Genomic DNA, 144179 nt, shown 5'->3' on the forward strand with positions numbered 1-144179 from the left:
ACTTTTGAGTCACTTATTGCACAGGTCCATGAGCTTCAGTACATCCAGGCCAAAACAATAATGAATTTCAATAAAAGTCTTCTGAACTCATATAATAACTTCCAAGTTTTCAAGCTGTTTTCACTGAAAACCTTCCCCTCTAATTCAATTCTTAATCCCCAAATTGAGAGTTCACAAATTCAATTGATTGGATACTCGAGAGCATTAAAACAATCCAAAACATCTAACTTTTTCAATTTGAACATCAAATCAAATGAGATCTGAGAGCCGCTGAGGAAGGTCAAATTTTCTCTGAGAAATAAAAAAAGTGTTATTTTCAGACACTAATTTTTGGGTGAATTATTACTCTGACACACTCAATGAACAGTGAATATATTAATTACACAACACTCATGTTTGAAATCATATCTGTGTCCTATCCATGAATTTATTATAAAAGAGCTTTTATAGGAACTGAGATGTAAATTGAAATTCACACAAACTGAAATCAAACATTTTGACATATTATTAACTGATAATCATCAAAAATAACTAAAAACAAGCATTATTCATTGACATAGCGTGTTATTTGGAGCTGATTTAAGGGGAGCCAACACATGACAGTTATTGGTCGATGCCGATAATCTCCAAACGGTCAAATATCGGCTGATATATCGGCTGAGGTGAGGAAAAAAAAAATATTGGACAAACCTGCAGCATCCAAACTCATTCACAACATCACACCACAATCACTGAATGACTCAGAAATAATGTAATAACTTATTATATTAGTATACCAATTTAAATAAGTATAAATTTAGTTCACATTAAGCCTTTTAATGTTAGGATGAGGTTGAATGATCATATTCAATGGTCTATGTCATCTATATAGCTACTTTCAATGAATACAGGCCTCTGTTAGGCGTTAACATATCTCTTCATGATATGAAGAATAAAAATGCATGAACCATAATGAATATACAGGGAATAAAAACACTTTGACACTGGACCGAGGCCTGCATGCATCTGCAGAACAGCAACACACTACATTAATAGTAAAGAAAACGCTAATTAAGTTCGGGATTAAATGCATGAACAATATGGTGTATTTACTATGTTATATGTCACTAAGCATGCTTACTTCAGCTCGTGCTTAAATGCATGCGGATGCATCACGCGCATGGGGTGACATTCAGCTCACGCGAGCACGCACGGATCTCATGCATGCGGGGAAATATCAAAAGCTGATGTAAACGATATATAACACTACGCGACGAGCAACGCGCACTTACCGACGGATCTGTAGCCCAGGACGGCGATCTTGCGCGATTTCGGCTGCGGCATCTTTATTTATTCCCTACCACATCAATATCCACATGTAAGAGGGCTTGTGCTGTCTGGAAGAAAAACAATCACATGGATTTGATCCGGTATTGCGTTACAACGTCGTGAAGCTTGAATGGGATAAAGTAATTACTCCGTTCCGGCGAATGAAGCGATATTTTTGATAAATTACGAGGAAAGTCTCAGACTCTGCGTCACTGCCCACCGCAAGCCTGCGTTAATTATGCAAGAATGAGCGCGCTGGATTGGTTGAGCCCGCCCTGGGAGGCGGGACGTGTCGCTGTTAATAGCACAACCATTGGGTCACCGGGTCTCAACTGTGAATGTGAATGATTGGATGACTACAGTTGTCAATGACGAGACGCCAGATTAAATGGACATGCGTTTTACCATTTTCTGACTTGCAGAAGTGCAGAATTACTTTCAAATTATATTATAAGAACTTTACGTGCCACTTGTGATTGGTCGTTTTAACTATACATTAAATGTCCATTATTATATAGCTCAATCTATAGGGAAAATGATCAAACTTTACAAAAATATGCAAATCAGCACAACATCACAATTAACCGATTATATGGCCTAATTATTTCTCACTTTGAGTTGATGTTAATTCTATCTGCACTTCTATCAGAAAAAGAAGCCTATGATCAAAATCTAAAACAAAACATGTTTTCTTTGGAGTATCATTTTAACTGGTAATTAATTTACTTTGCATCCTTCAATCCCTTTATACAAATGCAGTTTTGTAATGACATCATCCTGAAGTGGTATATTTTTTTAGCAGGAAAACAACAGCACAAACATCAGTAAGGATCAGTATTATTAATGGTTTAATTTAGTTAAAAATTAAACTAAAGTTTAGTTTTAGTTTAGTTTTAGTAAGAACTTAGAAGTTCTTCAGGTTGACGTCCTCATATAAGATAACTACTTCACTGAGACTCACTCACTATAACTCTTGGTAACACTTTAGAATACAGTTCCTTCGTTAATGAATAACTACACAAGAACCAATGAGTAACACAATATTAACAATGTAGGAACTACTATTAACTAACAAGAAATTCTGATTAACGAACTAGTAGGTAACAGCGCACATGAAAGTGGTACTTCACTGTTAACTTATCAATAACTACTATTTTTTTTAATGCTTCCCAGAGAACTACTGAAAAAGTTTCATAATTCATGCAAAACTAATCAATAACCAATGCAGGACAAATTACTAGCACTACATTAACATTTTAACTGCTACTGTAAATGATTATCATGGTAATTAACTAGTAATGACTCAAGTGTTACTACATACTTCTGGGAATTACTATCTAAAACTTCACCAAAAAACCTCAAAAGCTTCAAATGATTCATCATGACTAAAAAAATTGCTGATTTTAACAAGACGCATGGAACAAGTATGTAGTAACACTTGAGTCAAGTTACCATGATCTTCACTTTAGAATACGGATCCAAATAATTACGGTAATTCCCATGGAAGTATGTAACACTTGAGTCATTACTAGTTAGTTACCATGATTCTTAGTTACTAATGAAAAGCCAATAAAGTATCTTCTAATCACTCACAAGATATATGCACACACACACACACACACACACACACACACACACACACACACACACACACACACACACACACACACACACACACACACACACACACACACACACACACACACACACATATATATGAGCTAGGAGACATATACATAAAACATATTGTTTTGTGAGGTAGGTTAAATAGTAAAATCACTGTATATTGTATTTGGGTGGCTGATAACTCAATATGTTCCAGTCGTCACCGTGACTCTAGTGATTCAATGCCAGTCCAGAGGAATGCCGGAGAATTGGCCACAGGAGAAGTAAGGTCCAGACTACTGCATTTAAAAATCCATTTCTTTAAAATTATTCAGTTGATAAATAGACAGCACCAATTATTAACAGCTTTCCCAAATCATAAGTCTGCTATGCTATTACATATTTGATAATGTAAACAACCTTGTGTATTCGTTTACAGTAGCAGTTAAAATGTTAATGTAGTGCTAGTCATTTGTCCTGCATTAGTTATTGATTAGTTTTGCATGAATTATGAAACTTTTTCAGTAGTTCTCTAGCATTAAAACATAGTAGTTATTGATTAGTTAATAGTGAAGTACCACTTTCATCTGTGCGCTATTACTTACTAGTTCGTTAATCAGAGTTTCTTTTTAGTTAATAGTTACAGATTGTTAATATTGTGTTACTCATTGGTTCTTGTGTAGTTATTCATTAACGAAGGAACTGTATTCTAAAGTGTTACCTAACTCTTCATGAACATCCAGTTTATTTTCTTGTCATTAAATACGTGCATTACATGTGCATTATAATAATGAATGAAGCTGAAATGTCTGACCTCGACCAGAGCAGATTTGTTCTGATACTATAGGCCTAATACAAAGAAAGACTTTTTAAAATCACACAAACTCATAGTTTCTCCAAGTTACAGAGTTGAGCAGATTCAGGAATGAGCCAGTTCAATTCTCAAAAGTTTTTCATCAAATTAATTTACATGTTATTTGAAAGATTTTGAACCAATGAATATAATTTACAATGCCGTTTGACTTTATGTGAACTGTCAGTCTCTGCTGCCCTCTTCTGGTCTGTAAAATATCCACACAAACTTTAATTTCTTTATATTCCAAAACTGAGGAACCTAAGGACTAATAATCAACCACAATTTATTTTCTGTTTGTCTACCTTTCCCCCTAACATTTCCATCATTTGCTTCCATGATGCTTGCTTCCAGTAATAGGCTACAATAAAAAAATAATATGTTTCAACTTCATAATCACAACAACAACAACAACAAAATACTTGTCGATAGGTGTAAATGAAGTGCTCAAGTGAACCATTTGGGAAAATTATTCAATGGCATTCTTTCACATAGTGTCTGTCCAGTTTTTGCTCTGTTTTGTTATCGACAGTGAAAGTGAATATGTGTATAAGAGAATATATTGTTTAGTTTAATTTTATATTGAGAAATATTATGTGAAATAAGTTCACAGTAATACTTATATTACTAATACAGTATAAATAGTTTTTGCACTTATAAATGGTTTGAGGCAATTTACCGTGAAATTACTATTTTTTATCATCTATGTTTTTAATTCAACAGTATTTTACTGTTTTTAACAGGCATTCACTGGAAACTCAATGGCAGAAAAGTAATGTTTTTTGTTCGCTTGTTTATTATTTTACAGTGTACAGCCCAATATATTCCCTAACAAATATCTAAATTTGAGTGCATTGAGTTGAAGCACGCACAGTTGCTGCCTAAAAAAATATAGCATAACAAATAAGGTGAGAGAAGTACATTTTAAAATACTTCAACTGTAGCCAATTGATGCAGGATTACCCCCTTTTTAACTGTATATATAATGAATAAAACGTTGTGTTCATCTGTGAAAATGATCATGATTTACAAAATGTGTAAGTAGCCTATCATAAAATTTTGTTTATCACAGAGCTTGTTTTTCCCCCCGATTTTTTTATTGGTTTTATTTACCCATAGGTTTTTGTTGAGTAAACCAGTGTGACACGAACTGCCCAGGAAAGTCATGCAGACTATATTATACAAAATATACCATATATTGTTTCAGCTGCATAGTAGAGATTTATGTTCAGTTTGTTTGGGTCCCTGCCCATGTAGGTGTTGATGAAATGAAGAGGTGAATATTCTAGCTAAACAGGCCTTGAAATTGGATGTGGTTAACATCAATGTCCCGCTGTGCAAAGCAGAAGGGAAATCTATTACTGCAAGAGCAATGGGATAGTAATGACACTGGTAGACATCTTTACTGTGGGAGGGGGTAGGTCTAGGAATGGAAGCCGGAGAGAAGAGGCAGTGCTGACACGTTTGAGGATTGGCCATTTAGGTCTCAATAGATCTTTGTTCCGGATAGAGAAACATAAGACAGGAGCATGTGATTATTGCGGTCAGCCAGAAACAGCTGAGCATGTCCTAATAGAATGCAATAATTACATGAAAGAGCGTAGTTGTTTAACATCAGTCCTATATAAAGAAGGGAAAGCGCTTACTTTAGTGAATCTCTTAGGACAGTGGTTCTCAACTCCAGTCCTCGGGACCCACTGCTCTGCACATTTTGTATGTCTCCTTATTTAACACACCTGATTCAGATCATCAGCTCGTTAGGAGAGACTCGTTGGATCTGAACTGAGTGTGTCAGATAAGAGAGACATACAAAATGTGCAGAGCAGCGGGTCCCGAGGACTGGAGTTGAGAACCACTGTCTGGAGATGTATAAAAGTGTTAAAAATCAAGTTATGAGGTTTCTTAAAAATACGTGGTTTTTTTTATACATTTATATATTTATTTACAAATATATTTATACCATAGGTGTATAGGTGCGCATAGGTGAATAATTCCCTCTGGCTATTCTCGACGACCACACTCCTGTCCGGTAGGTGGCGGTAAATGCGGTTTGCCAACCGCCAATTAAACTCTAAAAGAAGAAGAAGAAGAAGAAGAAGAAGAAGAAGAAGAAGAAGAGAACTGCCGATTGGCCTACAAACTGACGTCCTTATCAGAAACTGCACCCAGGAAGACATTTACCAGGAATAGACCTTTTTGTTGTCGTGACTATCTATTTTATCTATTAAGAGAAGAAAATGGAATCAGCGATCAACGAAGAGCAAAGATACTTTTAAAAATAGTTTGTTTCACAACAGACAGCAGATCTTTGTGATTCTCGTGGTTGTTCGTTTTTGAAACAATCGTTCAGGAAGGGAAAGTAAAGTCTAGAGTTCAGACGGGGAAAATGGCTTCTTCACTACATGTATTTCCAGAAAAACTTTATTGTCCTGTGTGCCTTGAAATCTTCAAGTCTCCTGTTCTTCTGTCGTGTGATCACAGTTTCTGTAAAGAGTGTCTTCATCAGTCTTGGAGAAGCGAAAAAACTCGGGAGTGTCCAGTCTGCAGGAGAAGATCCTCAAGAGAGTTAATTCCTCCTAATATGGCGTTAAATAACTTGTGTGAATCGTTCCTGAAGGAGAGAGATAAGAGTCGATCATCAGGATCTGAGGAGATCTGCAGTTTACACAGTGAGAAACTCAAACTCTTCTGTCTGGAGGACAATCAGCCGGTGTGTGTAGTGTGCAGAGATTCACAGAAACACGCCAATCACACTTTCAGACCCATCAGTGAAATTGGTCCATCATATAAGGTAAGAAAGATTTATTTCTGAGGATTAAAGCTTGTACTACATACGTGAGCATTTTACAGAAATCTCTGGTGTCTTATAGTTTTTCACTTTAAATTTTAGGAGGAACTGAAGTCCTTAAAAGAGAAACCTAAAAACAAAGAAAACATTAAAGGAGAGAAAACAGTTCAACCCACCAAGGTGAGGATTGATTCTTTTGAAATATTCACAAATGTAATTAGAACAGCTTAATCAGACAAATGTCTGAGATTACATGTTCCATTATTGGAGAACACGCAGTCGACTCAGACTCCTTGATTCCATTTACTTTACATCAAAACATGGTCAGGAATAATACAAGATTGCAGTCTTTATTACACACTTAATTATTTTCCCCCAATGCAAAGATTTAAAATCCACTGCGCTTTCAGCATGACTTTCCTAATTAGCCCAGTTTACCAATAACATCACCATGACTTATTCTACTAGGCTGTTGAATGCTTGAATCTGATGACAAAGATTCTAAGGTGTGCAATTATTTTCAGGGAAACACGGCTAAAGTAGTTCCAGGCAGGTTTAGACCGCATTACTGTTCCATATCCCTTCACTAAATTATTCCAGTTATTTCAAAGGTCCTTACAGACTGCAACAGAAAAAGAACCAAAACCCACAACGACACTGACCAAACAAATAAATATAGTAAACAATAGGATAAAAATGTAAAAATGTGACATTTAAAAAAAAATTGCCACAAAAATGGCATTTTATGTATGAAAAGCACATACTCTCTCTCTCTCCTGCTCAAACACACACACATGTACGAAAAAATGTGTTGTCAGCTGCTCTGACGATTTTATCAGTGAAATAGTTTAACAACTTAAAAGCTACATGAAATTTCTCACTAGCGAGGTAATAACGGCGCTTAAGATAAAGCGCCGTTATTACGATAAACGTAAACGTACTTTTTATTGACACTGCTGCCGAACACAGTTGAGACTCGGGTAATTCACACACGAGTAATCTCTCTCTCTCTCTTAATAACTGCATTGGTTTGCTATCAATGGCTCAAGCATCTGTTACTACTCTAAAATGGCATTTTGAAAGTAGAATCGGAGGCTTGGGATTTGATGCAGTATAAATTAGTTCTTCACACAAGAGTGTTTTAAGGACAAAAACTAACAACCATCTTGAAATACATCACTTGAACAATGTTTTGAGGTGCGGTAACCACAGTATTGTATAAGCTGGATAATTGACTCTGGGGCGCTGAATTATTTGAAAATAATGCATAACTGAGGTGTAACTCTGCTTTGCATCATGTCCGCATTACCACCACAGTGTGGATTATTTTCTATTAATTTAACGGCCTGTTGTCAATTATTCTTTACTTGATGAATAGCTGTCAAAGTTGTTACCTAGCTGTTGCCGATAAGGCCTACCTAATTTTAAAGAGGCAAAAGTAATTAGAAATAGCCATGGTCTTTAATGAATTCATCTTATTATAATGGCCGGGTGATGGCACTAAACGCACATGATCATTGTCTTAAAAGGTGCATGGACAGGACAGTTAAAGGTATTAAAAATAAATACAATACATACAATAATGTACACTTATTGAGGTGTTTATTCTTGATGTGAGTTTTTAATGATTTATGGTTAGTTTAATCATTATCATTATGAACACAAATAAAGCACGGAAAACCAAATTTATATTTATTGCAATAATAAAGTAACAGTTAATGCTGAAAATGTAGATGATCAAGCTGATTGATCGGGCCCAACTTTGAAAGCAGGACTTGAGCAGAATGTGTAACAGTGGTCAGTAGTCTAACCGGTGTTGTGCTCTCCAGGTTCAGGAAGCCGATGTTACGGTTTAACTGGTTACCGTATTAAGTGTTCTTACGCCAGATGTGAACGATCAGCTGCAGATTCGTCAATTCCGAAAGCCTGTGCAATACATCCATTACAATTAAATATTTGCACTACATGATGCTGGTATTATTGTAATGATTAAAAAAACAAGGCAAGCAAGACTCCAAGCAAACGTTTGGTCATACTGCTCAGAAACAGCTTTATGAATACATCTTAACCTCTAAAAGCAAAAGGGGTTTTGCTTTCTCATCCAAACACACAGCGACAGTATTTTCACTTTCGTCTTTTCACTTTTCGTCTTCTTTCATTGTGAATGCCTTTGGGCGGCATTATGATAATATTTGGCTGGAAAAAGCGTTCTCTGTTAGACAGAATAAATCGCATTGTAACTTTACAGATCGTATGAATGGACAAACAGATAATTTACACATTAAAGGAAAAGAAATGACCCCTTCATATGACCCCTTTAAATTTATAGTTTTTTTTTTTGCGTAAACAGAATAAAAAAATGAAATCTAAAATGCTTACATTTTCTTGGTCGAGTTATGTGAAAGAACCTTTATTGTTTGTTGGTGCACATTTCATAATTTAAAAATATAACATTGTACATCATTTACACATGACCATAATTATTGTTTTTATGTTTCACATTACAGGACATAAATTATCTCAAGAAGAAAAGCCTCTTAATTGAAGATGGAAATCCTGCTCGATATCATCTGCAAAAAAAGACAGACAATATTGATGAATCTGAACTATATAGAAAAATGACCTTTGGAGAGAGAGACTTAAAGAAACCCCATAAAACCATTCTGCTGGTGGGAGAAACAGGAACAGGAAAAACAAAACTGATCAATGTGATGATCAACTACATGTTAGATGTTCAGAGAGAAGACAAGGTTTGGTTTGAGATCACAGATGATCAGAGTGACCGAACATCAGCTCACAGTCAGACCTCCAGCATCACTGTTTATGGGTTTTATCTACAAGAGAGTAAAACTGATCTAACAATCATCGACACACCAGGATATGGAAACACTCGTGGAGCTGAGAAAGATAAAGAGATTGCTGAGAGTTTGCTTCGTTTATTTACAGCTGAAGAAAGTGTTCATGAAATGGATGCAGTGTGTCTGGTGATTATGGCACAACAAAATCGTCTCTCTGACAGACAGATATACATATTTGATTCTGTTCAGTCTTTATTTGGGAGAGATATTGCTGAAAATATCGTCTTGCTCTTCACACACTCAGATGGAGCTCGACCTAAAAATGTCCTGACGGCTGTTAAAGAGGCTAAAATCAAGTGTGCAGTGAATGACAAGAATCAGCCGGTGTTTTTCCTGTTTAATAACTGTCAGTCAGACGCTGCTGATGAAGAAGATGATGATGATGAAGATCATGAACAGAGGCGGGATCAATCATGGAATCGTAGTTTTAGAGGAACAGAAGGATTGTTCAAGTTTCTTGAGAGTGTAAAACCAAAATCCCTGAAGATGACTCGAGATGTGTTGCAACAACAGAAACACCTGGTGGCAAATATCTCTAATCTAAAAGCACGAGTTCAAATGACAGAACTAAAACAAAATGAGCTGAAACAAACTCAAGAAGCTCTGGAGAAGAACAAGAAAAATGTAGAGGAAAATAATGACTTCGAGTATGAAGTTGACGTGCCCTATAAAGAGAAGGTTGATATTGATCTCTCTAAAGCCAAAGAGGCGATGTGCTGCAGCGTCTGTGAGGAGAACTGTCATTATCCAGGATGCTGGTGGGCCAGTGATCTCTCATGGTGCGAAGTGATGAAAGATAATCACTGTACAGTGTGCACAAATAAATGCCACTACACCAAACATGTCAAAGAAGAGAAAATATATGTAACAAAGACAAGAAAGGAGAAAAAGACATATGAAAAATTAAAGAAGAATTATGATGGGAAGATTGGGGACGGTGAGTCTCTGGCCAAGAAGCTGAAAAAAGAACTGCAGGAATTAAAGAAAGAGAAAATAAAGCTGGTGATTGAAGCTTTTCACTGTGTGAATACTCTGGAGATGATCGCACTCAATGCTGATTCTGTGTTAACACTTCAGCCCATTGATTCTCTGATTGAGAAACTGAAGGAAATAAATGAGCCTGAAAAGGCAGAAATACTGGAAAAGATCAAGAAGAGAGCAGGAGAAGAAAAACAAGAAGCTCTGGGATACAGTGCTAGATTTTAATATATTTTAATAATCACAAATAATACCTCATCTCAAATGATGCTGACACTGAAAATCTGAAATCCTAAAAATGTTTCTGCTGTATTCAAAAGCATGTCCTTCATGTGATGTTAAGATATATTATCATTGATCATAATTGGAATGTTTCATGAATCTAACATTTTTCTATCATCACACTAGCCTGTATTTTCCATTTGTACATTGTTGCATAAACTGCAATAAACTGCATCTGCAAAGTTAACTAATGAAGTGATTACTGTGAATTCTGTATATTCATTTATACAGTAAGATACTATTGAAAATACAGAAATATACTGTAAAAGCAACAAATAGCCAGAACATTGTAATTCATCATACAATGATATGCATGTAATAATCATTGTCACTAAGAGGCTGTTAGACTGTTTTAACTGTATTATAAAGCACTGTCATCTAGAGGCCATATGAGAAACTTGAATATCATAACAGGTGAAAAACATGATATACATTTCTAAACTCTGCTTTACTTTAAATCTGGACTGTACTGTTTATTCACATAATGACATTTTTTGGCCCCTGTTTTTTTTTTTTTTTTGCTTCATGCTTCATGTGTTTATTGAGAATATACAGAAATATAATTTTCTTTACGTGAACTGTCCTTTTAAGAGTAAAGTATGTTAGTCAAGTAGTACACTCAGAAAATCCAAAATATGATCCTTAAACAGTGTCCATATCCATCACAATTGCTTGTATTTGGAAAAATGCATCTGCTAAATTAACAAATGCAAAATACTATTTGATTACTGCAATTATTTTCTTGCTTTATTTTGTTTTCAAGGAATAAATTCAAATTGAGAGTAACATATACATGAGACTGATAATACTATAATAAATAACAAATAGCCAGAACATGAATATTTATTGGAAAAAAATGTACAGTCACTAAGGGGCTGTTTAGGGACATTATTTTTAGTGCTTATTATTGTACTATTAGAGGCCACACTTAGAGGCCGCATGAGAAAATAACTCTGATAGCATCACTGTTTCAAAATGACAAATGTATGAATAAAAAAGAAAACACTCATGTGAACAGAAACAGACCTGTGTGTTATAATGATGACAGAAGAGAGATGAATGACCTTCATTCTGCTTAATTCTCAATAAAACACAAACAGAATATTTTGGAAGACATTGAAAATGTTTATCTTAACTGCTTCTATGACACGTTGAGCTCATTTGTCGAGTTGCACAGGACTCCTACCTGAGAATCTCTGCACCACAAGTGCAACGCTGTACCAACTGAGCGAAGCAATTTTGCTGCATCAGAAAACCATATAGAGTCGTTTATGTACACGATGGAAATATTAAAATGCATTTGCTTGCAGGCTTTACACTGAAAGTGCTTTGAAGTCACAAAATAATATTGTGTGCAAGGAACAGGGTGAAAGTTTTTTAAGTTTTGCAAAAATGTAGATATAATAAAAATGTTCCAGTGAGCCTTGGTTATAATAGACGAGTGAAAATCACAGATCCGGTATTCGGAAACATTCAAGATGTTCTGCCTAATGGAGGTAGAAACCTGAATCATTTGAAACCTAGAAGTAGTTTTGCCACCACAGTCACTGCAACTGGTGCAAAGGAGTGTGATGGGAAGGCTGTGAATAAGACCTGTCTCTTCTGTGAAGGAGCACATGCATTGGACTTCTGTTAAAGGCTTGTTGAAAGATCTCATGCAGAAAAGATGCATTTTCTGAAGAAAAAGGGGATTTGTTTCGGTTGCTTGTGTACAGGAAATTTCAGCCGTGATTGTAAAGAGAGAAGGATACCTGTATGTAAGATAGATATGTCTACTCAAACACCCAAGTCTTCTTCATATTTTTCCATCAGAGAAAAAGGGCATTCAGTGTATAAGGATGAGTTCAAGTTAACAGTGGGAAGTGCTTTGGTCTCACTGCAGTACAGTGCCCTTACTGGGGCTGGTAAAGAAAGTTGTGCATTGTCTATCGTTCCTGTATGTGTGAAATCAAAGAAAGGAAGTAAAGCTGTGACCACCGATGCTTTTCTGGATTCTGGGAGCTCTACATCTTTCTGGACAGAGAGTTTGATGTCCAAGTCTCAATCTCTCCGCAAAGAAAATGAACATCCTAATCAGTCCCTCCAGGATTTCACAATTTTTTTGTGTGATTTTTCCGATCAAAATGACTGATTTTGTGGTGGTAATCTCCCGAAATTTGTGAAAAAATTTGCGATTTTTATATTTTATTATTAGGACATCACATTTACCATAATAGTATTATGTCAGATGCACAATAGTCATACATGACACAAATCATTAACAAAATGCATAAAGCTTGTTTATTTGGTCTAATCAAATTCTCATCAAATTAACTTTTAAAACAACCCATGGGCAATTTTTCTGCCTGATTTATGTAAATATTAACAGCAGGTGTAGTAATTTATACTGTAGAACTGTGTAAATCAAATTCATACATTTGCAAAAAATAGGTCGGTCAGTCAGTCACACACACACACACACACACACACACACACACACACACACACTGCAGTCAGAGACAGACTGTCACTCGAAATTAGTTCTCTTTCATGGTATACTGCGCTTTTAATAATTCTTTTTAGTACCATCGAGCATATCATACATTTTGTGATGTCATTCAATCATGACGCGTGAGCAATGAGCATAAATTTAGAGAGAAAACATATTAGGCAGGCAGGACACAAGTACGACGAGTGACGTCATGAATATGCTAATTGACGTATGATGTAATCTAGCGACTTTTAGGGAAGGCTTAGATGATAGTCGATAGTAGACTTTCTTTTGTGGTCTAAAATTTTATTACATGGGCTGCAAAACAATTTACCCCCATTCTTGTGCAATATATCAGGATATTGCGTAGCCTGGTCCTTGGTGCTTATGTGAGAGGGCAGGTGAGACACATTTTCTTTCGCCATGTTTCTTACAGACCGCTCACAGACATCACGCGTGCGCAACATCTGTATCCACGTAAAAATGCATTGAAACTTTAATTCAACTAGAGATATTTAAATTGGGTGATTATAGTTTAATGTTTTGTGAGGTCTTTTTCATTTTTGTGATTATTTTGCGGTTAAATTAGGAATTATGCAGGATCGCAAAAAAATGCGACATTTTGTTGATTTTACGTTGTATTCAGCGATCGCGGATTCGCAATAAACTGGATGGACTGCCTAATGAGAACCATGAGTCAGAACAAATTTGTTTGCTGTTATATTCTGAAGGATCTGGAAGTGTCAGGATTGAATCAAGAGCATTACTGTGCTTTACCAAAGGTTTACACGCAGAAGACCATGCCTTTAAGTAAACCCATCATCGCCACACAAAATGATCTTGCTTGTTGGCCTCATTTAAGTCATCTATGCTTGCCTTCAATTGATGCTGATGTGGAGTTGTTGATTGGTGCTAATGTGCTAGAGACTTTGGAGCCATAGCAGATTATTCGCTGTCAAGACAGTGGCACGTACACCATTAAGACCATGTTTGGATGGGCAGTTAATGGACCAATCAAGCGACAGGAAGTATGTTGAGGAACATCCTCACATGACTTGTCAATAGGATTACAGTTATGAAACTGAATGAGTTGTGGGAGCAACAGTTCAAGGGTGACTTTCCTGAATGTGTTCAAGAGGAACAGCAAGGATTGTTAAAGTAAGATCATCAATTCATGGATTTTGTTTCACAGTCAGCAAGACTGACCGCTGGACATTATTACGTTGGTCTTCCACTTAAAAATGAAAAGGTAGTCATGCCAAGGAATAGAGCAATCGTGGAACAACGTGCTCTGAATCTTAAAAGAAGGCTTAAAAGAAACGCTTCTTTTCATGCTGACTATCTTTATGGAGAGAGTCATCACTAAAGGCCATGCTGAAAAGTTTCCTACAGCTGAACTGGAACGACTTGATGGACGCTTATTGTACATACCTCACCATGGTGTGTATCATCCTAAAAAACAAAAGATCAGAGGGGTGTTTGATTGCGGAGCATCATATCAAGGAACATCATTGAATGAACATCTTTTGCAAGGTTTAACAAGTCCTCTGGTGAGTGTTCTTGTGCGATTCAGAATGGAGTATGTTGCCATGATGGCTGACAGAGAATTGATGTTTCATCAGGTTAAGGTACATCCTTATGATTGTGATCTCTTGAGGTTTCTTTAGTGGCCTGGAGGAAACATTGATGCCAATCTGGAAGAATACAGAATGGTTGTGCATTTGTTTGGACTGGAGCGACGTCATCTCCAAGTTGCTCTAGCTATGCATTGAGAAAGTGTGCAGAGGAACATAAGGATCTGTATGATGCCAAGACTGTCGACATTGTCTTTAATAACTTCTATGTACGACTGTCTTGTATCTGTGCTTACAGATTTAAAAACTGTTCTATTGTACCAGAAGCTCACAGAAATGTGCGCTAAAGGTGGATTCCGATTTACCAAATGGATAAGTAACCGCACTGTGTTAAATTCCATCCCTGAGGAAGAAAGAGACAAAGTTAAGAACTTGGATTTGGAACATGACACGCTACCTTTGGAAAGAGCATTAGGTGTGCAGTGGTGTGCTGAGTCTGATGTCTTCAAGTTCAAGGTGACCATTAAGGATAGACCTCTTACTCGAAGAGGAATTATTTCTATCATTAGTTCCATCTATGACCCTCTTGGCTTTCTGTCTCCTGTGATTCTACGTGCCAAAATGATACTTCAAGATCTGTGTTGAGAAACAATTGGATGGGACAGGCAAGCAAGGCAAGGCAAGTTTATTTATATAGCACATTTCATACACTATGGCAATTTAAAGTGCTTTACATAGAAAGGAATAAAAATAATCACAAAATAAAGGCAAGGAAAATTAAAACGGTTATTCAAATCACACTATGGCAATTCAAAGTTCTTTGCATAGAAAATAAACACAAAATAAAAGCAAGGGAAACACATAACACAGTTATAAAATAATTAAAATTGATAAATGATACAGTTATAAAATCAATTAGAGTAAAATTAATTAAAGTAGTAAAAAGATGATAAATCGAATAAACTTCTCATCTGGCAAAACACTGGTGTATCTTATTTTGCATATGGTTTTACTCTGACACTGTGTCTGTGGTGTTTATTTGGCGCGCCTAAGAATTCCATTGGAGGTCTCCGTTGGACCCGATTTTTCCCTAAAATTGGACAGGAGGAGCTGTAGGGCTGACCTCGGGTTTACTGCCACATCAGTCCACACCAAAAAAAAAAACAATTTGTTCGGAAGCTCTAAGAATGGCTTCAGTCCGCACCCCACAGAACCTTTTTTTTATTTTTTATTTTTTATTATATTTATTGAGTTTTTACATTTTATAAAAAAACAAAAACAAAAAAACACAAACATAAACAGTGAGGTTCAATGTAAATCTCTGTAAACAGCTTATGTATAAATTACATTGTAGACATGTATAGGTGCAAAAATTGTCCCATTGTTCTTTCATGGTTTCATTCGTACAGTGTAGTCTTCCCAGCATCTTTTCGCACGCAGCATTTTCAGTCATTTTTTCTTTCCACATTCTAAGTGTTGGGGCATGAGAGTCCTTCCAAAATTTCAAAATGAGTTGGGAACATGTTACCAAAGCAGTATTTAACACCCTAAAAGTATGTTTATTTAACATTGGCACTTCTCTTTTGTCTCCAAGTAAACACAGTCTAGGTGATTTGGGCAGACTACAGGGTAACCAACCCTGCATGTAGCTTAAAACACTGCTCCAAAAAGCAGAAATCACCGGGCATTCCCAAAGGGCATGCATCAAAGTACCTTTAGCTATTTGGCATTTCCAACAAAGATCGTGTGATGATGTACCAGGTCAATGACATCATCACTAGTGTGCCAGCCTGGTGCTATTCTGAATTTACTTTGTGTGCGGAGTGCAGGGATAGTTTAGTATGTATGGTATGTTGACTATGGATATGTGGATGGACAATTCCAGCATTAAGTGTTCAATGTGTAAATGTTTTAAATAATAACAGAGTCATTGTTTGTTTTAAACTATTTCTTTATTGTATACATTTGCATATTATAGCACATGTTAGATCTTACTTGTCTGAGCCAGTGTTTTGAGGTGGGTTCTGGTAGTGCGCATAGCCAGAATGTACCATGTTTCAAGATGGAGAGAGACATGAGTGCTGTGAGGTGTTAAATGTTTGAGTTTGTCATTGTATGTTATGCATGTTTGTATTATGATTATTGCATGTAGAAATGAGTTCATGAACATTAGTGGTATTTATGTGCCAATGATTTGCTGTGGAATTCAGTGAGTGTTACGGGGAAAGGTTCCACCCCGTGACAATGGTTCGTCCCACTAGTGTGGCGGTAAACTTGTGTATTTAAACCAGAGCCATAGAGAGAGAGAGTTGCGACACTCCCATAGACCGCCATAGGAACTTTGGAATACGGAAGTAACGCGTGTCGTGGAACGGCCAATAGTTCCAAACACTGATAGTTCCAGCATTGAACCCCATTCATTTTCAGTGCTTCCGAAGTACGCTCGCTGGTAAATTAATGAAATTACTGTATTTTTTTTTACTTTTACACACATTAGCCGACCTCTCGTGAATCTAGTCTGTAGTTATATTTTATGTAGCCAGTTTTAGTAAATGTTTATTGGAAGATAATAGGTTAATTGCAGCGATAGCTTACGTGACCAACACTTCACTAACGTTAGCTAACTTACGATAACCTGATGTATATAATATATAATAATTTTAATAATATTTTATATGTATGTATATATATATATAGCCTATATATAACATTATATATACATATACACACAAACAATTCATTTATTTAAATGGGTTAGGGTTATGCATATATGTGCTTATATGTATTTAGGAACATAGTTAATTCACTCATTAACTATCTCTCCGGTTTAATTTTATGAAGAATATTTTTCGGTTGAATATTTACCGAACATTGCTGTATATAGTCCTTGCTTTCTACGTTATGGGAGCAGTCTATTTCCCTCCTAAATCATTCATTTGTACATGCACAGCGTAATTATTTATATTTTATGTTGGTTGGAGTTCTGAACGGACTGCAGACCTCTTTGCGTGATCACGAAGCGGAATTTATAAGCAAGATCAGGGGAATCAATAGCCTAATACAGCCCAGTTGTGCTAAAATAAATATCATGAGACGTCCATCATCAGATGAATGACATGGAAAAGTTAAGTTATAGCCGCTAAAGCCAGTGCTACTACCCATGCGAACATGAACACTAGCGTTTCCCTCCAAAAATATAGCCTAAAACTTATCTAAGTTGTCACCCTGGCTCTCCAAATGCAAAACTGACATTAACAAAATGCGATAACAGCTGAAAAAGTACTTGGGTGTGTGTTTTATTTTATATTTACCGTTTAATAATGCAATCGCTGCTGTCTGTCCATAGAAGAACATGACAGCCCGCGTATGTTTTGGAACTATTGGGGCTTACATGAACCACGTGACAGCCGTCGCGGCGACATCAAAGCGTGTCGCAACTCTTTCTCTCTGGCTCTGAGTCAAACCATTGTTAGATCTGGTTTGAGAGAGGTTGCATCCTGTGTATACTGTGCAAACTGATTGAACATGTTTGAGGTGAGACATGCTGATAATTTGGTGGATGTGCCATTAGGCATTGTTTAGTGCCAGATTTTGCTGCTCACAGCATTTTTTCTTTTTGTTTTAGCACCAGTATTTTGCATTAAGGTTTTTTTTTTTTGTACTTCATGTGGACTGCATCTTGTGAGCTGCTGCTTCTAAAATAAACTAGTGATGGGCAGATCGAGGCTTTGTGAAGCAATGAAACAGTTGAACCAAATGGGCCATATTGTTTCGAGGCTTCGAAACAATCCGACACCCGTCTCCACTGTGACACCTAGTGGTCACTTGCAGGTGTTGATCTGAAACAACCTTGACAATGAGCCATTAAAAAATGTGTTTTTTTTTATTATTGTATTTTTCTAATATGTGAAGCTTGTAACCTATAGGCTCCTCATTGTGCATAATGTTATTTTGGTCCTGCAAAATGAATATTAATAAAAGAAATCAAGCCACAATGTCTCACTTTTTTAGAGATTTTTATTCAAAAATATGAATTTCTCTGCTGTGGAAAGACTTAGCCTACTTCTTTTTTTACAGATAATTTCTCCAGCCTTTGAAAAAATCCTCTCACAAGGGACATTTGTTGCTGCTGGCATGCAAAGATATTTTTTAGCTAGGACATACAAACGAGGAAAGATTACAGCTCTCTTTCCAGTAAGTTAGTGGATCATGAGTTCTGGCCAAATCTATCTATTAATCTAGCTGTCTATATATTTATATGCATCTATTAATGTGTCACTATATGTATACTCTGTCTGTCTCTAGCCTATCAGTCAATGTGTTGTGTAAATTTAAATGTAAGCCTAAATAGCCTATAACTAATCAAATCGCACTATGTCACTATATCACCAAAAATCCGCTATCTCAAAATCAAACTCCTCTCACAAAAACCCACGAGGTCAATATGCGTTGATTTCACTTTTATACAGATGTGCGATTGTGTGGTCTGTTGTTCCCAACCGTGTCAATCAAACGCTGATTCGGCGGATCACACCTGATGAAACACTTAGTGAAACACTTCGAGACTTTGTTTGGCCATAGTCACGTGACATGGGTGTTTTGAATCACGCTTCGGATCAGTGTTTCGAAACATCTGCGCTTCGGGATCTCGCAAAGCTTCGGAACGACTGTTTTGTGTCAGCCATCCCTAAAATAAACCACCACTGGCATTTTGAAAAACCATTCCACTGTACTGAGTCTTCCTAACTTCTCCCAGGCCTCTCGACAACACGCAACATGACAGATCGTTTCTGCCAATACCCATTTTATAAAGCCTAGAAGGAGTATAATAATATCTATTAAGGATTTTGTATTGAATAAACTTGCCCCTAGCTTCACCCCACAGAACCTTGAGTTTAATTGACACATCAAACTCACTACTCCACCACAGACCCAGGTCATCAGCATTGGTTCATCTTTCAATTTCCCCAAATAAGCGATGTTCCCTTTCAGTCCGGTCACGTTCGACATAGTCGGACGTACCGTACTGATTGGGATCGCGCTTAGGGAGCCTGTCGTGCGAGATTTGCATCTCGCGTTCTGCCCCGCAGCGCGGGTATAAACACGGAAGTGGATGCAAGCACCACTTTGTCTTTCACTTCGGAGCCGATCGGTGTCGATGTCGATGTCTCTGAAGACTGTTGTTACAACAAGCGAGTGTGTCGGTGCTTCTTCAGGAAGTCTCTCCCGGTGCTGGTGGTTCTACAGCGCGAGTGCAGCGGTAGTCGCGAGCTTTCAGAGCTCTCAACTGCTGTTTTAACAGCATCACATTTCTGTTTGTGTTTGTTTGTCTGACGGCCGGTTGAGGGCGAAGAGAGTGAGTCCTTCACTGGTACAGGCTGCACCATCCCTGTCAGTGTTGCCGCAATCATTCCCTGATGTGCTCCGCCACTGATGAGAGTTTTCAAATCTCGGGTTTGAGCAACACGGGTGCGTTTGCGTCTTTTTCAAGATGTCATTCCACCCGTGCGTTTCTGGATGCGGTTGAATGACTGTCTCCATGTTGAGATCGAGACTCACCTTCGTTTGTGAAGGTGGAGTCCCCTTTACCATGCCCCACCCTAGGGTGCTGTGTGCCAGGGTGATCGGAGGATAGTGATGGAATACCCGCCCGGTAACCATTCCCTGTGGGCTCCTCACTCCTCCATCACACCTGTTGTGGCAAAAATTTCTTAAACATCATCACTGCGTAAGAGACACTGAGTCAAATGGTCTTTTAAAGTAATTTAAACAGTCATACAGACATTCAGAGCCTGCCTGCCTGCAGAGTGTAAGACAAGGAGGAGCTGTGCGACACCTTTTATATTCTTTACCAAGGTCTCCTTCAGCTGTTGCTTTTCCTAGTAGTACTTTTGCACATGCTCCTATTCATCACTACTTCTGACACTGGGACCAACAAATTTAGATGCAACCTGACCTTTGAGGTCAGAAGGTCCCTCTTCAGCTATCCCCATCCTGTCTCACTCTGTCTCATTACTAACCTCTTTGAGCAGCATTAAATTGGGTAAGTACATCTAAAAGCAACTTCAGATGCTGCTTCTATGCACTGCAGCGCAAGATGCCTTTGGTTGAAACAGCATATAGTGTCAAACTCAAATTTTATTGACTAAATTTAAGAATTTATTAAATTTAAAGATGACATATGCCTACATATTTAATAAGATTAGAAAAACAAATCTAGGTATTTGGCTTAATTACTTTCTGATGGTGATAGATAATATATATATAAAAAACCCTCTTCATCTCTGGCTTTATTTTTCAAACTGTTCTTAAAGTCTACCCTTGAATCGATTCTGTGCTGCACTACAATGCAGCTTATCCATTATCTCCGCGCTGTCCAGTGCGTCGCGCAGGTTCGGCTCTTAGATTGTGTGTATTTGGAACACCGCCTGATATTTAGCGTATGCACATAGGCTATGGGTAGTTGTGAGATGCCACGTAAATTTGTATTTAATATGATAAATGTGTATTTCACGGGACGCAAATTAATGTGTAGGCAACACGGAAGAAAGCTCTGTCTAACCGCGGTTTGTATCGAGCCATTTATTAGTCCGGCTGTTTGATGAGAAAGAGATAAAATGTAATTGCAATAGAGGGTTTGCACCTACGTCACGATTTGGTCAGTTACCCGGATGCATGGCCATATTGGAGATACTCGGATGTAAACAACAGCATGGATTGCAATGTTTCTGTACTACTGAACACATTGTTACACTCATTTATGATGTCTAAACTACGGAAAAAAACACATGAAAGCTGCGAAATCAGACAGAGAAGGACTTAGTAAGCAGGAAAGAGCGCAGAATTTTGACGAACTAAAGTTAATATGTGGTAAAGATCCGAGCTAGCTTCTCTAGCCCTTACCGCTATTCTTCCTTCTATTCGCTATCCTGACATAGGCTACGTTCAGATTGTCAGTACAAAAAAAGCACATGAAATCCGTTTCAAGCTACATCCATATGTGGTTTGAAATCCTATTCAAATCACATATCAGGACATTCTCTTCAGTCTGAACGCTCGGATCGGATTTCGTGTGGTACAGTATGTGACTTTCTCACGCCACGTAAAATGTAAACGTCAGACGTTGTTATAGGGAACATGGTGAATGTCACTGCCGAAACAAGGCTGTGTTGTTGCAAAGTAAAATTATTATTTTTGAAACCGTTGCAGATAAGAGCGCTGAAAAAAGCTGTGCATACCAGCCTCCTACAGTTCTGCAGCTCGAGAAACAGGAGTCCAGCGCGGCGGCTACACATTTCCATGTTGTAAAATTTAAATAAGACAACATCTCTATTGCAAATGCAAACCCCTCCATCAACGCAACATCATTGCCATATTACCAAAGAGCTGCATGAACACACAATTTGGATCTGAACAGTTGCGGTAGTATGGACATCATTTTAGATCAGATTCCAATCGGATACACAGATAATCAGATTTGGACTAACAGTGTGAATGTAGCCATAGTTAACTACTTTATGTCAACATTTTAGCCATAGTCAACGCTTCTTTTACACATGTGTCTGATGCTGTGCCTCTCTCAACCACAAACGCCTTCTTTCGTCCGTTTTTTGCACTTTTCTCTTTAACTTTTGCCAGTCTATAGAACTCATAATGTTTTTTCTTGGTGCGACCGATTAGTACAGACCAAAACACGACCATTTTTCAACAGCAATAATCAGCAAGTCCATTCAGTGCGTCCAAAATGACCGACTTCCGGATTGATGACGTGTAGTGGAAACCCTCTATAAACTCTGTAATGTATCAGATGACTATTATTCTGTTGCACAGAGCTGAACTGATGAGAGAAGCTGCACACAAAGTAAAAATAAATAGGGAGAAATGGGACACCCTTGTGTGACTCCTCTAGATACACTAAACCTTGGGGAAGTGCCAGTCTTTATTTAATCGAACAGCTTCCATTATTGTAAAGAGTTTTAATTACTTTGCAAAACATATCTCCAAAACTAAATCTATCTAATGACTTAATAATAAATTGGTGCTCTAAAGAATCAAATGCCTTTTAGAAATCTAAAAAAATAATGAAGCTGTCCTCCTGTATCAATTCTGAATAATTTGAAAGATCAAGAACCAATCTTATATTATTAACAATATGTATTTTATTCATGAAACCAGATTGTGTCTCATCTATTACAGAATCCAATACAGATTTGAATCTTTTAGCAAATATAAGAGCTAAAATTGTATAATCATTGTTGAGCAGAGATACAGGACGCCAATTGTCAATTAAAAGTAATTCTTTCTTGGGTTTTGGAATTAAAGTAATTAATCCTGGAGTGAGAGTTGGGGGGAGAGTCTCATTCTGTATACTTTCTTCAAAAAGCTTGCGATTTCTTGAGGGTTATTAGTCACTGTCCCATCAATATTTAGAGTTTCAATTAATGAGGTTCTTAAATGACTCTTTTCTAATCGAAAAAATTTGCTGTGTTGCATTCTCCTTCCTCTATCCATTTTTGTCTAGATCTTATACAAGCACCCTGCGCTCTATAAGTGTATCATCTCATCTAATTTACATGGTAACACTTAAGAAAACGGTTCCTTCGTTAATGAATAACACAGGAACAAATGAGTAAGATAATGTTAACAATCTAGTAACTACTAACTAACAAGAAATTCTGATTAACGAATTAGTAAGTAATAGCACACAGATGAAATTGGTAGTTCACTATTAACTAATCAATAACTACTATTTTTATAATGCTTCCCAGAGAACTACTGTAAGAATCATGGTAACTGGTAATGACTGAAGTGTTACTACATACTTCTAAAGGAATTACTAATTATTTTAAGCTTTTGAGGTTTTTGGTGAAGTTTTAAATAGTAATTCCCATAGAAGTATGTAGTAACACTTTAGTCATTACTAGTTAGTTATGCATGATCTTCCCTTTAGAATACGGATCCAAATAATTAGTCATTCCTTTAGAAGTATGTAGTAACACTTGAGTCATTACTTTAGTTAGTTAGTTAGTTAGTTACCATGATTCTTACAGTAGTTACTAATGAAAAGCCAATCCTAAAGTGTAGAATCTTCTAATCCTTCACAAGATATTTGCACACACATATATGAGCTAGGAGACATACATAAAAATATTTTTTTGTGAGGTAGGTTAAATAGTAAAATCACTGTATATGGTATTTGGATGGCTGATAACTCAATATGTTCCAGTCGTCACCGTGACTCTAGTGATTCAATGCCAGTCCAGAGGAATGCCGGAAAATTGGCCACAGGACAAGTAAGGTCCAGACTACTGCATTTAAAAATCCATTTCTTTAAAATTATTCAGTTGATAAATAGTTCTCTAGGAGAGAGCATAGGCTAATTATTTCCCAAATCATAAGTCTGCTATGCTATTACATATTGATAAACCTTGTGTATTCGTTTACAGTAGCAGTTAAAATGTTAATGTAGTGCTAGTCTTTTGTCCTGCATTAGTTATTGATTAGTTTTGCATGAATTATGAAACTTTTTCAGTATTTCTCTGGGAAGCATTAAAAAAATAGTAGTTATTGATAAGTTAATAGTGAACTACCACTTTCATCTGTGTGCTATTACTTACTAATTCGTTAATCAGAATTTCTTGTTAGTTACTAATAGTAGTTACTAGATTGTTAATATTGTGTTACTCATTTGTTCCTGTGTAGTTATTCATTAACGAAGGAACCGTATTCTAAAGTGTTACCATTCACATTGCAGTGCAGCATACTCAAGTTTATCAGATTCAGAAAGCTGTTCTTGGGGTTTGGAAGGAAGTATTGCAATTTTAGACACCACCTTATTTTCTTCTGGTCTTTTAAATTTAGCTAAGTTACTACCAAATTTTCTGAATCATTTACCGATTTCAAACTTCAACAGCTCCCACTGGCAACAATATGAATCTAACGCTAAAGCTTTCTTCCAATACTGCTCAATCAATAATATAATATGTTTTTTAACATCTTTAAACTGAGTTAAAACTGCTTGGTTTGGGAAATAAGACAATAATCGATACGAGACTGTTTAGAGTTGTCCTTGCTGCTCCAGGTATAGAGTCTCTGCTGTGGATTTGTTTCTCTCCATATATCAACGACACTAAATCACATCATAAATGTATTCATAATTGGACACACAGAAGCCACTCTTGAAGGAAACCTATCCAAATCACTATTATATCACTATTACCCCACCCAAAATAATATCAGCATTTGGGTATTTATTTATCCAGTACTGTATATGATCACTAATCACATCCATTAAAACCTGTTAAGCTGCAAGCCCACTTTTGAAAAATCCCCAGAAATGGCATTCCCAAACTGAAACAGATACAGTTCATGAACCCTTTGCACTAAAAGCACAAGTATGATCTCATTTGAAAGCTTACACCTGGTAGTTTATTGTAAATGTAGAATTCATTATTGTCATAATGAATTTTTAAAAAAAAATAGCTTCAAAGTTTTGTAAAGTTATTAGAAATTTATTTTTATGAAACATCTTCATGAAAATAAAATTGAAGTTGGCCCTGGAGCAATCTAGAAATGCACTGCAGCTAAAGCCATATGTGTGACCATTTTATATTTAAAATCTGAAAATGATAAGTCTAAAACTCTGTATTTAGTTAAATGTTTTTCAAGATCATGTCAAATTACTTTATTTTGATTAGACTGATTTAGTATCTTCAATGCAAACTGATGTTTAGTCATCTATTCAGTCTATTGCCTCTATTGTTTTTGTGGTGCAAAACGAGCCCCATTCAGTCTCAGTCTCCCCTGCACACATTTACACCTCTCCAGACTGGTTATGGTTCTAAATATGCATTTCTTTTGTCTGCATTATAGCTACTAACGGCTGGCTATTCACAGGCTATTCATAGGGTTTCAAAGTTCAAACCCTAATTTCTTTTATCAAAGTTCTCACTAAATATTTGAAACTGGTATCAAATGCACTGAAACATTTCAGTAAGCATTCCTATTTAAAAAAAAATCATAAAACAATAACTGCTGGTATAGCAGGTGCACCTGGGCTAGCTAGCATGTTAGCGTAGCACACCATCAATACACGACCATTTATGAGATTAAAACCATGTCTGTTCTCCAAACTTACTTTATAACGCAAGTCGAGTGTTTTAAATAATCTTCTGTGATCTGATTTGGCTTCAGATAAAAAAAAAATCCGACCGAAAATGTATTTATAGTGTTCTGCACGATGATGAAATCTATATCGATTAGCATTACATTATAAATATAATCTATTATTATGAAATACCTGGCATGGCTTGAAGAACACAGGTAACTCAAATATCATTGCAATCATGTTTATCGTCTTCAAAACAACTTTATCTGCACTTTACAGCGATCTCTGGAAGCTTTGTTGTGGCAAGACTTCCTTGTCACATGATTATGGCTCTTCTTCATGTGATCCATATGTGGACTTTACTGAACAAACAGCGCCCTCAGACTGCCAGTATGAATTGAAAACACAGTACATCAGACTATCCAGCGCTCATAATGATTACATCGACGCATTTGGGTATAAATTCAATAAACATTATTCCTGTCTATAGAAATCTGATGTAAACCTATGAGAATCTATCAATATTTCTCCAAATCTGCACATGTTTGAGCTAAAAGCCCTGAGGGACGTTGTTTTGTCAAGCGCTGTCATGACGATCGCACGGGAGTTTTTTTTTTAATGAGAGCAGCTGACGCTCATAATTCCTATTAAAGGCACACTGTGGAACTTTTCAACCTTTATAATATATTACCAACACCCATTGAGATGGTACATCGACTTACAATAGGTTGAATGACACATCTGCCGAAGCCTGAAGGTGTCTGTATCGCTTTTACTAGCACTATGTAACTTCGGGTTTCGGGTAGGAACACGAGCACAAAAAGAACTACAAAATTCGACCGCTTTACGGCATACGTCACTTCCCCCACCACCCCAACTTCCTCAAATAAGCCTTTTTCACACTTCCGGGTTTTGTGTTTCCGGTGCTCATCGACGCCGGGTAAACTTACTTCCGGTGACAACAACAATGGCCGAGTCCAAGAATAAGTGTTCCTGTAGTGTCCCTCAGTGCAGCAATTCTAAGCAAAAACAACCTTATTTATCTTTTCACGGGTATCCTTTGAATGAAGACCAAAAAAAGAAATGGGTTATCGCTATTAGACGGAACGAAGGGTCTACGTTCGTCATTCGGAGAGGCAGCACGTATGTCTGCAGTCAGCATTTTACCGCTGTCGACTACATTCCAGGAAGTTCGCGGCTGAAGGTTGGTGCCATTCCCAGTCGTTTCCCTTGGAACAATTTCTATGTACCCCCTCAAAGGCTGTCAGCTTTTGAGAGATCTGCTGTTCGACTTGGCGTGGATGTACGTGTTCAGGAGCAACCGGTGGTCTCAGAGGATGCACCCAATGAATCCAGTCATGTTGAGGATATGCTCTCCAGTGTTGGTGCTAGACTGATCATTCCACCTTTCAAACATGCTAAGCAGTTCAGCAAACAGGACTGTGAAAAAACACAGGCCATTGCACGCTTCAGAATTCTGGTGGAAAGGGTAATTCGAAGGGTCAAGGAAAACCACATTTGGGATTCTGTTGTGCCACTCACCTTGTCAGGAAGCATCAATCAGATCTGGCATAATTGCTGTTTTATGGTTAATTACCAGGGGCCGATGTTTCTTGAGGAGTGAATGTACAGTATACAAGTATATATGTATAATATAATAAATATTAGATATTTACAATGACAGTGTGATTGATTTTTACAATAGTAGTGACAGACTTACAATATTTTACATTAAATATCTTATTTTTACTTTTTTGTTTACTTTGTACTGTGACATTTGATCAAATGTATATTGTCATTATTTATACTAAGTTTCCTGAAAGTAATTTGACAGACGCATTGAAATAGTTGACAAAATGCATTTAATAAGAATCAATAAAAACAAAATTGTAAACTGAGTTCTGCTGTTCATTGTTATTTCACACAATACAAATACATAAACAATTAGTAAATGTGAATGAATACATATCATATATATTACACAATATCAAATTCAAAATATAATAATGTATTAACTATTAGGCTATGTACATAAATGTGGGTATACTGTATATGTAACGCATGTTATAAACATGAAGGAGCTTTTATGCATGTTTATGATAACTGTCATTAAGTGTCATTCGCTCAATTATGACATTTTTAATGCAAATATGACATTGAGATGTCTTTGTTATGACAACTTGACATAAACCATAACATCATAACCTGTCAGTGTCTTTGTCATGACAACTTGACATTAAATTAAGTTAAACTGTCATGTGGCTGGTTTTGACATTGGCTGTCATGAGGCATTATAACTGTGCCATTAATATTTTTTGTGACCTCAACTACAGTGGTACACATTGAATTTGTCATTAAAAAGTTATAATGGCTTCATGACAGCCAATGTCAAAACCAACCACCTGACAGTTTAATGTAATTTAATGGTTATGATGTATTGATTTGTCAAGTTGTCATAAAGACATCTCAAACAATGTCATATTTGCATTAAAAATGTCATAATTGAGTGAATGACACTTAATGACAGTTGTCACAAACATGAATAAAACCTCCTTCATATTCATATATGAAGGAGTCAAGTCAGTCTTACGCACACCCATTCAAGTAAAGTGTTACTGTACATTTATACCACTGAAAGATACACATCCATGTAAACATAATAATAGTACATGTCTAGCTTGTCTTTCATTGATGATATGAAGGCATCATCTCGCCAGATCCTCTGTATTATGAAATCTGATTTTGTGTCAGTCACAAAGTCACACCACTGTAGACCAGTCACTGCAAGATGGCCTTGAACCTGCCAGTAGTACTTGTGGGTCTCTTTGAGTTTGGCTTGTCCTCTTTGAAGTTTGATAAATGGAACCTGGGCAATGTTATCAGCAGATGTGCTTTTTACTTCCACTAGTCCAAATTGGAAGGTTTCAGATGGATCATGCACTCGTCCATCTGGACTGGCTCCTAGATGTGGTGCTTCTGGGTTGATAATAAAACCACAAGGTAGGACACTAACACTGGCTATCTCAGAATATTTTCTCAAAATATCTGGCTCAAGTTCAAGGCCACGTTTCATAGCACTTGTCTGCCTCGTGCCCTTGATGATTCTTGCCGCTAATGACTGACCAGTTGAATCCCCAACTACATGACTAACCTCCCGGAACCTGCTTGCAGTAACCCTTGATTGCCGCATTTGTCTCCAAGCAGTACATTTTGACTGTAGTCTTGTGGCCTCTTCAATCTGACAAGCGGAACAATGGGTAACCTTTATAGACTCCAGATGAAGTGATTGATGGTGTGTGGGCACATATTTAAAATTACAGCCAAACTAATAGCCAAGCACAGGTAGTGGGGGGAAATTAACAACAGGAATATCTACAGCTATAGGGGGACATTGGTATGAAAGTGGACTACCACGAGGTACAGGACCAAACTGTGAGGGGACCAACTCTATTTTTGACATGCCCTCTAGTATGTGTGCCAGCAAAGGCCGGGGATGGATCTGACTCAGTTTGGTACCAGAAGCCAATACATCAGAATCTGGAAGGGGACCTAAAGAAATTAATACAAACTATTAGTTTTGAACACATTAAGTTGTAGCTGAGTACACGACGTGTACACATACAGTGTTGTGTATTACCTGTGTAAGCCCTGTATAGAGTAGACTTGATTCCAGTCTTCCCAGCTGACTTTGGCTTCAGGACAACAAGTTCACTCACTGCCTCTGGATGGACTCCCTTAGCATAAAATAAACAGATGCAAAGTTAAAATATTCTCGAAACACTTTATAATAAGGTTTTATACATTTACATTAGTTTATGCATTTAGTCAATATGAAATAATGAGTAATAACAGTTAACAGATTGTATTAATCTTGGGTGATGTTCATTTATACCTTTGTTACTTAATCTGCACTCTTGTGCATTATTAGTCCATAATGCTTTGACAATAATTTAGCTAATGAATTGTAATTTTATGCTGTGAGCTACATTAAAGGGATAGTTCCCTTAAAAATTGTAAATTAATACCGAAACAGTTTCTGTTGTCCTCATAGTATTTGTTGCCATATTTGTCAATACCCACTAAGGCTTCTGTCTTGATATCATTTACCCTGAGAAAGACATTTCAATTATGCCTTAAATCCCATTGACTTCCATTGTAGGAAAAAAAATACTATGGAAGTCAATGGGACCAGTAAACTGTTTGGTTACTGACATTATTCAAAATATCTTCATTTGTGTTCAGCAGAAGAAAGAAATTCATACAGGCTAAAAACCAACTTGAGGGTGAGTATATGATGACAGAATTTTCATTTTGAAGTGTACTATCCCTTTAAGTGCTGCTAATTGAAAGCTGCAAACAGCAGCAAAAGCAAGAAATACAGCTGTAGTCTGCAACCGCAGAAGCAATGAAAGAGACATAACTAAAACCCAACATAGAAATAAAGGGAAACAAATTCTGCAACCGCAGTAACTTGATATCAGAACGATCTGACTAACTCATAACGTTAAGCCAACCGGCATATTAACGTTGCATATAACCTCAAGAGTGTGGGGCTCCTCATTTTTCCTCATAGACCGATAACACCTAGCTCTTACTACCACCTTGCGATCAACAACATTGGAGACTGAACACATACAAATGGTTAGCAATTAGCATTCATAATGTTGCAAGTGCTAGCGCCAGATAGTTGTCAACTTACCTTGATAATTGTGAATAAATTCCTCAACGAAGAATTTATAGCCCTTGCTCAGCCTCGTTTCTTTAACTGTTGAGTGCCGTCCAACAATTCTGTCAACATCCTCAAATCTGAGTCGTGGAAGTGTCGAGAGAGAAGTTGTGAAATAACGCTCCATGTTCAAACACCGTAGTTCCCTTATCGAGTCGGTCTCTCGACATTACGTGTGGGGAAATCCATTTTCCTCGAATCATGAAGTCTGATAGAATAACTCTTTTGCTTGCAAATAGCCAATGGCAGTCCCGCCATCACCTGATTGGCTGACACTGCTCAATATAGGTGACGGCGGGCGCCAAAAACCTCAGAATCTTTTTTCTTCACTCGAGTCTGTTTCACCGTTTGATTTACGCATTCAGAGCGGAGTAAAATTAGGAGTTTTTATCCCCTCTCGCGTTCCGGTGGAATCTACTATGTCTCTTTGTCGCACGTGTGGTGGACCCATCGAATTCCCGGATGCACACAAACTTTGTGTGCTGTGCCTGGGTCGGGACCACGCTGAGGCGGCACTTGAGGGATCGGGATGTCCCGCCTGTGAGGAGCTTCCCATCAAGATCCTTCGTGCAAGGCTGGCCGTTACACGTAACGACGACCTTGTGTCTCCTGCCTCTCCCCAGTCTGCCGCCTTCGAGCCGCGGACCGGGAGACAGCAGAGATTTCCATCCGCGGGTTCTGTTGAGGCGCTGTCGTCGGCCCAAGGCCCACGCCATCCTCACGTGGCAGAGCCCGTGACTTACTCTGAGGCCTCTTACCGCCCTCCTCAGGAAGCGCGGGAAATGGTCTCGTTTGGATACGATGATGACGACGCCATGTCCACCAATGCCTCCGACCGAGGTCCGAGTCTCCGTCTGAAGGCGCCCCCGCCTCTTTGGATGCGGAGCTTATGGCCATTCTCTCAGAGGCGGTGGCAGATATGGAGCTGGAGTGGACGGCGCCCAAGGAGCTGCCATCGAAAAGAAAATGGATGGACGGTTCCTTCCTCGGCGCGGGCCGTCAAGCTGAAGCCCCGCGGAGACCCGCCCCCTTTTTCTCTGAGGTCCACGAGGAGCTCACCAGATCATGGCGCTCCCCTTACTCAGCCCGAGCCCATGCACAAGGTACCCAGCTGCTGACTACAGTGGAAGCAGCTGAGAAATTAGGGTACGCTCGGTTGCCTCCCGTCGAGGATGCCATCGCGGCTCATCTGGCGTCTTCTCCTGGCTGGAAGACCACCCAACTGCCTTCCAGACCATGTCGCGCTACTGCCCACATGGCTGAGAAGGCTTACACTTCTGCGGGACATGCAGCATCTGCCCTCCATACGATGGCAATCCTGCAGGTTTTCCAGACGCGACTCCTAGGGTCCCTGGATGAGGGAAGCCCGGACCCTGAGTTGCTCAGGAAACTGCGCACGGCGGCAGATCTCGCTCTGGCGGCGTCTAAGAAGGTCGCTCAGGGAATCGGACGCAATATGGGCAGTCTTGTGGCCCTGCATCGCCATCTGTGGCTAACGCTGTCGGGGATGCGCGATACTGACAAAAGGCAGTTCCTGGACGCTCCGGTAAGCCCCACGGGCCTTTTCGGTGTTGCGGTGGAGTCGTTATCCGACAAGTACGCAGAGACCATCAAGCAGTCTAGAATGATGCCGCATCTGCTGCCGAAACGGTCTCAAGCCCCCCCGGCGGCGAGATCCAGATCTTCCTCTGCACAGCGCCCAGCGGGACCTACCAGACGCGCGCCCCCGAGCGCGGCAGAACGTCGCGAGCCAGAGCCCCCCTTCCGCCAAAGGCAGTTCAGGAAGCAGCCCCGCTTCGGTGCGAAGCCGGCCTCTAGTAGCCAAGGACGCCCGGCGGGCAAAAAGGAGCGGCATTCCTGATGCGTGTGTCGGGGAGGAGAGAGCGCGGGACGTGTTCGTCGGACCCGCTGCAAAGAGGGCGTGTTCCCGCCCAGAGTTCGACGAGAATGTGTTGATTTTGAAACCGCTGTGTTCTGTTTCAATAAACAAAGTGCATTACATGTCTCAGCAAAAGAGCTTTCTTCCTCCCAACACTATTACCCGCGCCATAAGCGAAACCTCTCTCCCGGGAGACGTTTCGCAGAGCAGAAGCTCGGGGAAACCCGAGAAGGTGGTTATTTATGTCCCCGTGCAAAGAGCCGCGGACGAGCCATCTGCCCTCAATATAGCGGCCAATGCTTCCCTGGTGGCTGGCGCCCAGCCCCCGCCGCAGCATTCATTAAAGCCCCCCCTATCGAGTCACCTGAGTGCGTGGTCAACACTACCGACGGCTTCACTGTGGGTGTTAAACACGATAAAACGCGCCTACACGCTCCAATTCGCTCGCAGACCACCCCGCTTCGGCGGTGTGATTTTGACAGAGGTGTCAGAACAGAGCGCCCCGTTACTTCGGGAAGAAATCTCCTCTCTCCTGGCCAAACAAGCAGTAGAGATAGTTCCCGAAGAGCGGAAAAACTCGTTATTTTCTTGTACCAAAGAAGGACGGAGGTATGCGCCCTATTTTGGATCTGAGATTACTGAACAAAGCGCTCGCGAAACGCGCGTTCAAAATGTTAACAGTGAAGCAGATCCTCGCGCACATTCAGCCCGACGATTACTTCCTTGCAGTGGATCTACAGTGGGTACTCAACCAGAATAATACTTTTACCGCCGCCGCTCCCGCGGCGGTAAAATTCTGGTGTGTATTTGTTGCCTTTTACCGCTAAGAGGCGCTACAATTACAGACTTTGAAAAGTGTCAGTTTATTCTCTCTATTGCGTAATCTGCCGCAGTGCCGCTGCTCATTCAGAGCCATTGAAAGCTGGTAACAGATGATTTAAAGTGAAACTTGTAGTTAAACGAATTCATAATCACAATAGGCCTACTGAAATTAAATTGAATAAAGTGAAAACATTTCAACATAAAACATTGCAACCGAAACATATTAGGCTATCAATGAGGGTTTGGAAGAGCATAAGACAGTATTTAACAGCGTTCAGACGATAGCTCAGCGGTTAACGCAACAACATGAGCCGCACTACGCTTCAAACGATCTGAGATCGAATCTCAATGGAGCCAATTTGCTGTTGACCGAATTCGTTTATGTTTTACCGTTCTTGATGCTTCAATAGGTAACTGTTTATTAGCGAGTTCATTAACTGTTTACTTATGTAAAGTCAAGAGTTTTGTTTAAATTATCAATGGCACATTACACATAAATTTGCTACATTCCAGTAGAGCCGCTGCACGACAAAACTGATGAGGGAAGATTAGCTGATCGCGTCAGAAAATGAAAACAATGAAGCTTGTCTTTAATCTGCTAAATTATTGTTTTGTGAATCATTCACGAAATTGAGGTGATAGACAGTGATACCCGGCCATAGCAACGGAAGAAATTTTTCAAACCAGATCCATAAATTGAACAAATCAGAAAAGACTGATTTTGTTGACTTGGCTACACAAAATAACAGACTAACTAAATAGTATTGCTTTCAATATAAAAACAAATGAAAATGTAAAAGAACACTAAAATTAATTAAGTTTGAAACCCCATCGCACATTTTTAAGGTTTAAATAAAGTGGGACAGTTTATTTGTTTAAAACAGCTGGTTGCATTGAGTTTAGAGTTTATTTCCTTTGCGATGCAAAATAAGAAACACAGAATCTTATTCTTGCAACATTTTAAATTTGTATTGCCAAATAAATTGCAGCTTAATTAAACAATTAAAACAGTACAAAACGAACAAAACGACATAAATTAAGAACATGCGTTTTTCTTTGCCTCTCTCTTGCGCTGGATCTCTTTTTAGCAAAGTTTATTTTGTCTCCCTCCAAAAAAATAAAAAAACTGTAACAAATGATTTTGCCTTTGTTGCTTCAAAGACACAGCATGCCTTGTTGAATTCACTTACAATAAAACGAGGTTGAATTAAAGAGCTCTTTATCTGCTTCGTTTCGTCAACAGTTAATGTTTAGATAATGCCAGATTGTTGACAATCATACACACTGCTTCAAACATTCTAAAACTCTATAAAAACAGTTGAAACAACTGGATTGAACACTTTAATTTAAATTTTGTGTGAAAAACTTTAAATACAAAAAATACACTATATTTATAATTAAATAAGATATAGGGCCTACATTTGGACACATCGAGAGATTTATCCTTAAAAGAATTTAGCCTTTGCCTGCTCATTGGGCTGGCTATCCGACATCTCCATATGAAAGACGAACATTAACACCTATTGTGCACGCACGATAAAGCCACTGTCCCTCCAAACCCCCACAGGCTCTCTGAATCTGAGACTGACTTAAAACAAGAAGTCGCAATTCACACTTAAACCGCTATTAGACATTAGCATTAGGCTATTAAAGTGTTGATAATGAAGGAATTAAATAATGTGAGCTACATGTAGTGATATTTCTGTCATGAAACTTTATTACTAAATATTTAATTTCAATAATTCATTCAATTTCAATAAGTTTTTCTTTTTTATTCAAATAAATCTCGAACCACAGTGCTTCGTTGTGCTGCTGTTAAACTAAATAACATTTATAGAATAATTATGAACTTAAATGAAACAATAGCGCAACATTTCGACAAATAAATTATTTGATTTGTTTTTACATTTTAATTCAGGGCGATTTAGCCTATTTAATTAGAGCGAGATTTCCCCCTTGCCTTGTCCTTTCCTCATTTTTAAGCGCTCACATAGTTAAACATGTTTAGGTAGATCCTCTGTACCTCTCAGTTTCAGATGGATTACATAATCAGATAACATTTATTAAATATTTAGACATTTAAAGGCTTTAGACATGAGCTGAGGCAAGTGGCTTTCGGTTCAGTTTTGTGACGAGCAGTTCCCGGAGACAGAGACGACTGCTAAAATGTTGTTAGCCTAATATGAATAAAAGTTTACTAGAAGCCTATTAAGTTATTTTAGCTGTTATGAGAAAAATAAATCCAAGTGAACGCGCCGCCGCGTTTGTCGAACACTAATTCAACATGCCAGAATAAAACCCGACTTTAGAACAATAGCGACACCCGACGTGATGTGCCAAAACTATAAACTTCAATATTTCATTCAAAATAATCTCAAAACGCTTTGTGACATTTTGAAAAGCCGTGGGCCTACATTAAGGCCACTGGAACCACGAACGTAGGCTACTGTAACTGAAACGCTGGTTTTGATTTTATTGTTTGTCGTTTAAACGTGCCTGTTGCATATCTTTATTTTATATATTTTATATGGTCTATTGGTGAAGTAGCCTAAGCCTATTAGCACTGATTACTGCGGAGGAAGGGGGTGGGGGGTTAAAATAATTCAGCAGAAGCAGGGATGATTAGACCAGAAGGAAATCCCCGTCCCCCCTGGCAAATCGCACCTTGCTTAAAACCATGTTTTTAAAAACTCAATGTAGGGAATCCAAAAAATAGGCTTTATAGGCCTAGGCTATATATATATATATATATATATATATATATATATATATATATATTTTTTTTTTTTTTTTTTTTTTTTTTACAGAACTGCTTTTGAAATTACGATTGGTAGATGTTAAGTCATTCTGTTGGATACTATTTGTTCCAGTGTAAAATGGAAATGCATGGCAATTTTCTTTTATAATATAAGCAAAAACTAGGCCTATATGGTGCATAACAGAGTTTTAGAACTAGACAAATCTCTCTGCATTAATAATAGGATATAAAATGCATTAATAGGGTAATATAAAATTGACAAAAGTCCTTGTTTGTGCGGGATTTGAACCCGTGTTATCTAAATGATTGAATCGTAAATTCTTCCACTCGGCCATGAATTTACTCACTGTGAAATGCCCAAACGTTTGTTTCTCCAGTGTGTTCGCTCACATGAGCGAGAAAACGTTTTATCGTTAGCATAAAACACCTTTTACTGTTTTAAAAGATGATATCTTATCTGTATGACCAAAAATTACGGAGTAGGATAGCTTCTATCCTAGAAAGTTCTTTTAGCTGTTATGAGAAAAAATAATTTCAAGTGAAAGCGCCGCCGTGTTTGTTGAACTCTATTTCAACATGCCAGACTTTAGAATAATGCGTAGCGCCACTCGGCGTGATGTGCCAAAACACTTAATTATAAACTTCAATATTTCATTCAAAAACATCTCAAAACGCTTTGTGACATTTTGAAAAGCCATGAATGTATTAAGGCCACTGGAACCAGGATCGTAACTGAAACGCGCTGCATGTTATCTCTCAATACAGGAGCAGAAGCGCCGGTTCAGATTTTATTGTTTGTTGTTTAAACGTGCGTGTTGCATATTTTATATATATATATAATATATATATATATTTGATATGGTCTATTGGTGAATTAGGCAAAGCATTGATTACTGGGGGTAAATCCCCCACCAGCATATCGCACCTTGTTACACAATGTTTTTAAAAACGTAGCCTATGGAACCCCATGAAGTTTTTTTTTTTTTTTTCTGTTTTTTTTTTACAGAACTGCTTTTGAAATTACGATTGGAATTATTATACAGATTGATATAAATTCAGTCAATCTTGTGGATAATATTTGTTCCTTTGTGTAAAATGGAAAAATGCATGGAATTGTATTTTATAAGTAGGCTACTGTGTTTGGACAGGATTTGAACCCGTGTCATCTAAATTATTGAAACCTAAGTTCTACCACTCGACCACAACTTTTCTCACTGAGAATTTCCCAGAAGTTCGGTAGTTCAGCAGTTAGTGCGCGCACACGAGAGAAGCGCTCTTCTTCAATCCTCTCATTCCTCAATAGTTTAGCGTCATTGCACCTAATTGCGAGAGAGGCCTATTTTAACTTTTGATTCATAAAATGTTCTGCTCTAAAAGTTTGTTATATTCTGTTTAAATGTAGCCTACTTTTACTTTACGTTTTGCTTTCGTTTAATTTAACTGAATCTGTTAGCCTATAGGTTAAACTATTTATTTATATATATATATATTTTTTGTTCTAAAGGTTTGTTCTATTCTCTTTCGTTTGTTTATTTTTATTTTATTTTTTACATATTCAATCAGTCTCAACTATTTCATCCTTACTGTTAATTGACATTAGCCCGTTTCAAAATGCAGCAATTGCGGCTGTTTTGCTAAATGCCCTTTTGCGCCACCTGGCGGTCATTTCGCAAAGGACTTTGAAATGCGACTAGTTTATTTTTGCCGCGGTGGATTTGCCGCGGCACGAGTCGCGGCGGTAATAGGCATTCTGGTTGAGTACCTACTGTAAAGGATGCACCCCGTGTGTTTACAATGTGCATGAATGCAGCGCTTGCTCCCCTGAAGCCCAGTGGAATGCGCATTCTGAACTATCTCGACGACTGGTTAGTCATCTCGCGTTCGAAGAGTGTCCTTGTGGAACACAGACACAGACTCCTCGCTCACCTGACGGATTTGGGACTGTCTGTGAACATGCAGAAGAGCGCGCTTCAACCGTGCCAGTCCATCACATTCCTCGGTATGGTGCTGGACTCACGCACTATGATCGCGAAGCTATCAGAGGCGAGAATCCAGTCGATTCAGAGAGTGTTAGCCCTATTCGTTCAAGGCAGAGCCATCCCCTTAAAAACGTTTCAGAGGCTACTCGGTCTAATGGCAGCTGCAGCCTCCGTCTGCAGACTGGGCTTATTACACATGAGACCGCTTCAGCACTGGTTACAGGGGCGCGTACAGCCGCGGGCATGGGCATGGAGAGCGGGAACGGAACGCCTTGTTATAACGCGTTCATGTCTGGAGACTCTAGCACCGTGGTTCGGCACGACCATGTTCGAGCAGGGAGCTGCTTTGGGCAGAGTGGTCAGACGCGTAGTGGTCACTACGGATGCGTCGCTGTCAGGCTGGGGAGCCCTCTGCGATGGCAGACCGGCATTCGGTACGTGGACAGGAGATCGGACGCGCTGGCATATAAACTGCTTGGAGATGGAAGCAGTTCATCTAGCGCTGCGTGGGTTCCTCCCATTTGTGAAAGACCGTCATGTTCTCATCAGAACGGACAACACGGCAGTGGTGGCGTACATAAATCGCCAGGGAGGTTTACGTTCGCGATCCCTGCAGGGGCTAGCGAGGCGGCTATTATTATGGACGGACAAAGTACTACTGTCGATTCGAGCAGTACATGTGCCGGGCAGTTTGAATTGCGGCGCGGACATGCTGTCCAGGGACGGCATTGTGCACGGAGAGTGGAGGCTTCATCCGCAGACGGTAAACATGATCTGGAATCTGTTTGGCAAAGCGGAGATCGATCTCTTTGCCAAACTCTAATCTTTGCCAAACTCTAGTCCCCCTCTAAAGGGAGACGCACTGTCGAGCCGCTGGCCGAAGGGGCGGAAGTATGCTTTTCCTCCGATCAAGTTAATGCCGCTGGTGCTGCAAAAGATCAGGGAGGAGAGATGTGCATTGGTTCTGGTAGCGCCGAAATGGCCCAACCAGCCGAGGTTCCCGGAGCTAGTGAACATGGCGCTTTTTCCCCCGTGGCGGATACCGCCGAGAAGAGACCTCCTATCTCAGGCGAGGGGGACCATATGGCACCCCAACCCGGAGCTGTGGGACCTGCACGTGTGGCAGATCAGCACGGAGTATCACAGCGGGTACTACAGACAATAGCAGAGGCTAGAGCCCCTTCAACGAGGCGCTTATACGCTCTAAAGTGGAGGGTGTTTGCTAACTGGTGTGTTGACAAAAAGGAGGACCCCAGGAATTGCGATATCGCCATTATTTTGACCTTCCTACAGGAACGTCTGGATGCTGGCTGTTCGCCATCTACACTGAAAGTTTACGTGGCCGCTATTGCTGCTTGTCGTAATGTAGATGGCCATTCAGTGGGGAAACACCCTTTGAAAACAGGTTTCCGCCGGGGAGCGAGGCGGCTTTCCCCCCCCCGCCTTCGTCAGATGCCGGTGTGGGACCTGTCGTTAGTGCTTAGTGCGCTGTCTGACCCGCCTTTCGAACCAGCTGAGTCTAGTGACATCAAAGTTCTCTCATTCAAGACGGCGCTTTTGCTCGCGCTAGCCTGCGGTAAGCGGGTGGGGGACTTGCAGGGTCTGTCAGTGAACAGTGCATGTATGCAGTTTGGACCGGAAGATTGCATGGTCAAACTTTTACCCAAGCGCGGATACTCGCCTAAAGTGCTCTCAACTCCATTCAGAGCCCAGGTGATTACAATTCCAGCATTTTGCCCCGATGTGGTCAGTATTTCAGAGTCTCAGAAGGACGCTTTGTGCCCCGTGCGTGCCCTGCGTGCTTATGTGAACAGAACTAGCCATTTTCGAACTTCAGAGCAGCTCTTCGTCTGCTTCGCGGGTGCCAAGAAAGGCGGCGCGCTGTCGAAACAGAGGCTATCACACTGGATAGTGGAGGCTGTGCGACTGGCTTATACTTCTCGGGGAGCTGTTTGCCCTATAGGAGTGCACGCCCACTCCACTAGGAGTTTGGCGTCATCATGGGCGTGGGCGAGAGGTATGTCTATCCAGGACATTTGTTTCGCGGCAGACTGGTCGTCGCGTAATACGTTTGCGAGATTCTATAACTTGAATATTCCTTCATTCACACCGCATGTACTGTCAGTACAGGGAGAGAAAGCTGAGCTGTCATTGGACTAGGCTAGACATGCCCCTAATGGCGCACACTCTAGCCGCGGTTCCGACTAAGCGTGAGTTATTAGCAATATAAAGCTATCTGTTCTCTATGTTGTGTCCTTATTATTATGCCCGCATTCATAAGCCGGCAGTGTATTCCTAAGCACCAATCACCTTGCTGCAATTCCCACCCATTCAGTTCAGTGTTGCTTAACTGTGTGGGAGGGGCCACGTTGGTGCGGTTGCCGACTTGGCTCTGTGCCAAGAGGTGGTTTCGACCAGGTCCGGTGGCGGTTCCTGAGCTGTATAGGGATTAGCGCTTGTGCTATCTTCAGCTCGTTCTAGCTGGGCGGGGTTTTTCCCACTCGGCGGGGGTTTTATTGCTCCCCATACGTAATGTCGAGAGACCGACTCGATAAGGGAACGTCTCTGGTTACTCACGTAACCGTAGTTCCCTGAGAGGAGGGAACGAGACATTACGTAACCTGCCGTGTGGGAAGGGCTCACAGTTCCTTACTCTCGTTCAGCTAAGATTCTGAGGTTTTTGGCGCCCGCCGTCACCTATATTGAGCAGTGTCAGCCAATTAGGTGATGGCGGGACTGCCATTGGCTATTTGCAAGCAAAAGAGTTATTCTATCAAACTTCATGATTCGAGGAAAATGGATTTCCCCATACGTAATGTCTCGTTCCCTCCTCTCAGGGAACTACGGTTACGTGAGTAACCAGAGACGTTTCAGCTGTGGCGGAAATCAGTTTACCCGACGTGACGTAGTTTCCGGTTACGCGTGAAAAAGGCTTATTCTAACGTGAGAGCTCAACTCGCGTTTGATTGCCGGCGTCTGTATGTTGTCGTTATGGCTGAATCAACAGCTACTCGGAAGAAAGCGAAGAAAGCAAAGATTTTGTCAGAGGAGACCAGAAAAAGGGAGAGTTTAAAATAAACATCGGCATAAAAGTGTATATATAATGTAATATTTACTGCGAATTCGTGTAACAAAACTGATATAAGTCACAACATACTGCCGTATGCAAATGTAAATGTAAATGTATTTTTTTTCCTTTCAGCTCATATATGTTTGTATTTGTGTAAAAGGAAAAACAAACTGAAGACTACAAATAACGGAAATATGTAGTGAGTTATATCAGTTTTGTTACACGATTTCCCGACTGCTCGATTTCATCTCCAACCCATTGCAAAGAGATCCTGAAGACGTTAATTGTTTGCTTCAGGTGGGTTTGATTAGGGTTGGAGATGAACTGTGCAGGACAGACGATCGGCAGGAGCAGGATTGGGCAACCCTTGTCAATGCGACTTACCTGATCAGACATTGTTTTCTGCGTATGCTACTTTTATTCAATTTGTTTTCTTTATAGGATTTATATTATTAATCTTATTATTATTTTGGTCAGTAGTGAATCGATTAACTTTCTCCAACATACAAATCAAATGCCGTCTGCACACACATAAAGACACGGGAGGTTGACCGGTTGACTGTTTGTTGTTTTTGCGACAATGCTGCGGCGCTTGTGGCCTCTAGGGGGAACTAGACGTGAAAATTACAGGTCGAGCGCACCCTAGTGGCCAAAAATTCCACAGTGTGCCTTTAAAGGTAACGGCTCATTTTTTAATTTCATAACTCCTGACACAAATTAAGACATAACTGTCACTATAAGTTTCTCAGAATACAATAGTGGTCAAATACTGAAACTTGAGTCTTATATCTTTTTAATGATGTAATATCTGTCAAGTTAATAACATTAATTATGATAGTAACTTTGAACTATTTAAAAAAAAAAACGCTTCAGAGCGCCCACGCTCTGGTGAAGCTTAACAGGTTAATTAAGGTGGTATTTTCCTTAGAAGAATTATATCCATACATAGTTATAAGAACTGTGTTGGTCTGGCCAAGTAAAGTAACTACCAATTCAGTTTGTCCAAGTTACAGAGTAAAAAAAAAAAAAATAAAAAAAACCTTAAAAGTTAATTATCATTAATCTCCATGTTATTTTAAAGATTTTGATCAAATAAATATAGTTTGACTTAGTGTGAAATGTCAGTCTCTCCTGGTCAGGGAAATCTTTTTCTATATTCCAAAATTGAGAGGAACATAATGACTGATGTCATTCACCATTTCTTTTAAATTTTCTATCTTTTCCCCATCATTTTCATTGTTTACTTCCATGACGCTTGCTTCCAGTAATACATACAATAAAAAGTGAGTGGTTTCAACTCTATAATCACCAAAAAAGAAAAAATCACTTTGTGGACAGCTGTAAATGAAGTGCACAGATGCACCGTTTGGAACAGAGACTATGGAGAAAATGTTTCAATAGCGTTCTTTTTCCATCCAGTTTTTGCTCTGTTTTGTTAAACAAAGTGAATATTAGAGACTGTTAACACAGGCAACGTGACTCATGAGACACATCGTTTTTATTGTCTTTTTTGGGCATAAGAACGATTTTTTCATCAAATCCTTTGATCACTTATGACAGCCTGGTCTGTCTTGAGTATGCTGGTCACATAATTTGCTTCAAATTTTTTGTGATCAATTAGTCAGCCTGACCTAAATCCAACATGGCTGCCAGTGGTGCAGAACATTCAGATTTTGAGATAAGTAAATATATATTAAACTTACTTTTCTTCTGAAAAAAAAAAAAAGAATACTGCTAACATTAATTGTGGAAATTGTCTCAAGGTGCTGAAGGAGAAAATTAAGTAATATGTTGTTCATGTTGTTATTTAGCACGTTTTGAAATGTATGTGACTGCTGAGTTACGTTGCCTGTTTAGGGTATAAAAAAGGGATTAAACTAGCTCTATTTAAAATGCACTATTCAAACTTAAATGATTGTAATTCAAGAATGCTTTGGAATATAGACCTAAGTTTGGTCTTGTTTTAAAGAAATCACTCAGCAGATTATTGTTGAAGTGAAAGCACTTCAAAATAATGAAAGTATGAAAAAGTAATGGAAGTTTAAATGTACAGTAAATCAAATATACTGTACTTACTATTTTTTCTTGTTTATAAAATATGTATTTTACAAAATATTTTTTACTATAAAATTACTATAAAATCAAAGCCATATATCTAACCAAGTTGTGTTCCAAATTTGAAGTTGATATCACAAAAAATTAAAGGGATACTCCACCAGTTTTTCTTATTAAACTATGTTATTCCCTTAACTAAGACGAGTTGATACATACCTCTCTCGTCTCAGTGCGTGCACTATATCGCTCTGTATTGCCGCAAAACTATGTTAGCACTTAGCTTAGCCCATGCATTAAATATGGGCCAAGCAGAGAAGCGACCAAACACTTCCACGTTTTCCCTATGTAAACACAGTTACTCGAGTAGTGTAACTTGCTGGTGACACAAAATAAACCGTTGCGCTTTTCTAAGCGTTTAAAATTGATGACTATATTGTATGGCGGAATACCATAACAAGTGCTTTTGAGCACTTCGACTTGGCGCAATAATATCTTCACTCGTGAAAAGTCCTCTTACCGGCTCCCGCTTCCTCTCCCCCTCCCTCTGACATTTCCGTCAATACAACCAACGTGACTTTTACTACCTGTGCTATTAGCAAACTGCAGATCATTTGCAATGGCGGACTTTGTAGATGATTATGACTTCTTTGTAGAAGACCCAGAGCCATATCTGTTTGAACCCGAGTACACGGAGGAGGAGGAGGAATTAGCTCTTATGGACCGTGAGAGGCAAGAAAGATATGATCCAGAACAGACCGGAGCTGGCGAAAGACCACGGGCTTTCTGTAAGTGATCTGAATATTGTTGGTGTAGCCTCATCCTTTAGGCGTGTTCCTGCGCAGGTATAGTCCTCCTTTGTGAAATGTTCGGAGCAAACACGCCACTTCTTCAGAGTCATCAATGGTGTTTTGGGATTCTTGTTCAAAGCAGCTAACCCAGCTCTCCGCTGTATGTGGTGTGTTGGAATTCGGTGAAAAATGACAGCACTATGTACATTCTCCTTATTTTCACAACCCTTTACGATGCACGCTTTAACCATTATTGTACACAAACTAGCTTCCAATAACCTGTTACTTCGTCAACTCCGCTCGAACTACTACTACCGGCGCATGTCACGTTGGTTGTATTGACGGAAATGTCAGTGGGAGGGGGAGAGGAAGCGGGAGCCGGTAAGAGGACTTTTCACTAGTGAAGATATTATTGCGCCAAGTCGAAGTGCTCAAAAGCACTTGTTATGGTATTCCGTCATACAATATAGTCATCAATTTTAAACGCTTAGAAAAGCGCAAAGGTTTATTTTGTGTCACCAGCCCAGGTCAAGTTACACTACTCGAGTAACTGTGTTTACATAGGGAAAACGTGGAAGTGTTTGGTCGCTTCTCTGCTTGGCCCATATTTAATGCATGGGCTAAGCTAAGTGCTAACATAGTTTTGCGGCAATACAGAGCGATATAGTGCACACACTGAGACGAGAGAGGTATGTATCAACTCGTCTTAGTTAAGGGAATAACATAGTTTAATAAGAAAAACTGGTGGAGTATCCCTTTAAGTTCCCATGAGATTTTGTTTAGGCATAATACTAAAAATAGCCACAACAAATTAATACATTTCTGTCCAAATATCACTTCTGTCACAAAATATGGAACCTTGAGACTCAGACCTTTCTGACAATATGTGTTTTGTCAAGATTAGAAAAGGTTTTGATCATAAATTATAAAACATGACGATGCCCAAAAGGGGAGGAGCCCGATAAAAGAATTTAGAGTACCGTTTCTATGGTAACGCAACGTCCAATTTCAAAACGGGTTTCACAGGCTGAATCTTGAGTTCGTAAGCTTTCGAATGATATACATTTGTCAACATTAGATCAGGTGAAGTATGGGATATAATTGTTTTAAACATGCAGTGGCAGTAACAGTTAACAGATTAATGACTTGGTCCTTTTTTTATACCCTAATCAGGCAACGTGACTCATAAAATCCAAAATATATCAATTTTTAAAAAAAATCTTTTGGATATGTTTTATTTAAGTCCAAATGATATAAAAAATGACATGAAATTATTTTTTGCTTAGAATTTTCCACTCTTGCCTGTTTAAGGGTTCATGCACTGTTACAGTACCAAATCAGGGCGAACCGTATGAATGTTAGATTGTCCATAGAACTGAACTTTTTGAGAGAACATCACATATGTTGACTTCATAAATTTATTGATGCTGATTTCCTAAAATTGTTTTGTTTTACTAAAACTTTTGAACGGTAGTCTATAGCTATACCAACGCATATTAAATATGATCTATTCAAAACGAGGTTATAAAATTTGAAAATAAATGTTTTTGCAACCATGTTAGCATGAATGAAAATGCAAATTTTTCAATTAACTTAGATAACCTAGAACTTAGATAATTAGTATGGGCTGCTTTTGATCCATAAGACTTTATGGATCATTTTGTGTTAGGCAAAGTGCTAAGGGTGTTTCCGAGTCTGATGGACACGTGAGAGAACTGAGGTAAAAGTCAATGACAAAAGCTTTACCAGACCTGTAGTAAAGTTCATTAAGTCCCTGAATTGCCTAAAAGGATTCAAATTCAACTGGAGCACATTTACACTACAGTTTGTGAGATTGTGCGTTTGTGGTCGGCTACTCTGTGTGCGTCCATTCGAGAAAAGTGAGTTCAATATTATTTTAAAGTACTGTACTACAATAATGAAAGATCTGCTGCATATACAACTATTTCACATACTTTGCACAGGCTGTATTTAGCATGTCTTGGAAATATTCTGATTGTGTTTTCTTCATTGGGAATTAAGCAATATGAAGGTTATTAATTTCTCTCCAAGCATCATTCAAACATATTTAAAAAGAGACACTTTCATTTTGTGAATCAATTTTTATGTTAGTTTCTCTGCTTATTCTCACACAGCAGAAATATTCAGCAGTACTCGAGTCATGTGTGGTGGAGTACGCCTATATGTGATTTTATTATTTGACCCCTTGGTGGCGCTGTTAAACAGCAAATTGTCTGTGAGAAAGATAACTGTAATATGCCCATATATCTAGAATAAATAAATTTTTAAGAGTTGTCTGATTTATTGTCAGTTAACGCTATCAGGATGATATGCACTGTCATATGGACCCAAAACTACATGAACATTAAAATGACTCTGAAACCGTTTTACCAAAATAGAAAAAAAAACATGTTTTTAAAAATGCATAAAATTATTGTTTGAATCTTTTTATAGCTAAGACACACTGACTGGTATTCAGCCTATCAGAATCACAAACAAAGGCATATTTTTGTTGAGCATGATATTCTGTGAAGTAAAACAATAATTTACCAAATAGGAATTTGTCAGGCAGGACCTAAGTGGAGATTTATTAAACAAGGACAAACAAATATTTCAATATACTGTACAGGAAAAATATTAGAACTATATGACTAATTACTAACAAGGGACTACTGAACACAAACACAAGAGAGACTTATAAAGGCAAATATATATGTGTGTGAGAGAGAGAGAGAGAGAGAGAGAGAGAGAGAGAGAGAGAGAGAGAGAAGGCAAATAAGGATTAAATATTAACAATTGACATGCAAATGTTTTTCTTTTGTCTCTGCACACATTTTCTCAAAACAACATAAACTTCTGTCTAAATTGCAATATTTAGCAAGGCTTGTCAACTTTTTGTAACAATGTGTGTGTGTGTGTGTGTGTGTGTGTGTGTTTGTGTGTGTGTGTGTGTGTGTGTGTGTGTGTGTGTGTGTGAAATATGTATATTTGTCTGCCAGAGACACTTTCAGAGTGCACTTTTCTAATTTTCTGATTTAATATAAAAGCTTTCTAACTTTTCATGTATTCCAGCACTTTGTGTTTTCCTTCTCCTGCTCTCTTCTTGATGTTTTCCAGTATTTCAGCCTTTTCAAACTCATTAATTTCCTTCAGCTTCTCAATCAGAAAATCAACATGTCGGAGTGTGTTCAGAGAATCAGTGTTGAGCGCGATCTTCTCCAGAGTATACAGTGAAACGCATCCATCACCAGCGTATCTCTCTCAAACTCTAATGTTTGCAGTTCTTCTTCCAGCCTCTTGACCGAAATCTCACCATCCCTAACTTTAATTATATTATCAGTATATTTCTTCTTTAAATCTTCATATGTCCTCTTCTCCTTTTTTGTCTTTGTTATATATATTTTTGCTTCTTTGACGTGCTTGCTGTAGTGGCATTTACTTGTGCACACTGTACAGTGATCATCTTTCATCACTTCGAACCATAAGAGATTTCTGACCCAGGAGTCTAGATAAACACAGTTCTCCTCACAGACGCTGCAGCACACCGCCTCTTTGGCTTTAGAGCGATCAATATCAACCTTCTCTTTATAGGGCACGTCAACTTCACACTCAAAGTTCTTATTTTCTTCAACAACCTTTCTTTGTTTCTCCAGATCTTCTTGAGTTTGTTTCAGCTGATTCTGCTTACGGTCTATCTTTTGAATATGTGATTTTATATCGGAGATTTTTGCCTCCAACAGCTTCTGTTGTTCCAACACATCTTGGGTCATCTTCACGGTTTTTGGTTTTATGTTGTCAAGAAACTTAAAAAATCCTGTAATTTCTTTAAAACTGAGATCCCATGATTGCTTTTGGATCATCTGATTTTCTTCAAGAAATGTCTCTCCTTGACAGTTGTCAAACTGGAAAAACACTGGCTGATTCTGTTCATTCACTGCACACTTGATTTTAGCCTCTTCAACAGCCATCAGGGCAGATTTAGGGATAGCTCCATGAGAGTATGTGAGGAGCAAAACTATGTTTTCAGCAATATCTCTTCCAAATAAAGACTGAAAAGCATCAAATATGTATATTTGCCTATCAGAGAGTCGAGTCTGTGATGCTTTAATCACCAGACACACTGCATGTATTTCATTGATCCCTTCTTCAGATTCACTTAAACTAAGCAAACTCTCAGCGATCTCTTTATCTTTCTCAACTCCACGAGTGTCTCCATATCCTGGTGTGTCGATGATTGTTAGATCAGTTTTACTCTCTTGTGGATAAAACCCATAAACAGTGACGCAAGTCTGAGTGTGAGCTTGTGATCGGTCACTCTGATCATCTGTGATCTCAAACCAAACCTTGTCTTCTCTCTGAACATCTAACATGTAGTTGATCATCGTGTTGATTAGTTTTGTTTTTCCTGTTCCTCTTTCTCCCACTATCAGAATGGTTTTATGGGGTTTGGTTTTGTCTCTCTCTCCAACAGTCATCTTTCTGTATGGTTCAGATTGATCATGAGAGTCTGTTGGTGTCAGACGATATCGAGCGGGATTTCCATCTTCAATTAAGATGCTTTTCTTGATGAGATCATTTCTGTTCTGTATGTAAAGCATAAAAACACGATAACTATAAAGATGCTTTTCATGTGAACATCAGAACAGTGATTGTGTTGGAGGATACAAGTCATGTGAAAGACCTCAAGATTAGAATAACAGTGTTTAATGATATAGTAAAATTCTTCAGCTGATATTTCATGAATGTGCATCATACCTTCGTGATAACTGTGGTGACATCAGATTCAGTGGTGTAGTCGAGTTTTCCCACCGCTGCACATTTAATATTGTACTCAGTATCTGGTCTGAGATCAGTCAGAGTAACGGTGTCCTGCTTCTTTGACACAGTTTGAGATGTCCAGTCTTTCTCTTCCTTCATTTTGTACAGTAATTTGAGCTGCTCTGTAGCAGGACCCGGTGGAGACACTTTCAGAACCACTTGCCTATATCTGACATCTTTAATGATTGGACAGTCTGGTTTTAATGGAGGAGTGAAGCAAACAGCTTCATTATATCCATTTTCATACAGAACAATGCAGGAACCTGGATGCTTTTCATGCTCTTTTATAGAAATCATATATTTACTGCTCTGACTGCTATATGATGTCATCAGCTCCTTAAATATTTTCAAATGTTCCCTCATTTTCTCCCGGATGCTTCCAGTGAGCCACGATTGAGACGCCACATCAGGTTTCTTCTGAGGATTTCTCATCATTTGAGGATTCATGTAATTTTCTTGCTCATTAAGCAACTCATCTGGCTGCTCAAGAGAACTGAAGGTGTAACAAAACACATTCTCCACCTGAATATCAGACAAATACGAGTCCAAGTTTGTGTTCACTTCGGCTCCAATGTCCATTAACTGCCGAAGAAACTCATTAACGGTGTTTAATTCTTCTTCTTTCACTGTGATCCACTCTTTCAGACTCTTTTCACTGAATGGAGACTCATCATGAGCTTGAAGAAGATCCATCAGAGCACAAGACTCTTTCTCACAGGCTTTAACTGACTGGATCACAGATTTAATTCGGTCACTGAAATCTTGTCGATACGTTTGGCAGTTTTGCTGCATATCTTGTATTTTATTATGAAGTGCACTAAAAGTTGTTTCCCTGTTTTTTTCCAAAAGTACACTACACTTGTCTTCAGTCCACCTCAGATTTTGAATAGCAGACTCTTTGGCCTTGATGAGATTCTGGTTTATGACTGTGAGACGCGTCACATCACTCTCTACGGTGTAGTCGAGTTTTCCCACCGCTGCACATTTAATATTGTACTCAGTATCTGGTCTGAGATCAGTCAGAGTAACTGTGTCCTGGTTCTTTGACACAGTTTGAAATGTCCAGTCTTTCTCTTTCTTCATTTTGTACAGTAATTTGAGCTCCTCTGTAGCAGGACCCGGTGGAGACACTTTCAGAACCACTTGTCTATATCTGATATCTTTAATTATTGGACAGTCTGGTTTTGATGGAGGAGTGAAGCAAACAGATTCATTATATCCATTTTCATACAGCAGAATGCAGGAACCTGGATTATTTTCCATTTCTTTTGATGCAATAATGAATTTGGCTGATGTACAATCTTTTAAATCAATCAAGTTTTTAAATACTCTCAGGTTGTTCCTCATAATCTTTTGGATCTCAGGTGTGAGCCAAGTCTTGTGTTCGGGTTTCTCCTCATTTCTCTCTTTTGTTGAAGAACTCAGGAAGGTATTTTGTTCAGAAAGCAGCACATCTGTCCAGCTCAATGATGTGAAAGTGTAGCTGACCAAATGTTTAACTTCCAGATTCATTAAATTTTTATTGAGGTTGTTTTCTACCATTGCTCCTGAGTCATTCAGTTGTGTGAGCAATGATTTAATGATGTCAGATTCTCCCTCTTTCTCTTTCAGCCATTGTTCAAGAGCGCTTCTTTCAAATGGAGATTCCTCATGATCTCGTAGAAGATCGATCAATGCTGTGTCCTCTATGAATTTTCCACGTATCTTTGGTAAGAGAGAGCCGAGTGTCTTCATGAGACTCAATCTGCACTGGTAGCAGTTTTTCTTCATGTCATTGATTTTGTCATGAAATGCAGTAAATGTGGAAGCTGGCGTGTCTGTCAGAAGATCACTGCATTTCATCTCAGTCGTACTCAAACTCTCAATTACAGATTCAACATCTGTGCTTAAACCTGTGCTGATTTCATGTTGAAACTTTACAACTTTTGAGAAAAGTTTGTCCAAAGGATAAAGCCAAACTCTCAGAGGAACCACAAGCTCTTTGTTTTCTCCCAGCATTTTTGGAAGATCTTCAAAAACCTTCATAGCATCTTCAAAAGTGGTCGGGTTACGTGATAGCTTGAAGTCGCCATAAAATGTACAGCTGAATTTTTGGACAGCGGTCTTCTGATTTTTATTCAGTTTCATACTTGCATCAATGTTTCCAGCTGAAATGCCTTTAAGCTGCTCTAATGCGGCTTTTACTTCTCCTGCTATCACTCTCTTGTCCTCATCTAAAGAAACGTCTCTATCAAAAATAAAGCATGCGTCTGCCCCGTACAGCACTGCGGTCACTACATGTGTGGCGACGTCATCGCTATAGTGAGCCATGTCTCCAGAAGCAAAGCGGTTGATGATCAGTTCTTCAAACTTACTGGTGGAATGATAATGTAATGTCAGTCTCTGTTGATTGAATGATTTCTTTGTGTCCTTGAGATAATTAGCAGCTCCACTTACACTGATGAGTCCTCCTAAAACACTCAGTTTCAGACATCCACCAATATTCAGCAATCTAGACTTTTCCTCAATCGAGTCTGAAGCGGTGACTGTGAAAACTGTATTGATTTGGGGTTTCTCACTTATGTTCTGCTGCAGCTGCTCTTTACTCCAAAGTCTGATTCCTGTAATGGAGAATTTTTTTCTAAATACTTTATTCATTAAACAGTAATTTAATCAGCCCCTTTGCAAAATGCAACTTGGATTTTCTCCCAGTAAAACAACAGCACATTATATTTTTGTGTTTCTTGTTCCCATTGACCATTCTCTTACATTTAATTTTATATTTTATGAATTTACATAAATGACTCTGAGCAAGTGAATCACTAAATATAAACACTGTCTGACTATCACATTAATAACCCCAACTATTATGATACAGAGCTACTGTTACGTCCTATGTTATTTGTTTGGGGTTGTTTTTTTCTTCCCCCTTTTCTCTTTTTACTTTCACTCTTAGCAGGACGATGCCGCTACCTGATTGATTCATCGATCTGTCAATCATTGAAATGTTTGGTAACGACACAACGCGGCTTCACCAATGAGGGTGCGCCGTGTGCCTATGAAGAGCGCAACTGTGTGGGAGGCGGGAGATGATTTTGTACGATAGAGCCCACTTTCACTCGATCTGTCTGTTTGCCCTGTACTATTTTTAATGTTCGTGAAACGCAGTGTTCTTTGAGAACTTGGTAGTTAGAGGCTCATTTGGGTCGTCTTTTCTGTGAGTCTTTCGCCATTTTTCTGTTGTGTTATTAAACAGGGAAAAGAAAAGAACAGGTGAGATATCATGTGATATGCATGTGCAACGCATGTGCTACACTGAGTTGTCAATTGTGTATAGAACGTTCCGGGTTACTTGACTGTAACTCTGTTCCCTGAAAAAGCGGAACGAGATGCTGCGCTGCTTAGCGCATTGGGAACATATTTAATCGTGACCCACTGTGAATATAGTGTGTAAACACGTTGATGGAATCCGCGACGCGAGGCTATAAATAGATGAGCCGCAGGTGCATCGTCAGGATATTTTGTCTGAAGAGCAGTCCTGGGACATCATCAGCACGGCAATGCAGCGCAGCATCTCGTTCCGCTTTTTCAGGGAACAGGGTTACAGTCAAGTAACCCGGAACGTTCCCTTTCAAAAGCTACAATTCAAAAGCTGCGCTGCTTAGCGCCTTGGGAATGAGAATGCCCTACGCCGCCGTGCTTGAAGGTGTCTGGACTCCTTACAGTTGTGTAGGTGTGCTCACAAGAACATCAGGGAGGCGTCCGTCGTTAGCAATTTGCGACGACAAGGCGCCCCTAGAGTGGGACCCAAGGCGAGGAACCGGGGTTTGAGCCACAGAGATAGTGTACGAAGCCCGCGGCGCGTCACGTTTATTTGCCTTTGAGGATTGGCTCTTGGATGAAATCCCCTGGCTTTTAGCCACAACTGAAATGGTCTCATGTGCAACAGCCCCAGAGGAATCACCGTGGATGCTGAAGCCATGAAACCTAACATCTTTTGGTACTGACGAACAGTGTGATCTTGACCTAGCCTGACTTTGCTCATGGTTAGCCGAATGGTCTCGATTCGAGCGGGGGACAGTTGTGCCCGCATCGTGATCGAATCCCAAACGATCCCAAGGTAAGTCGTTCTCTGGGCAGGAGAAAGAACACTTGGTATTCTTGGTGTTGAGTCTCAGCCCTAGAGAAACTAGATGAGCTAACACGATGTCTCTGTGTTGAAGCGCCATCTCTTGCGATTGTGCTAGTATTAACCAATCGTTGATGTAATTTAAAATGCGAATACCCTGGAGTCGTAATGGAGCCAGTGCTGCATCCATGCATTTTGTGTACGTGCGGGGTGAAAAGGCTAGGCCGAATGGAAGAACCCGAAACTGGTATGCTTCGCCCCCGAAAGCGAACCTCAGGAACTTCCTGTGTTGTGGCAATATTTGTATGTGAAAATATGCGTCCTTCAGATTGATCGTGACGAACCAATCGTGATATTGAATTTGCGACACGACCGCCTTGACGGTTAACATCTTGAACTTGAGTGCTTTGACTGTACAGTTTAAGCCTCAAAGACCTAAGATTGGACGCAACCCTCCATCCTTCTTGGGGACCAGAAAGTATCTGCTGTAATAGCCCGAATCCCTCTCTGGAAGAGGAACATGTTCTATGGCCTCTTTGCTCAGAAGAGTTTGTAGCTCTTGTGACAGTACATGCATCAGCTCCGGTCTCACGGAAGTGGAGACCACGCCGTTGAAACGCGGACGATGACGAATAAATTGGATTCTGTATCCTATTTGTACTGTGCTTAATACCCACACAGAAATGCCTGGCAGAAGTTTCCACACTGCCAGACTCTCTGAGAGTGGTATTAATTTTAATACTTCCTCTTGAGGGGATGTTAGATGTTCCGTGTCCTGGATGACAGCAGGAAACAACGTAACATCTAACATTTCGCTGGAAACCGCTGCCCCCCGAAGCACCAAAGGTAGCGGGATGGAGAGGTTTTTGGATGTAATATGCGCCCCATCCCGCAGGGGGCTACCCCCACCAGACCTTGGTCACACAAAGAGACAAATCTGTGGCTCTCCGCAGCTCCGAGAAAGACTCCTCATCTATAGTGCTGCCCGCACTCAGATCCTTCAATAGGTCAGCCTGGTTAACACGGTCTCATCCCAAGACGTCATCTGTCTGACGCTTTTGACCATACATCAACATCCAACGTTTTAGGGTACCCTTTAACGTCAGTTAGATGACGATCCTAGGGCGTCATCTAACTGACACTTTACATTTAGCGTCAGTTAGATGACGCGGGTAGGTTTAGGTCTGGGGTAGGGTTAGGATTAGATAGCGTCATCTAAAGGATACCCTAAAACGTCGGATGTTGACGTATGGTCAAAAGCGTCAGACAGATGACGTCTTGGGATGAGACTGGGCTGGCCTGGTAGGCCTGTAACACTGCCATAGTGTGCAGCGCCGCACCAGCCTGACCTGCAGCTTGATAAGCTCTCCACACAAGCGCTGATGTTATTTTACATGGCTTCGTGGGTAGGGTAGGTCTCTTGATGGAAGATGCCGAAGCAGGCGAGAGATAGCTTGCGAGCGTCTCTTCTACCTGTGGCATCTCCGCATACCCCCGCATACCCCCGTAAATAAAAAATAACTTAACCTTTCATGCATAACGCTGTTAATTCACCTCAAAATATCTTACATTGGGTGTCTCTGCTGACCGCTTGTGGGAAAAATTGTATATAACATGATATTTCATGACTCTTCCCACAAGATGGCCGTATAGCTCTATAGGGATCTCCCAGTCACGTGACCCCTAGCCACGTGTCAGCCATTTTGACGGAATACATCCGTCGGCTACTCATAGATCCATTGCCGTGGGTAATATATATTATTAGTATATTATTACACTAATAATATAATTATTAGTATAATTAGCCTAAATATTGCAATACTTTGCGCTACAGTATTAATATAATTGCATGCGCTAAATCATGGTGCAAAATATCTCGATACTGAACAGAATCGATTTTTTCGCTTATTATTAGCATCACAAAAATAAATATACAAGAGGAAGATAAAGGAATTAGGAATCATATATCCATATGAAGCACCACAAGTTCTTTTTACAGGCATTAAATGTGTAGAAAAACTTCCTGACATTGAGTTCGGTGACATTACAGCTGCCTTATTCACTTCCCATCACGCTACACCGGAGCTTCATTAAAAGAAAATGATTTTTCAATCATCAGCGCAAAGGTTGGTCAATGTATTTTTATCACCAAATTAAAGTACCTGTAATAATTTTTAAACTGAGTTTACAGGGAAAAACACAAAACAAAATCACCAACAAGATTAAGTGTATCTTTAATGAATTTGTTTAATCTAGTTTGATCCAAGAAAAACGAAATAATAGCCTATGCTTATATACTTTTTTATACTTATCACTGACTGTCACTGTAGTATGATAAACTGTCATTGAGACTGTTGTCTCAACCTGTGTTTCTAACGATTTATAAGAAGTGTCAAATAAAATACAAGATCAGCTTTTGGTATTTGAAAACGAAAGAATGTAATGTGATAATAGGCCTAACGAATTAACTGATCTAAGAATGCACGTATGCATTTTGCCTGTTTATTGCCGCCAACCACTTTTTTCCGTTTTGTTTCTTTTGGGATACGGTATAAAGATATTCCTTTTGTATGATCACGTATCTGATCGCATCCAAATGCACAGCATCGCTCAGGCATGATAGGAATATTTCGCGACGAGCTGTATTATCACCGGCGGTTTAGCATTTTCTATTCCGTCAAGATGGCTGCTCCAAATGGCATGACGTCACGCGGGACGTCCCTATATGGAGCAAATGAGCTGTTCCTCTGGGTCCTAAAGTCAGTTCCATTCAGTATGTATTCAGATACACATGTAGACATTATAAAATATTTGTTTTGGTACAGTTTTAGCCTTTTTAGTTTGAATTCTGAGCATTTTTAGACGTTTCTATGCAGTGCCGTCGCAGGTGGGGTGCGAGGCCCTGTGCGAACTTGAAATGCAAGGCCCCTCCCAGGCTCTGAACGTTAGAATAATTGGCTGCGCAGCCTACTTGTTATGGGCCTTTCACATAGGACGCGGAATGTGAATTAATGGGTTTTACGATTACCTATGAAACCCATTAATTTCAATGGCTTGCGCCACGCAAAGACGTTTTGTTGCTGCGTCGACCACAGCGCGCACGCCGCGGTCAAAGTTCAAAATAGTTCAACTTTTGCCGCTGCGCTCTGTGACGATTACCAACGCGGCCAATAGAAACGAGACATCCAAACAAACACGGAAATCAAAATGGATGAACGGCTAGTACTGTGCACGGGACAGATACATAGTTTACTGCTGACCGAAAGGAGGAACAACAATCAAAATAACTAACGTTATTATACTGACGTGTAGAACTCCCGTGTAGAACTCTGGCATAGCGCAGATCACGTTGTATCTGAAGGGCAACGCTGAACCCAGGCCAGCGCAGCGCATTCCGCATCCTGTGTGAAAGCCCCATTAGCCTTGTCCGCTTAAATGAATTATAAATAAACATAAAAAAACGAATAGGCTATTTGCAGTATATGTTTTTGACCTAATTATTTGGTACTGAAATTACACACTCTGTCGGCTCTGATGGCGTTGCATCACGTGCACCTGCGCAATAAAGCCTATGATTTCCGAAAATAGTACTATGTCAACTAGTGATATCAGCACAAGGACTGTTGAGGAATATGCAAGATAATTTAGACAATTGTTTTTGTCATAATGTTATAATAACTGACAGACACTATCATTTCAGCCGCTCTGTGCATGTCCTCGCACAGAGCGAGGCTGAAGCTCAGCTTCGGGGCTGAGACACTAATATATTTTTCAAATGTTTAAAAGGTATTACATTGAAATCTGTTGAATAGAGTGTAAATTTAGTTCGTGGGTAGATTAAATAATGATAAGCGGATAATCACCCGAATGGAGATCATTAACTTTAAAACATTAGAATTTTTTTTTTACTGGCTCAAAACAAATACAGCACAATTACGCAATACCGTCGTTGCTTGCGGGTGCGTCTGCAGTTATAAACATGATTATTACTAATTGGCATATTTCAATGCCAATTCTTATATGTTCATACATATAGCCTACTCAAAACAGACGGGGCAACCTAACGCAGACAAGTTAGCTCACCGTTTTTAGGTGATATGCCATGTAGTCGAGCTGTGATATGCAAACAGTTGCTTGCAAACTTTGCATTCGACTTTTTCTGTTATCTATTTTCGTCAAATGCTGCCACACTGTCGATGTCTTTGACATGGTAAAGGAGGACTGACAGTAAATTAAACGCTCGCAATTAAATTAATATTCAGCAAACCTCCATAGACCAATTTTCAGTTGGTAAACATGGTGACGTTTTTCTGTGGGCGGAGCTTAGGTGGTGGCAGAATGATCCCTCTGGCCGCTTCACTAACGTAAAGTCTGCAAGTTTTGTTAGCTTGTTTTTAACAATGACTGGAAAAAAATCTGATTTTATCTTAATGTGCAAGGTCACTCACTGTCCAGGACCACGATTGTTATTTGCAAAAGTTAATTTTAACGGACGGAACCAGATTGGCCGATCCGTACACTCATTGAGGATCTGACAGGATTAACGTTAACGCTACCTCCGGTTGAGTGGCCTGACTTATACACCTATTCGATAGAGAAACTGAGGGCATATAAATCTTTAGATGCCTATAACTCTATGTGCTGAATGGTCATAGTCAAGACTTGTGTTGTACGATCCGCAGTTCTGCCTAGCCAGCGCCATGAAGACGACAATGTAAAGAGTGAGATTACGGTGCAATTTTAATGAGGTGAATATTTTCTAGAAATAAAAAATTGCAGATAAAGCATATTAATTTTTCATTGATTCTTGCACCCAACAACACAACAAGATGACATTTAATAATAAGAAGAATAATTTAAGATCCTTATTTTGTAGCCGAATCTGTGCTGGTTTGTATTTGCCGCCTCCAGTTCTCCCTTTGTTCTGCCACCAGCTAGCGCCGTGACGTAACTGTGACGTCGGCTGTGGTTCCCAAACTTTTAACAGGCATGTACCCCCTGAGACATTATAGATCTTCCGGAGTACCCCCAACACCACCACTTGTTAACAAGTTTTTATTTATTTATTAATATTTATTTTTATCAATTTTGTCGAGAATAGTCAATAGAATCATAAACATATGATACAAATCTCATCAAAAGTCAACATATGATACAAATGTGCTGAATATAATGATTTTAAACAGATATGCACCCAATCTCACACACAATAGGCCTACAACACATATCCAACATCTCATTAAAGCTATTGTTAACTTTTCACATACTGATAAGTATTGCTTTTCACATATGATAACATTGTATATTTTCTTAACTTCTCTGCTGTAAAATAATAATAAAAAAGAGAACACATTAACAATAGTAAACTAAATAGTAAACAGTAAACTAAATTGTAGTAAACCACACAGAATAGGCCTACCACGTCCCCATCCACATCACCAGTTTAATCAATGTGAGGGATGTGCCTGGATGTTCTTACATAATGCAGCGATGTTAGGCCGAATTGGGGACAGTTTCAGTCTTAGATCATTTTCCACAAACAGTCTGTACCTATACTTGGTCTTAAGGCAGACCAAAGCTGAGAATCCAGTCTCACATAAATACGTTGTAGCAAATGGCATCAACTTCTTAATCGCTCGGTTTGCCAGGTCCGGATACTCAGCCCGCATTTTAAAATTACTATTAGTATAAGTTAATATAATAAAATACGTAGACCTACGCCAAAAAAATAGTTGAGGATAAATTCTTTAAAATTGGGCAATTGCAGCGTTATGGACGTGACATTTCCAGTCAAAACTTGAAATATAAATTCTCAGAAAATGCATTTAATACTGAAACGTCTGTCTATCCATACTCCCTTAATAAAGCTCCAGACATTAGAAAAATATCAGTCTACAAATGCGTTTTATATTTAATTTGAGGGAAATACACATGTGACGTGACACAAAAAATCTTTAACTTTTAGGTGGCAAAATATTTTTTTGTAATTCTATAAACTACACTGCGCAAAACAAAAGTAATACTACCCACCGGATGAGGGTCGGCCTCCACAGAACATAAAATATTATTTTTATTTAATTTTTCGTGTTCGCATTTATGAGGAAAAAAACAATGTTACGGACGTGACAGTTCTCCGTTACGGACATGACCGCTCTGAAAGTGACTTTAAAACTTTCACAGAGACCCTTAAACAGAAAGCACAAAGCCTTTCTTTAAAGTGAATTTCGTTTTTTATTAATTGTATCTTAATTTTAATCAATGTTTCATCAACCAAATGCCTGGATTTAATAAATAAGAAGTAAATATAGTAGAAAATAGATCATCATGACACGGAGGCGCCGGCGCATGAACTGGACTCTCGTCTAATAAATGAACCGAAACACAGCGTATAAGGTAGGCTACTTGCCTCACAGACCTGAGAAGTGAGAAATATATAGAAAGCTTGAAATATCTTTTTAACAGAACAATTCAAAACGAAAGAAATCAGACTCTCTGCTTATGTAATCCGTATGAAATGTGCATTTCTCTCTGGCGCGTTCACTACTGCAAAGATCGCGAGTCAACATCGCCAACTTCATCTTTTCAGCCGACACTGACAAACACTTGTTTATTAATAAACAATTAAAATGTCTCCTTGCTATATTTGACATATTCATAATCATTATGCCGGTTCTTTGTGGCAGCTTTTAGATACTTTATTGGCAGCGCCACCCTTGCATGTTACATGAACGCGTCACCACTGCATCAGCACCGAAAACATGATTTTTCGGGTATTATGAATATTTTTTTTTTTTTAAGTTAGGAAGATAGCATGTATATTAACTCACCAGCTGTGGCTGCAATAGTGTCCCGATTGTCTCGCGAGTCGCCACTAACAGAGGGACGGTGACCCAGCACACTTATGGTGACCCAGCACACGTCCATGAAGTCGAACCATGGAAAATCCCTTCTCTGAGCTCCGCTTTGTCCTTTTTGCGCTCGAATCGCCTTGTACAATACTGCGCCCACAACTTTTTTTATTTTTTCCTGAACTTGAAGCGTTGCTCGCTAAATGCTCAGCTTAGAAAGTTCAGCATCGATGTATTTTATAACGTGTTCGTTTCTTCACACGCCGTCAAATTGACGTTGCACCCTTTCTTCTGCCCAAATGCTCAGAAGAGCTTTGGTATCTTCGACAGACCAGTACAGGCGATTCACCATTTCGAGCAGCGATTATTTTGCGCGATATAAAAAAGTGAAATGTGCATCTTGCTTCAGATCATAACGTTCCATAACACCGATAAACTCCGCCTTTTACCTTGAGCACGCCTCTAGCCCGAGCTGGCCCGCTTTGGCCCAAGGTATTCGACGGGCCAGAAATCCTGGCCGTTGGCCCCGAGTAAGCCCCGATCAAGCCCCGGAAGTGACAGTGGAAACGCGACTGGCTCTGGCACGCACTAGCACGGCTCGGCCGCGTGGCTAATGCCTTCTAGTACTTTAATCAATCTGTCTCCAGTGGGTTGGGCTAATCCAAAAAAGTGAAAACAAGGGGGGTATTCTGAAGACAGGCTGTTACCTGTGAAACAGGGGTGCTCTGAAAACACCCCCATTAGCAATTAGTGCTTTCCACCTGATGAAATGAACACGTCAAAAAATAAAAAAATCCAGAACGTATCGACCAATAAATCGACCAATCGACTGGGAGATTACAGCCCTGTGAAAAAAAACCCCTTAATTTGTTGGGGGGAGACAAAAAAAACAGCAGGATTGCGAGACCCCCTAGTGGCGCGAGGCCCTGTGCGGTTGCACAGTTCGCACAGCCCTTGCGACGGCTCTGTTTATGTGTACTGAAGTATTCCTCGTATTCCATTCATTTCTAAGGAGGTCAAATTGACCCACAAGGGAAGGATTTGTAACTTTTTATTACAACCAACTCCTCGAATCCAGTTTTCTAAAAAAAAAAAGTGTATTCTTGGTTAAAGTGCCACAAAAGTCCTAAGGTCTTAGACAACTCTGATGAACACTCAATTTAAAAAAAATGACCTGAGGGAAGGATGAGAAACAATAGAAAAATTCAGAAATACTAAAAAATACACAATACAATTAATAATAAAATCTCGATATATCACATAACATGTGTGTTAAAACAGTAATATATTTGCTATGGGGATTTAAAGGCCATAAGATGTGAATAAATGCTGAGAAAGATTTTAATTTAGGGCTTTAGGGCCTACATTAATATTGCTAAATGATTTAGTACATTTAATATTGTAAGTTCTTTACTACCACCTCATAAATTATTTGAAGTTAAAAATTATACTACCACCCTAAGTTATTTTACTCTAATCATTTATTCGGGTTCACAGATTATGGTGAACAGTGGTTGATCACCTGGTACGAGAGCATCTCTCCTGAGGTCATACAGCATCCCCAGCTGGAAGGGTCTCCCTAGAGCTGCAGTCTCTATTGAGTTCACTCCCACTGGATCCATGCTGGACAAAACATGGAAGGAGAAATCAACTAATGAGATTACTGATAGAGCTTTGACAGATATTTTCTAAAGCTAATATTCAGCAATCAATTCAGAAGTTGGTTCTTAAATATGAGCTTTAGCGCCATCTGGTGATTGTATAAAAAAGCACAATGACTTAAAAGCCCTCAATTTTAATATTAAAATTTGTTTGTATTGCATTAAACTTGTCCAAGTAGGAAATCATCCCGAATTCAGGCTATTTTTTTGTTAAACATAATGTGCATTTTAAATGTATGCAGATAGGCCTAAGGCACAATTGAATAGTTTCTCTAAACATCAAAAAAAAGAAAGAAAAAAAAAAGACTCAATTTAGCCTACAATGTAAAATAATTATTGTCTTACCCTTTCGAAGACAGTTGAGTATCTGTCATGACTGGTTCCACAGGAGTCTGGGTTACACAGCAATGCTGCTATAGGCTAGCCTGGATGCCAGCCCGAACCCCGCCCACAACATTTTTTGCTCGGGAAGTTCGGTCTGGACTCGATCCATTGAGGAGTAATTATGATCGGTTCAGAAATCGTCGGGCCAATCAAATTGCCAGGGCGGGCTTTATACGATGATGGACAGATGATCTGCAGTTACGTAATCATCGCGTTATCAAAGAGCGCTTGGGTTGAACTGGTTTCCCTCAAAGATGACTGCCGCTGGAGAATTGAGATGTAGAGATTCCGCTATCGCGTCTGTTGTAAAAGAAATCGACAGCGCATTCATTTTAATAGACGAACAGAGAACTGCAATCAAGGCATTTGTTGATCGGAAAGTTATTTTTGCCGTCCTTCCTACGGGATTTGGCAAAAGTTTAATTCATCAGCTGGCTCCGATGGTCACTAAGAAGATGGGACGCAATGAAAACCCTGTGGTCGTTGTGGTTTCTCCTTTGGTCGCACTCATGGAGGATCAAGTAAAAGAAGCAACACTCGTTATTTTACTTCTTCCAGCGTGCGTGCATTTGAGTTCTGTAGTTGACAACTGTGCTATGCAAAGTAGTTGACTTACTGCTTTGCTCTGATTGGTTGTAGGTCTATCCAATTGAGTGCAGAGTTTTTTTTTTTCCTGGTTCGGTTAAGACACGCCTCATAATCAAAGCCCTATGGAGCAGTATCAGACTCACATCTGACTAGAATATGAGTATGACGAAGTCAGGCTAGCTATTGGCTAAAATACAAATAAAATAGTTTTTCCACAAAAGACACAATGTCTACTGAAGAAGACCTAAACAAAATGTTAACTGTAGATGAGAGAAAATTGTCATTTGCGTTTCCACTGAAGGACTGATACACGCAGCGCAAACTGATTTTGACTGTGAAAGAGAAGCACATTCATATTCAGTGTCGCTTATGAAATATGCGGATGTGTAAAAATACGCACGTGCCCCCTCAGATTTTTCCTCCCTGATAATTTTTTATTTCTTCAGTCTTGTTATAATCAGATTCAGCGCGTTGTTCATCTTCAATCCGCAGCGGCGCCGAGCAGAGCGCACGTCAGAAACAGAGGACAGGGTGTGTGTGTGTGTGTGTGTGTGCCTGCGTGTTCATCTGAGCCTCATTGGTCTGTCACTGCTCGTCAATGTCAGAATATTTGAGATGACCAATTAAATCAAAGTAGGCGGGCTTTATGTTCACAGAAGCTGAGCGCGAATTTTAGCAGTGAGACTCGACGCTTCAGTGTACAGTCAAGTGCGAGATGTAAGTAGCTAAACTAAACATTTCATATTTGACAGTTTTTTTAGTTCATAAATGTTAAACGAATGACAAAAATAATCAGGCACACGAATATACTTTTGTCTAATTTCGCCATTTTGAACCGAAAATAGGCCTATGTAACGTGACTCGTAATGTAGGCTAATAATTAGTTTACTGTCATTGTGAGGGGAAAAGACGTTTTCATTGTTAGGCACAAGATTAATAATGAATGTGTAGCCTACATATTGAGAATTAATATAGTACAATTTGTAGCCTTAAGTAAATTAAAAAAGCTCAGCTTTAGGAGGGGAAGGCAATCAGGAGACTGAGAGAAAAAGAAAGAGTGATGGATAAGAAGTGAGAGCAGGTATTGACAAATAATCTGCCCACTGACATGGTTTTAAAGCTAACGTTATTTCTTATCCTTTTTTTGGCCTTCAAACGTCTTGAAATGCACATATCAGAGAAATAAAAAATTTGAACCCCCTACCCACCTCAAATTTAGGACCTCTGTGATTATAAAGCCCTGTCTATGGCCCTGTATTAGGCATAAGATCAATAATGAATGTGTACTGTGAATGAATTTAATAAACTTAGTTAGGCTACCTAGCTTTCCTAGTAGCTTTCTGTAAATAAATTCGTCTGAGAAAATGATTCATAAATCAACCTATCAGTTGACCCTATGTTTACTTTCTTCACTGACAGACAAAAATGAAAAGCCTATCAGTCAAAGCTCAACTTTAGGAGTTTTTTTGGCCTCCAAAACATCTTATAATGCACATATAAGATACACATATACTTTAACTTAGTCCTCAGATAGAGTAGGGTTGCTGCTAGCTCCGTTAAGGTATTTCTGTCCCTCCCAAACTGCATTGAAATAGTATGTTTCGCAGCCAGAATTAAAAAAAATTCAGGGGGAGAAACCCCCTGACCCCTCCTAACATGATCCATATCACCCGTCAGAAAACAATTGCAACGTCTCAGATTGTGCCCCCCCCAGAATTTTGGCTTGCATGACGCCCCTGTACGAGGAAGTTCAGAATCACGGAGAAGAACCAGAGGCACATTGACAAATGAAACATGAAACTTAATAAATATGATGACAGTGCATGATTTGTCTGTGTTCATCAAGCAATGTCGGGTAGGCTATTGTTTAAAAGAATAATGTGTTGCATTACACATTAATGTATTAGCCTATGCCTCAATCTGTAATCTACATATCGGATCGCAATCGGATTTCAAACACTCGTCGGTGAGTTATGGGCTGACAAAATGGATTAAAGTGTCTTAAATGTTGATGCTTACTGAAATCTGTGCTGATCCTGTCCTCTTATTGTGTATTTAAGTCTTTCGTTACTTTGGGTGGGTTTTTACAGTAATCAGGTGATAATTAATTAAAATGTACACAGCGCTTTTCACAGATATGGTCACAAAGTGCTTTACAATAGACAATTAAACATAGTAGAAAAAAAAGATTAAAATAAAATAGAACAGATAATATTATCAATAGACCAAAGCTTACCCAAAAGCTAACCTACACAAGTGAGTCTTCACTTGTCCCTTAAAGGTGCTCTAAGCGATGTCACGCGTTTTTTAGGCCAAAACATTTTTTGTCACATACAGCAAACATCTCCTCACTATCCACTGGCTGCCTGTCCCCTGAACACACTGTAAAGAAACGCGATCTCTGTAGACAGCCCAGGCTCCACAAACAGCAACAAAAGCAAACTGCGGCGACCCGCTCCCCAAAACATAACAAACTGTTCCAGCCAATGACCGACAAGAAGGGTTTGGGGGCGGGGTTTGGGGGGTTAGTGTGCGGATGAGGAGGAGGGAGGGTCTAGCTAGCCTCCGTTTTGTTTGACAATAGTTCGAACGTCAACAAGAAGTGACGTCACCCAGGATCGCTTAGAGAACCTTCACTGTAAAAAGTAATACCTAGATCTAACTTATAAAAAGTGAGGCAAGTGGCTGCATTGGATGTTTTATGTTGATTCAACTTGCAGCCTTTTTTAAGTATATTGAACACTTTAACATTACTTTATACTAACGCAACAAAATCAAGTTGAGTTAACTAATAGTACTAGTATTACTCAGTTAGATAAACCTACTTTTATTGGTACAGGTAACTTATTTATGAGTTGCTACAAGTAACCTGTACTCATTTTAATTAGGTTTTATGAACTTTGTTTTCTTAGTAAAATTAACTTAATCATATGTGAATAAACATTTTAATATATTTTTTTTAATTGTCAATAACAATTACAAATTCAATTGAAGAAGAAAAAGATGAGAAGATAGATTGAAAACAATATATAATTTATTCAATGTCAATCAGTGTCACTTTTAACAGTGACTACAAAACAGCAAATAAATGTGGCCGCACATGTACACTCTAATATAAAACAAACACTGTAGAAGTGTATTTTCAACCTGTTCTGAACAGTACAGTGAAATATCCAAACTGCCCAATCTGAAATGTTTGGATCAAGGTAAATGTGAGCCATAACATCACATTGTATCACACTGGAACTGCAATGTCAAAAATGACATGATGATGGTTTAGGACGCACAGGGTCCAATCCTACAAAAAGCCTCTGATATATCTCAAGTATACACCAGTTTTGAGGGATACTTGAGGTCGAGAGCATAGGTAAGTTCAAACAGGAGGCAGCATGCTTTCGACAGGTTTGGCACACCTCTGACCACGGGCTGTCCTTATATGATAATCCCAATCGTGTCGGGGTGATGGCACATGTAAATTTTCAGTGGGCAACTGCCAAGCTCAGCGTGCACCTCTGTTTCAGCCCGACTCTATTGGTGGAGACAAAAAAGAAACAAGAGTTTGGTCAGACAAATAGGAAATGAGATGAATATTAGCAGACAGGTAGAAGAGATAAGACACAAAGTCCAAATTGTACTTTTGTTGCTAAAGGTGGTGGATACAAGATGGATACTGTGACTAGAACATGTGACCAGAGTGAAGTCTACCATGACAATGCCATAGAGTGTGGGTACTAAAATATCATGATCTACTCTAGCATGAGTGTTGTATTTTTCTGGTTCAAAGGATGCATTACAATAAACCAATTGCAATTGTCCTTGCCTGTACCTGATTGGTCATCACATTACTGTTAATTAAGCTACAGTTTAAATATCTTTCAAGAGCAAACGTAATCACCCCATATCATCACAATATTAATAAACCCACTAAGCAAAATTATGTCCAAAAGACATCTTTTCAACGTCTTTGTCACAAAGACGTGCATTGAAAAGACGTCCACTGAGGAGCCAGAATGAAAGTTTTTACGACTTTTTTTAGGTGTTCTGTAATGAACGTTCACGGAAGCTCCTTTCAAGGTTGAAAACTAGTTCAGATGTGGACAATTTTCAACATCATTTAAGGTCTCATTTGGACAATTTATACTTATTCTAGACCAAATAAACACTCTCAGGATATATTAAATTAAAACTCACATTTATTTCAATGTAATTTCCATGTGTAATTGCAAAGCAATTAACAGACAGTGAAGTTTCTTTTCATGATTTTTGGACAAACACGCACTGACACCTTTAGACAGTTTAGCATCTGTAATTTATACATATTTGGATCGTGAGAGAAATCAGATTCGAACCAGGGACCTTAAGCTGCCTGCCCTAAGTAGACTGTGTTTGTCCAAAAATCATGAAATCATTACTGTCTACTTAGGGCAGGCAGCTTAAGGTCCCTGGTTCGAATCTGATTTCTCTCACGATCCAAATATGTATAAATTACAGATGCTAAACTGTCTAAAGTTGTCAGTGTGTGTTTGTCCAAAAATCATGAAATCATTACTCTGTTTGTGAGTTGCTTTGCAATTAGAAATTACGTTGAAATAAACATGAGTTTCAATTTAATGCATCCTGAAAGTGTTTATTTGGTCCAGAAACAGTTTAAATTGTCTAAATGAGACATTAAATTACATAAAATATGTCCACATCTGAACTAGTTTTTAACCTTGTATGGAGGTTCCCTGAACGTCTATTGGACTTACAGAACACGTATAATCTGATCAAATTGTAATTGAATCTATTCTGAAGTTTGTCTTACCTGGATGTGAAGCTCGAAGACCCCAGGTAACAAAAGTGCTTGGGTATCTAAAGACCGGGAAAATGTTAGATGTTAGAAATAAGGTTAAAAAATCAGTTGTAAATGTAACTTCTTTAAGTAATAGATTAGAAATAGTTTAAAAATCTAGACCAAAAATATGTCATTAATTGACTATGCAGCATTAAAATAACGTGGATCAAATCTCTAAAATCAGACAGACTACTAAACATACATCTCTACAGTCTAATCTGTGCATCTGCTTTAGTAATGCAAAAGTATAATAACATAATCTCTGAGTCCTGTCAGACAAACACACAAAACAAAGTGTTGTCCATAAAACATCACATCTTACTTTCCCTTATTTGCCCGCACAACTATTGCCTGAAGGCTCGAAATTGCGACCGTTTCGATCGCATTTGATCCCGAAATTTAATCTGTGCAATCTAACAATATAACTGAGGGCATTTGTGCAAATAATTATTACATACGTAACTTGTATGTGTTTTTAAACGCTGCTGTTGTCTGCCGATCGACCACACTGTGCAGCCATCTTAGCTTACCATGTGTGCAGGATAGCTAGCTATACAATTTGCAAACCTAACCTCAGCTCCCTAGTGGAGTAAGCGATTTTGCGTGACTTTAGTTTACATCACCAGTCATTCGGCTAAATTTGCTCAACTTACCGTGTTAATCAGACCCTGAAATTCAGATCCGCTGCAGCGACCAAACAGTTGAAGTGCCGAGGAAGATATTGCATCTGTCTGGAGTCCCCGCCAGTGAAAAAGGGATAATGTCAACTTATAAAATTTAAAATATTTACGTTTGATGAACACACCTGTCACATCGACAGCTGCTCAAATAAATTGTGCATTGTCAACTCACTTTTATAACATTTATTGTACACAACAACCACATACAAATAACTACCCAAATAAATTGCATGGGTTTTATTTAAAATATATTGTTATATAAAAACTGATATATTTTAAGTAAAGAGGAAGTATTTTGATACTTTTTTTGTATAAAACCAATAAAATAAACTAGATTACAAATATTTAAAATATATAAAACCTACTTTGTGGGTGTAGCACTTTTTACAGTGTTTAAACTGTCCACATTCTCAGCAAACCAATGCTAGTTGGCAGAGTATTCCATAATTAAGTTAATTTAATCTGTTTTATGATCCTTCCTGTTCCAGGTGACTTTAAACTCGTGCAGGCAAAAAGATCGACAGGTAAACTGAGGGAAACACCCTCATGATCACGTGATTTAGAGTTAATATTCTGTTTGATGGCATTTGTGGAACAATTGAATTCCTTTCTCTTTGAACACTTTGATAATTGATAATAAAAGAACAGATTGATAATAAAGACTCAGAGGTGACATTTCATTTTAGATTTTTTTAGATGTTCTGAAATTTTAACAATGTGTTTGTGTATTAGCAATACCCTTTCATCATGATATATTTGTTGTAATCACTCCATGATCAAAGCATGCGTTGTAAAATGGCATTCAAATATTACTATACCTAAATCTATAGGAAGAATGATCAAACTTTAAAAAAAGATGCAAATCATACATACACCACAATATCAATTAACTGAACATATGGCCAAATAATTTCTCACTTTGAGTTGATGTTAATTTTTGTCTGCACTTCTAACAACAAAAATGTGTCCATTTAAATATTTTCTTTCTAAAATCTCAATCTAAAACAATTAAAACATGTTTTCTTGGAAATATAATTTTAACTGGTAATTAATTTACTTTGCATCATTTAATCCCTTTAGAAATTATGTCGTAATTATGACATCAACCTGCAGGAAGTGACATCATTTTTGGCAGGAAAACAACAGCCCAAACATCAGTAACGATTAGTATTATTGATGGGTGTATTTTGTTTTTAGTGGTTCTTCAGGTTGAAGTCCTCAGTCATATAAGATAACTGCATTTCACTGAGACTCACTTTAACTCTTTATGAACATCCAGTTAATTTTCTTGTCATTAAATACATGCATTACATGTGCATTAAAAAACCTTAATGAAGTTGAAATGTCTGAACTTGACCAGAGCAGATATTTCTGAAGTCTGTTATAAACTATAATTCAAAAACTTCTTAAAATTACAACATAAACTCAATTCAGTTTTTACAAGTTACAGAGTTGGAGAAAAAAAAATCAGGAATGAGCCAGTTTTCTCAAAAGTTCATTATTATTAATCTCCACGTTATTTTAAAGATTTTGATCAAATGAATATAGTTTGACTTTGTGTGAAATGTCAGTCTCTGCTGCCCTCTCCTGGTCAGGGAAATATTTTTTTATATTCCAAAATTGAGAGGAACATAATGACTGATAATCAATCACCATTTCTTTTCAATTCTCTATCTTTTCCTCATCATTTTCATTGTTTACTTCCATGATGCTTGCTTCCAGTAATACATACAATAAAAAGTGAGTGGTTTCAACTTCATAATCACCAAAAAACTAAAAATCACTTTGTTGACAGGTGTAAATGAAGTGCACAAGTGTTTTATTTGGAACAAGGAATATGGAGAAAATGTTTCAATAGCTTTCTTTTTCCATCCAGTTTTTGCTCTGTTTTGTTATAGACACAGTGAATATTATAGAGACTGTTTAATGCACTGAGAACTGTTACAGTACTAAATCCCCCTGGGGGCGAACCAACTAATGTCCAGTGACAGGAGAGGAGTAAAGAGCCAGAGTCATGGGTTAGAGTCACTCAAAGCTTATTGCTTCATCAAAAGGAGAATGTACTAGTTAGTCACACTTGTACATCAGTATATCTCTATCAAATATAACACAAATGCCTGCGCAAAATAACAAACATACATTGTAACAGAAACAGGCTTTGAATTATAAAGATTCAGAGATGTGGAGATCGGGCAATGAAGTGGAAACAAGGATCCCGTCAGTTCTAATATTTCTAATAGTTTCAGGGAAATATTTTCACTTATTTCCCTCACTTCTGCAGTATCTTTCTCTAGTTGCATTCACTCATTTCTCAAAGTCATGTTGCATGTTAAATTGTCAATACAACTGCAATTTTTGAGAGAACATCACATGTTGACTTCATAAATTGATTGATGCTGATTTCCTAAAATTGTTTTGTTTTTCTAAAACTTTTGAACGGTAGTGTATAGCTATAGCCTACCAACGCATATTAAATATCATCAACTATTCAAAACAAGGTTATACAATTTGAAACTAAATGTTTTTGCAACCATGATGTTGGCATGACTGAAAATGCTATTTTTTCAATTTGATCCATAAGTCTATTGATCATTTTGTGTTAGGCAAAGTGCTAAAGGTGTTTCCGAGTCTGATGGACACATGAGAGAGCTGAGGTAAAAGTCAATGACAAAAGCTTTACCAGACCTGTAGTAAAGTTCATTAAGTGCCTGAATTGCCTAAAAGGATTAAAATTTAACTGGAGCACATTTACACAGCAGTTGCTGTTCCGGCCACTGAGCTTGTTGTGCTCGAGATGGAGTGTTTGTGGTAGGCTACTGTGTGTGCGTCCATTCGAGAAAAAGTACTAAACTGTACTACAGTAATGAAAGATCTGCTGCATATACAATTATTCCACATACTTTGCACAAGGCTATATGTATATTTATGTCTTGGAAATATTCTGATTGTGTTTTCCTCATTGGAAATTAAGCAATATAAAGTTTATTAATTTCTCTCCAAGCATCATTAAAACATATTTAAAAAGAGACACAATATTGTGAATCAAATTTTATGTTAGTTTCTGCTTATTCTCACACAGCAGACATATTACTCGAGTCATGTGTAGTGGAGTACGCCTATATGTGATTTTATTATTTGACCCCTTGGTGGCGCTGTTAAACAGCAAATTGTCTGTGAGAAAGATAACTGTAATATGCCCATATATCTAGAATAAATAAATTTTTAAGAGTTGTCTGATTTATTGTCAAGAAACAGGATGATACCATCTCATATGGACCCAATAGTACATGAACATTAAAATAAAGGCAAATGCCTCTGAAACCGTTTGACCAAAAATAGAAAAAAACATGTTTATAGAAATGCATAAAATTTTTGTTTGAATCTTTTTATAGCTTAGACACACTGACTGGTATTCAGCCTATCAGAATCACAAACAAAGGCATATTTTTTGTTGAGCATGATATTCTGTGAAGTAAAACAATAATTTACCAAAGAGAGATAGGAACTTGTCAGGCAGAGATTTATTAAACAAGGACAAAAATATTTCAATTTACTGTACAGGAAAAATATTACAACTATATGACTAATTACTAACAAGGGACTAGTGAACACAAACACAACAAGATGCAGTAAAAGTAACTAAAACCTTCAAATCATTTTTCAGATTGTGACAACAGCATCACAAGAGAGACTTATAAAGGCAAATATAGATGAGAGAGAGAGAGAGAGAGAGAGAGAGAGAGAGAGAGAGAGAGAGAGAGAGATCCGGCAAATAAGGACTAAATATTAACAATTGATATGGAAATGTTTTTTTTTTGTCTCTGCACACATTTTCTCAAACCAACACAAACATTTGGCTAAATTGCAATATTTAGCAAGGCTTGTCAACTTTTTGTAACAATGTGTGTGTGTGTGTGTGTAATAATATGTGTATTTGTCTGTCAGAGAGTCGATTTTGATGTGCCATAATCACCAGACACACTGCATGTATTTCACTGATCACTTCTGCAGATTCACTTAAACTACGCAAACTCTCAGCGATGAACACATTATTGCTTCAGTGAACATGGTGATTATATTTGTAGCACTATATCACAGAAGCACACTTTCACAATCTTCCTAACATGGTCCGGGAAGCAGACACAGTCTGTCAGTTCAAATCTAGACTAAAAACACATCTCTTTGGCTTAGCATACACATAAAACATTATAGACTTTAATTCAATGTTAGGCTGCATAGTTTAGATCAGCTGGAACCGGGAACACTTCCCATAAATCCTGATATACTTGGTACATCATAAGAAGGATGGCGTCTACGCCATCGCTAACGCTAGTCTCTCTGTTTAACCTGAGGTTTACCACAAACCGCCGGATCCAGGCCGTATCCAGATCTGATGAAGGACCATCGCATGGACACGATGACAACGCAGTCCTGAAGTGCCAGCCTCATCAACACTGTGAAGGCCTCATGGACACCTCTACAAACTCGTCTCCACACCGGCGTGATGACTCCGACCCTAACCAGATGAACTGGATAAATATCGTGAAAGTTCTGATCCCATCTGACTTCTGACCTGTAATGCTGCCTAAATCATAATCACACACTGTTCGTTCATTGGCTAGAGGAGAACTGAGACTGAGTCTGGGTTCTCCCAAGGGTTTTCTCTCCATTCTGTCACTGATGGAGTTTTGGTTCCTTGCCACTGTCGCCTTTTTCGCCTTTCTTCGCCATTGGCTTTTGGCTTGCTTAGTTGGGGACATTTAACATTTAATTTTGAATTTAACAATTCTATTACAACATTATTTTCCTGTTATCTCTGTAAAGCTGCTTTGAAACAATTTGTATTGTAAGCGCTAAATAAAGGTGACATGACTTGGCTATCAGAGTGCACTTTTCTAATTTTCTGATTTAACACATCTTTCCATGTATTTCAGTGCTCTGTTTTCTTCTTCTCCTGCTCTCTTCTTGATGTCTTCTAATTGTTTAGCTTTGTCAGGCTCATTAATTTCCTTCAGCTCCTCGATCAGAAAATCAACATGTCGGAGTGTGTTCAGTGAATCAGTGTTGAGTGTGATCTTCTCCAGAGTATCCACACAGTGAAACGCATCCATCACCAGCTTTATTTTCTCTTTCTCTAATGTTTGTAGTTCTTCTTCCAGCCTCTTGACCAAAGACTCACCTTCCCTAACTTTAATTATATTATCATCATATTTCTTCTTCAAATCTTCATATGTCCTCTTCACCTTCTTCGTCTTTGTTTCATATATTTTTGCTTCTTTGACGTGTTTGCTGTAGTGGCATTTATTTGTACACACTGTACAGTGATCATCTTTCATCACACTGGACCATGAGAGATTTCTGGCCCACCAGGAGTCTGGATAATGACAGTTCTCCTCACAGACGGGGCAGCACAACGCCTCTTTGGCTTTAGAGAGATCAATATCAACCTTCTCTTTATAGGGCACTTCAACTTCATACTCAAAGTTCTTATTTTCTTCAACAACCTTTCTGTGTTTCTCCAGATCTTCTTGAGTTTGTTTCAGCTCATTCTGCTTACGGTCTATCTCTTGAATATGTGATTTTATATCGGAGATTTTTGCCTCCAACTGCTTCTGTTGTTGCAACACATCTTGGGTCATCTTCACGGTTTTTGATTTTATGTTGTCAAGAAATTTGAAAAATCCAGTAATTCCTCTAAAACTGAGATCCCATGATTGTTTCAGCATTTCATATTCTTCATCAACAGCTTCTGACTGACAGTTGTCAAACAGGAAATACACCGGCTGATTCTGTTCATTCACTGCACACTTGATTTTATCCTCTTCAACAGCCATCAGAATATTTTTAGGGATCGCTCCACGTGAGTGTGTGAAGAGCAAGACAATATTTTCATCAATATCTCTTCCAAATAAAGACTGAACAGCATCAAATATGTATATTTCTCTATCAGAGAGTCGAGACTGTGTTGCTTTAATAACCAGACACACTGCGTCTATTTTATTGATCCTTTTAGATTCAATTAAACTAAGCAAACTCATGCCGATCTCTTTCTCAGCTCCACGTGTCTCTCCATATCCTGGTGTGTCGATGATTGTTAGATCAGTTTTACTCTCTTGTAGATAAAACCCATAAACAGTGATGCTGGAGGTCTGACTGTGAGCTGATGTTCGGTCACTCTGATCATCTGTGATCTCAAACCAAACCTTGTCTTCTCTCTGAACATCTAACATGTAGTTGATCATCGTGTTGGTCAGTTTTGTTTTTCCTGTTCCTGTTTCTCCCACTATCAGAATGGTTTTATGGGGTTTGGTTTTGTCTCTCTCTCCAAAGGTCATTTTTCTATATGGTTGAGATTGATCATGAGAGTCTGGTGTTGGTGTCAGATGATATCGAGTGGGAGTCCCCTCCTCAATTACACTACTTTGCTTGATGATTGCATTACATTTCTGTAATCCTGGTTCTAAACTGTCCATTTTTTGTCTGTAATATAAAGAAAAAATAGAACAAAAAAACAGATAGTTTTGTAAAATGTAAATAATAATAATAAAATATAGACTACTAGTTATTTTTTTTAATGAGGCAAAATTATACATCTCATCGTCAATAACATTAATATCTTCGTCAATATCTTCACTAGAATAAGTTTTAAAAGAAACTTTGAAAGAAGAGTAAAAGTCCTGCATGTGTCAGGTCAGCATCGGCTCCTACAATCTGCTGCCCTCTCCTGGTCAGGGAAATATTTTTTTATATTCCAAAATTGAGAGGAACATAATGACTGATAATCAATCACCATTTCTTTTCAATTCTCTATCTTTTCCTCATCATTTTCATTGTTTACTTCCATGATGCTTGCTTCCAGTAATACATACAATAAAAAGTGAGTGGTTTCAACTTCATAATCACCAAAAAACTAAAAATCACTTTGTTGACAGGTGTAAATGAAGTGCACAAGTGTTTTATTTGGAACAAGGAATATGGAGAAAATGTTTCAATAGCTTTCTTTTTCCATCCAGTTTTTGCTCTGTTTTGTTATAGACACAGTGAATATTATAGAGACTGTTTAATGCACTGAGAACTGTTACAGTACTAAATCCCCCTGGGGGCGAACCAACTAATGTCCAGTGACAGGAGAGGAGTAAAGAGCCAGAGTCATGGGTTAGAGTCACTCAAAGCTTATTGCTTCATCAAAAGGAGAATGTACTAGTTAGTCACACTTGTACATCAGTATATCTCTATCAAATATAACACAAATGCCTGCGCAAAATAACAAACATACATTGTAACAGAAACAGGCTTTGAATTATAAAGATTCAGAGATGTGGAGATCTGGCAATGAAGTGGAAACAAGGATCCCGTCAGTTCTAATATTTCTAATAGTTTCAGGGAAATATTTTCACTTATTTCCCTCACTTCTGCAGTATCTTTCTCTAGTTGCATTCACTCATTTCTCAAAGTCATGTTGCATGTTAAATTGTCAATACAACTGCAATTTTTGAGAGAACATCACATGTTGACTTCATAAATTGATTGATGCTGATTTCCTAAAATTGTTTTGTTTTTCTAAAACTTTTGAACGGTAGTGTATAGCTATAGCCTACCAACGCATATTAAATATCATCAACTATTCAAAACAAGGTTATACAATTTGAAACTAAATGTTTTTGCAACCATGATGTTGGCATGACTGAAAATGCTATTTTTTCAATTTGATCCATAAGTCTATTGATCATTTTGTGTTAGGCAAAGTGCTAAAGGTGTTTCCGAGTCTGATGGACACGTGAGAGAACTGAGGTAAAAGTCAATGACAAAAGCTTTACCAGACCTGTAGTAAAGTTCATTAAGTGCCTGAATTGCCTAAAAGGATTAAAATTTAACTGGAGCACATTTACACAGCAGTTGCTGTTCCGGCCACTGAGCTTGTTGTGCTCGAGATGGAGTGTTTGTGGTAGGCTACTGTGTGTGCGTCCATTCGAGAAAAAGTACTAAACTGTACTACAGTAATGAAAGATCTGCTGCATATACAATTATTCCACATACTTTGCACAAGGCTATATGTATATTTATGTCTTGGAAATATTCTGATTGTGTTTTCCTCATTGGAAATTAAGCAATATAAAGTTTATTAATTTCTCTCCAAGCATCATTAAAACATATTTAAAAAGAGACACAATATTGTGAATCAAATTTTATGTTAGTTTCTGCTTATTCTCACACAGCAGACATATTACTCGAGTCATGTGTAGTGGAGTACGCCTATATGTGATTTTATTATTTGACCCCTTGGTGGCGCTGTTAAACAGCAAATTGTCTGTGAGAAAGATAACTGTAATATGCCCATATATCTAGAATAAATAAATTTTTAAGAGTTGTCTGATTTATTGTCAAGAAACAGGATGATACCATCTCATATGGACCCAATAGTACATGAACATTAAAATAAAGGCAAATGCCTCTGAAACCGTTTGACCAAAAATAGAAAAAAACATGTTTATAGAAATGCATAAAATTTTTGTTTGAATCTTTTTATAGCTTAGACACACTGACTGGTATTCAGCCTATCAGAATCACAAACAAAGGCATATTTTTTGTTGAGCATGATATTCTGTGAAGTAAAACAATAATTTACCAAAGAGAGATAGGAACTTGTCAGGCAGAGATTTATTAAACAAGGACAAAAATATTTCAATTTACTGTACAGGAAAAATATTACAACTATATGACTAATTACTAACAAGGGACTAGTGAACACAAACACAACAAGATGCAGTAAAAGCAACTAAAACCTTCAAATCATTTTTCAGATTGTGACAACAGCATCACAAGAGAGACTTATAAAGGCAAATATAAATGAGAGAGAGAGAGAGAGAGAGAGAGAGAGAGAGAGAGAGAGAGAGAGAGAGAGAGAGAGAGAGAGAGAGAGAGAGAGAGAGAGAGAGAGAGAGAGATCCGGCAAATAAGGACTAAATATTAACAATTGATATGGAAATGTTTTTTTTTTTTGTCTCTGCACACATTTTCTCAAACCAACACAAACATTTGGCTAAATTGCAATATTTAGCAAGGCTTGTCAACTTTTTGTAACAATGTGTGTGTGTGTGTGTGTAATAATATGTGTATTTGTCTGTCAGAGAGTCGATTTTGATGTGCCATAATCACCAGACACACTGCATGTATTTCACGGATCACTTCTGCAGATTCACTTAAACTACGCAAACTCTCAGCGATGAACACATTATTGCTTCAGTGAACATGGTGATTATATTTGTAGCACTATATCACAGAAGGACACTTTCACAATCTTCCTAACATGGTCCGGGAAGCAGACACAGTCTGTCAGTTCAAATCTAGACTAAAAACACATCTCTTTGGCTTAGCATACACATAAAACATTATAGACTTCTATAATTCAATGTTAGGCTGCATAGTTTAGATCAGCTAGAACCAAGAACACTTCCCATAAATCCTGATATACTTGGTACATCATAAGAAGGATGGCGTCTACGCCATCGCTAACGCTAGTCTCTCTGTTTAACCTGAGGTTTACCACAAACCGCCGGATCCAGGCCGTATCCAGATCTGATGAAGGACCATCGCATGGACACGATGACAACGCAGTCCTGAAGTGCCAGCCTCATCAACACTGTGAAGGCCTCATGGACACCTCTACAAACTCGTCTCCACACCGGCGTGATGACTCCGACCCTAACCAGATGAACTGGATAAATATCGTGAAAGTTCTGATCCCATCTGACTTCTGACCTGTAATGCTGCCTAAATCATAATCACACACTGTTCGTTCATTGGCTAGAGGAGAACTGAGACTGAGTCTGGGTTCTCCCAAGGGTTTTCTCTCCATTCTGTCACTGATGGAGTTTTGGTTCCTTGCCACTGTCGCCTTTTTCGCCTTTCTTCGCCATTGGCTTTTGGCTTGCTTAGTTGGGGACATTTAACATTTAATTTTGAATTTAACAATTCTATTACAACATTATTTTCCTGTTATCTCTGTAAAGCTGCTTTGAAACAATTTGTATTGTAAGCGCTAAATAAAGGTGACATGACTTGGCTATCAGAGTGCACTTTTCTAATTTTCTGATTTAACACATCTTTCCATGTATTTCAGTGCTCTGTTTTCTTCTTCTCCTGCTCTCTTCTTGATGTCTTCTAATTGTTTAGCTTTGTCAGGCTCATTAATTTCCTTCAGCTCCTCGATCAGAAAATCAACATGTCGGAGTGTGTTCAGTGAATCAGTGTTGAGTGTGATCTTCTCCAGAGTATCCACACAGTGAAACGCATCCATCACCAGCTTTATTTTCTCTTTCTCTAATGTTTGTAGTTCTTCTTCCAGCCTCTTGACCAAAGACTCACCTTCCCTAACTTTAATTATATTATCATCATATTTCTTCTTCAAATCTTCATATGTCCTCTTCACCTTCTTCGTCTTTGTTTCATATATTTTTGCTTCTTTGACATGTTTACTGTAGTGGCATTTATTTGTACACACTGTACAGTGATCATCTTTCATCACACTGGACCATGAGAGATTTCTGGCCCACCAGGAGTCTGGATAATGACAGTTCTCCTCACAGACGGGGCAGCACAACGCCTCTTTGGCTTTAGAGCGATCAATATCAACCTTCTCTTCATAGGACACGTCAACTTCACACTCAAAGTTCTTATTTTCTTCAACAACCTTTCTGTGTTTCTCCAGATCTTCTTGAGTTTGTTTCAGCTCATTCTGCTTACGGTTTATCTCTTGAATATGTGATTTTATATCGGAGATTTTTGCCTCCAACTGCTTCTGTTGTTGCAACACATCTTGGGTCATCTTCACGGTTTTTGATTTTATGTTGTCAAGAAATTTGAAAAATCCAGTAATTCCTCTAAAACTGAGATCCCATGATTGTTTCTGCATTTCATCTTCTTCATCATCAGGTTCTGACTGACAGTTGTCAAACAGGAAATACACCGGCTGATTCTGTTCATTCACTGCACACTTGATTTTATCCTCTTCAACAGCCATCAGAATATTTTTAGGGATCGCTCCACGTGAGTGTGTGAAGAGCAAGACAATATTTTCATCAATATCTCTTCCAAATAAAGACTGAACAGCATCAAATATGTATATTTCTCTATCAGAGAGTCGAGACTGTGTTGCTTTAATAACCAGACACACTGCGTCTATTTTATTGATCCTTTTAGATTCAATTAAACTAAGCAAACTCATGCCGATCTCTTTCTCAGCTCCACGTGTCTCTCCATATCCTGGTGTGTCGATGATTGTTAGATCAGTTTTACTCTCTTGTAGATAAAACCCATAAACAGTGATGCTGGAGGTCTGACTGTGAGCTGATGTTCGGTCACTCTGATCATCTGTGATCTCAAACCAAACCTTGTCTTCTCTCTGAACATCTAACATGTAGTTGATCATCGTGTTGGTCAGTTTTGTTTTTCCTGTTCCTGTTTCTCCCACTATCAGAATGGTTTTATGGGGTTTGGTTTTGTCTCTCTCTCCAAAGGTCATTTTTCTATATGGTTGAGATTGATCATGAGAGTCTGGTGTTGGTGTCAGATGATATCGAGTGGGAGTCCCCTCCTCAATTACACTACTTTGCTTGATGATTGCATTACATTTCTGTAATCCTGGTTCTAAACTGTCCATTTTTTGTCTGTAATATAAAGAAAAAATAGAACAAAAAAACAGATAGTTTTGTAAAATGTAAATAATAATAATAAAATATAGACTACTAGTTATTTTTTTTAATGAGGCAAAATTATACATCTCATCGTCAATAACATTAATATCTTCGTCAATATCTTCACTAGAATAAGTTTTAAAAGAAACTTTGAAAGAAGAGTAAAAGTCCTGCATGTGTCAGGTCAGCATCGGCTCCTACAATCCCCTGAAGCTAACAACTTATCACCGATATAACACTCATAACAAGCAGACAAAAGTATAGTCACAACAGTTTATTCCACAAAATGAAAAAAAGAAATTACTATAAAAGTATTCCAAAATTACTTATGGCTTCAGAATACATGAAATGTAGTTCATGAAAGCTTTGTGTGAGGAACAAAGTAAAACTGCTGAAATCCTCTGAAAATCACTCTCTGGCAGTCATATCTTTCAAAAGATAAAACCAAACTTTAGCATGTCAAAGTCAGTCATGACACACATGTAAAAGCCAATGACATCTGACACCAAAGCTGTTATAATGTGTGTGCAGTTATTTTAACAACATGGAAAATGGGGACAATGATCAAATTTTAGTCTGTTCATCTTAAAAAGAAGACGAGAGCTACAGTCATTTAGAGTAATTGTTTTTTTGGGATAAATTATTGTGACTTTACTTTTATCTGCCTTAAAGTCTGCACACATAAAATGACAGTGATTAGCATTCTTACTTCTCATCAGAATCTGTCATGACTGGTTCCAGGTTCGAAGTCCTTCAAGTTCCCAAGCAAATTATTGCTAAAGAAAGTAAACAAACGTAACATTTTTACAACAATCACCAGTTCACAAAGACATAAATGAAACAGTTTTTTCTGTAAACAGACTTTATATTGTTTAAAAAAAATATTGAGAACATTAAATATATCCTTCTATTTTGTCCTATTTCTGTATTCATAAGCCCTAGGTATTAACAATTATCTACAATATACAACTCACAATTTGAGATACTAAATATCATCATAACATTACTACACTGAGATACATCGACTATTGAAGAGCTATACACATTTACTTACAATATTACCCGTTTGTTGAAGTGCTTCTTTGTCTAACTCACTTCAGGTGCTTGCAGACTGGAAGAAACAGTCGTATTTATACACTGGCCAACACCCATTTTTTGAAGGTCACATGATTTGCAAGAAAAAGTCAAAATGGTTGAAAAAGTATTTGTTTTAAACATAGCTCCTAAGTTTCTAACATGCAATTCCCAGATAGAAATGTTTACTGAACTTTATTATATACTCCTGAATTGTAGACTCTGTTGTAAGTATGAATGATCTTGCAATTATTTTTTTCTGTTTTCAAATAATATGAAGGTGCTAGCTATGAATGTTTTTGTTTGATAGATAAATAATAAAATAATTGCCACAGATTTTGTGCACACACCCAAAGTGCGCCCACATAAAATCGACTCTCATTACTAAATTAAGTTATTTTTCGTTACTTATCAAATACACACAAATAATGTCAAAATGCCGGTCTTGACGAGTATCCACGTAAATAGTGAACAAACAGTTGAGAAAGAAAATGTATGTGTAACAGTATAATAAATCCGTGCGTCAGGTCTTAAAGTGACAGCAGCCTAATAAACCTGCTGCCAAATTATGAGATAATATTACAAATATCTATATGGCAGATTTTCCCTATGGTATCGATGTCAAAATTGTGGCCAGTTAAAATTCTGAGTGGTAGTAACTTTGGCCCACTAGTCACAATGGCAAATATGTGTGTGTGTGTGTATATATATATATAAAATATGTATTATTATATTAATAAGCCATAAATCATAAGAACAAGCCTTTAATTGTCTATATATTAAATAGCCTAAACAGCGATCAAATGCACACATAAAGCTTGCCACAGTGCACCGGCAAACTTAATGATTATGAGTGTGTCGTGAAAAAACAGAAGGAGACTGTCTAAACATTTTAATCATTTATTGACAATGTTTTCTGTGTTTATGGCTGCAGAGATTAAGTCATGATGCAGACTTGTCATCTCTGCAGTAGTGGACGCACCTAGCTGCCTATATGCACGTTTCATACAGATTACATAATCTCAGAATATTTGAATGGGTTCATTTAAAAAAAGTAGACATTTCAAGCTTTCTATAGATATACAGTGGTGCTCAGAATTAATGGCACCCCTGGTAAATATGATAAAAAATGGCTGTAAAAAATAAATCTGCATTGTTTATACTTTTGATCTTTCATTAAAAAAAAATAAAAAATCGCAAAAATCAAACCTTTCATTGAAGTAAAAGAATTGAAAGTGGGGGGAAATCACATTATGAAATAAATGCTTTTCCCCAAAACACACTGGCCATAATTATTGGCTCCCTGTTATTAAATACTTTTTGCAGGAAAATAATGTTGTAATAATATTGTTAAATATAAAATGAAATGTCAGCAACTAAGCAGGCCAAAAGCCAATGGCGACAAAGATGAAGAAAGGAACCCAGGCTCAGTGGGGCCAGTCCTCCTCTAGCCAACGAACGAACAGTGTGTGATTATGATTTAGGCAGCATTACAGGTCAGAAGTCAGATGGGATCAGAACTTTCACGATATTTATCCAGTTCATCTGGTTAGGGTCGGAGTCATCACGCCGGTGTGGAGACGAGTTTGTAGAGGTGTCCATGAGGCCTTCACAGTGTTGATGAGGCTGGCACTTCAGGACTGCGTTGTCATCGTGTCCATGCGATGGTCCTTCATCAGATCTGGATACGGCCTGGATCCGGCGGTTTGTGGTAAACCTCAGGTTAAACAGAGAGACTAGCGTTAGCGATGGCGTAGACGCCATCCTTCTTATGATGTACCAAGTATATCAGGATTTATGGGAAGTGTTCTTGGTTCTAGCTGATCTAAACTATGCAGCCTAACATTGAATTATAGAAGTCTATAATGTTTTATGTGTATGCTAAGCCAAAGAGATGTGTTTTTAGTCTAGATTTGAACTGACAGACTGTGTCTGCTTCCCGGACCATGTTAGGAAGATTGTTCCAAAGTTTTGGTGCTAAATAGGAAAAGGATCTACCGCCAGCAGTTGATTTTGATATTCTAAAGCCTGGCTCACACTACAGGAGTTTTAGGCCGATTTATGCCCGATTTTCCCCTCCCGAGAATCGGAGAAAAAATCTTGTCGAGGACCTCGATCGGTTCCGATGTTCGGCACAGATTATCTGGTAATGTGAGGCATTCACAGATCGAATCTTGCACCTCCCGATCTGCTCTTACACAAATCGGGCTCGCCCCGATCATATCAAACATGTTTGATATTTATCGGGATGAGCAAGATTGTGATTACGTCAGTACTGTCACAATAGCCAATAAGTAGTAGGGCTGTCATGGTGAAGGAATTTCCATTGAGGTAATTTTGAGTGACTCATCAGCGCGATGCGCGCATTATCTCCATTTATCCAGTTATTGCTAAATAAATAAGCATAATACAGTATAATAAATAATAATAAAATACTAAATGCATAATAAAGGCATCTGAAATAATAAACTAAGTAGCCTACAATCTAGTGTTGTCAAAAATATAGATTTTTCGATATCGATCCTGAACCATCTGCAACTCTTCCGTCTTCCGCAGGATGCACGCGAGAAATGCACATTTCATACGGATTACATAAGCAGAGAGCAGTCTGTAGTCTGTTTTCTTTCATTTTGAATTGTTCTGTTTAAAAGTAGACATGTCTGTGAGGCAAGTAGGCTATCTTATACGCTGAGTTTCGGTTCATTTATCAAGTATCGCCGACGCCTCCGTTTCGTGATTATCTATCGTCTGCTATATTTACTTCTTATTTATAAAAATCCAGGCAATTGGTTGATGAAACATTGTTTAAAATTAAGATACAATTAATACAAAACGAAATTCGATTTAAAGAAAGGTTTTGTGCTTTCTGTTTGATGTCTTTGTGAAAGTTTTAAAGCATATTTTAAAGTCGCTTAGAGCGGTCATGTCCGTAACATTGTTTTTTCCTCAAATGCCAACACGAAAAATAAAATAATATGAATATTTTATGTTCTGTGGAGACTGAGAGCCCTTTCTTCATCCGGTGGGTAGTAGCTACTGTAGGCTATTACTTTGGTTTGCACAGTGTAATTCACAGAATTAGGCCTAGGCCTACACAAAAATATTTTCATTATAAAATATTTATATTCATTATAAAGTTATATTCATTCAAAGATAGGTTAAATGAAACAAGCTGTTAATTATTTTAATTTTAACTTTGAGCTCCACTTTACAATGCTCAGCTGAGCAGCAATGGGCATTGAGCAACGCTGCTGATCATTGTATTGAACAGAGCTGACGCCATTCATTAGAAATATCCTTATTAAAAGGATGATTTTTTTTTAAAGATTTCGCTTTCCTTGGTCACACGGCAACCTTTTCACGAATATGACTTAATATGAAGGACAGATATTTTGTTTACATCCACCTTTCCGCTTCCGATCTGTTGCGTGAGATCACGTGAGGCGCTTTCTCTGGCACGAATCTTAATAACATTGTGTAGTGTGTGATGCGCCACGATTTTCAAATCTTGTAGTGTGAGCATGTTTAAGATTTGAGGTAAGAAAATCTGCAAAGATTCTCCTTAAGTGTGAGCTGCAACCAGATTTCAAAATCGGTTAGGATTTTAAAACTCGATCCTGTAGTGTGAGCGAGGCTTAAGTATTATCAACTGACCAGAATTTTGAGACCGCAATAGCTGGGTTTCAGTCACGTGATTATGATGGACGAGATGGAGGAAAGTCTGTACTGTACTACTTTACATGCAAAACATAGGCATTTTGAGTGTGTTATAGGGCTTTCTAAATACAGCAAATCACTTCCTGCCCTCCATTTGCATTTCGCCCATGGCAACGCAGTGGCGTGACGTCATATGAAAACAAGCTATAGACCAACGCTACTTTTGCGTCATCGAAGGGTAACGCCCCCTTTTGGGGGAAAACAAACGGATTCCCCTGAGAACAGAACTCGCTCTAGAGCTGCCAAGTTTCTTGATAGCAAAAATGGCACAAACTTAAAGAAGCTACTGGATACGGGGTTACAGAGGTGTCCCTTTGAAATGGTCGAAAACTGGATTAATGACCCCACGCAGTGGCCAATATATGGACTATTCAGACATCTAACGTTACCACCATCTCGTGGAATCACCAAGTAAGTAACGTTTTTTTTTTTGTCATTAACACACTCACAGTATGACAAACTAGACGATGAGGCCATGTCACTTGTATCATATTTAACTTGATTTAAGCTATTGACATAGTTTTGTTGTCGACTAGCTATACTAACGCTAGTTAGAAAGACAGAGCTGCTAGCAGCTAACGTTATGTGATTAACGTTAGCTCTCACTAGGCACGCTACCTTGGCTGTTAACTGATTTTACTGTTGAAATAGTGGCAGGCTAGGACTAAAGTGGACTTGGCTGGTTTCTGCTTGTGTCTAGAAAGTGCTTTAGGCCTATATGACTTTTCGTCGAGCACTGCGCTGGACTACATGTAACAACACGAACGGCAGTAGATCAAGCCTTCTAGGCTATATAGGATAGCGTAATGTCACAACATCCAATTTGATAGCCCCGTACATACATACATTGGTCCTATACATATTTTGCCGTACACTGTAAACCTTTTTACAACTTTCAAAGTCCTAGCACTTTCTAGACACAAGTAGAAACCAGCCAAGTCCACTTTAGTCCTAGCCTGCCACTATTTCAACAGTATAGTATAGCTAGTCGACAACAAAACTATGTCAATAGTTTAAATCAAGTTAAATATGATCCAAGTGACATGGCCTCATCGTCTAGTTTGTCATACTGTGAGTGTGTTAATGACAAAAAAAATAGTCTAACGTTACTTACTTGGTGATTCCACGAGATAGTGGTAACGTTAGATGTCTGAATAGTCCATATATTGGCCACTGCGTGGGGTCATTAATCCAGTTTTCGACCATTTCAAAGGGACACCTCTGTAACCCCGTATCCAGTAGCTTATTTAAATACCGCTCACGGTCCTCGGCCGGCAAAGAGAGTGTGTATGTTTGTGCCATTTAAGAAACTTTGCAGCTCTAGAGCGAGTTCTGTTCTCAGGGGAATCCGTTTGTTTTCCCCCAAAAAGGGGCGTTACCCTTCGATGACGCAAAAGTAGCGTTGGTCTATAGACGTGAAGGACTACAATGCGTTAAGAGCTCGCTCAAGTACTGGGGAGCTAAACCATTTAGTGCTTTTTCAGTAATCAGCAATATTTTTAAATTTATACGATGTTTAATAGGCAGCCAATGCAGTGTTGACAGAACCGGGCTAATATGGTCATACTTCCTGGTTCTGGTAAGAACTCGAGCTGCTGCGTTTTGAACTAGCTGTAGTTTGTTTATTAAGCGTGCAGGGCAACCACCCAGTAGAGCATTACAATAATCTAGCCTTGAGTTCATGAACGCATGAACCAATTGTCCCGCTTTTGTCAATGAGAGCATATGGCGTAATTTAGATATATTTTTAAGATGGAAAAATGTGGTTTTACAGATACTTGACACGTGACTTTCAAATGAAAGATTGGTATCAAAGAGCACACCCAGGTTCCCAACCGACGACGAAGACTTAACAGAGCAGCCATCAAGTGTTAGACAGTATTCTAGGTTATTACGTGTGGAAGTTTTTTTGTCCAATAATTAGAATCTCTGTTCTTTCAGAGTTAAGTAGTAGGAAATTAATAGTCATCCAGTTCTAGTCATCCAGTCATCAGCTATGCCTTCCATTAATTTTGTGGATTGGTGAGTTTCGTCAGGGCGTGAAGAAATATAGAGCTGAGTATCATCAGCATAACAGTGAAAACTAATGCCATGCTTCCTAATGATATCTCCTAATGGTAGCATGTACAGAGTGAACAGCAACGGTCCTAGTACTGAGCCTTGTGGTACACCATACTGAACTTTTGACCGATAAGACATCACTTCATTTACTGCTACAAACTGATAATGGTCTGATTTAATGATTTAAATGGTATGATTTAAAGGGCTACATTTTACAACATGTTTACATGCATCAAAGGTAAAAAAAAAACAGTTTAAAGGGATAGTTCACTTTGAAATACATTTTTGGCATGTTTTAGCTTACCTCAAGGGCATCCAAGATGTAGGTGTCTTTGTTTCCACGGTAGTTTCAATTTTAATATTTTTAGGTCAAACCGTTCTTGTTTGTCAGTCATATAATGCAGGTCTATGGTCACCACCTCAAAGAGCATGCACAGAGAAGTCCAAATTAAACATGATTTACTGACTCGTAAATGTAAGTACACATTGATGGCCTAAGACACGAAACGAGCAGTTTGTGTGAGAAAACGAACAGTATTTATATCGTTTTTACCTCTTGTGACCACACGCGGGCGCTTCGTTCTGCGCAAGCGCCGGAAAGCGCCGGAAGTGATCTTGCGCGTGTACGTCACGTTACACAGAGGTTTCGGAAGTGTTACCTTTCACTGGGAAGATCTAAACATATTTAGATATACAGGAAATCGCAATGGGAGACGATTTCGATATATCAACAGACAATGTTGAATTTTTTCATGACGTAAAATGTTTCATGTTTCGTGACGTACGTTTTGTGACGTACACGTGCGATCACGTGCGATTGTGAGATCACTTTCTGCGTTTGCGCAGAACGAAGCGCCCGCGCCCTCAGATCACTTGGACGTGGCTGTGGTTACAAGAGGTAAAAACGATATAAATACTGTTCGTTTTCTCACACAAACCACTCGTTTTGTAGCCTGACTACGTCAGACTTCCTACTTCCGCTAATTTCATTTCGCTCCTGTACTCAGTCTGAGATAGCAGCCTATCTTTCAGTTTTCCACCGGCCTGAAAACAGCCTGGCCAATCAACGAACAGAGGGCGGGCTGAGAGCCGTGACGTAGATGCTAAGCGCGCCGAGTTTAAGATTAGGTCAGGGAAATCGAAAACGACCGCGGATATGGAGACGCGGATGCAATTCGCTCTGTTGTGGATAATATTCCCGGCATTAGCAAACTGAAGCCCGAACAAGAAGAGTGTGTATTAAACATTTTGAATGGAGGTGATGTTGTGGCCCTACTCCCTTTGGGAAAAGTTTAATTTATCAACTATTACCGATCGTCAGCGAGAAACTGGGGAGCCTTTAGACAGGTCAGTGTCTCTTTTCTTTTCCAGGTCTTAAATACCGTAAAACTTCAAATAATAGCCCGGGCTTTTATTTGCCCAAATCGTCGAACTTCACCGGCTTGTACTTGAGACAGGCGTCTATAGCCGCGTTTCCACCGCAGGAACTTTACCCAGGAACTAGGAACTTTGGCCTGGTACTCGGTGTGTTTACACCGCAGGAACCAGGGTCTAAATGAAGTTCCGGGTAGATATTTCCCCCTCCGAAAGTCCCTGCTCGCGAGGTAGTACTTTTTCAAAGTTCAGGAACTTTCGCGGGTGGGGCTTGTGCGCTGAACATGCTGATTGGTTGTGTTCACGCCGCATTATGATTGGATAACTCCGCGCAGCATTTTATTTTAACCGGAATTTGTGGCTTCATGCAGTAATGAAGTTCCATGCAGTAAGAGTTGTCTGTCTGCAAATATGGAATTTAATAAAAATAAAAAAGGCAGCTGGACCGACGACGAGATTCAGGCTTTATTAAGCGTATTTGCGGAAGAGAAATTTTCTGCGCGTTCGTCCCAGCCTTCTCACGGTCAATGTCCGCAATAGCTGATAACATACGCTGTCTAATTTTAGATCTAACGTTAGCATTACGAGCTTTCTGAACACGCTTTAGTATCAGTGCTCGTCTCTTTTCTGCCGTTTTGTTAATTACCTGGTTAGTAAACCAATACATCTCAAACAACTGCAGCACAGTGTGAATCTCTTCCATATTTATTATAAATGTGGCGCTCAAAACTGATTACTGTCTTTTACAGTCTACTGTCCGTCACAAGCAAGCAATGAGCAGTCGCGCGCAGTTTACCCGGTACTTTAGACCGCGATGTAAACGCAGAAAGCTACCGGTCTGGGGCAAAAAAAGTTCCTGGGAAAAAAGTTCCTGGGACAAATTGTTCCGGGCAATTGCGGTGGAAACGCGGCTTATGTGATACTGGCCTTTATAATTTAGTGTTGTTCATTGAGATGTTGTTCCTAGAGTCTCTAATCTCTAAAAATCTCCACATGCTCCACGTGAAACCGCGGTCTTCCGACCTTTTACTATCTTGTCGATTGATTTTGATGAATATGCGCGAGGGAGAGAGAGCAAGACAGCGCTCGTGTTGTTTGTAGACGTGGGAGTGCGCGCGCGCGGCCGGGGCTCTCTCGCTCTCTCTCTCTCTCTCTCTCTCTCTCTCTCTGCTCGTTTGTGCGTCCCTGTCAAGCGCAGCAGTCATTCTATTACATCACTCACCGATCAAAAAAGTAGTTTACAGCCATGTTCACTCCGGTATTTCGCTCGCAATCTTCGCATCATCAAGTGTTTACAGTGGAAGTTCGATCATAGATTTGAGTTCGATGCATGATGTCTGTGGTTCGATGCGGCTGTGTCGGCGCATAACATACGTCATAAATAAACTTATCTGATTGGCTTACGGGTAACCAATGATTTTAAACTTCAGTACGCGCCCCCTAGCGAGAGAGAAAACACTTCTCTATTATGCTATGCCAGACTCTGTGTACGAAGCAAAGTGAAGTAGCAGAGTCTGGTATTACCAGGCTACTCGTTTTGTGTCTTAGGCCATCAATGTGTACTTACATTTACGAGTCATTAAATCATGTTTAATTTGGACTTCTCTGTGCTGCTCTTTGAGGTGGTGACCATAGACCTGCATTATATGACTGACAGACAAGAACGGTTTGACCTAAAAATATCAAAATTGAAACTACTGCGGAAACAAAGACACCTACATCTTGGATGCCCTTGAGGTAAGCTAAAACATATCAAAAATTAATTTCAAAGTGAACTATCCCTTTAATCTCGAGATGGTTTTATTTTTTTATTATTGCTTGGCCCTAATCCTCTTCCGTAGGTATGGTGGTATAATTAATACAATTACAATTAATTTGGTTTGTCAAGATTAATTTGTTTTCATAATCAGTAAAAAAAGAAAATAAATCTTCAAACAAGAATAAACATAGGCCTATATGAACAATTCAATTATTATTGTATTATTAATTATTTTTAACTATCATGAAGCTATCCAATCAGCGTTTCTCGCTCAGATGTGACGGCGGAATTAATACATTATCAAAATGTGATTACAGAATTTAATTACAGATATTAAATTATCCATTAAAATTGTCATTTTCTCCTTACAGTCTTGCGAGGTAACAATAATGCCTGACCAGTAAATTACTTGGTGAACAAAGAAAACATTTTTGGCATTAGGGATTGGCATTAGTTAATGCATAAACATGTAAAAGATTTAGCCTACCTTATAAATAGAATTTAGTTTTGCCAGAGTAAATGGGAACATGATTTATTGAAAATATTTGAAAATATATAAGTGGTTCTTAAGTCAATACTTTTTTTAATGGCTTGTAAACTTTCCATTTTCCCGCTGTGTTATTCTAGCCTTCATAGGATTGTTGTCAGCACGAAACACGTTTGAGCACGTGAATGCTGAATCTTGTCAGCGCTGGATTCTAGTCAGTGCTTGAGCGCTGGTAATGGAAAAATAATAGAGTTGTTGCTAAAGAAGCAATACATAGCTTATACATGTTGCATTAAACTGGCAGATTTCAGAATGTTGTAGGCAATTAATTTGGAAGTTATTACATGTTTAATCTTGTCTTGCCTGGATCTTATTGAACTTACAGAACTAAGCTGGACGATGAAGTCACTGTTTTCTCCAGAACTGCTTTATGAAATGAACTAATTTAACCAACGCTGCACTTTACAACTGAAACTGAATCAACACTAAACTGACTTCAGCCGAACAATGTCACTCCAGAGCTGCTGTACAGCTGAAATCTATTTGCATACTTTTTCTGTTATCACTGTAAAGCTGCTTTGAAACAATCTGTATTGTATAAAGGGCTACATAAAGGTGACTTGACTTTGAATACGGAACATTGATGTGTAGTTGCTTGGAATTCTGGATTGTGTTCCTGAAGGTCAAGAAGTAGAGAATAGTGCTCGAAAATCAGAGCATGGTTTCGTTTTGTAGCAAGCATTAAGTTGATCAAATGTATACCACATTCAATGGAATTCCATTATATCTTCTCTTATTCAAAATAAATTTGTGGGAATGTATTCCCTTTGCCATAGGGATTTTACACTTTCTTGAAAATCATGTGATTTTCAAAAAATGGGTGTTGGCCAGTGTATAAATACGACTGTTTCTTCCAGTCTGCAAGCACCTGAAGTGAGTTAGACAAAGAAGCACTTCAACAAACGGGTAATATTGTAAGTAAATGTGTATTGCTCTTCAATAGATGATGTATCTCAGTGTAGTAATGTTATGATGATATTTAGTATCTCAAATTGTGAGTTGTATATTCTAGATAATTGGTAATACCTAGGGCTTATGAATACAGAAATAGGACAAAATAGAAGGATATATTTAATGTTCCCAATATATTTTTTTAAACAATATAAATTCTGTTTACAGAAAAAACTGTTTCATTTATGTCTTTGTTAACTGGTTATTGTTGTAAAAATGTTACATGTATTTACTTTCTTTAGCAATAATTTGCTTGGGAACTTGAAGGACTTCGAACCTGGAACCAGTCATGACAGATTCTGATGAGAAGTAAGAATGCTAATCACTGTCATTTTATGTGTGCAGACTTTAAGGCAGATAAAAGTAAAGTCACAATAATTTATCCCAAAAAAACAATTACTCTAAATGACTGTAGCTCTCGTCTTCTTTTTAAGATGAACAGACTAAAATTTGATCATTGTCCCCATTTTCCATATTGTTAAAATAACTGCACACACATTATAACAGCTGTGATGTCAGATGTCATTGGCTTTTAAGTGTGTCATGACTGATTGTGACATGCTAAAGTTTGGATTTATCTTTTGAAAGATATGACTGCCAGAGAGAGATTTTCAGAGGATTTCAGCAGTTTTACTCTGTTCCTCACACAAAGCTATCATAAACTGCATTTCATGTATTCTGAAGCAACAAGTCATTTTGGAATACTTTTATAGTAATTTCTCTTTTTTCATTTTGTGGAATAAACTGTTGTGACTATACTCTTGTCTGCTTGTTATGAGTTTTATATCGGTGATAAGTTGTTAGGTTCAGGGGATTGTAGGAGCCGATGCTGACCTGACACATGCAGGACTTTTACTATTCTTTCAAAGTTTCTTTTAAAACTTATTCTGGTGAAGATATTGACGAAGATATTAATGTTATTGACGATGAGATGTATAATTTTGCCTCATTAAAAAAATAACTAGTAGTCTATATTTTATTATTATTATTTACATTTTACAAAACTATCTGTTTTTTTGTTCTATTTTTTTCTTTATATTACAGACAAAAAATGGACAGTTTAGAACCAGGATTACAGAAATGTAATGCAATCATCAAGCAAAGTAGTGTAATTGAGGAGGGGACTCCCACTCGATATCATCTGACACCAACAACAGACTCTCATGATCAATCTGAACCATATAGAAAAATGACCTTCGGAGAGAGAGACAAAACCAAACCCCATAAAACCATTCTGATAGTGGGAGAAACAGGAACAGGAAAAACAAAACTAATCAACACTATGATCAACTACATGTTAGATGTTCAAGAGAGAAGACAAGGTTTGGTTTGAGATCACAGATGATCAGAGTGATCAAACATTAGTTCACAGTCAGACCTCCAGCATCACTGTTTATGGGTTTTATCTACAAGAGAGTAAAACTGATCTAACAATCATCGACACACCAGGATATGGAGACACTCGTGGAGCTGAGAAAGATAAAGAGATTGCCATTAATTTACTTGGTTTAAGCAAATGTGACGACTGCATTCAGAAACTAGACGCAGTGTGTCTGGTGATTAAAGCAACACAGAATCGACTCTCTGACAGACAAGCATACATATTTGATGCTGTTCAGTCTTTGTTTGGATGTAATATTGATGAAAACATAGTTTTGCTCCTCACACACTCTCATGGAGCTATCCCTAAATCTGCTCTGATGGCTGTTGAAGAGGCTAAAATAAAGTGTGCAGTGAATGAGCAGAATCAGCCGGTGTATTTCCTGTTTGACAACTGTCAAGGAGAGACATTTCTTGAAGAATATCAGATGATCCAAAAGCAATCATGGGATCGCAGTTTTAAAGAAATTACAGGATTTTTCAAATTTCTTGACAACATAAAACCAAAACCCGTGAAGATGACCCAAGATGTGTTGCAACAACAGAAGCAGTTGGAGGCAAAAATCTCCGATATAAAATCACATATTCAAGAGATAAACCGTAAGCAGAATGAGCTGAAACAAACTCAAAGAGATCTGGAGAAACACAAAAAAGTTGTTAAAGAAAATAAGAACTTTGAGTGTGAAGTTGAAGTGTCCTACAAAGAGAAGGTTGATATTGATCTCTCTAAAGCCAAAGAGGCGTTGTGCTGCAGCGTCTGTGAGGAGAACTGTCATTATCCAGGATGCTGGTGGGTCAGTAATCTCTCATGGTGCCGTATGATGAAAGATAATCACTGTACAGTGTGTACAAATAAATGCCACTACAGCAAACATGTCAAAGAAGCAAAAATATATGTAACAAAGACAAAAAAGGAGAAGAGGACAAATGAAGATTTAAAGAAGAAATATAATGACAATATAATTAAAGTTAGGAATGGTGAGTCTGTGGTCAAGAGGCTGGAAGAAGAACTAGACCTACATAAATTAGAGATGGACAGAGTTAAGCTGGTGATGGATGCGTTTCACTGTGTGGATACTCTGGAGAAGATCGCACTCAACACTGATTCACTGAACACACTCCGACATGTTGATTTTTTGATTGAGAAGCTGAAGGAAATTAATGAGCCTGACAAAGCTGAAATACTGGAAAACATCAAGAAGAGAGCAGGAGAAGAAAAAAACAGAGCACTGGGATACAATGCTACAATAAATCCCTCAGCTAAGTAAAGAAAAACCATAAAAGTGCACTTTGAAAATGGTAATTCATTGATCTAAGCTGTTCATATAAAGCATTTGTTAGTTTGTGTGAATCTTGGTAAACACTGGCACCTTTTCACACATTTTTGTGTAGTCTAGAGAATATTTGTGCAGAAAGAATAAAACTAATTTACATATCAATACTGTATATTAATATTTAGTCCACTGTAAGGTAAGGCCACATTTTCCTCTTGAATAGTGAAAGTCTTTCTTGGGATGCTGTAACACAAATACTGTGTGCTGTTCTCCAGTATTCCCAGGACTACAGTAGTTTTGTCTTTAGTTTCCTGCCTCATTGTTATTATCATCATGTCTTACTGTAGTTGTTGTGCTTATCATTTATAGTCTTTTTTTTTCCTTTTCCTTTTTTTTTCTTTTTGATTCTCAGAGGATTCTGATAATGGAGGATGTATCTTTTGTATTATTTGTAGGCAATTTTAAATTTATTTTTAAGTATTTTGGTTTGGTTAATATTACCTTTTCTATTGTCTAATTCACTTTTCTTTGTTTAATAAATCTGCACTTGAAAACTGCCTTCTGGTGAACTAGTTTTTACAGTGCTGTAATGCAGAGGATCACAAACTTTACACCTCTGATCAAATCAGTCACGATTCCTCTGAGCACAAGCTTAGATCTACTAACATAAAATTAAATTTTGATTAATATCATTATCAATATCCCAATAAATCATGCTGCTATAAGACCCCATCAGTTGTTTGACTCACACTTTTGCAAAATTGTGGAAGAATGTGAAAAAATATGGTTTTGGTTTTCCAAACATATTATTATGCAAATGCTACAACATAATTTTAAATATAGTGCAATCTTATTTAAACACACTATTATTCAATAAATAAATAACCTATATGCATTTATGAATTGAGCTATATTAAAACTTCTCCTGTATGTTTAAGCACAAAAATATGTTTCAGAGCCAACAAACCACTCTTCAACAAACTATGCTCACCTTCAAGAAATCATCATTGATTATACAGGCAAACAGACCCCATTTTGTTAAGTTTTACACATTTTTTACTTATAAAAAATACTGTATTTTAAAACTGTAACCAGATATTCCAGAAGACACACCACATAACAGTTTGAGAGGCACTGCCAGACCAGACAGCAAGCAATCATCGAAACGTCTCGGTTACGTATGTAACCCTCGTTCCCTGAGTAGGGAAAGGAGACGTTACGTCGAGTGACGACGAAATGGGGGTTTCGCTTAGAAGCCTATCACCTTCGAGTATTAAAAAACGAGCCAATGGCAAAGAAATGCCATGGGTCTGCCGAATTTGCATAGTGTAGCTCCGCCCCACCTCATGGGTATATAAGGAAGGACGCTGGCAACATGCAGATATGTTTCCTGCTGAGGAGCCAAGACTGAACCCGGTGTTCCAGCGGAACAGCGGAGGTGGCAGGAAAACGTAATGAGTTCTGTAAACGAAGACGTAAACGCCAATCTTCTGTGGTGGGAACAGGCATGTACTCCTCCACCAGAGAGTCACAAATGGCCTATGCCACTTCTGCCACAATACCAGCCACAGTGCTGTGTCCAACCTGGTAGCTGAAGGCAATACTGCGGAAAGAATCCCTGTTGCAAGGAATCTGTAAAAATGTGAAATATGCAATTGTCAAATCAGAAATTCATATGTATAACATGTTGAGCTATTAAAAAAAGAAGAAGACTGAATTCAACATGCATATATATATTACCGAATCTACCGAATCTAGCGCATCTACCGAACCTGTGATGATTTAAAGGGTATTAATCCGGATATAATTAATAGTATTTAATATAATACATACACACACAAATATACACATAGGGTTTAATGTTAAACGTAATTACTTAAAGCTTAATAAATAGGTTACTCACCGTAAACAAATTGCCAGCCGTTCACCAGGTGAAATGGCTCAGCGGTAGTTTGTGTTCTCCTTCGCAATCAAGCGGCCAACTCTCCGCAGCAGCACATCAAACTGGGTCCTGTCCAGCCTGAAGTACTGCTGGAGCCGGACTTCATCCAGCCGCAGTTCCTGCACCAGCCGGTGGTACTCGCCGTGCTGACTCAGAGCCCGAATGGTTCTGTGAACCTAGACAGACCGGCTTTTGAGCTTTCGCCGCAGATATGTAGCCGCACTGGCAAAAAGTAGGCGTTGTTCCTCGTTCATTGTTCACGTATTAAACACTTAATGCACTGATTCCATTTATATTAAGTCATTTCCCTCCAAAATGTTTGTTTTTAGCGGCAAGAAAAATGATTCGATGTCAATAATGTAGGAGGGTGATCTGCTAATGACATTTATAGGCAACCCCTATTGGGAACGCCCACTAGCGACATTAATCTCTGTCGCTGGCGACATGCAGCGTCAAAATTGCTGGCGGTATGAACGGGGCTTTACCCTCAACTGCAACATGATGTGCGGCGATAGCAGCAACATAAACTTTCAGGGTGGAGGGATGGAGGGAGACAGCCTTCGCTCCAACCCATCTTGCAGGAAGGAAGCACAACGCTGATCGAGCATCTCCAGGGGTCTTCTCGGCGAGAAGAGCACAAGTTGACGAAGAGGTTCCACTTCAACGCATAGGCATGTCTCGTGGACGATGCTCTAGCTGAAGTGATGGTAGCCACCACCGCTGGTGGTAGGGTACTCAAACCTACCTCGTCCCGTCCAGGAGCCACACGTGGAGGTTCCAAATATCAGGACGAGGGTGCCACAGGTTGCCCCGTCCCTGAGAAAGGAGGTCCTTCCTCACAGGAATTGGCCAGGGAGGTGCTGTCGCGAGGAGTACAAGTTCGGAGAACCAGGTCGGGGTGGGCCAGTGAGGCGCAACCAAAATGACCTGCTCCTCGTCCTCCCTGATCTTGCACAGGGTCTGTGCGAGAAGGCTCACAAGGGGAAATGCATACTTGCGGAGCCTCCGCGGCCAGCTGTGCGCCAGTGCATCCGTGCCGAGCGTGCCCTCGGTCAGGGAATAAAACAGGGCGCAATGGGTCGAGTCGTGGGAGGTAAACAGATCTACCTGAGTGTCCCCGAACTGGTACCAAATCAGCTGAACCGACTGGGGATGGAGTCGCCATTCGCCGGAGAGAGGCTAAATCCGTGAGAGCTCGTCGGCTGCACAGTTCAGGTCTCCTGGAATGTAAATAGCACGAATCGACCTAGAAAGCAAACCGAAGAAACGGTCAGTGTCGAGGAAGAATGGAGACATGAAAGCCTGATGGTCCTGGCGACCCAGTGAGACAGGTTGGGAGCTGAAGCTAGACTCCCAAAAACTGAACCAGCGGGGTCATGGGGACCACAGACGTACCCTCGGTGGGGCAGCGAAGCGGTATGACTGGCCCGGACAGGGGAGGCATAGCGTCCCGGTGTGGGGGAACAGTCATAGGCCGCGTCCTGACAGAGGAGACCAGGGAAGGACGTGTGTTCCGCTGGGGTCTCGTGTGACAGGGGTCTGGCGATAGAGGGGGACGCGAGTGGCGAGGCTCGTAAGCGGCGCACACTGTCATCCGAGAACTCTGTGACAGAGGGGGACAAGAGTGGTGAGGCTCGTAATTGGCACACTCTGTCATCCGCGCACTCTGGGGGCTCAGAGATGGGGGTGTTAGTTCTGTTCTTAGCCACACAGGAGAAAAAGAGATTCTCCCCCGGCCAGCATTTATGTCCATGAAAGCTGGCTTTGCATGTTCTAAGCCCAAACACGCAAGACAGCGATCATGCCCATCAGATAATGAGATGGAACGACCGCAGCCAGAAATACTCGGGCGAAACATCTTGAAAAAGACATGCCCGTGCAAGCTCTTTTGTGAAAGGATGCTCAGCAGCCTGTGCTGAAGCGGCCAGGGAGAAACACACACACTGGATGCAGATCACTGCACAGATCAGCAGGCAGGAATGTGAAACTAGGAATGTGAAACTATGGCATAGGATAAAAGATGTCGTCGTCTGAGACAGCAGAGAGTAGCAAGTCAAGCAATGTTGGAGAAAAAACAGCAGCATCAATAAATGAAGAGCTACATGACACAGTCGCATACGACTGTAATTCTTTACTGTTTTAATGTGTTACGGTCAATAATACTAATCAGCTGATTGTCTCACGAACGTAACCAGCACATTTCTCCCTACATAGCAAACCCATAATACAGTGAGGGAGAAGAACCACATGAAACTATCCAACTACATATTTTTTCTAACAGGGTAGTAAAAGTTTAGCTGGCTAATATGAGCTGTTCTGCTGTAGGCTAATGTTACTGTTTTACGGTCAATAGTACTAATCAGCTGTCTCACGAACGTAACCAGCACATTTATCCCCACATAGCAAAGCCATAACACAGCGAGGAAGAAGAACTAAGTTACATGAAACAATCCAACGACATATTTTACACCACTGACAGGGGAAAAGTCATTTCTCACGGTTTCTATAGCTAGCTTCTAGCTAATGCTAATATTATTTTCATTTGTATCGCTAAAGTTGTAATACCTTACCTGTCCAGCAGAAAACAGGCAACTTTGGCGTAGCTTTGAAAACATTTTTCCCTCATTAGACTCTTCCATTTGGGAAAAGCCACACCGATGTTTACCCATGATTTCTGCCTGCGTTTCTCCCGTTTTAATCTGGCTTCATCATGCTTTCGCTTCTTCGAAGCAGATTCATCCTCCGTCGGCTCTTGTGCTAAACAATAGCTGTGCTCCTTCATTTTATTGCTGCTGCTACTGCTTCTGCTTCTTATTTTCTGCAAATTTTTTTTTTCAATGTAGTGACGAAACGCGCTCTGTAGCGCTGTTTGTTCGCTGTTGGCTACGGTAGAAACATGACGACACAATAAGTCGACCTCAATAGAAGGGGGTGCCCGCGGTTATGGAGATATAAATGTCTTATTCTAAGGTAATAAAAACATAACGGTTCATTATGCAAGGTCTTTACACACCACTGAAAACATAGTTATGGATCTTATTGTCACGGTTCATGGATTCATTGACTCGCCCTCGCTAGGTGTGTGCGTGTTGTGTGAATGGGCGCGGCTCATCAGCACGGCTCGTTATCTCCGCTGATGAGCTGATCAGCGCCAGCTGTTTTGAATGAGAATGTCCTATATATTGTTTGTCATGTTGTCTGGTCTCTGTCAGATGGTTGTTGAGGTTCACGGATTACTCACCGTCCTTTCTCCTTGCCCAGTGTCTGTTTCTCCTGTTATTTGGACTCTGCCCTGTTCTGAGGAGCGTCAGCCGTATCCAGTCCGTGCCTGATCTGGTGTCTCCGCCTCGTTCTGGGAAGCTGCAGCCGCTTCCAGAGACTGTTCCTGTTCTGTGGTATCTGCCCGGTTCTGAGAGGATTCTACTGTTCCTGCCTTGCCGTCTGCCCACGGAGTCCTGTGTTACCGAGCCTGGGTTCGGTCGCCTGTCTGTCATCCACTGCACTGTTTGCCACTACCTTGTGTTTAATAAACACCTGTATTCACTCGCGATTGAATCCACGACTGTTCTTTCGTGCCGTGACAGAACCATCTGACCACCTACATGGATTCAGCGAGTGCAGCCGAGGTCGGGAAGATGGTCGCCGAGAACCACGCCCGCATGGATCGACAAGATGAACAGATCGGATCCTCGGGTCGGGCGATACAGGCTCTGGTAACACAGGTGTCTGAGCTCACCTCTCAAATACAACGTCTGAGAGGTCCCGCTGCGCCAGCCCCGCCCCCGCCTGTTCCCCCGGAGTCTCCGAACGTCAACCGACCAGAGCCGCGCATCCCCACCCCGGAGAGGTATTCTGGGGAACCAGACCTGTGCAGAGCGTTTTTAACAAAATGTTCTATTTTTTTCTCTCTCCAGCCTGTGACGTTTTCCTCTGAGGAGAGTAGGGTGGCACTCGTTATGACGCTGCTGTCTGGACGCGCGGCTCAGTGGGGAACAGCGGTGTGGCAGAATAGACACCCTTGCTGCTCCTCGTTCCAAGCACTCGAGCAAGAGATGAGGCGCGTGTTCGACCGCGCGGTTGCCGGACGGGAGGCGGCCCGCCATCTGGTCGATCTCCGTCAGAATAACAGCTCTGTTTCCGACTATTCCATCCAGTTTCGGACATTGGCCGCCGAGTGCAAATGGAACGAGGAGGCGCAGTGGGACCTTTTCCTGCATGGGCTGGCTGACCGTGTTCAGAAGGAAATTTACACACTGGAATTACCCAAGACTCTTGATGGACTGATTGAACTGGCAATCCGAGTCGATGCACGCCTACAACAGAGAGGGAATCGACAGTTCCAGACTCCGAGGGTGGAGGTCGCGGAGTTTCCCGGTTTCAGAGTAACGAACACGGTCAGTTCCTCGAACGATCCGGAGCCCATGCAGGTAGGTCGAGCTCGACTCTCCCGGGAGGAGAGAGAACACCGCCGCTCGAGGGGTCTGTGTCTTTACTGCGGGGAGGCCGGCCACTTCGTTTCCACCTGTCCTTTAAAAGGCCAAGCCCGGCGGTAGGACGGAGGCTACTGTCGGGCGGACTTTCCTTGACCAGACCCTCGAACGCCACCCTCCTCCCGGTGAGACTCCAGTGGGCAGACCATTCCTTCAACGGCCAGGCGCTGGTGGATTCAGGAGCGGAGGGAAACCTGATGGACTCGTCGTTGGCCCACAAGCTTCACCTCCCCATCACTGCCTTGGACCACCCTATCACCATCCACGCACTAAATGGACAGGAACTCCCGGGCATCACTCACGTTACTGGGCTCGTCACACTCATCACTTCGGGTAACCACACCGAGAGGATTTCACTCTATCTCACTCAGTCACCTCACGCTCCCCTTGTCCTGGGTCATCCGTGGCTGGTGAGACACGGACCCCGGATAGAGTGGGGACAGAACTCTGTGTCCAGTTGGAGTGAGAAATGTTATGCCTCATGTCTTTTGTCTGCTGTTCCGTCTGTTTCTCGTTCTGTGTTGCAGGAGGAGCCAGTGAACCTGTCTAACGTGCCACCGGAGTATCTAGACCTGAAGGAAGTGTTCAGTAAGTCCCGGGCTGCTTCTCTTCCTCCGCATCGTCCTTACGACTGTGCTATAGATTTACTGCCAGGTACGTCTCCGCCTAAGGGCAAGTTATATTCACTTTCTGTTCCAGAAAGGGAGGCTATGGAGAAATATATTTCTGATTCTCTAGCAACTAAGTTCATTCGCCCCTCCTCTTCTCCAGCGGGGGCGGGATTCTTTTTTGTAGGGAGGAAGGATGGTTCTCTGCGACCTTGTATTGACTACCGGGGGTTGAACAACATCACGGTAAAGAATACTTATCCTTTGCCGTTGATGTCTTCAGCTTTCGAGAGGTTGCAGGGAGCATCGATTTTCACAAAATTGGATTTACGTAATGCATATCATTTGGTTCGCATCAGGAAGGGGGATGAGTGGAAGACCGCGTTTAACACCCCCAGGGGGCATTTTGAATATTTGGTTATGCCGTTTGGGCTTTCCAACTCCCCAGCGGTCTTCCAGGCACTCGTCAATGATGTGTTGAGAGACATGGTAGATCAGTTCATATATGTTTACCTGGATGACATATTGATTTTTTCTTCGTCTCTCCAGGAGCACGTTCAACACGTCAGACGAGTGCTTCAGAGGTTGCTAGAGAATGGGCTTTTTGTCAAGGCGGAGAAATGCGCGTTTCATGCACAGTCTGTTCCTTTTCTAGGGTACATCATCTCGTCTGAGGGAATACGAATGGATCCTGAGAAGGTTAAGGCTATGGTGGAGTACGCGCACAATACGTTACCGGTGTCGTCAACGGGCCTATCTCCGTTTGAGTGTAGTGTAGGTTACCAGCCACCAATTTTTCCCAGTCTGGAATCCGAAGTCGCGGTTCCCTCCGCCCACGCCTTTATCCAGAGGTGTCAACGCACGTGGATCAGAGCCCGTGAGACTCTGCTCCAGGTGGGTGCACGCACCAAGGCTAAGGCCGATCGCCACCGGTCTAAACCTCCCGTATACGTCGTTGGTCAAAAAGTGTGGCTTTCAACCAGGAACATTCCGCTCCGCTCCGTTTCTAATAAACTTGCTCCCAAATTCATTGGCCCATTTACTGTCACCAAGATCATTAGTCCGGTGGCAGTCCGCCTCAACCTTCCTCCAGCGTACAGAAGGATTCATCCCGTTTTCCATGTATCTAAGATTAAACCTGTGTTTCATTCACACATTAATCCGCCTGCCCCGGTTCCCCCCCCGCCGCGACTCGTAGATGGGGAACCAACGTATTCGGTTAATCGTATACTGGATTCGAGACGGAGGGGACGCGGATTCCAGTATTTGGTGGACTGGGAGGGTTACGGTCCGGAGGAGGGAAGTTGGGTTCCTGCCAGGGACATCCTGGACCACTCCCTTATCGATGATTACAATCGACAGGTAAGGGTGTCTGGGAATGCCAGGCGGCATTCCTAGGAGGGGGGGTACTGTCACGGTTCATGGATTCATTGACTCGCCCTCGCTAGGTGTGTGCGTGTTGTGTGAATGGGCGCGGCTCATCAGCACGGCTCGTTATCTCCGCTGATGAGCTGATCAGCGCCAGCTGTTTTGAATGAGAATGTCCTATATATTGTTTGTCATGTTGTCTGGTCTCTGTCAGATGGTTGTTGAGGTTCACGGATTACTCACCGTCCTTTCTCCTTGCCCAGTGTCTGTTTCTCCTGTTATTTGGACTCTGCCCTGTTCTGAGGAGCGTCAGCCGTATCCAGTCCGTGCCTGATCTGGTGTCTCCGCCTCGTTCTGGGAAGCTGCAGCCGCTTCCAGAGACTGTTCCTGTTCTGTGGTATCTGCCCGGTTCTGAGAGGATTCTACTGTTCCTGCCTTGCCGTCTGCCCACGGAGTCCTGTGTTACCGAGCCTGGGTTCGGTCGCCTGTCTGTCATCCACTGCACTGTTTGCCACTACCTTGTGTTTAATAAACACCTGTATTCACTCGCGATTGAATCCACGACTGTTCTTTCGTGCCGTGACACTTATATTGCATTTCTGTCAATAGATCCTCAGAAATATTCTGCACTGCACCTTTAAGCTCAGTGAATATGTATTTTTTCTGTTTTATGCATTTTTGATGTCGATTGGGCATAGAACGTTACACTTTTGCTCCTTTTTCACATAGGTCTACACCAATGTAAATGTTATGTCATTAGCGGCAGGGCCGCAAGTGCAGTCTAACTCATGAGATAGAGCGCTGGTGCAGTCGTAATGGCTTGTTCGTCTGTAAGCAGGACCTTCCTGCACTTGAATGGACAAATCCCCTCAAAATGATGTCAAAAAATGCCCGGCCCAATTTTCCCCTCCTAAAAAGTGGAATTTGTAGGTAAATAAGACAACACCATGCTTTTAAGACTGTGACCAAGAAAAACAAGGGAGGGAACAAACAAAGAAACACAGATACAGATCGTAACAAATCTGTATGAAAAGAGTGAGATGTCAGTCGTTCTCATGCCAACTCATTATCTGCTAATGTGAACACGCCTACGGAGATCGCGCTATTGAAACGCAAATGATCTGAGGCGATCCATGCAAACCTGTCAAGGCATTACATATGTAAACATGCTATTTTTACATGAACATGAACACATCTACTAGTTTAGCTTTTCCTCAAACTATATTGCTATACTGAGATCAGTCAAAATCGACTGAAATATGTTCAAATAAAATGTCTTTGTATAAGCAACATATTTAACGGCAATTAACATTTATAAACCCTATATTAATATATCATAAAAAAGATGTTACACAAGATTTTGTTGACTAGTTTTAGATAGAGTTTTACAGTATAATTTTTACTGTAAAATAGACTACTGCCACATCAAAAAAGCTTTTTTTTTGCCAATTTCTGCTCATGTTAAATATATATTATGGGATGTTTTGTCAAAAATAAAGTAAGTTGATTGAACTATCAACTAAGTTTTATTTTCGTGTTTGTTCCAATGTATATTCCAACTAGTGAATCCTTAAATTTGAAACACGTGTGATAAAATATATGCATTTTACAAAGAAAGATTACACTTGAAATATTGTTAAAATTGTAGTTGTTGGTTTACATATGAAAACTTTGAATAAAATAGCAGAAAATATATTTACAAGGGATGTAAACAAAATATTAATAGGTCAATATAAGTCTTCTCGTTAAATTATTTATTATTGTGTTTTATTAGTGACAAATTTGGGGAGAGAATAAATATTCCAAAACTTTCTAAAAATACAGTATGAGAATTAACTGCACAATTACTAGAAATGTTTGCCTTGGATACTATATAATTTGCAAGCATACAACATTTGTGGAAAAATACTTTTTTTTCAAGATGTTTCCAACTCTAAATTTTAACCAATTCTGTAGAATGGCCCATATAGCCTATTTGAACAGGATTTGTTTCCAGGTATGACTAAAAATGTGCTTTTGACTTTCATTTATATTTGGATTATATTGCATTAAGTCATTTAGCAGACGCTTTTATCCAAAGCGACTTTCAACTGAGGACTAAAGACAAGTCAAGTAATTGTGAAGAGGCAAAAACAACGCAAGAAGGATCAAAATTCAAAGTTCAGGCATTGCTCAGAGTAGCATAAGCCAGACAAGGGAGGATTTAAAGGAAAGGGAAATTTTAAAGGAAAAGGAAACTTTTTTTTATGTTAAATGCTCACGGAAGAGATGAGGTTTCAGTTGTCTTTTGAATGTTGTCAGGGATTCTGTTGTTCATTATTCTCTAAAAAATATAAACATGTACATACATGTTGCTCACATTATGGTAGCCCTGTTTGTGCTGAGTATAGTGTAATTACACCTTTGCCATTAATATGCTTATAAGCAACTGAAAAAAGCACAATGTCAGGACATGTCAAAACATCTCAAGGACCCCAAAAACACCTTAGACCCCAGAGGGTTTTAAGACAAGGAATAGATTAAGTTGTTGTTTAAAAACGAACACTTGGTGACAACACCTCCGGGTACTTCAGGCTAATACTGTTTTACATTAGTTTGTCTTTACTTGGCTTCTTCATATTTCCATCAGGATCGTTGGATCAGCACAAATTTTGAATTATACGAATACCAGCTCAAAAATGCATCAGTACTTTAGATGACCTGCAAAAAGCTAATGAACTGAATGACTTCTGTCTGAGATTTGAATCTTGGGACTTCTCCTCTGAAGTTAAAGAATGTTTCAGAGACAATTTCTGTCATAAGATTGCATTTTAAAAACTTATGTACTAAGAAGGCAACGGGGCCACATTGAATATACGCATTCCTGTTAAAGGTGCCCTAGAATTAGGGTTGGGTACCGAAACTCGGTGCCAATAGGGAACCGGTTCCGACGTAAACGGTAGTAACCAGACCGAATAAGAACGAAAATTTCGGTGCCTGATTTCGGTGCCTAACTTCATTAGGCACACACACACACACGCAAGGTCTCTCGCTCTCTCCCTCTCCGCCGTGCCCTTGCGTGTGCTACACAGTATGGAGCACAGTTTATTCTGTCTCGCATGCGCGCCCTTTCTCGCAAGGTTTGGCTGCATTTCACGTGTAAAATTACGTGTCAGAACGCCCTCTGGGTGTGCCGACAGTCTGAATGCCATATAGAATCAAGCCAATTCATTGGCTAATGGCGCGGGCGCCGCATCGACGCACTTACGTCGTCATATTATGTTGACGCGTGCGCGCGCCACCATCTGCTCCTCAGATTTCTCTGCCGAAAAAGGAAGCTGGTCGGCAGCGCGAGGAGCTTGGCAGCGTCCCGTTCCCTATTGAGAGATATGTTTCACCAGTAACCAGAGATGTTCTCTTTCATAGGTTCACTCAACGCTGCGTAGCTAAGAAGCAGTGGATTTGTAGGCTGCTGTATCACGTGCCGTTTGAACTGACGCGCTACAGCGATCTGTCACATTTCAAAGAGCCAAAACGTTATTTATTGTGTGAATCTCGTAAAAATATTGACAGAATCTGACAGCTGTGGATTTGTTCCATATCAAAAGTAACCTTCTCTGTCTTGTCTTGTCACTCTCTCTGCTTTCACCAATGCAAACACGATGATGTAAATACAGTAAGAGCTTCGTTGTGCAGTAAGCGTCATTGATTTCATAACGAGTTTGGCAAGTGTCCAGATCAACTCGCGCTGTGTGGAAAGATTGTTCTCTGATCGCCTTCTGTATATAATTTGTTCACAATTTAAATACGATTATTTTCATCCTACTAAAAGAAACGATGTGAAGCTGATATTTTAGTCACTGGTTTGACTTACTGATGCATAAACAGTAGCTATTGAACGATTTTGAGAGAAAGATTACCTGTCTGAACTTGAACAATTACACATCAGAAAGTGTTGCTTGGTAGCTCGATCCGAGGCCAGCTCTGTATTGGCCCAAGTTGAGGAAACACTCGGTGAAATGTTTGGAAATTTCCAGAGAAAATAAAATTAACCCATTGTTTCTTCAAAGGCTCAGATGAAGGAACTAAAAAATACTTTTGTGTTCATGTGTACATCCACACTGAGCAACTGCCATGCTTCGGCTGCGCAGTTCCGCCTGGCATTGAGGGCTGGCATTATGCAAATATTTGGAGGCGTACATATTAATGATCCCGACTATTGCGTCACAGTCGGTATTGTGTGGAGAACCGACCGTTTTTCAGGGGTGTTTTTCATAAACGTGAATTAAATGAGAACGCGAAAACAGTCCAGTTTGAGATTCACTCTATGTCATGTCCATGCACTGAACTCTTGTTATTTGACTATACCAAGGTAAATTCAATTTTGAATTATAGGTCACCTTTAAATACATGTGAAGACACCTGCATGTTTCCCAATCTTTCAAAAATCAGTAGACTCACACGTCATACCCACCCTGTGGAAGAAATCAGTAATTACACCTGTACCTATAAAACATGCCCAAAAGGGAATAATGATTTCAGGCCTGTGGCACTGACTTCTATTGTTATGAAATGTTTTGAGTGGATAATGGTGTCATTTCTTAAGCAAGATGTTGGTGTGTTTTGAGATCCGTTTCAGTTTGCGTGCAGGCACAGATGATGCTATTAACAGCATTTCACATTTGGTCAGTAAACAACTCGAGGACACCAAGGCCTACGTATTTCGTTTTTTGATTTTAGTTTGGCTTTTAATACTGTGTAGCCTCACATGCTCATCTAGAAACTGAAACATATGAATGTTTGCTCTTTTATTCTCAACTGTTTTTTTTTTTATTTTATTTTTTTAAACAAACCGTACTCAACAGGTTAGAGTGAATAATGCTCTTAGGGAGCCTATCAGCACTGGTGTCCCTCAGGGCTGTGTTAGCTCTCCAGCACTTTTTACATTGTATAACGACTGCACTAGACTCCATACTGATAATCATATTATTAGATTCTCTGATGATACAGCAATCCTCGGCCTTATGCATAAAGATAGAAGTCCAGCAGCGTATCATACGGAAATTGAGGAATTTGTGCAGTGATGTGACAACAACTATCTTGTGCTAAACGTGACCAAGACTGAGGAGATGGTGTTTGACCCAAAAGCCATAGGAGATACCAGGCCTGTAGTGATTAACAATTTACTCAGGTTAGCTCTTACAAGTACCTTGGTGTACATATTGATAATGCACTGACATGGAAGGACCACGTAAATACTGTCTGTTCCAGACTCCAACAGAGGATGCATTTTTTACAAAGACTTAGATTGTATGGAGTGGAACAAACATGTATGTTGTTGTTCTATCGTGGAATATTAGAGAGTATTTTAAAATACGGTATTACAGCCTGGTATGGTAACCTGACAGTACAGTCAAAATCGCAGGTAAAGACAGCTATGAAGATTATGGGGGTCAAAAACAATCTGCCCCCCCAGAAAATTTATGAGCAGTCGGTTATCAGACAGGCACAAAAAATAGTTTCCAATCCGACCAACATACTTCACCCAGAATTCCATCTTTTACCCTCTGGCAGAAGATTCAGAGTTCCTAAATACAGGCTAAACCGTGCAAAATAAAATGTTTAATGGCAAACTCAATGGCATGTTTCCTTGTTAACCTGGTGATAAAATATGTGGGCCTATATATTGGTTCTTTAGGCCTATCTTATAGTTATTAAAGTTTCCTATTTTATATTAGGCCTAAATAAGTGTAAACCGGTTAACATGACTATGTGTGATTGTGACATCAGGTATTAAAAATCTGTTTATTTATTTATCAACCTCCGCATTGTATGCTTTTTATTATCTATGTACAGGATAAAGACAGTTTCAAATATTAACACTTACATTATTATTATAAAAATCACTGCTGTAAATCTATGCAATAACGTGGTCTTAAAAATTAATTAAAAATACCCAGCAGAGAAGTGACATGAACATTTATTGCTTATTTATGTGTGAGGAGAACTGTCATTATCCAGGATGCTGGTGGGTCAATGATCTCAAATGGTTCAGTGTGATGAAAGATAATCACTGTACAGTGTGCACAAAGAAATGCCACTACAGCAAACATGTCAAAGAAGCAAAAATATATGAAACAAAGACAAGAAAGGAGAAGAGGACATATGAAGAGTTAAAGAAGAATGATGATGGGAAGCTTGGAGATGGTGTGTCTGTGGTCAAGAAGCTGGAAGAAGAACTGCAAGAATTAGAGAGAGAGAAAATAAAGCTGGTGAATGAAGCAGTGGCGTAGGTTTGATTTTGAAATTGGTGGGGACGGGGACATCAATTTATAAATATATTTTAAGTTTTGATCGAAATTATTGCTAGGGATATATCATTGTCACTGGATATTGGTAGGGACACGTCCCTAGCGTCCCTACTAAATTCTACGCCCCTGGAATGAAGCTTTTCACAGTGTGGAAACTCAGCAGATGATCGCACTCAACACTGATATTCTGTTCTGTATTTTGATTTTCTGATTGAAAAGATGAAGGAAATAAATTAGCCTGAAAAAGCTGAAATACTGGAAAACATCAAGAAGAGAGCAGGAGAAGAAAAACATGGAGCTCTGGGATACATTACAAGCTTATTTAAAAAATAATTATAAATGACGTCTCATCTTAAATGATGCTGAAATTCTGAAAATGTTTCTGGCTTCGTTCAAAAGTATGTCCTTCATGTGATGTTAATCTTATATTATCATTGATCGTAATTGCAATGTTTTATGAATCAAACCGTTTTCTATCATCGCACTTGCCGGTATTTTCCATTTGTAAGTTGCTGTAAATAAACTGCATCTGCTAAATTAACTAATGTAAAATAGTGATTGAATTCTGTATATTTGTTTATACAGTAAGATACTATTGAAAATACATAAGTGATACTATAAAAGCAACAAATAGCCAGAACATTGTTATTCATCATAAAATGATGTGCATGTAATAATCATTGTCACTAAGAGGCTGTTTTAACTGTTTTAACTGTATTATAAAGCACTGTCATCTAGAGGCCATATGAGAAACTGTTGAATATCATCCAACAGGTGAAAAACATGATATACATTTCTAAACTCTGCTTTACTATTAATGTGGATGTGCTGTTCATTCTCTGACATTTTTGGGCCTTGTATTTTTTGCTTCATTAAACCCAAGCAAAGTGGCAAAAAATTTAGGCGTTGTCTTTGACTCTGATTTTAATTTTAAAGCGCATGTATGTAATGTTACTAAAATAGCATTTTATCATTTAAAGAACATTGCTAAAATAAGACCATTTCTCTCTCTGTGCAATACAGAAAAATGAATGCATACATTTCTAACTAGCAGGCTTGACTATTGTAATGCCCTCCTCTCTGGTCTACCAAAGACTACAATTAATCAACTACAATTGATACAAAACTCTGCTGCTCGAGTATTGACAAAGACCAAGAAGAGAGAACACATTACACCTATACTAAAATCATTACATTGGTTACCTGTTCATTTTCGAGTTGATTTAAAAAAAACCTTTTATTAGTTTATAAGGCACTGCATGGACTTGCTCCAGACTATCTTTTAAAAATGCTTACAGTTTATGAACCTGTAAGGACTCACAGATTATCGGATTCTTTACTTTTAACAGTACCACACCGTGGAAGTAAACGATTTGGTGATGCTGCTTTTAGCCGCTATACGCTCCTCGTCTCTGGAATAACCTTCCAAAAGAAGTAAGACGTGCCGAAAATATAAATAGTTTTAAGTTTAAATTAAAAAAATATCTCTTCAGTCTGGCCTTCCTATAATATTTTACAATGTTTGTAATTTAATGGTATTTCATGATTTCCATTACACGAGAGTAGATGTTAAAACTTCATGCTGATTTGTACTCTGCTTTCGCCAAGATAAGCAAAACTATAGCTTTACAGTAAACTATGCTTCTCCATCCATTTACGCTTCTTTCCATATGGTGGTGTGACTCCCCTTCTGTCCGGCGTTAACGGCTGCAGTGTACTTGGCGCGTCAGCACACACGACGGCTGCAACTACAGTGTGGTCTCCCTAGTGGACCAGCACGACAACCGTCTGGATTGAGCCGAGTAGGGGACATCTCTAGGGTCTTCAAGTGGGCACCTTCCGTCCTCAGTGTTTCGTCGACTAGCCCACGACACCTCAAGAGGGCTCGACACTGACTCTGGCGTCCCAGAGTCACCCCCCTCCGTCCCCCACTCAACTCAGCCCAGCTTACTGACCTCTACATCCCTCCTGCTGCTGAGACCTAACCACAATCTCACAATCTCTCCGCAACCCAACCATACGCGCCAACCTGTTTGACTAAGGCTGTCGAGCCCCACTGGTGCGTTAATGCAGTTTCAGTGGCAACGGTTCCGTATGGCATACCACCTACCGCAAAACACAATATCTGCCCAACCACCCGTCATTCACGCAATATACACAGGAACGTAATGACTGTAAATACTATGCAACCTATACAAATAAACCAACAGACTCTTCAAGTTTTTCAAGAATTCTACGAAACCGTAGCGTGGCGGCCTGTACACAGCCAGCTAGAATCTTTCCGTCTCAACCACAGCCAGTTGCTGCTCCTCTCTGCTGCTTCAGATAAGTTCTTTACTGTGCGATGCAACTCTTGGCCACTGAATCCGATGTCTCTGAGGAACCGGGTTGTAGAGTGTGCCACAAAACCTCGACAACCCACTTCCACTGGATAAACTGGACTCTCCATCCACTGGACTCTCCATCCTCGCTGTTCTGCTTCAGCGGCCAGATGAGCATACCGCAGTTTCTTCCTCTCATATGCCTCATCTACCGCATCCTCCCATGGCACTGTTAACTCTATCAGTTGAACAATGCGTGCTGATCCAGACCACAAAACAATATCTGGTCGTAGGTTAGTGGTGGCAATCTCAGGTGGAAAAATAAGCCGTTGATCAAGATCAGCCAGCATTTTCCAGTCCCTAGCAGCTTCCAGTTGTCCTGGGCGAGAATTGGTTTTAACACCTTTTCTTGGTGGTTGCTCGCCTGGGCGGAGGAATATTGTCTTCTGCGTGTAATGTCTTGCTAGAACAGGCGGCAACTTATTGGTCATGTTACGCTTGTCTTCCAGTGCTAAAGCCAAACATCGCAGTACTTGGTCATGGCGCCAAGTAAACCGACCTTGGCTAAGAGCCACCTTACATCCTGTCAAAATGTGCCTTAATGTGGCAGGTGATGAACACAAAGGACAAGAGGGATCCTCTCCTACCCAGAGGTTTAGGTTCTGCGGTGATGGGAGAACATCATATGTTGACCTAATAAGGAAACTGATCCTACTCTCTTCCATTGACCAAAGGTCTTGCCAGCCCATCTTGCGTTGTTCCACACTCTCCCATCTCATCCACTCTCCCTGCTTGGCCTGGGAAATGGCCTTTATACACCTCATCCTCTCCTCCTGCTTTCGCACCTCGTTGACTACCAGCTTCCTCCTTTGAGCTGGGCCTGGCTTGTGCCATTTAGGAGGAGCTAAACTGAGCCCAAAACCCCCTCTTCCATGCTGTACCTGTCCCACTATATCCCCAATTTGAAGGGCAGCCTTTGCCTCTTCCACAGATTTCTTTGCTGACCACTTTCTACCAGTTTTTAACACAGGTGCTTCCTCCCTTACACATTTGTCGCGTGACTCTACTAAGGTAATTTCCAGTCTGACCTTGGCGCACTTAAGCCTGGCTCACACTACAGGAGTTTTAGGCCGATTTATGCCCGATTTTCCCCTCCCAAAAATCGGAGAAAAAATCTTGTCGAGGACCTTGATCGGTTCCGATGTTCGGCACAGATTATCTGGTAATGTGAGGCATTCACTGAGCAAGACACTTAACCCCTAGTTGCTCCAGAGGTGTGCGACCTCTGACATGTATAGTAATTGTAAGTCGCTTTGGATAAAAGCGTCAGCTAAAATGAATAAATTAACAAAAAAAAAATTTTTTTGTTTGCCTGGTAGAGCACAGCTGTTTATGCTCTTCAACCCTTCCACTGCTTGTCGTCTAACTTCTCCCACTCGAACTGTGTCCTTTAGATCCCCATCGTACCATCTCCCAAGACTCTTCACTGGCTTCTCAGAAACTGTTGGTATTGCCTCACCATTAATGAAGAATGTTTTATCTACTACCTTTCCTTTAACTATCGAGATGCTCCTTGATTTAGAGGGCTTAAATTGCATTCGTGCCCATTCGATATTATCTGTTAACTTCCCCAATAACCGATTAGTGCAGGCTACTGTTGTAGTCATGGTTGTCATGTCATCCATGTATGCTCTGATTGGTGGTAGTCGCATCCCAGAAGCCAAGCGCTCTCCTCCTACTACCCATCTTGATGCCCTAATGATTACTTCCATTGCCATGGTAAAAGCCAGTGGAGAAATGGTGCATCCTGCCATTATTCCAACCTCTAGGCATTGCCATGCAGTGCTGAATTTTGGAGTTGAGAAACTGAATTGCAAATCTCCAAAATAGGCTTTCACTAAATTTGTTATTGACATTGGTACTCTGAAAAAAAAAAAAAAAAAAAAATCAATTCAGTTTTTCCAAGTTACAGAGTTGAAAAAACCCAGGAATGAGTCAGTTTCTCAAAAGTTTATTATTATGTTAATCTCCACGTTATTTTAAAGATTTTGATCAAATGAATATTGTAGTTTGACTTTGTGTGAAATGCCAGTCTCTGCTGCCCTCTTCTGGTCAGTGAAATCTTTTTTCATATTCCAAAATTGAGAGGAACATAACGACTGATGATCAATCACCATTTCTGTTTTGTTTGTCTATCTTTCCGTCAATATAAGTATACATCTGTATCAAATATATATAACACATGAAACGGCATAGGCCTGCACAAAATAACAAACAAACAATGTAACAGAAACAGGCATGAATTAAAAAGATTCAGAGATGTGGAGATCTGGCAATGAAGTGGAAACAAGATTCTCAGTCAGTTCTAATAGTTTCAAGGAAACATGTTCACTAATTTCCTCCACTTCTGCAGTTTTCTTTCTCTAGTTGCTTTCCACTTTTTTCAAAATCAACTGACAATTTTGTATTGTTTTGTAAAAAAATAAATAAAGTGTCATGAAGACTGCTGCGTGAGGAAACTTCAGGAGACGTAAAGCAGGTTAACAGTCTTTAATGAAAAACAAGGCAGAGCCGCAACGGCCGATCAACAGAAATGTCTCAAAATATTCTTGAAGAAACAGAGAAGCGCTCGCAGCAGGTCTCGTGGACTGGAGAAGGGTGAGCAAAGGAGAACTGGAGAAGCGCAGATCCCTCACACCTCTTCTGGACTCAACACAGGTAACCGCTGATCTGGTAAAGTAGCAGGTGGATAACAGACAACTGGACTAGACAGGACTAAACAAATAGCAAGAGTTCAACAGCGGTAACGAACGTGACGGTCAACAATAATCCGACAAACTAGAGTGAAACACAAGAGACTAGAAATAGAGAGTAGCTAATGATAGAGGATAGAGAACAGGTGCGATAAAGAGAAGATGAGAAACAGCTGGGGAAGATAAGTAGTAAATGAAGAGTGAGAGCGAACAAAAGGGAACAGATACAGAGAATGACCAGAAGAGGGAGACAGAGACCAATAAAACACGAGAAAGGAACCAGGATCATGACGGTGCCCCCTCCTCAAAGTGCGCCCCCTGGCGCACTCAAAGAGGAAGACTGACGAGAGCGAAAGAAATCGTTGATGAGCGAGCGGTCCAGGACATCCCGGGCGGGAATCCAGCTTCTCTCCTCAATACCATAACCCTCCCAGTCGACCAAAAACTGATGGCCACGACCACGAGGACGGACATCAAGGATCTTACGGACCCGGTAGACTGGGGAACCCTCGACACGAACCGGAGGGTTAACTGGGCGGGGGGGTGGGCGAACAACAGGCTTGAGAGAAGAGACATGAAACACGGGGTGAACACGGCGGAGATTGGATGGCAATCTGAGCCTCACAGAGACAGGGCTAAGGACCTGAATTATGCGATAGGGCCCAATAAATTTGGGAGCCAGTTTACGAGACGGATACTGGAGAGGAAGATTGGCGGTGGAAAGCCACACTCTTTGACCAATGACATAACGGGGACTCTTGATACGACGTCTGTTAGCGGACCGACGGGTGATGGAGCGAGACTTTAAAAGAGCGGATCTCACCGTCCTCCAGGTTCGTTTGCAGCGTTGGATAAACGCATTTACAGATGGAACGTTAGATTCCGGACTCGAGGAAGGAAAGAGAGAGGGTTGGTACCCTAAACAGCTCTGAAAAGGAGATAGGCCGGTGGCGGACGAGGGAGCGGAATTGAACGCGTACTCTGCCCATGGAAGTTGCTCAGACCAGGAGGCAGGGTTGCGGTAGGCTTCGCAGAATACGGCCAATGGTCTGATTAGCGCGTTCAGCTTGTCCATTGGTCTGGGGGTGAAAACCCGAGGAAAGGCTGACCGTGGCTCCGATGAGGCGACAGAACTCTTTCCAAAACAGGGAAGCGAACTGTGGCCCTCTATCGGATACGATATTCTCAGGGAGACCGTGGATCTTAAAAATGTGATCGACAACAATTTGGGCGGTCTCCTTGGCGGAGGGAAGCTTTGGAAGAGGGACAAAGGGAGCCGCTTTCGAAAATCGATCGACGACAGTAAGAATTACAGTCTTTCCACCCGAAGGAGGAAGTCCTGTAATAAAATCAAGGCCAATCTGAGCCCACGGACGTGACGGAACAGGCAACGGTTTAAGGAGACCAGCGGGAGGTCTATTACTAACCTTAGTCTGAGCACAGACAGGACATGCCGCAATGAAACGACGGATATCACGTTCCCGAGTGGGCCACCAAAATTTCTGAGATACAGACGCAATAGTACCCCTAACCCCAGGATGAGCGAAAAGCTTGGAGGAGTGGCCCCACTGAAGAACGGCACGACGAGCGGAGGGGGGAACAAATAATGAACCCTTAGGGCAGCCACGGGGAGTTATTGCGTGAGAAAGCGCGCGCTTGACGGTTCGTTCTATTCCCCAAGTAACAGCCCCTACCACTCGTTCCTGAGGAAGGATAGACTCGATGGGTGACGACTCGGGGGAGGAGAATTGACGAGACAGCGCGTCAGGCTTTAAATTCTTAGAACCAGGGCGGTAGGAGAGGGAGAAATCGAAACAAGCAAAGAATAGAGACCAACGAGCCTGACGAGCGTTGAGTCTCTTAGCGGATCGGATGTACTCAAGATTTCGGTGGTCTGTCCAGACCACGAACGGAAAGTAAGACCCCTCGAGCCAGTGACGCCATTCTCCCAGGGCTAAACAGACGGCGAGAAGTTCGCGATTACCCACGTCATAGTTTCGTTCAGACGGAGAGAGACGATGCGAAAAGAAGGCGCAAGGATGGATCCTCTCGTCAGCAGAAGACTGCTGCGAGAGGATGGCTCCTACTCCTACCTCTGAGGCATCAACCTCGACAATGAAAGGCTTAGAAGTGTCAGGGGTGACGAGAACCGGCGCGGTCGTAAACAATGTCTTAAGATGATCAAAGGCGGTCTGAGCCGCGTTACTCCAGACAAAACGAGACTTGACAGAAGTTAAAGTGGTTAGCGGAGCGGCCACCTGACTAAAGTTCTTTATAAACTTACGGTAAAAGTTAGCGAACCCTAAAAAACGTTGGAGCGCAATACGAGAGTCGGGCGTTGGCCAATCGGTGACCGCGCGAACTTTAGCTGGGTCCATACTGATGCCCTGTGCCGAGATGACGGAGCCGAGAAATGTAACAGACTGAGCATGAAACGTGCATTTCTCGGCTTTGACGAACAATTTGTTCTCTAAAAGTCGTTGGAGGACTCGACGTACATGCTGCACATGAACCTGTAAAGACGGAGAGAAAATCAAAATGTCATCAAGGTAGACGAAGACAAAAACGTTTAGCATGTCTCGTAGAACGTCATTGACCAAAGCTTGAAATACGGCAGGAGCGTTGACCAGGCCGAACGGTAAAACCCGGTACTCAAAGTGGCCCAGCGGGGTATTAAAAGCGGTCTTCCATTCATCACCCTCGGTGATACGCGTTGCGAAGATCCAGTTTTGTGAAGAAGTTAGCTCCCTGCAAGATTTCAAAGGCTGATGACATAAGTGGCAAGGGGTAGCGGTTCTTGACAGTTATGTCATTCAAGCCTCTGTAATCGATGCAGGGACGTAACGAGCCGTCCTTCTTCTTCACAAAAAAGAAACCTGCACCGGCCGGAGAGGAAGAGGAAACTATGGTGCCAGCGTCTAAGGATTCAGAGAGATACTTCTCTAACGCCTGACGCTCCGGGACAGAGAGAGAATAAAGCCTTCCCCGAGGAGGAGTAGTTCCAGGAAGAAGCTCAATGCTGCAGTCATACGGGCGATGAGGTGGAAGGGAAGCCGCCCGGGATCGACTGAAAACCGCTCGCAAATCGTGATACTCCTCGGGAACTCCTGACAAATCACCTGGCTCCTCCTGAAAAACAGAGACAGAAGACACAGGAAACACAGCAGACACCAAACACTTAGCATGACACGAGAGATTCCATGACAAGATTGTGTTCTTGGACCAGTTAATCTGAGGGTTATGTTCTACCAGCCACGGATGGCCCAGCACCACAGGTATATTAGGGGAATGAAACACCAGAAAAGAAATGGTCTCGCGGTGGTTACCGGACACGGTGAGACTCAAGGGGGCAGTAGAGCGGTGAACCCTGGCGAGAACCCGTCTATCCAAGGTGTAAATAGTGGTGGGATCCTGAAGATCAATGAGGGGAACGCCATGCCTAAGAGCCCAGGCCTCATCCACCAAATTTCCCTCGGAACCAGAGTCAATAAGAGCCTGACAGTCTATAGAAGAGTCGGACCAGCGGAGATGAACAGAAAAAACAGTCCGTGAAGGCGGCGGAGGGCTTAGAGAAGATGCGCTCACCAGTTACCCTCGCTTTACTGGGGAGCTTTGTCTTTTAAAGCAGCGGTCCCCAACCTTTTTTTGCGCCACGGACCGGTTTAATATCAGACAATATTTTCACGGACCGGTGCTCCTAAAAACGCGTAGAAAACGCTATAGGCGCGAGGTTGCACTCCGGAGGCGTCTGTCGTTGCTAAGCAACCATCAGCTGCGCTCTCCGTTACAGCAAGGAACTTTCAGCAATGGATTTCCACCACCGAAAAACCCTTGCTGTAACTCTGTTACAAGATTTATTTACTAAGAAGAGTAAAAAAAAAAAAGGCTGCAGTGTTTGGGTGCAAGACCGTGCAACCGATAGGCTACTACAAAAACCATGGGGAATTTCACCAGCTGATTCAGGAGCTCCGCCTGGACAATGGGAGGTTCAAAGCCTATTTCAGAGTGGACAAGGACCAGTTTGATTATATTTTACGAAAAGTTGGCCCAAGCATCAGTAAACGGAGCTTCTGCCGTGAAACTAACTTATCTCTCCTGCGCAACTGCTCTGTATTTGTCTGAGGTTAGACTATAACTGAAGTGGTCATAAAACACCAGAAATAGCAAACACATACACATTTATTTATAGAACATAGAACAATTCTGTATAAACAATGATGGATTTAACAAGGAATCAGTTGTGAGCATTAATATTTTTAGTAAAAATATTTTTTACTAGTAACTAGTGCAGCAGTTTACAGTGTGGAAGATGATTGGTTGGTTCTTGTCACATGACCTACAGTGCGCTTGCGGCATTCTGAAAAGTTGAGATGTTTTTATCTCGATGCGGTGCGGACGCGCTTGGATAAAACGGGCGCGTGGCTTCCATTATGAGCGCGCATACAGCGCGCCTACATTTGAAATAACAAACTTGAGCGCGCAAAAGACACGATATGTGAACAGGTAAATGTGTGAATAAATAAAACGGAAATAATGTAAGTTATTTATTCTTTCGGTCCGCGGCCCGGGGGTTGGGGACCCCTGTTTTAAAGGACAGGAAGTGACGAAATGGTTGTAAGCGGCGCAATAAAGACACAGACGGTTTATAATTCGACGCTGGCGTTCTGAAGCAGAGATCCGGATTCCACCCAGCTGCATGGGTTCCTGGTCCGCCGCAGGTGCAGTAGAAGGGGAGCCGATAGAAGATGAGAGAGAAGGCGGGACCGCTGGACGTGCTCGTCGACGCAACTCAAAACGTTCCTCCACACGTAGAGCCAAATCAATGAGGGGGTTGAGGGAAGATGGTATCTCACGAGCCAGAACCTCATCCCTGATCTCGGCGTTTAACCCTTCGACAAAGCGCGCTACCAGCGCGGGCTCGTTCCAGCCACAAGAGGTAGAGAGCGTGCGGAATTCCACCGAGAAGTCGGCGACAGAGCGTCTTCCCTGACGCAGAGAGGATAACTGACGAGAAGCCTCCGATCCCCGCACCGAACGGTCGAACACTCGTAACTTTGGTTTTGCATCTTCTTGCAGCTCAAGACGCGCTTTGATGTGCTTCATGGTTCCAATGCCTTCACTGAAGACTTATGCATGCTTGTCAAGTATTTCAGATAACTTTTTGTCAGTGAGCTGTTTGGAGGCAATACGCAAAATGATGTTTTATTAACAAAGTTCGGGAGAAGCACGTTCAGATAATTAACACGGGTGGAGAGCACTCAGCAATCATGATTAAAATGTTTCATTAACAAAGTTCGGGAGAAGCACGTTCAGATAATTAACACGGGTGGAGAGCACTCAGCAATCATGATTAAAACGTGTACATATAGACTCAGCAGTCTCACCTCATTTCTCTGACAGTTTAGCAGCGTCCCTCCACCACCCCTTCTCCACTCTTCTAGTCCTAAACCACTTACATACGGGGGGGGAGTACTCTGGGTTCGGGCCGAATTCCGAGCTCGGAGCCCTCCCCCCGGACAGCACGCCAAATACGCATTATACTTTATTCCCCTTAATTGTATGTAAGTGTGAACTCGTGAAGTCTTTATTTCGTGCCAGTTGAGCCTGATCTGTCTTAGCCATCTGCGACCAAACAGTGGCACCCCTCCATCCTTCAGAACAAACAGCTCAAGATTGCAGGTTTGGTTCTTATATTTCACTTTCACTTTGAGTTTTCCCAGTGGCGTAACTTTTTCACCCGTGTATGTTTTCAACTTTACACTAGTGCGTGACAGTTTTGCGTCTGGGAATTTTTCCTTGTAGTCCTTGAAAGATATGATTGACAGCGCTGACCCTGTGTCCAGTTCCATTTTTAATGGCACTCCATTGACTTTTGGTGTCAGCCATATCACATCACTGTCATCCTTTTCTGTAGCATACAACCCTAAACAGGCCAATTCTTCCTCACTAGAACTGTCAGAGTCTGTTTGTGCTACTTTGTGAAGCCTCTGCCCTCTTTTTACATTTAATTTGTCTTTAGAGTTGCTGTACTTTGATTTACACATTTTCTGTATGTTCCCCCTCTTATTACATTGACGGCAGTCTTTATCTTTGAACCAACACTCCGTGGGGTCATGTGACTGTTTACCGCATCTGAAGCAGGGCTTTGCTTTGGTATTGTACAGCTTGGAGTGCATTTTGAATACAGAACATGTCGTTGGGTTTTTACCTTGCAGTTCTGTTGCATCCCTTGCTGCTGTCTCCACTGAAACCGCAATTTCCACTGCACGTTGTAAAGTAAGCTTATCCTCCATCAAAAGCCGTTTTTGAATGCTCTCATTGTGCAGCCCGCACACGAGCCGGTCCCTCAAAGCGTCAGAAAGTCCATCTCCAAACTGGCAATGCTCGGCTAGTTTCCTCAGCTCAGCAATGTATTCTGACACGGACTCACTTTTTGACTGGTTTCTCTTGTGAAATCTAAAACGCTCAGCGATCACTAATGGCGCTGGGTTTAGGTGACTTTTCAGCGTTCGCGTTATTTCATCAAAAGTTTTGTCTGCCGGTTTAGCTGGAGCAACAAGGCTGCGGAGTAGGTTGTAAGTTTTCGCGCCCATAACACTCAGTAGGACTGCTACTTGTCTTTCGTCCTGTATTTCATTTGCTAGACAGTACTACTCAACTCTTTCCACATATGTTGTCCAGTCTTCCACCGAACTATCAAAACTGTCCATATTTCCCAATATTCCAGCCATTTTTGCTTCTTTGTCGTCAAATTACTTTTACCTTGGTCTTGATGAACAAACTTCCCCAGCTCCAGCTAGCTTATCCACGGCAGGACTGCGGGGTGAACAGACGAAGCTTTCGTTCACAAAACCAAGTCCATTCAAAACTTTACACCGGTCTTATTCATCCGATGCATTTCGTGGGTTCTTCTTAAGACTCGTCGCCAGTTTGTTATGTTTATTCACTTAACATAACTCTTAAGAAACACAGACTCGCAGTAACGTTTAAGATGCTTCTTTGTTTACTGAACAAGTGTGCACACAGACATTAGAACATCAATCCGCTGACTTAGCACACATTCATAGTGGAGCGCAATGTTCTAACACGACACAAAGTAGTGCCTACTTCTATGCATTGAAATCAGAGTAAATACATAACAGTTTCCTACATTATCAATCGCTTATGTCATGTTGATCAAACTGTATTATAATGGGTCTCTGTTGAATAGTCCCCCCCCCCCCCCCCCCACACACACACACAACATTCAGGCATTAGTTCATAGCACAAGTCTTTACATGCAAAATGATTGAACAAGTTGTCATAATATGTCAAGCATATTTCTATACATTTCCATTAGACTTTTTTTTCTAAATCTGTCCTGTTCACATTTCTTTGTGCTATTCAGTGTCTTTTCCTTTCTGTATCGCAATGACATGGTCAGTCAACAAATTACAGTAGCCTACAGACAGTAAAAGTGTAAATGGGAATCTTGTCCATTCTCTTGCACTCAAACTCCCACATACACTAATGTAACGTACAATTTACAATAATCATCACCAAAACTTTATCCATAGTTTACATCAGAACATCTCCAGAGGACACTGTTATATTGACAACATGTGTTATCCGTACACAACGACACAAGCACTTCATTCTGATGCACTGACATGTTCATTGACACAGATATTTACTTCTGAGAGATGAACTCAGGATGTTGAGCAGAGATGGTGTTTCGCTATTTGTACGAATTGTTTTGAGAAATGCACTTACTGTTTTGCAAATGTCGAGGTTGATTTGAGAAATGTACCAAAGCGACTGAGAAAAACAGTATAATAAACTTAAAATTTAAAAGGATTCAACTGGAGCACATACACTACAGTTGCTGTTCTAAAGGCAAACAGCGCCATCTAGCGGCCACTGAGATTGTGCACGAGACGGAGTGTGTGTGTGTTTGTGGTAGGCTACTCTGTGTGCGTCCATTCGAGAAAAGAGAGTTCAAGATTATTTTAAAGTACTGTATTACAGTAATGAAAGATATGCTTCATATACAATTATTCCACATACTTTGCTCAGGCTGTATTTAGCATGTCTTGGAAATATTCTGATTGTGTTTTCTTCATTGGGAATTAAGCCATATAAAGTTTATTAATCTCTCTCCAAGCATCATTAAAACATATTTAAAAAGAGACACTTTCATTTTGTGAATACATTTTTATGTTAGTTTCTCTGCTTATTCTCACATAGCAGATATTCAGCAGTATTGAGGCAGGTGTATTGGCCTATTTGTGATTTTATTAGTTGACCTCTTGGTGGCGCTGTTAAACAGCAAATTATCTGTGAGAAAGATAACTGTAATATGCCCATATATCTTGAATAAATACATTTTTAAGAGTTGTCTGATTTATTGTCAAGTAAAGCTATCAGGATGATGCCATGCACTGTCATATGGACCCAATATACATGAACATTAAAATAAAGGCAAATGCCCTACCAAAATAGAAAAAAAAAACATGTTTATAGAAATGCATAAAATTATTGTTTGAATCTTTTTATAGCTTAGACACACTGACTGGAATTCAGAATCACAAACAAAGGCATATTTTTTGTTAAGCATGATATTCTGTGAAGTAAAACATTAATTTACCAAAGAGAGATAGGACAACAAAATATTTCAATATACTGTACAGGAAAATATTAGAACTATATGACTAATTACTAACAAGGGACTACTGAACACAATAAACACAACGAGATGCAGTAAAAGTAACTAAAACCTTCAAATCATTTTTCAGATTGCGACAGCATCCCAAGAGAGACTTATAAAGGCAAATATAGATGAGAGAGAGAGAGAGAGAGAGGGAGATAGAGAGAGAGGGAGATAGAGGGAGAGAGAGAGGCAAATAAAGACTAAATATTAATATGTAAATTGACATGCAAATTATGTGTTTTTTTTGTCTGCACACATTTTCTCAAAACAACAAACGTTTGTCTAAATTGCAATATTTAGCAAGGCTTTTGTCAACTTTTTGTAACAATGTGTGTGTGTGTGTGTGTGTGTGTGTGCGCGTGTGTGTGTGTGTGTGCGCGCGCGTGTGTGTGTGTGTGTGTGTGTGTGTGTGTGTGTGTGTGTGCAAACTCTTAGTGATAAACACATTATTGCTTCAATAAACATGGTGATTATATTTGTAGCACTATATCACAGAAGCACACGTTCAGAGTGCACTTCTCTAATTTTCTGATTTAACTCATCTTTTCATGTATTTCAGCACGTTGTGTTTTTCTTCTCCTGCTCTCTTCTTCATGTCTTCCAGTATTTCAGCCTTTTCAGACTCATTTATTTCCTTCATCTTCTCAATCAGAAAATCAACATGTCGGAGTGTGTTCAGTGAATCAGTGTTGAGTGCGATCTTCTCCAGAGTATCCACACAGTGAAACGCATCCATCACCAGCTGAACTCTCTTCATCTCTAATTCTTGGAGTTCTTCTTTCAGCCTCTGGACCAAAATCTCACCATCCCTAACTTTAATTATATTATGATCATATTTCTTCTTTAACTCTTCATATGTCCTCTTCTCCTTTTTTGTCTTTGTTTCATATATTTTTGCTTCTTTGACGTGTTTGGTGAAGGAGCATTTATTTGTGCACACTGTACACTGATCATTCATCCAACTGTACAATGATTGATTTCTGGCCCACCAGGAGTCTGGATAAACACAGTTCTCCTCACAGACTCTGCAGCACAACGCCACACTAGCTTTAGAGAGATCAATATCAACCTTCTCTTTGTAGGTCACTTCAACTTCATACTCAAAGTTCTTATTTTCTTCAACAACTTTTTCATGTTCCTCCAGATCTTCTTGAGTTTGTTTCAGCTCATTCTGCTTACGGTCTATCTCTTGAATATGTGATTTTATGTTGGAGATTTTTGCTTCCAACAGCCTCTGTTGTTGCAACACATCTTGGGTCATCTTCACGGTTTTTGGTTTTATGTTGTCAAGAAATTTGAAAAATTCTGTAATTCCTCTAAAACTGAGATCCCATGATTGTTTCAGCATTATATTTTCTTCATCATCAGGTTCTGACTGACAGTTGTCAAAAAGGAAAAACACCGGCTGATTCTCGTCATTCACTGCACACTTTATTTTAGCCTCTTTAACATTTTTAGGGATAGCTCCATGTGAGTGTGTGAAGAGCAAGACGATATTTTCATCTATACCTTTTCCAAATAAAGACTGAACAGCATCAAATATGTATATTTCTCTGTCAGAGAGTCGATTCTGTGTTGCTTTCATCACCAGACACACTGCATGTGTTTCATGAATCCCTTCTGCAGATGTAAATAAACTAAGCAAACTCTCAGCGATCTCTTTATCTTTCTCAACTCCACGAGTGTCTCCATATCCTGGTGTGTCGATGATTGTTAGATCAGTTTTACTCTCTTGTGGATAAAACCCATAAACAGTGATGCTGGAGGTCTGACTGTGAACTGATGTTCGGTCACTCTGATCATCTGTGATCTCAAACCAAACCTTGTCTTCTCTCTGAACATCTAACATGTAGTTGATCATCGTGTTGATTAGGGTTGTTTTTCCTGCTCCTGTTTCTCCCACCAGCAGAATGGTTTTATGGGGTTTGTTTTTGTCTCTCTCTCCAAAGGTCATTTTTCTATATGGTCCAGATTGATCCAAACTGTCTGTACTTGTTTGCAGAAGATATCGAGCAGGATTTCCGTCTTCAATTAAGATGCTTTTCTTGATGAGATTCTGTTATGCAAAGCATAAAATACAATAATAATAAATATGGTGGTGTGTACAATGTTATATTTTGAAATCATAATCAAATTGTAAAACATCCATGTTTCCTTTCACATAACTCTAACCAGAAAAGGTAAGGACTATCCATTTATTTTTATTTGTCATTTTTCCCATTAAATGCTAAATGTCAGTGTGTTTTCTAATCTCACATTAAAGTTTAAACTCCATTACATTTTTAATGATTTAAGCAGCCACGTTGATTGTACTTAAAAATTTAAGGCAGCAATTTTTTTACAGAGTAGAATTATAAAGCTATCATTGCAACCTTTTCATGACCTAAAACATTTTACAATGTATTTGTGTTTGCTGGAATGTTGTAAGTCAGCAATATTTCGGCCATTTTGAATTTTGGTGTAAAACACTGTATTTTACTATTAAAGATTTTATTATCACGCTAACATATTGTGTACTTCCCACAATGATGTTACATAGAAACCTTTATTGAGACACTATCAGCAACGCTTAAAGCAAGGAATGCAAAAAAGTTCTGTGTGAGTGTAGAATCCGTACCCTGATGTAGGGATAGTTCAACTCATAAAAACATATCAAGCCAAGGCACTCGAGAATTTAAGTAAATATATAAAAAGTCTTTGTTTAGTCATGGCTTAGATTATTAAATCAGTTGACAGATAACCGCACACCGCATGGAAGGTTCATTAGCTGCAACGTATCTGCTGAGTTTAATTGTCTAAATCATGACTAAAGACTTTTTATATATTTACATAAATTCTCACGTCCCTTGGCTTGATAATGTTTTTATCAGCAATGCTTTTCAAGTGGACATCAGATCAAGCATGATGATTAAGACTAAGATCTTAAGATTAAAGTAACAACAGGTGATATCATAAAATTACATTTTTGGCTGCTATTTGACTGACCATCATACCTCTAAGGTGACTTTGGCCTTGATGAGATCCTGGTTTATGACTGTGAGACGCGTCACATCACTCTCTACGGTGTAGTCGAGTTTTCCCACCGCTGCACATTTAATATTGTACTCAGTATCTGGTCTGAGATCAGTCAGAGTAACTGTGTCCTGGTTCTTTGACACAGTTTGAGATGTCCAGTCCTTCTCTTCCTTCATTTTATACAGTAATTTGAGCTCCTCTGTAGCAGGACCCGGTGGAGACACTTTCAGAACCACTTGCTTATATCTGACCTGTTGGACAGTGATCGGACAGTCTGGTTTTGATGGAGGAGTGAAGCAAACAGCTTCATTACATCCATTTTCATACAGGAGAATGCAGGAACCTGGATGCTTTTCATGGTATTTTATGGAAACCCTAAATTTAGTGCTTTGACTGCTATATGATGTCATCAGCTCTTTAAATATGTTCAGATGTTCTCTCATTTTCTCCCTGATGCTTCCAGTGAGCCACGATTGAGACGCCACATCAGGTTTCTTCTGAGGATTTCTCATCATTTGAGGATTCATGTAATTTTCTTGCTCATTAAGCAACTCATCCGGCTGCTCAAGAGAACTGAAAGTGTAACAAAACACATTCTCCACCTGAATATCAGACAAATATGAGTCCAAACTTCTGTTCACTTCGGCTCCAAAGTCCATTAACTGTCTAAGAAACTCATTAACGGTGTTTAATTCTTCTTCTTTCACTATGATCCACTCTTTCAGACTCTTTTCACTGAATGGAGACTCATCATGAGCTTGAAGAAGATCCATCAGAGCACAAGACTCTTTCTCACAAGCTTTAACTGACTGGATCACAGATTTAATTCGGTCACTGAAATCTTGTCTGTACGTTTGGCAGTTTTGCAGCATATCTTGTATTTTCTTATGAAGTGCACTAAAAGTTGTTTCCCTGTTTTTTTCCAAAAGTACACTGCACTTGTATTCAGTCCACCTGAGATTGATGATAGCAGACTCTTTGGCCTTGATGAGATTCTGGTTTATGACTGTGAGACGCGTCACATCACTCTCTACGGTGTAGTCGAGTTTTCCCACCGCTGCACATTTAATATTGTACTCAGTATCTGGTCTGAGATCAGTCAGAGTAACTGTGTCCTGGTTCTTTGACACAGTTTGAGATGTCCAGTCTTTCTCTTCCTTCATTTTGTACAGTAATTTGAGCTCCTCTGTAGCAGGACCCGGTGGAGACACTTTCAGAACCACTTGCCTATATCTGACATCTTCAGTGATCGGACAGTCTGGTTTTGATGGAGGAGTGAAGCAAACAGCTTCATTACATCCATTTTCATACAGCAAAATGCAGGAACCTGGATTATTTTCCATTTCTTTTGATGCAATAATAAATTTGACTGATTTGCTGTTGTTTAAATCAATCAAGTGTTTAAATACGCTCAGGTTGTTCCTCATAGTCTTTTGGGTGTCAGGTGTGAGCCAAGTCTTGTGTTTGGGTTTCTCCTCGTTTCTTTCTTTTGTTGAAGAACTCAGGAAGGTCTTTTGTTCAGAAAGCAGCACATCTGTCCAGCTCAATGATGTGAAAGTGTAGCTGACCAAATGTTTAACTTCCAGATTCATTAGATTTTTATTGAGGTTGTTTTCTACCATTGCTCCTGAGTCATTCAGTTGTGTGAGCAATGCTTTAATAATGTCAGATTCTTCCTCTTTCTCTTTCAGCCATTGTTCAAGAGCGCTTCTTTCAAATGGAGATTCCTCATGATCTCGTAGAAGATCGATCAATGATGTGTCCTCTATGAATTTTCCACGGATCTTCGGTAACAGAGAGCCGAGTGTCTTCATGAGACTCAATCTGCACTGGTAGCAGTTTTTCTTCATGTCATTGATTTTGTCATGAAATGCAGTAAATGTGGAAGCTGGCGTGTCTGTCAGAAGATCACTGCATTTCATCTCAGTCGTACTCAAACTCTCAATTACAGATTCAAGATCTGTGCTTAAACCTGTGCTGATTTCATGTTGAAACTTTACAACTTTTGAGAAAAGTTTGTCCAAAGGATAAAGCCAAACTCTCAGAGGAACCGCAAGCTCTTTGTTTTCTCCCAGCAGTTTTGGAAGATCTTCAAAAACCTTCATAGCATCTTCAAAAGTGGTCGGATTACATGGTAGCTGGAAGTCGCCATAAAATGTACAGCTGAATTTTTGGGCAGCGGTCTTTAGATTGTCATTCAGTTTCATACTTGCATCAATGTTTCCAGCTGAAATGCCTTTAAGCTTCTCCAAGACAGCTTTTACATCTCCAGCTATCTCCATTTTGTCTTCACCAGATGAAACTTCCCTATCAAAAATAAAGCATGCATCTGCTCCATACAGCACTGCGGTCACTACATGTGTGGCAACACCATCGTCATAGTGAGCCATGTCTCCAGCAAAGTGGTTCATGATCAGTTCTTCAAACTTACTGGTGGAATGATAATGTAATGTCAGTCTCTGTTGATTGAATGATTTCTTTGTGTCTTTGAGAAAATTGGCAGCTCCACTTACACTGAGGAGTCCTCCTAAAACACTCAGTTTCAGACATCCATCAATATTCAGCAATCTAGATTTGTCCTCAATCGAGTCTGAAGCTGTGACTGTGAAAACTGTATTGATTTGGGGTTTCTCGCTTATGTTCTGCTGCAGCTGCTCTTTACTCCAAAGTCTGATTCCTGTAATGGAGAATTTCTTTTTATGTCAAAATACTCGCAATACTTGCAAAATAAATGCAACTTGCATTTTCTCCCAGTAGAAACACACCACATTATTTTTGTGTTTCTTGCCCCCATGGACCATTCTTACATTTAATTGTATATTTAATGACTTTACATGAATGACTCTGAGCAAGTGAATCACTAAATATAAACACTGGCTGACCATCACATTAATAATGCCAACCATCATGATGCAGAGCTACCAACACTCTTTTATCCTGTAACAAATCCTTCACTCGTACCTTAAACATGTAAGCCCTAAAATTATACTGTTTTGTTTTTGTCCAGAAAGCCTATTTAATTTCATTTTGATATTTTTTCCATTTTTTAATGCAACTTTTTTTTACCTTTAAAATTTCTAGATTTTATCAATAAATGAAAAATAAATAGAAGTAAGCACATTCTTCACATTATTTCAAATGAAATTAAAAAGAACAACATTTTCATGCATAACGCTGTTAAAGGACAATTCCGGCCAAAAATGAACCTAGGGCTAAATAACACATGGGTACCGAGTCGACCGTTCTATGGGATGCGTTTTCATGATAATCGAATGTACCCGGTTTTAATGTTATTTTTAGTTTAACCACAGATTAGCTTATAACGCTAGTGTATGGGGCATTGAATAAGTACGAATAAAAATCGCTAGTTAATACTACTAACAAGGCTCAAAATAGCCCCACACTAACACAAAGCATAAATGAGGGTCTCTACCTGCAAAATGAAGCATTGAAAACTTTGTAAGTGTACACAAGAAGATACTTTATAAGGACAGTACATTACGCGTGTAAGGAGCCATCTTTGGAAAACGTCTCAGGTTACGACTGTAACCATAGTTCCCTGAGAAAGGGAACGAGATGATGCGTCAACGACGCTTTGGGAACGCCCCAGCGTGAATGCGTCTGAAGCATCTATGTCAACTAGTCCAATGGAAGGAATGAACGTCATGGGCGGGTGACGTCATGACCAGGAAGTGATAAAAGAGCATCCGGTGCAAACCGGCATTAGCTTCAAAAATTGCAGAAGCAAGCCGATCACAGGGATGCAGGAAGTATGGCAGGGTGACGCATCGTCTCGTTCCCTTTCTCAGGGAACTATGGTTACAGTCGTAACCTGAGACGTTCCCTTTCGAGGGAACTTGCGATGCGTCAACGACGCTTTGGGAACGAGAATACCCAAATCGCCAGACTTACAAATGCCTGAGTGTCAGCCTGTTGTCACACTGCACCAAGCACCTGGGACCCTGGGGCAGCATCCAGGTCCAAGCTGTAAAACCTCACAAATGTGAGCGGTGAGGACCAGCCCGCCGCATCACAAACGTCTTGGAGAGAACTCCAGATAATAAAGCTTAGAAGCCATACTCCTAGTGGAATGAGCCCTGACCACCAAATGGTTGGCCAGAGGACTCGCAAGCAAGAAGAATAGTCTCGACTATCTATTTGCTCAATAGGTTGGATTTCTCCACAGAGAAGTCCGATGAACATAAGTGTCCAGTGCTCGCATTCCTGGTCCGATAAACGGGGGAGGACAGAAACCTGCAGCACAATAGGCCTCGGAATAATGGTAGGCACCTTAGGAACATATCCATGTTTGGGGTAAGATTGCCTTGGCCATCCCCGGTGCACTCAAGGCAGGTGGCCTGAAGAAAAGGGCCTGAAGGTCTCAACTATAAGGTGATGATACACAGGGCAACTTTTTGAGCAATGTTGCTGAGCAATGTTGCCGTCAACGGGCAACCAGATGAGACACAGGTCCCACGACCGATCTAAATTATCCAGATAGAAATGTATTGCCCATTTTTAATGAGAAAGTGCCCAAGCAACAATCGCTCGCCAAGATTGCCCAGCAACATTGCTCAAAAAGTTGCCCTGTGTATCATCACCTTTAGAGGGACGAAATAGCTAGCAGAAAATAGTCTTAAAAGAAAAGAACTTCTCTGAGACCAAATCTAAGAGCTCAAACGGAGCCCCAGATAGGCCTTCTAGAACTATTGCAAGGTCCCAAGCCGGCACCCTAGTGCAAGTTGCAGGCCTAAGCCTCAAAGTGCCATCGAAGGAAACGAGTGATCAGGGGGTCTCGACCCATAAATGTACCACCCACGAGGGTGTGGAAAGCCGCAATGGCCGCCACGTATACCTTAAGAGTGGAAGGACATAGACCTGATACAAAGCGTTCTTGCAGAAACTCGAATACTGTGTTTACTGAACAGTTAACCGGATCCGACTGATGCTGGTAACACCAAGAAGTGAAAAACTCTCCAAATAGTGAATATAGTTTCCTCGTAGCGGGAGCTCTGGAGCTTCGAATGGTCTCAACAATGGTTGAGAGACCACTCTCTATGAGTTGGGCCCCCTTAGAGGCCAAACCCACAGTTTCCAAATCCCCTGCCGGGGGTGCAATATTGCATCCCCTGCCTGAGACGAAAGGTCTCTCCTGATCGGGATCTCCAAGGGAGGGCCGTCGAGGAGAAGAATTAGGTCCGCAAACCAAATTCGGCTCGGCCAGGGTAGTGTTATCTAGTAATAGGCTTATTCCATCCGGGCGGATTCACTCCAGAACTCCTGGGAGCAGAGCAACAGGGGGAAATGCGTACAGACGTAGCCTCGGCCACGGCTGCACTATAGCAACCAGCCCCAAGGGAGCTGGTTGAGTGAGGGAGAACCAGAGTGGACAGTGCGTCGTATGCTGAGACGTGAACAGATCCACTTCTGCATGGCCGTAAAACTCCCGTATTTGCTCCACCGCCTCGGGGTGGAGTCCCCTGGCCTCAGCCCCTGCCTCGACAGGGTGTCTGCTCCAATATTCTGGCCCCCTGGAATATACACTGCCCTCAGAGAGCGTATTTTCCTGAGGGACCAAAATAAGAGGCCTGAGCTGAGCGGCCTTCCAATACCGCTCCCCAGCTGGTGAGGGAAGCATCTGTCGAGAAAGCAACTCGATGGCAAAGAGCTCCCAACACCGGAACCTGGGACAAGAACCAGTGTTACCTCCATATAACCAAGGCGCGGGGAAACTGCCACGTGATCTTGATCATACAGAGTGGGTTTCCCCTCAGGGAGAACCCTCTGGTCCTGAGCCACCACTGCAAAGGTCTCACGTACAGCAGGCCAAAGGGTATCACAATGGACGCTGCTGCCCTGAGGCCTAACAGTCTCTCGAACTGTTTCACAGTGTGTGACTGGCCTAGCTTTTGCTCTTTTGTGGCAGTAAGGATAACAGCTACACGAGCGGGCGACAGAACGGCTCGCATCGTGACTGAGTCCCAGACCACTCCAAGAAAAGTGGTCCTCTGTACTGGAGAAAGCACACTCTTCTTGGCATTGAGCCTCAACCCCAACCTTCGCATATAAGCGAGGACGACATCTCGATGCCGAACCGCTAACTGTTCTGATTCCGCTAGAATCAGGCAGTCGTCTATGCAATTCAGAATGCGTAGCACTGCAGCCTGGCGGGGCCAGAGCTGCATCTACGCGCTTCGTGAATGTGCGGGGTGATAGAGCTAGACCGAAAGGAAGTGCCTGACACTGGTGTTCTTTGCCCCTGAAAGAAAACCTCAGAAACCTCCTGTGCTGAGGGAGGATGGAGATATGGAAGTATGCGTCTTTCAGATCTATCGTGACAAACCAGTCCTCGGATCTGATTTGAGTCACGATCTGTTTGAGTGTCAGCATCTTGGACTTGAGCTCCAGCACAGAACACTCCAACAGACAACGATCTAGTATGTGACGCAGTTCTCCATCCTGTTTTGGAACAATGAGATAACGACTGTAAAGACCCGACACAATGTCGGGTGAGTATACCTGCTCTATAGCTTTCTTTGCTAACAGGGCCTTTACCTCTTGCTCCATTACCAGAGCCTGCTCGGGATGCACTAACGTGAGCAACACCCCGTTGTAACCTGGAGGACGAGAACCAAATCTGCCTCTTACTACTAACTGCAGGACCCATAGAGATATATTCGGCAGTAGTTTCCGCGCTGCCAGAAAATCTACCAAGGGAACCAGCCCCTCGAGGCTGGCCTCTGGTGTAATAAAGACAGCCAGTTCGGGGACCTGAAGCATACTGGCAGGAACCACCCGAACTGACTGTTTTCGAACCCCCCTCAGAGGGCGCGAGTCCGACGCAATGTCGAGTTGACGCTGCGCCAGAAGCTCGCTGGAGACTGCTGCGCCCCGAAGCACCAAGGGTGGCGAGGTTGGTAGAACGATCCCCTGAGGGCAACGAGATGGAACGGGCACCGTATAATGAGGTGTACACCGTTCCACCCCGGTTGGGGCTGCCCTCACCGGCCTGATGCCGGTGGCGCCAAAACCTTTTCTTTTGAGCCGGAGCCTTCTCAGCGTGAAGAACGGTCCTCGGATCCGGCTTCAGCTTTGAAGGCTTTGGCTGCTGTGTTGCGTATGAGAAACTAGACGGCTGGAGCTGCTCACGCCCAGCTGCCCCAGGGGGTTGGACATAGCGAGGGAGAGATTATCTTGTATCTTTCTCATGATTTCCATCAAATTGAGCCAGAAGTGTCTCTCAGTGACCACAAAGGCTGCCATAGACCGCCCAATTGCTCAGGCGGTCTCCTTAGTATCCCTGAGAGATAAATCTGTGGCCCGACGAAGTTCTCAAACCCCATCGGGCCAACCTCCCTCACTTCTGTCCAAATACCCCAGCAGGTCAGCCTGATATGCTTGTAGCACTGCTCTAGTGTGCAAGCAGGCTCCTGCTAGACCCACTGCCGTATATGCTTTCCCCGCTAGATTAAAAATAGTTTTCTTTAATGGTTTAGTGAGAGAAGCCGACGCCTTCAGGGACGATATTGAACCGGGAGACAGATAGCTCACAAGCGTCTGTTCTACCCGGGGTATCTGCCCCATAGCCATACTCTCTTAACCCCCTAATATCTGAATATACATGAACTTGGGGGCTGAAAGACAAGATGAGTAAGGCTTTTTCCATGATCTAGACAGCTCGCTGTGCAGATTGGGAAAAAATGGAAGGCCCCGAGATGGAGGTGAAAAAATAGAGGGAAGGAAGCTCTTTATTTTTATTATTTTTAGGACGAGCGCCCCCTATTTCTGCTGGCCATAAAATATTTAGTCAAGTCACCTTTATTTATATAGCACTTTTTACAATACAGATTGTATCAAAGCGGCTTCACAGTGACAACATGAAAATAATACAACAAAGTTTGTTTCTAAAAGAAAATTGCATCATCATCCACCTTAAGTAAAGCAGATCAATAATACTGTTGAATATTTAAATGTCCCCAACTATTTAATCTATCTACAGCCTTAGTAAACATCTCCATCAGCTTTTTATTTTTTATATATAGGCTATATATATTTTTCATATGCTGGGGGAAGAGATGGCGAATCCACTTCACCCATGATTGTGTCACTTTAAATGCCCAGCACAACTACCTCCACAGGCTCGGAGGTAGAGCACTGAAGCTTTGATCTCTCTCCCCGGGCGGAAGAGACCGCAGCGCGGGCTTCCGATACCGGAGAGAGAGCAATGGATCCCTCGGGAAAGGGAGGAGATAAGATCCGCGGATCCGTCTCCAACACCGTAAAGAGATCCAATTTGCGATCCACAGGAATGCATTCTCCGCACTGCCTCAGCAGACGCGAGTCCTGCACCCTGAGAATCGCGAGCCTGGCCACTTTCCTCGAAAAGTGACAGGCGGGAGCGGAGCATGCGAAGCGAAAGCTTCTCACAATGTTGGCAATCAGCCCCCTCTAAGGCTGATACCGCATGCTCTACTCCCAAACACATCACACAAAGCTCGTGTGTGTCCCTACTCGTTAAATAACGCGAGCAGGGAGAACACAGAGTTTGTGCAATTGTTTCGCCATAGTGTTTATATATATATATATATATATATATATATCAGACAGACAACAGTAAATAGACAGTATTGACACAGATTGTTTGCTGAGGCGACAGAAGCTAATGCCGATTTGCACCGGATGCTCTTTTATCACTTCCTGGTCATGACGTCACCCGCCCGTGACGTTCATTCCTTCCATTGGACTAGTTGACATAGATGCTTCAGACGCATTCACGCCGGGGCATTCCCAAAGCGTCGTTGACGCATCGCGAGTTCCCTCGAAAGGGAACAGTCTCGACCAGTCGAACCACGAACGCCGTGCTACGTCCTGGTCGATAGTCAGTCACAGTTCAGCTCATGTAGCACGGCGTTAGTGGTTCGACTGGTCGAGACTGTTTTCCAAAGATGGCTCCTGCCTGTTTACTCGTAATGTACTGTCCTTATAAAGTATCTTCTTATTAAACTGTCTGTACACTTACAACGTTTTCAATGCTTCGTTTTGACCTCATTTATGCTTCAGTGTTAGTGTGGGGCTATTTTGAGCCTTAGTGGTATTAACTAGCAATTTTTATTTGTACTTATTCATAAATAACATTAAAACCGGGTACATTAGATTATCATGTAAACCCATCCCATAGAATGGTCGACTCGGTACCCATGTGTTATTTAGCCCTAGGTTCATTTTTGGCCGGAATTGTCCTTTATTTCACCTCAACATATCTTACATTGGGTGTCTCTGCCGACCTCTTGTGGAAAAAATGTTATGATATTTCATGACTCTTGCCACTATGGGCTTATAGCTCTATATGCAGGAAATGAGCTGTTCCTCTGGGTCCTAAAGTCAGTTCTGTTTAGTATGTATTCAGATACACATTATAAAATATTTTTTTGGGTAAGTTTTAGCATTTTGAATTAGAATTTTGAGCATTTTTAGGTTTTTCTATGTGTACTGAATCATTCCTCACATTCAAATTGACCCATGAGGGAAGGATTTGTAACTTATTTTTATTACAACCACATAAACTCTTCGAATCCAGTTTCTTTTAATGTGTATTCGTGGTTAAAGCAGTGGCGGAGCCAGGGGGTGGCCAGGGGTGGCCATGGCCACCCTTGGCTTAAGCTTGGCCACCCCTTTGGCCACCCCTCTCACAACTGCCGTTTATGTCTCTCTCTCTTTTTTTTCTCTTCTTTTTTTTTTTTTTTACAAGAATTGCGTTTTTAAAACACAGAACCGTATCTTACGACCACAAAAAACGTGAGACTTTTCAGACGCGCACTCCAACTTCACCTCAGCGCCAGGCGCAAGTCAAACGAGAGCGGAAATGTACAGTTGCCGAATAAGCTTCAGCAGTGATCGGAGCATAGTAAATATCGAGTCGATGTTCCTCAACTGGTGGGTTGCAAGACCGTTTTGAGTGAGTCGCATATGTCCAGTCAAAGAAACAACAACGTAATTCTCTTTTTTTCTGATTCTACTTTTATTTTGAAAGATCTGTGTGAAAGCTTGTGACACTTCCGTCAGATGCGGAGAAAAGCGCGTTGTCCTGAATCAGTTGGCTATCTGCTGTAAGATGAGATATTGCAAGGTCAACAAATGTCAGTTTAACTAACTTTTTGCTGTCCTGTCAGACGTTGTACTGTACTTGCACATCACGCGCAAATGTGGCGTGCTGTAGCCGTAGTTCTGTTGTCAATTAACTCATGAAATAATCAAAAAGGCGATAAAATCTGTGTCAAAACTGCATGCATGTATGTATTTGTTATATATGCGTCACATATGTCTAGACTAAAATATTCTGCCATGTTTAAGGCACAAACTGATAGGCTATGTGGTTTTTTAATGTACAAATAAATGTACATTATGAGTTAAATGTACATTAAATGTACAATATACATGTGAGCACATTTGTACTAGAAGATAGGCGGTAATTTTGCGGTAATTTGGAAAGGACAAAATAAAATGCATAATTTTTAAATCCATAAAATAACTAATTTTACATTCTGCCATTTACCCAGAAAGCACAAGTCTATTTGATGTTATATTTACATCTGGAAGACGTATTTTTAAGAGTGTTTGCTCATCTGCAAGACGTCTATAGGACGTTTCCTGTCAGATGTCAAATAGACGTTTAGAAGATGTCAGTTTAACATGCATTCTAAATCATTACATCTTAAAGACATCTTCTAAACGTCTATTTGACATCTGACAGGAAACGTCCTATAGACGTCTTGCAGATGAGCAAACACTCTTAAAAATACGTCTTCCAGATGTAAATATAACATCAAATAGACTTGTGCTATCTGGGTATGTGCATGATGACTTCCGCCTTATTCACATTCTTGCACATAGCGATTCAAAAGAGATGTTTCCCCCCCCTTTTTAATTAGGTATGATAGAACGGTTTATATTCTTTATTTTGACTACTAATATAGAAAGTTGAAGAGTTAATTGATTATATAAAATTCAATGAAGGGTAAATAATCTTTGAACTACAGTCTCTGGATGTATCATCCATGAAGGTGCAACAATGTTGGGGGTTTTGAGAACCAGAACCATGCTAACTGAGCAAGTTTACTATATGACTAAAGAAGTTTAGCTATAGTGTGTGTCCCCTTTATTAATATGCCTGGAGGTGGTAAGTAGCTAATAATAATAAAAAAATATCAAATTCACTCAGTATTCCATGATTCCTAATTCACTACTCTCTCAATTGAATACAAATTAACTGTATTCAGTTGTGTAGGAACAGTCCAATACATTATTTAAACTAATTATTATGTTAAAATAATTAAGATTTATGTGCCACCCCAGACTGTTTGCTGGCCCCTTACTGGCCACCCCTATGAAAAAATCCTGGCTCCGCCACTGGGTTAAAGTGCCACAAAAGTCCTAAGGTCTTGGACCACTCTGATGAACACTCGATTTTTTAATTTTTGAAAAAAATGAGTTTCAGGTCAAAATGACCCGAGGGAAGGATGAGAAACAATTAAAACTATTAAATAAATAAAAAAATTGATTAATTAAAATAACATCAGAAATACTGAAAAATACACAATACAGTAATAAAATCAATCTCGATATATCACATAACATGTCTGATAAAATAGTAATATATTTGCTATGGGGATTTAAAGGCCGTAAGATGTGAATAAGTGCTGAGAAAGCTTTTAATTTAGGGCTATACATTAATATCGCAAAATTATTTAGTATTTATTATTGTAAGTTCTTTACTGCCACACCTCATAAATAATAGATAGATAGGTCTAAGTTATTTTACTCTAATGATTTATTGAAGGCTTCACGGATTGTGGTGAACAGTGGTTGATCACCTGGTACGAGAGCATCTCTCCGGCAGTCATACAGCATCCCCAGCTGGAAGGGTCTCCCTAGAGCTGCAGTCTCTATTGAGTTCACTCCCACTGGATCCATGCTGGACAAAACATGGAAGGAGAAATCAACCAGTGCGATTACTGATAGAGGTTTGACAGATATTTTTTAAAGCTAATATTCATAGCTATCAATTTGGAAGTTGGTTCTTAAATCTGATCTTTAGCGTTATCTCGCTGCCTGTTCAAGGAGTGCTGAAATCAATTAGGCCTAACGTTAACTCATCATTAAAGTCATTTTGGTTTCATTATGGCTTATAACTTTTGGCATATATAGGCCTAAAGTTAAATATTTGTCATACCTGACAGATGTTCAAATAAATGTCACATTAGACAAGGAAGTTATAGGTTGTGTTTGTATAATTCCGTATCTTAGCTGAGGTAAATTAAACGCAATTCTCATATCCTTGCTCGATGATGAATGAGACGGCCCAGCGGTTGGTTGAAATTTAAAAAGCTGATTTTCACGCTTCAGGGCAGTGACGAGTATGTTGTCCAGTGGTTGTTCAGACACCCTAGGCACAACCTTAAGCAATGGCCCTGAACGGTGGTTCAATGTCAACATTGTGACAACGCCGTAACAACCTTCACCACACAATAGCAACTTTTTGGCCATGTTGTTAAAACGTTGTTAGAAGGTTGTCCAACGTTCTGTGTTTGCTGGGTGGTGAGTCTATAAAAAAGCCCAATTCCTCAATTTTAATAAACGTTTGCTATAGGTAGCCTATTAAACTTGTCCAAGACGGAAATTAGCCCGAATTAAGTTTTTTTTTTTTTTTTTTTTTTTTTTTTTTTTTTTTTACAAAAGGTGCATTTAAAATATATATGTAGATATTAAGGCACAATTGAATGGTTTATCTAAACGTAAAATAAAAAAAAATAAAAATAAAAAAAACTCAATTTAGCCTACAATGTAGCCTATTATAAGTCTTGTCTTACCCTTTCGATGGCAGTTGAGTATCTGTCATGACTGGTTCCACGGGAATCTGACACTGCAATGTTGCTAAATAGGCTTAAATACAAATCAAATAGTTTTTCCCACAAAAGACACAATACTGAAGAAGACCTAAACAAAGTCAAGTGAAGTCAAGTCGTATATTTGTACAGGGCTTTTCACAATACAGATTGTAATCAAAGCAGCTTCACAGTATTAAATAATAATAAAACGTCCACGTTTGGTAATGCTGATCAATATTATTGATTGATTAAATTAAATTGAATATCCCAAACTGTTAAAGTCGTCATTTGCGTTTCCACTGAAGGACTGATAGGCAGCGCAAACTGAGTTTGACTGTTAAAGAGAAGCACATTCATAGTCAGTGTCGCCTATGAAATATGTGTAAAAATACGAGGAAGTTCAGAATCACGGAGAAGAACCAGAGGCACATTGACAAATGAAACATGAAACTTAATAAATATGATGACAATGCATGATTTGTCTGTGTTCATCAAGCAATGTCGGGTATTTTTTTTTGTGTTGCATAAATGTGTTGCATAAATAAATTAATGTGTAATGCAACTTGCATTACACATTAATTTATTTATGCAACACATTATTCTAAAAAAAAAAAAAAAAAAACTCAATCTGTAATCTATGCCTCAATCTGTAATCCACATATCGGATCGCAATCGGATTTTCAAACACTCGCCGGTGAGTTATCTGACAAAATGGATTCAATTGTCTTAAATGTTGATGCTTACTGAAATTAAACTAATATGAAAAGGAGAAATGCGATCTGTGCTGATCCTGTCCTCTCACTGTGTATTTAGTCTTCCGTTACTGTAGGCTATAGCCTATGGGTCGGTTTGTACAGTAATCAGGTGATAATTAAGTTAATTTAATCTACTTACTGTTTTAGGATCCTTCCTGTTCCAGATGACTTTAAACTCTTGCAGGCAAAAAGATCGACAGGTGTTTTACAGTGAACTGAGGGAAACACCCTCATGATCATGTGCTTTAGAGATGCTGTTTGATGGCATTTGTAGAACAATTGAATTCCTTTCCCTTTGAACACTCAGAACATATTGACAATAAACTACGTCAAAGTTTACATTTCATTTAAGTTTAGATGTTCTGAAATGTAAAAAATGTGTTTGTGTATTGGCAATAACCTTTCATCGTGATATAGGCCCTATCTGTTGTATAATAAAAAATAATCACTCAATGATCATCAGGTTATAATCCAAATCGTTGTTTTATTAAATGTGCATGTTCTGTGAATACAAATATGAATATAAACGTAGGCTATATAAAACACAACACAATATTAATAAAGCTTATTTGGTAAATAAAGGTAAAATATAACACAATATTACAATCTCTATGATGAGACTTAACAAATGGGGATGGTGTTCAATACAATGTACTGTACAAACTATATGTGCGCTAACGCTGTGCACGTGAGCATATAGATCAGAGCTTTCAGGATAGTAAAAATGTAAACATTTATTAAATAAAAAACTTTAATACTGATTCCAACAGGGTTGCTGCATTTCACAGTTAAATTAACTCCTTTATAGGCTACATGAAAAATGAACAAAAACAAACTGCTGGTTAATTCACTTATTGATAAGTGATAAGTAACACAAATGAAAGGATTTAATATTCTCTCTGTATATTCTCAATAAACACGTGAAGCATGAAGCAATACCCCAAAATGTATAGTAAAGCAGAGTTTAGAAATGTACATCATGTTTTTCACCTGTTATTAGCCTATTGCAATTTTATACACATTTAGGGGAGGGATTTACATAGAGGTGGAGCAAACTCATATACAGGTTTAGGAAACCTGTATTAAACGGAGAGTGATAACTTATTCAAACACTGAGACTCAAGAACAGGAATGGCAGGACTCTCCCGCTGAGACAAAAGCTCCCGAGAGTCACCAAGCTTACAATAGAGAGAAACAGGTCTGACGGGAATCTTGTGCTCAACAGCTGATATCTAAGTTCAATTTACTCTATACCTTAATTTTTCATGTGATGTTATGTAAAGAAAATAGATCTTAAAGGGGTCATATAATGCCATTTTTGTACAAGCTAATATGATTCTCTAGGGTCTAAATTAAAAGTTTGTAATATACTTTAATTAAAAATTCTCATTAGTATTGTAAGAAAACACTTATTTTACCTGGTCAAAAACAGCTCTGTTTTCAGCACGCCGTTTCAGTGCATTTGACTTTAAATGATAATGAGCTTTGCTCACCCCACCCCTCTGTTCTGTGCGTACACCGTTTGTAACACAATAACACAATAACCATAACGCGTTGTTCAGTATAAACGTGGGATTATGAATTATATTTAGAACGTCATACATAGAAAACATGCCGTAATGTACCCTGAGTGTAAACCTTAGACGCATTCATCGTGAAGCGTGCAGCTAGCGATTTGCAAAGATTATTATATTAATATAAAGTTTAATAAAACGTTACACTCACTTCCGTTCTTCTGGAGATTCAGCAGGAACATTGTATTTAATGGACCATTGTATTTAATGGACCTTCTATCGCCCTACAATCCATCGCGTTCTTTAAGATCCCTAAATTCGAGGCTTCTGGTTACTCCTAGGATATATAAGTCCACTAAAGGAGGGAGGGCGTTCTCACATTTAGCTCCTAAACTCTGGAATAGCCTTCCTGATACTGTTCGTTGCTCAGACTCGCTCTCCCAGTTCAAAACTAGATTAAAGACGCATCTCTTCAGCCAAGCATTCACATAATGCTTACCTTCTATTGTTGAATCAGATCGAATGCATTAATATTATGAACAGCAGCTACGCTAATTATTTCCCATCTGCTTTTCTGCTGTTATCTCGGGACGCTAGTCCCGAGGTAAATAGCGTTCGTCAGCTCCAGTTTGTATCCAGCCTCTCACGGAGACTTCTGATGCCCCAACGCCTGCGATGAGACGACTCGACGCCTGTAAAGAGACGACTCGACGCCTGTGAAGAGACGACTCAACGCCGGCGATATGTTATGCCCTAAATTAATACATGATGATTAACTAAATATATTCTTCTATGTACATTTCTGAAATGCACTTTCTGTAAAGCTGCTTTGAAACAATATGTATTGTGACTGTATTGTGATATGTATGTATTGTATTTATACAAATAAATTTGAATTGAATTGAATTGAATTGAATTGAACACGAATATCTGGTACCGATCCTTTTTTCATGAGCAGCTTCTTAGCAAATCCAGCTTTATACCTCCTCGTTTATAAAGCAGTCTGGTGAGAAATGATTCGCGCAAACATGAGAGCATTGACGTTGCTCGTGGGGAATATTCCCTTCGAAAACAAACTCAGCCACTGCGTCTTCAGCGGTTCGGATTTAGGAACATTAAAATGACTGTGTTCGTTATTACACCCAAGAACAGACCACAATCGCTTAGACGCCATTCTGCTCATAGACAGTGCTCCAGCATATCAACAATGACCGCGCCGATCCGCGCAGATTGACAGCTCGCTCATGAGCGAGGGCGGGTCTGTGTTGAAACGCTCCTGTCAATCAACAATCGTGGGAGGGGCTTCCGGCCGTGTGACGTCACACGCTCAAACGGCTTGATTTGAGGCAGGGGAAAACATATAAGGAGATTAAAACAAAAACACTGGATGGATTTTTATCATTATATGATGGTTGTGTACAGGCACTGCCAACACACATTTCAGTACAATCAACTTGTAAAAGTGCATGTACCATTATATGACCCCTTTAAACATATTCTTAAATTTGTAACCCTTCACTATCACACAGACAAACCTGTGCATTATACGCTCTCTGCATCTTTGAAATGGCCACAGCGCTTCCTCTAAAGAGACACTATAACAACTTTCAAGGAGCATCAGTTTCTAAGGAGGCCTGGAGAACCCTGTTCTGGAGCAACATTAGGGTTTGGGTTAATAGAGTTAGGGTGTTAGGATGCTATAGCGGACCTCATGCAGCTCAAATGGGTCCTCACTAAAACAGACACAAATCCATAACAGTCAGCATTTAAACAGGTTAAAAAAATAGGCTAATAATAATTCATTATGATGTAATTAGAAAACTACCAACAAAATATATGACCATGCAACTAGGCTATTTGAATAGTATTCTACAGCTTCAGAGATATCAATTTGTTTGATAATTAGTGAAATTTAATAACTAATGCGCACAATGTAGTGACCAGACATAATAAACAGAATAAGATAAATCAAGTATGTTTGCAAACACAAAGATTTTTTTACTACATCAATCTCCTCTCCGTACCAATGTCTTGCGTGTTTTTAATGGGTTGCTTTGTGTCATAATGTCAATCCATTTTAGGCCTCTATTTATGAGACTGTATATTCAGTCTGCTCAGACAAATTGTATACAATTTCAAGTAAAATAATGTATTACACTGAACTACATGGAAATATTTTTCAATCTCAGTTCAACTCTCACAAACTGCAAGGCTTTGTTTAAATGTCTGTGGAAACACTGCCACTTAGAGGCCATGTGTGAAAGTTGTAAATGCACCTGCAAACTGAGTAAAAGTAAGCATAATATAATTTTCTTCATCTTCAGTATGTAATAAACAATACTTAAAAGTATACATAAAGAAGTTTTGTTGTTGACCAGGCTTTTGTCAGTTTACTAATAGTTTAAGTAGGCCTGCTTAACCGGTTATGTTGGTGAATTTGGTGATTAATAATGGAGGGAAATTAAACCTAACACACATGCTCTAATCATTTCTTCAGCGGTGACTGCAAAACAAACACTGACATAAATACATAGTAATCTCTTAATAATTATGATAAAAGGTTATAAAATATTAAGTTATCTACATGCTTTTAATATTTGGCATCACACATTTCTGCAATGTAAAAGTACAAAAATCATTAAACAAGCTCTTTAAAGATGCTGAGATTTGTTCATCACACTCGGTCTACCTGGAGCATTTTGTAGCCTAAAAAAAACGTGTTTGCATAAATCACATGACCTTCAGCAAAGGATGTTGCCTTCAGTATAAAATAGGCTTTCTGTTCTAGTCGTCTGCAGAGTCTCAGTGTGAGCTGAAGAAGGACGGACTGATCAAAACATCACATTGTAAGTAAATCCATTTTAATTAATTATGAACTGAAATTAATTATCTGATGACTGTCAGTCTGTCAAGATATTCTTCACAGTGTGACTTAAGTAAACATTTAATGTTATACATAAGCATAAAACAATTTTTATATTTATACGTAGTTTGATATAAAATGTATAAATATGATTTGTGATATCTCAAATATCTATCAGTATCTATAGGCCTACTATATATATTATTTACTGCTAAGGTATTTGCTATACAAAACACAGAATATAAAACTAATTAAGATTAGAAGTTTTAATGTTCCCATGAAAATAAAAATAATTAATTTCTATTATTATATTTCGATGGATTTACATATTTTTTTCTGAAGTAGGCTAATATTTATGGTAAATGTATTCAAAGTTTATTAGCCTAAATTAGCTTGATAAACTGCAAGTTCAACTTCTAAAATAATTATAACGTATGTTGGCGCATTGCTGCCACATTATTTTTTCCATAGAATTATGTCCTAATAACGAGATATGTCGTTTTAACGACATCTTTTCTCGTAGGCTAATAACGAGATGTTATTTCGTTAAAACATAAAAAGGAAATAAACGGCGACGTATAGGCTAATATGCCTTTATCCACATTAGAGAATTCATATAGCACATCGTTCCTTTATCACATTTCCACGTTCGAAAAGCAGAAGCAAATAGTAGCCTATAGTTTTTTATATTTATAATAAAAAATGTATTCTCTCTCATTTGGCATGAATCCAAATGTTTCTAAATTCGCACTTGGATGCTAAACTATTTAACAATGCTTTATACTATAGCGTCCCAGAATCCACTTCCACGAAACAGCATCTTTCACACGCGCAAAAACGTTGGAACAACACCATTGCAAAAGTAAATCATTAGTCACGATTGTAGCTACAGCAGACAATATCATTTGAGCCGAATAACTTTTTCTATGTTTGGTTGACTGCGTTTTGTGATGATGAACAGTGAGATGTTTGGATTTTCCCCTAAAGCCTATAGCAGTGTAAGCAGAGCCGGATTATCCATAAGGGCACTTGGGCC

The 144179-nt window shown here is 39.8% G+C and overlaps 7 protein-coding genes and 1 pseudogene across 7 annotated transcripts in view; 2 read left to right on the forward strand and 6 right to left on the reverse strand.

The window, feature by feature from the left end:
- The window catches only part of rheb (Ras homolog, mTORC1 binding), a 20282-nt gene extending 18728 nt beyond the window's left edge, over positions 1-1554 (reverse strand). The window contains exon 1 of the mRNA XM_056263631.1: positions 1272-1554. Within this exon, the coding sequence (XP_056119606.1) occupies positions 1272-1323 (52 nt within the window). The 5' untranslated portion in view covers positions 1324-1554. The remainder of the gene's footprint in view (positions 1-1271) is intronic.
- A 4611-nt stretch (positions 1555-6165) lies between these two features.
- LOC130097032 (uncharacterized) lies at positions 6166-109200 on the forward strand. The gene is made up of 4 exons (XM_056263708.1): positions 6166-6557; positions 6657-6734; positions 9062-11086; positions 109124-109200. The coding sequence occupies exons 1-3, from the start codon at positions 6348-6350 to the stop codon at positions 10616-10618; spliced, it is 1845 nt and encodes a 614-aa protein (XP_056119683.1). The 5' UTR covers positions 6166-6347; the 3' UTR covers positions 10619-11086; positions 109124-109200.
- On the reverse strand, positions 46952-61745 carry LOC130097033 (uncharacterized). The gene is made up of 5 exons (XM_056263709.1): positions 61681-61745; positions 61197-61297; positions 48656-51318; positions 47398-48483; positions 46952-47053 (listed from the first exon to the last, which is right to left on the reverse strand). The coding sequence occupies exons 1-5, from the start codon at positions 61707-61709 to the stop codon at positions 46952-46954; spliced, it is 3981 nt and encodes a 1326-aa protein (XP_056119684.1). The 5' UTR covers positions 61710-61745.
- On the reverse strand, positions 72717-74313 carry LOC130097034 (uncharacterized). Its single transcript, XM_056263710.1, has one exon. The coding sequence runs from the start codon at positions 74292-74294 to the stop codon at positions 72717-72719; it is 1578 nt and encodes a 525-aa protein (XP_056119685.1). The 5' UTR covers positions 74295-74313.
- LOC130097035 (uncharacterized) lies at positions 77903-80612 on the reverse strand. The gene is made up of 3 exons (XM_056263711.1): positions 80577-80612; positions 80224-80290; positions 77903-79487 (listed from the first exon to the last, which is right to left on the reverse strand). Exons 2-3 carry the CDS (start codon positions 80241-80243, stop codon positions 77903-77905), a joined length of 1605 nt encoding a protein of 534 aa, XP_056119686.1. The 5' UTR covers positions 80244-80290; positions 80577-80612.
- On the forward strand, positions 90939-93645 carry LOC130097036 (uncharacterized; annotated as a pseudogene).
- Positions 109201-122618: 13418 nt separating the features above from the next.
- LOC130097037 (uncharacterized) lies at positions 122619-125103 on the reverse strand. Its single transcript, XM_056263712.1, has 2 exons — positions 125098-125103; positions 122619-124168 (listed from the first exon to the last, which is right to left on the reverse strand). The coding sequence occupies exons 1-2, from the start codon at positions 125101-125103 to the stop codon at positions 122651-122653; spliced, it is 1524 nt and encodes a 507-aa protein (XP_056119687.1). The 3' UTR covers positions 122619-122650.
- LOC130097039 (stonustoxin subunit beta) lies at positions 125100-138035 on the reverse strand. The gene is made up of 3 exons (XM_056263713.1): positions 137994-138035; positions 136998-137098; positions 125100-127804 (listed from the first exon to the last, which is right to left on the reverse strand). Exons 1-3 carry the CDS (start codon positions 138020-138022, stop codon positions 125100-125102), a joined length of 2835 nt encoding a protein of 944 aa, XP_056119688.1. The 5' UTR covers positions 138023-138035.
- Between the last annotated feature and the right edge of the window lie 6144 nt (positions 138036-144179).

Source organism: Rhinichthys klamathensis, unplaced genomic scaffold (genome assembly GCF_029890125.1).
Source record: "Rhinichthys klamathensis goyatoka isolate OS25496 unplaced genomic scaffold, OSU_Roscu_1.1 h1tg000209l_1, whole genome shotgun sequence".
NCBI classification, from domain to species: Eukaryota; Metazoa; Chordata; class Actinopteri; order Cypriniformes; family Leuciscidae; genus Rhinichthys; species Rhinichthys klamathensis.

Coding starts and splice junctions, on each gene's coding strand:
- LOC130097032 (XM_056263708.1), top strand. CDS start 6,348: ATGGCGTTAAATAACTTGTGTGAATCGTTCCTGAAGGAGAGAGATAAG. Junction 6,558..6,656: donor AAATTGGTCCATCATATAAG/GTAAGAAAGATT, acceptor TTTAAATTTTAG/GAGGAACTGAAGTCCTTAAA. Junction 6,735..9,061: donor AAACAGTTCAACCCACCAAG/GTGAGGATTGAT, acceptor TTCACATTACAG/GACATAAATTATCTCAAGAA.
- LOC130097033 (XM_056263709.1), bottom strand. CDS start 61,709: ATGACAGATACTCAACTGTCTTCGAAAGG. Junction 51,319..61,196: donor GAGAGATGCTCTCGTACCAG/GTGATCAACCAC, acceptor TCTCCATTACAG/GAATCAGACTTTGGAGTAAA. Junction 47,054..47,397: donor GTGTTTATCTAGACTCCTGG/GTCAGAAATCTC, acceptor CTGATTGAGAAG/CTGAAGGAAATTAATGAGTT.
- LOC130097034 (XM_056263710.1), bottom strand. CDS start 74,294: ATGGACAGTTTAGAACCAGGATTACAGAAATGTAATGCAATCATCAAG.
- LOC130097035 (XM_056263711.1), bottom strand. CDS start 80,243: ATGACAGATTCTGATGAGAA. Junction 79,488..80,223: donor ATGACAGATTCTGATGAGAA/GTAAGAATGCTA, acceptor TTTATATTACAG/ACAAAAAATGGACAGTTTAG.
- LOC130097039 (XM_056263713.1), bottom strand. CDS start 138,022: ATGACAGATACTCAACTGCCATCGAAAGG. Junction 137,099..137,993: donor ACTCAACTGCCATCGAAAGG/GTAAGACAAGAC, acceptor TGTTTTGTCCAG/CATGGATCCAGTGGGAGTGA. Junction 127,805..136,997: donor GAGAGATGCTCTCGTACCAG/GTGATCAACCAC, acceptor TCTCCATTACAG/GAATCAGACTTTGGAGTAAA.